A 144,179-nucleotide genomic window follows, 5' to 3' on the forward strand; every position below is an offset into this window, starting at 1 on the left:
GAGAAGGGTACGTGTGAGAGTGTGAAAGGCATGGCATAGGAGGAATTTGGCAGACCTCTACCAGCTGCCTCCTAATGCCCTGTGCCTACCTGCTCTGGACACAGAACAGCCTCTCCCAGTGTCCCCTCACCCGGTATGCTCCATAGGAGTTCTGTGTCTGTTGTCCCCACTCTCCCATCCCAGCCTCCAGAGAGGTTTCTTGTAAGGCAAAGCAGAAGGAGTGCTGGGGCCAGAGAGGAGGGCCAGTTGCTGGGAGTCATTCATTTTTCAAGCAAACGCTGACACTTCCTGCTGTCTGTAGTGGACACTTTCTATTAGTAACATCTCTTGAGTGGCTGTTGGAAAACAATTCTGGAAAGATTCTGGAATGTCTTGGATTGGTTTAGGGACGATTAAAGCCAGGAAAGGGGGAAATGGAAAAGCACTGTGGAGACGAGTGAACAAGGAATTCCTGCCTTCATCGAACTGTTCTAGGTGCCCAGGGTTGAGGAAGGCAAAAAGAGAGACAACGTATCTTTTCTTATGATATTACCTTCTAGTGGGAGGTGACAGAAAATAAGCAAGTATACATCAAATCAACAAGGTAATGTTGGATTATGATACAAGCCACAAGGGAATAAAGAGGATGAGATAGAAAATGGCTAGGGGAGTAGAATTCCTCCAGATGGTGTTAGGAAAGCTCTCTATACGAAGGTGATGTTTTACTTTATTTTTTAATTTTTTTAGGTGCCTCAGCGTAGTAGGTAGCACTTCGGTCTCATTTTTTAAAATGTTTATTTATTTTTGAGAGACAGAGAGAGAGAGAGAGAGAGAGAGAGCAGGGGAGGGAGCAGAGAGGGAGACACAGAATCCGAAGCAGGCTGCAGGCTCTGAGCTGTCAGCACAGAGCCTGATGTGGGGCTCGAACCCACGAACTGTGAGATCATGACCTGAGCTGAAGTCGGTCGCTTACCTGCCTGAGACACCATGGTCTCCTGAAGGTGACATTTTAGCTAAGGCTTCAAAGATGAGGAGATCCTCCAGCCCATGCCCGCAAAGCCCTGAAGACAGGTATTCATGGTTGCAGAACAGCATTTGCCAAGGCCCGGGGGTGGGGGGCAGGGGGACAGTGCTTGGTGGGCAGGTACTGTGAGCATGGGGAAAGGGCTCAAGATGAAGCTGAGACATAGGTAGGGGCCAGATCATAGGCTGTTCAGGCCACGGTGAAGACTGTCAGTTTATTATAACTGCAGGGAATCTAATGAACCAGCAGCAGAGGTGCTTTTGTGATGTGTGCGTGCGTGCGTGCGTGCGTGTGTGTGTGTGTGCTGTGGGAAGGGCAAACCTATTATTTTTCCTGTCTGTACATCCTTTTCAGCTGGTGATTTGCTCATTCAACCCACAGTTTTGCTCTAATAGTCGATTGAAGGAAAATTGTTGACTAGACTCTCTTTGTCTTCTCAGTAACTACTAATTTTTTGGAGCACTTAATTTGTGCTAGGTTCTATGCTAAATGGCTTGTAGTCATTGTTTCATTTAATCTCCACCAAAGAGATGTACACTTTCTATTATTGTCTCCAGTTCACAGAGGAGGAAGCAAGGGCTCAAAGAAGTGAAGCAGTTAGCTCTGGACACAGCTAGTCAGTTAATGGAGCTTCACCCTTGGCTTCCCTCCTGGTTCCACTGTTATCTGCTGGCAGTCTGCCCAAAACTCCACGTCATCAGGGACTTCAGTTACCAAGTGTGATGGCCTCTCCTTAGAGCTATTCCTCCCTGGGTCGCCTGCGCGGCTCAGTTAGTTGAACATCTGACTCTTGATGTGGGCTCAGGTCACGATCCCAGGGTTGTGGGATTGAGTCCCTCACTGGGTTCCACACTGAGCATGGCGTCTGCTTGAGACTCTCTCTCTCTTTCTCTCTGTCTCTCCCTCTGCCTGTCTCCCCGACTTGTGCAATCAAGAAGAAGAAGAAGGTGGAGGAGGAGGAGGAGGAGGAGGAGGAGGAGGAGGAGGAGGAGGAGGAGGAGGAATAGTAGTAGTATTCCTATTCCACCCAGTTTTTCCTTTTGGCTCTCTTTTTCTTAAATTTCTGGCTTCTATACACTGGTTCTCTTCAAATGTTCTCTGTTCCTTTTGAGCTGTCCCCCTTATCCCCATAGTCTTCTGTTGCCACAATCTTTCTTTGAGTGGTCCTGCTCACGACTACCATCATTACTTGAAGGTGGAGCTTTGATTTAAATTTTCTCTTCCAGCATTTAGTAAGCAAATATTTGTTTTCCTGATTGGCAATAGTTCCTGAGCACCTACCATGTGCAAAGCATCGTGCCAGAAACTGGTGAGATTACAATGACTATGACAGGATATCTGGGGCAATAGAATTGGCTTCATTTTTGTTCACATGCTCTATCTCCAGAGCTTAGTGTAGGGCCAGGTATGTCATAAGGTGCCAGTATATATTTTGTTGAATGAGTCATTTACTTGGGGAGGCAGATTTGCTTATAATTGGCTCTAATTCAAGGTTTAATGAAGAAAATGCCATCATAAAGATACCAGCAAGTGCTGAGAGAGCCCAATAGAGTAGGCAAGCAAGGGGAAGCCTTCATGGAGGTGACATTGGCATTCAACCTTTCAATCACCCTAAATCTTAGGGGTGTTCAAGAAATAGCAAGTGATCTGGTGTGCTCAAGTATGCTCCAGGAGGTAGTAAAAGATGGATGAAGTGAAATTGTGTTTCAGGAATCTTACTCTGGTGCGAGTGTAGAGAATGACTTATTTGGGGAGAGCCCATCCAGAAGAGTGGTTGCCTACCCAGGCCAATGGCACAGAGTGAGCAAAAGAGGGAATGTGGATGCAAGAATACCATAAAAGTAGAATCTATGAGGCTTGGCATTTAACTAGGTGAAGGGGTATAAGGAAGAAGCAGGAACTAATAACGGCTTTGAGGCATCTCAGTTGGGTGACTGTATGATGGTGGTAACATTTCCCAAACAGGAACAGTGGGGAAGGGGAAGATTTGATAGAGACTACAGAAGAAACTAAGCTTCGTTTTGACATCTTAAATTGGAGATGCTGCTGGAGTAAATCAATGGAGATAGCTAGCAGAAAAATGCAAATAGAAACTGAATTTCACAGGGGAGCTTTCAGAGGTGATGGGGGCAACTGACATCATGGGAGATGCTACGATTCGGGGGCGAGAACTTTTTTTCATAGTTTTATTTATGAAAACATTTTTTATTTTAATATAGTTGACACACAATGTTATTTTAGGTTCAGGTGTACAACATAGTGATTCAACTTCTTTACGTGTCATGCTGTGCTCATCACAAGTGCAGCTATCATCTGTCACCATACAACACTACCACAATATTATCGTACTCAACATTATTGACTATGTTCCCTTTGCTGTACCTTTTATTCCCATGACTTATTCATTCCATAGCTGGAAGCCTGTATCTCGCACTTTCTTTCACCCATCTTTCCCCTCTTCCTAGGCAACCATCAGTTTGTCCTCTGTATTCATAGGTCTGATTCTGCTTTTTGATTGTTTATTCATTTGGGTTTTTTTTAGATTCTACATATGAGTGAAATCATATGGTATTTGTCTTTCTCAGTATGACTTACTTCACTTAGCATAATATTCTCTATGTCTATCCATGTTGTTGTAAATGGCATGATCTCATCCTTTTTTAAAAAAATTTTTTTAACATTTATTCATTTTAGAGACAGAGAGAGACAGAGCATGAATGGGGGAAGGTCAGAGAGAGAGGGAGACACAGAATCTGAAACAGGCTCCAGGCTCTGAGCTGTCAGCACAGAGCCCGATGCGGGGCTCGAACTCACGGACCGCGAGATCATGACCTGAGCCGAAGTCGGTCACCCAACCGACTGAGCCACCCAGGCACGCCTCATCCTTTTTTTTTTTTTAAATGTTTATTTAGAGAGAGAGAGAGAGAGAAAGAGCATGTGTGAGTGTGAGTGGGGGTGGGGGTGGAGCAGAGAGGGAGGAGATAGCGAATCCCAAGCAGGCTCCGCATTGACAGCCTGCCTGATGTGGGGCTCAATCTCATGAACTGTGAAATCAAGTTAGATGCCTAACCTACTGAGCCACCCAGGGTACCCCATGATTTCATGCTTTTTTAAAGGCTGCATGATATTCCCTTTGTGTGTGTGTGTGTGTGTGTGTGTGTGTCCTACATCTTTTTAAAAAATATATTTACTAATGGCACTTAGGTTGCTTGTGGGAGAGAATTTTACTTAAGCAGAAAGGAGGCTGATAGCTGTGGACAACTTTTGAACATTTCTTTCTCTCCTATGGGAGTTACAAATTCAGCATGTCCAAAATGGAATTAATCAATTTCTCACCAAATCTGTTTCTTTTCTTCTCTAGTACTGTGCAAATGGTACTGACCACTCTCTTAGTCATGGTGGCTCAAGACCTCAATCATCCTTGTCTCCTCCCTTAAATCTCCCTTAAACTCTGGAAGTCCATAAAAATAACAGATAGGAGATATAGTCATTTATAATGGAACTATTTTAGATGGTGTGTAGTGTATCATTCTGCTTATATTCCTAGGCAAGTATAGATTTAATTTCCTATATACATGAATGCAGCCATACTCTACATTTTTAGAATACCTTTTTTAAAAAAATGTTTATTTATTTATTTTGAGAGAGAGAGCTTTTGGAGTGGAGGGGCAGAGAGAGAGAGAGAGAGAGAGAGAGAATCCCAAGCAGACTCTGCACTGCCAGCACAGAGCCCGATGTAGGGCTCGAACTCACAAACTGTGAGATAATGACCTGAGCTGAAGTCAAGAGTCAGATGCTTAACTGACTGAGCCACCCAGGCACCCCTAGAATAACCTTTTTATTGGAGTAAAACAGTCAAGCAGAAATGTACACAATCAGAAGCCGATGACTTTTCATTCATTAAATATTCTTCCACATCAATTTTATTTATTTTATTTTTAAATTTAATTTATTTATTTTTCTCTTAATTTAAATCCAAGTTAGTTAACACATAGTTTAATCATAAATTAAGGAATAGAATTTGGTGATTCATTACTAAATATAACACCCAGTGCTCATCCTCTACAAGTGTCCTCCTTCATGAGCCTTACCCCTTTAGCCCTTCCCTCCACCCAACACCGCACCAGCAAACCCCAGTTCTCTATATTTGAGATTCTCTTATATTTTGTCCCCCTCCCTGTTTTTATATTATTTTTGTTTCCCTTCCTTTATGTTCATCTGTTTTCTATCTTAAATTCCACATGAGTGAAGTCATATGATATTTGTCTTTCTCTGACTGATTTCACTTAGCATAATATAGTCTACTTCCATCCATGTTGTTGCAAATGGCAAGATTTCATTCTTTTTGATTGCCATGTAATATTCCTGTGTGTGTGAGAGAGAGAGGGGGGTGGATCTCACATCTTCTTTATCCATTCATCAGTTGACGGACATTTGGGCTTTTGCCTATTGTCGATAGTGCTGCTATACACATTGGGGTGCATGTGCCCCTTTCAAATAGCACACCTGTATCCTTTGGAGAACTACCTAGTAGTGCAATTGCTGGGTTGTAGGGTAGTTCTATTTTCAATTTTTTGAGGAACCTCCATACTGTTTTCTAGAGTGGCTGCACCAGTTTGCATTCCCACCAGCAGTGCAAAAGGGTTCCCCTTTCTCTGCATCCTCGCTAACATCTGTTGTTGTCTGAGTTGTTAATTTTAGCCATTCTGACTGGCGTGAGGAGGTATCTCATTGTGATTTTGATTTGTATTTCCCTGATGAGTGATGTTGAGCATTTTTTCATGTGTCTGTTAGCCACCTGGATGTCTTCTTTGGAAAAGTGTCTATTCATGTCTTTTGCCCATTTCTTCATTGGATTATTTGTTTTTTGGGTGTTGAGTTTGATAAGTTCTTTATAGATTTTGGATACTAACCCTTTATCTGATATGTCATTTGCAAACATCTTCTCCCATTCTGTTGGTTGCCTTTTAGTTTTGCTGATTGTTTCCTTCACCATGCAGAAGCTTTTAATCCTGATGAGGTCCCAGTAGTTCATTGTTGCTTTTGTTTCCCTTGCCCTCTGGAGACATGTCAAGTATGAAGTTGCTGTGGCTGAGATCAAAGAGGTTGTTTCATTTTTTCTCCTCTAGGATTTGATGGCTTCCTGTCCTATGTTTAGGTCTTTCATCCATTTTGGGTTTATTTTTGTGTATGGTATAAGAAAGTGATCCAGGTTCATTCCTCTGCATGTCGCTGTCCAGTTTTTCCAACACCATTTGCTGAAGAGACTGTCTTTTTTCCATCGGATATTCTTTCTTGTTTTGTCAAAGATTAGTTGGCCATACTAATTCGTGGGTATGGATCCATTTGTAGTTTGTGGGTCCATTTCTGGGTTCTCTATATCTGTTTTTATGCCAGTACTGTACTGTCTTGATGATTACAGCTTTGTAATACAGCTTGAAATCCAGAACTGTGATGTCTCCAGCGTTGGGTTTTTTTCAGGATTGCTTTGGCTTTTCGGGGTCTTTTCTGGTTCCATACAATTTTAGGATTGTTTGTTCTAGCTCTGTGAAAAATGCTGGTGGTAACTTAATAGGGACTGCATTTAATGTGTAGATTGCTTTGGGTAGTATAGACATTTTAACTGTTTGTTCTTCCAGCCCATGAGCATGGAATGTTTTTCCATTTTTTTCTTCTTCAATTTCTTTCATAAGCTTTCTATAGTTTTCAGTGTACAGATTTTCACTTCATTGTTTTGGTTTATTCCTAGTATTTTATGGTTTTTGGTGCAATTGTAAATGGGATCGATTCCTTTATTTCTTTTTCTGCTGCTTCATTATTGTTGTATAGAAATGCAACTGATTCCTGCACATTTATTTTATATCCTGCGACTTTGCTGAATTCATGGATCAGTTCTAGCAGTTTTTGGTGGAGTCTTTTGGGTTTTTCACATAGAGTATCATGTCATCTGCAAAAAGTGAAAGTTTGACTTCCTCCTTGCCATTTTGGATGCCTTTTATTTCTTTGTGTTGTCTGATTGCTGAGGCTATGTTGAATAACAGTGGTGAGAGAGGACATCCTGGTTGTGTTCCTGACCTTAGGGGGAAAGCTCTCAGTTTTTCCCCATTGGGGATAATATTAGTGGTGGGTCTTTCATACATGGCCTTTATGATCTTCAGTTACGACCTTTTTATCCCTACTTTCTTGAAAGTTTTTATCAAGAAAGGATGCTGTATTTTGTCAAACGCTTTTCAGCATCCATTGAGAGGATCAACTAGTCCTAATCCTTTCTTTTATTAATGTGATGTATCACACTGATTGACTTGCAGATATTGAACTGGCCCTGAATCCCAGAAATAAATCACACTTGATCGTGGTGAATAATTCTTTCAATGTACTGTTAGATCCGGTTTGCTAGTATCTTGTTGAGAATTTTTGAATCCAGGTTCATCAGGGAAATTGGTCTATAGTTCTTTTTAGTGGGGTCTTTGTCTGGTTTTGGAATCAAGGTAATGCTGACCTCACAGAATGAGTTTGGAAGTTTTCCTTCCATTTCTATTTTTTTGGAACAGCTTCAAGAGAATAGGTGTTAACTCTTCTTTAAATGTTTGGTAGAATTCCCCTGGAAAGCCATCTGGCCCTGGACTCTTGTTTGTTGGGAGATTTTCTTCCACATCAATTTTAAAAGGCTTCAAAGGCAGTCTATCCCATAGATGTAACATAATTTAGATAACTAATCCCTGTTGTAGGATTTTTTTCCCTAGTCTTCTCATCCCTCTCTATACATTTAAAATATTTTTGCACCTATTTCCAATTTTTCTTTAGAATAAAATTCCTTAGAGACAGAATTTCTTGTTCAAAAGCCATGTACATTTAAAAAAATTACCTTTTTATTTTAGATTAGTTTTAGGCTTACAGAAAAATTACAAAGGTATTACAGACTGTTCCTATATACCCCATACCCAGTTTTCTCTATTATTAACATCTTACATTCATATAGAACATTTGTCACAATTAATGAACCAACATTGAGACATTATTAGCCAAAGTCCATAGTTTACCCAGATTTCTTTAGTTTTTACCTAATGTCCTTTTTCCATTCCAGTCTTTCATTTAGTAGATCACATTACATTTAGTTGTCCCATCTCCTTAAGCTCTTCTTTGCGACAATTTCTAGACTTTCCTTGACTTTTTTGACCTTAACAATTTTGAGGAATTCTAGCCAAGCATTTTGTAGAATGCCCCTCAGTTGGGGTTTGTCTGTTTTTTCTCTTCATTAGACTGAGGTTATGGGGTTTGGAAGGAAAGTACCATAGAGATAAAATGACACTTTCATCATATCTAGCCCACAAACGATCAGCATGATTTATACCCTGTTCATGTTAACCTTGATCACCTAAGTGAGGTAGTGCTTGCCTTGTTTCTCCACTATACTCATTTTCCCTCTTTCCATACTGTACTCTCTAGAAGGAAGTCAGTAGCACAGCTCACATTCAAGGGGGTGGGAGTTATACTTCAGGGTAGATTATCTCAAATTATTCAGACTTCTTCTGCACCAGAGATTTGTCTCCTCATCCTTGTTTTATTACTTTATTCATGTCAGTATTCACATCATTAGTTTATTTACATCAATATAGACTCATGGGTATCAATTTTATAGTTAAAGTTATAATCCAATAGAACTTTACTGGTTTTGTTGCTGAAGGAATGCGTATTTGTAAGACTCTGAGTAATTCACTACAAAGCTATCGCGCTAACCTAATGGTGGTACCAACTCTCACAGTTAACAATGAGGATCCATTTCCCTTTAATTTCACACACCCTTTTTGAAAGCAGGTCAGCAAACAAGGGCGAGGCCCAGGTCCCTCCCTGCCAATTCCCCGACGCCCCCGAAGACAAACAAGGCCAGCCTGAGGAGGCGTGTTCTTCCCCTAACGGGGACCTTATCCCTTACCCAGCCCAGCCTTAACCACCAACACGACAGGCCCGTAACCCCTTCTCCGGGCTTCCCCAAGGCCCCTCCCACCGTGGGGCGGAAGTGGGCGCGGCCACGGACAGGAAGCGTCTAGCCGGGGCGGGCCCTCTCAAGCAGCAGCCCCACCCACTCCGCTCCACCACCGCCCCACCCCTCCGGCCCAGACCGGAAATGAGGTCAGAAAGGGAAACCCCGGCGGGGAGACTCGACCCCGAAAGCGGCGGCCATTGGAGGTGGCTGCTGCAGCTGGTGAGGGGGAGGAGTGGGTTGAGAGGGTCGGGGGCCAGGGGGCCGGCGCCAACGGGAATACCGGCTCCCAGCGGAGTCTGAGGGGCCGTGTGCGCCATGGGGCTGCGAAGGTTGGCGGGAGGGGCGAGGGTGGTTGGGCCTTGTTTTTCAGGGCCCATCGCCCCCATCCCGGGGAATAAGGTTCGGGCGTCTCCGGGGCGACACTCACCTCTTCTCCTTTCTTCTTTCTGGCGCTTTCGGGCAGGCGACAGCTTGAGGGCTTGCTGTCCCGAGCCGTGTTCGCCCTAGTCCTCGGAGGCGGGCCGGGGGCTTGGAGGGAGAGTCCTTCGAAACCAGCTTTTTCTCACATATGTGGCCATGTTGCGACCCCTGATCACGGAGGGAGCTTAGTCACCAGGACTTGAATTTTGGCAGTTTCTGCCCGAGCGAGAAGGGCTGAACCCCTGCCCCGGTGAGCCCAAATGAGAAGTTGCTTCCTGCCTCCTGCCTTCCTCCCCCCTCCTCCTCGCAACCCGGTCTTTCGCTCAGACCATACGCCTGCCTCTTTTTACTTCTATCCGTTTCCCGTGCTTTTCTTTGCGTGACTTAACCTTTCCTCTCCTCGAGTGCTTGCTAGACAAGGGGGTTCTCTCGGACTATGCACCCGAGAGTGAAGGTGTGGGAAGCTCAAGGTTCTTCTGTCACCTGCTGTTGGACTTGCAGTCTTTTAGGAAAGGATTCTGCACAAACGACTGCAAGTTGTTCTGTCACTTTGTTTCACGTTTGTACAGTTCTGCCTGAGTTTTTAAAGCAGTAATTCTTTATTAAGGCAGTAGGTTTAGCGTGCTGTCCTCACTTCTGTTTTGGTCTTACAGGCAATTGCCTCCGAAACCCCAGTCATGGCGTTTTAAACTATTTCGTATTGCTTAAAGGGACGTGGGCATTTTATATTGTGTGGCTTTTGACACTTTGAGACGTTTTGTTTGGTTGGTAGTTTTGGAACTAGGTGTCCCCCTTGCTCCCATCCATGTGGCAGATAAGCCAGACTACTGTTTTCTTCCCTTTGAAGTCGTTGGCATGGGGACAGCATGAAAATAGGTTTTAGAAAGTCCTTTGCAGAATGTAAACTGCATGAACGAAAATACCGTCTGAGAGTGGCGCCACACAGTTTTAAATTCTAATTACGGACTTGAAATACTTTGGGCTTAACAAGGGCTAGGGAAAAGTGCTAATTTAATATGTACTTAATAAGGTGTTGTACAAATTATATTAGACATTTCCCTTTAAAGGGGCATTCCAAAAATTGCTCCTACTGCTCTCATCCCTTGGAAGGTTTGCTTTTAAAGTGACTCCTGAAGTATGAGGGTTTGACAATAGGAAAGTTTAGAAAGCAGTTGGCTAGAAATCATAGAGACTCCTCCTGTGCGTTTCATTTCAACCTGTTATATCCTGCTCTCGTGCGATGGGTACTAAAGCACATAATTAGGGTGATCACTTAATTTTTTGAAGGATGGGAGAAGAGCTTAAAAGTTGCTAATTGTTATGTGTGTGTGTGTGTGTGTGTGTGTGTGTGTGTGTGTATGTATGACCTACTCAACAAATGGCCTTCCCTGCTAGCTTCCAGGTGGTAGTTGGGACCATAATGGGTGCAGACTTACTCTGTTTTCTCCATTCAGGGTACAAATGTGGGTCACTACAGTTTCTTGGATCACTAAAAGTACAAGCAGACTTCCTTAAAGTGTGTCAATGTGCTGTCTTCTCCCTTCCACAAGCATTCTTATTAGTGACCCCAAACCATAGCACAGTTGTTTATCTATGGTTTTGAAGTTGTGTGTTGTTCTGCTCCTGTCTGGTGAGACATTGTCTAATCTTCTTGGATTTTATTATTATATAATTTAGTGACGAGTTTAATTGGGAAAAAAGGGGAAAGATTTATTTCCCTGGGTTTGCTGGGTTTTGCTAATATCCTGGTTGTGATCTGGTGAGTGTTGACTTCAGGCACTTAAGGGCCAAACACCTATTTTTAGTGGCTGAGAGGAGCATGGATGGTAGGAACAGAGTCTTAAGTGTAGCCAGATGAAAGGTGAGTTTATTTTCTGTAGATGGGGTGGGCTCTGCACTGCCATGATCTGGTTTATAAAATTATTCTAAAACAACAGATCCTGTTAAGGATTTCTTTTTCTTTTTTCTTTTTCTGGGCTTTCTTTTGGCAGATGTGGCCTCATGGATGAGCTGGTACATGACTTAGCCTCAGCCTTGGAGCAGACATCTGAGCAGAATAAGCTTGGTGAGCTGTGGGAGGAGATGGCCCTGAGCCCTCGGCAGCAGAGGCGGCAGCTTCGCAAGAGGAGAGGCCGGAAGCGCCGCTCGGACTTCACTCACCTGGCCGAGCATACCTGCTGCTACAGTGAGGCCTCTGAGTCAAGTCTCGATGAGGCCATTAAGGATTGTCGAGAAATGGCCCCTGTTGCCAATTTTAGTGACTCCGATGACACGATGGTAGCCAAACGGCACCCGGCTCTCAATGCCATTGTTAAGAGTAAGCAGCACTCTTGGCACGAATCTGACTCCTTTACTGAAAATGCGCCCTGTCGACCGCTCCGGCGCCGGCGGAAAGTGAAGCGAGTGACATCAGAGGTGGCTGCCAGCCTCCAGCAGAAGCTCAAGGTGTCAGATTGGAGCTACGAGAGAGGCTGCAGGTTCAAGTCTGCTAAGAAGCAGCGTCTGTCCCGCTGGAAGGAGAATACTCCCTGGACCTCATCAGGTCATGGGTTGTGTGAATCAGCAGAAAATAGGACTTTCCTAAGCAAAACAGGAAGGAAAGAAAGGATGGAGTGTGAAGCAGATGAACAAAAACAGGGCTCTGATGAGAACATGTCAGAATGGTGAGATCTCTCTTACTAAGTCAAAGATTTGCCTGCTTATTTTTACCCCGGGTACAAATTTACAGTCGTGATGAGTTCAACTTTCAGAACTAGCCACTGCAATGTTGCCTTTGTAGCCCTCCTTTAATCAGTCAGCTAGGGTTTATCTCTAGTTTCTTAGAGTACATTCATGATTCTATTTCCCTAGGTCAAGAAAGCTTTCTGTAATGAAACACATTGTTTCTAAAAATTGTTTAAAATGTGTATCTCACATGCATAACCAAGAATTTTATTTTAAAAACAGTTTACTGCTGTTTATACCATGTAGTTCATACATCGATATTGTTAGAACCAGGGTCTCAGCAGAGGCTGGTGTGTGTGTTTGTGTAAGTGAGACAATGCTGGTACTGGGCATGTGGAGTTTGTGTACGTTTCTGGTAAGCTTCCTTTACCCGTTAAGAGTCTTGACTTCAGATACCGGGCTATAATTCTGTTCTCTGCTACTTACGGTTTGACTCTGTTGAGTTTATTTTTTATGGCTGACATCCAAGTCGTCTGAAAGACATGGTGGGGCTTTGAAAATAACAGTATTGAATCCCATTAGTTTTCAACCGAATGTCATTGAGCCATAAAAATTTGTGTCTATTGGATGCATCTTTAAAATGTCAGTGTAGTTTTTTGGTGACTTTGTTTTTCCATCTCAGATAGTCCTAGGAACATTGATAAGCCCCACCTCGATACTTTAATATTAATGTGTGGTATCTCTTTCTCAAGGAGGATGCTCTTGGTGTTTTTTTGTTTGTTTGCTTTTAATGTTTATTTATTTTGAGAGAGAGTGAGAGTTGGGGAGGGGCAGAGAGAGAGGGAGAGGAGAGAGAGATTCCCAACCAGGCTCCACACTGTCAGCTCTGAGCCCATCTTGGGGCTCAGTCTCACGAACTATGACATCATGACCTGAGCTGAAATCAAGAGTCAGGCTAATTTAACCTACTGAGGCATCGAGGTGGCCCTCTTGGTGTTTTGAATGGGGGCAGTTCTTTGTGGCGAGGGACCGTCCCATGCTTCACAGGCTATTTGGCATCTCTACATTGTTCCCATCCCTTTCATTGTATCAAACCACATGCCTGTGTGGGTGCTGCCTAGTGGGTTGGTGGTCCCAGGGGAATGTTCAGGACTGCGCCGTATGGCAGGCAGTGCTATTCGTACTTTATAGAAGAAGAGATGGAGGTTAATAGCGTTTAGATAATTTGCCCATGGTCACCCAGTGGCAAAACTAGGAATCAAATCTGATTCCAGAGTTCATACTTAACCACCATGTTTTGCTGCCCTTTGGGTTTGCCTATTCCACTGCTCTTTCCGTCTCTTCTTACCTTTTACAACTGTAGAATATCTGGCCTTTCTTAGGACTTTGCTTCTGAAGTTTGTCTGAAAAACAAAGACACGAATCTTAGGAACTGTGTCGTGAGGCTGTGTCAGTAATCAGAAAGGCTGCCTAGGTCTTTATATAAGCCCATACCTTTTTCAGGGCGGTTTTTAGTCCAGCTTCAACAATTTTTCTCACTAACTTTATATTTGTGGGTTTGCACAACTGGTTAGGCTTATAATACGGCTTCTCTAATTTTCCTCTAATGTATATCCTAAGACCTATTTACCCAATATATATGTGTAATTTTGGGTTACAAAGTTTTTTTTTTTTTTATCATGCTGTTTTTTTATTTAAAAAATATATTTTTAATGTTTATTTATTTTTGAGAGAGAGGGAGACACAGAGTGCAAGTCAGGGAGGGGCAGAGAGAGAGGGAGACACAGAATCCAAAGCAGGCTTTAGGCTCTGAGCTGTCAGCTCAGAGCCCGACGTGGGGCTCAAACTCATGAAACCGTGAGATCATGACCTGAGCTGAATGAAGTCAGACACTTAACCAACTGAGGCACCCGGTTGCCCTTATCATGCTGTTTTTAATCAAACAAATGTTTAGTCAATTTACAGCTGTACACAATATCAAAACCCTCAATTGAGGTGTTCATGTTTGTGTCAATATCGAACATATATTCCAAATAATTTACTGTTGAAAATCACGATTTGTTTTTTAAATTTGAGAGACAGAGTGAGAGCGTGTGTGAGTGGAGGAGAGGAGCAGAGGGAAAGAGAATCTCAAGCAGGTTCCATGCCCAGCGTGGAGCCTGACACGGCTTGATCGCTGGGATCATGACCTGAGCCAAAATCGAAAGTTGATGGCTTTACTGACTGAGCCACCCAGGTGCCTTGAGAATAGTGATTTTTAAAAATTGTGTTTTGCAGTGATAGCTTGTGTGTATTTCTTCTCATGACATAATTGTTCACTCTGTCTGCTCTTAAGATAACAGTCTAAGTGTGGTTCCAGATGCAGTCTGTAATCTAGTAGCGAGGCACTTTTAGTTCCTTCCTACCTCAGACACAGCTATTGCACGTATAGTCAGGTTGTGATAATAAACATTCTAGTTACCTGAGAGCCTGGATAAGTTGAAATAGGCAGCAATTCATATGAAATTCTTATTTTCAAATTTTTTTTTTTAAATGTTTATTTATTTTTGAGAGAGACAGAGACAGAATGCGAGTGGGTTAGGGGCAGAGAGAGAGGGAGACCCAGAATCCGAAGCAGGCTCCAGGCTCTGAGCTGTCAGCACAGAGCCTGACTCGGGGCTCGAACTCACGAGCTGTGAGACCATGACCTGAGCTGAAGTCGGACGCTCAACCAACTGAGCCACCCAGACGCCCCTATTCTTATTCTTTTCAAATTGAGAAGACCTTGTTACCCCGTTTGGGCTATCTGCCTGGTACATGACTTCAGAGTTCTTTTAACATTCTTTTTTTTTTTTTTTAAATGTTTATTTTGAGAGAGAATATGAGTAGGAGAGAGGCAGGGTGAGAGGGAGAGAGAATCCCAAGCAGGCTCCTCGCTATCTGCACATAGCCCAATGTGGGACTCGATCTCATGAACCATGAGGTCATAACCTGAGCCAAAATCAAGAGTCGGATGCTTAATGGACTGAGCCACCCAGGCGTCCCATCACTCTTGAGTTCTTTTAGTAACATGGATGCCCACGTTCTTGTAGCTATGAGGGAAATTAGGGTGGAATAGTAGCAGACTTAAAATGAGAACAATTCTTCTTTAGAATCTAATTATTTAGGGGTCTTAAATATGCCTTGACTTATATTGTTTCATCTGTAGTTACGAACAGAAGTGCCTTGTATTTTTTCCCCCTAAATCTACTCTGTGGAGAAAGAGGGGTGACTGACTTACTCTTTGACCACAAATTATGTTCAGCCTCTCACCAGTAAGATGGAACTAAAATCTTGCCTCGATTATTAAGCATACCTTATGAATAGGACTAGCATTAGAGTATGTTTAAGTAGATAATAATTTATGATTCGGATATTATACTATTTTGGTGAATTGATTCTCTCAAAATTTTCCTACCTTTGTTCTACATTAACAAATATTTTTAAGAATCTCCTTGGTTGCTCTTTCATAAATCTGCTTGGACGTGCATCTTTGTTCTCATACAGATCAAGTGTAGAACCTTACATTTTATCAGTGATATTGAAGATTGTCAGTGTGTATGATCCAACTTGTAAAATTATTAGGATGAAGGTGATCATTAAACTTAACTTAGCCTCATCAGTGGATGGAATTCTTTTAAAAAATACGTGTCAGGTGTTTTAGGTTTGAAAATGTATGTCTCAGCCAGGGAGCTGTATTTCTAATTTCCTTAAATTCACTTTACTAATTAACCATGGAATAGTTTTAAGCTTAACCAATAATTCCTTTTCCTTTTATTTTTCTGTTCTTCCTTCAATTCTATGCCAACCAATCCCTCAAGAGTTTGGAGGAACTGGAAGTGGTTATGATACAATAGTTTTTTATACCTGCAAAAAGATCAGTTATTATTTTAGTAATTTTCCTGTGTATGTGCGTTCCATTCTAGAATGGAGAAATTCTTTTGTAAAATTCCTCTCTACTGTTTTTATTCATATTGTCTATATTGCAGGTATTAGGTGATTCATAGCCTAATTTTACTCTGTTCTTCACTAACTCATCCTTTGTTTGTTCCCCTTAAATATAGTTTAGCTTCTTTGGTTTTTCTAAGTGAATTGGTTTGGTGTTGGCCTGAAGTCTCAGTCAGGAGCTTTCCTAAGGTGATGTATTAGAGGCCGATCTCACAGGAAAGAAAATATTCCCTTCTCTTGGAAGGCAAGTGACAGAGATAGAGTGCTAACCCTCCCCCCTCCTTTTCCAGCCCACGCTGACCTTCTGCGGCCCCTTGGTGCCTCTTGTTTTCTTATTTTTATAGAAAATCAATATCCCTTCTGACACAAACAATAGCTCAGAAGCAAGAAGAAATGGGAGAAAGCTGAGATCTCTGTCCATCACCTCTCACTTTACCTCCCCAAACTCTTTAATTATGAGCATGCTTTGCTCCAGGTGTTTGTGACAGTGAAATTGCTAAATGAGGACCATTTTAACCAAAGATTGGGTGATCAGTAACACTCTATAGCTGTAGCTTGTTGGATCAATAGTATTCATTATTTCATGGTTAAGGTAAGTAGCCTCCTTTGCAAGTGGAGGTCATTAATCAGGGAATACTGGAAAGAATGTATGTGGTAGGTTGAGGTTGCCCTGTTTCCTATTCCATAACTGGAGATGCTGACCAAGAGTATATTTACCATTGTTGCAAATGGTACTATTGCATTTGAGAGTTCTGAATAGCTAGCATAGCGTGCGTCCATAGATTTATGCAGAGTTCTGCTAGTATATCCTTGGAAACAATGGAGAAAGACACCTTGGGAGATGGATTTGATACTACTGTATTTGAAAATCTGTCTCTTGAAAGAAGTGTGTCAGGATTATTCTGTGTGACTCCAGAGGATGGAGGTAGGGCTCATAAAAATGGAAAGCACAGAGAGTTAAGACGTTGCCTCATTGTCAAATACAACATTCCAAAAATTCGACCTCTGTAAGAATGAAATGAATTGTTTCACCGGGTAATGAGTTCTAGGTCACTGAAGGGGTTCAAGCCTGGGCTTGGTGACCACTTACTGAGTTATTGTAGAGTTGGCAAGACTGCACTGCATGACCTCTCAGGTCCCTTGTAACACTGAGACTCTGGAACTCTTTCCAGTCACAGCCTCCTTCCAGTGCATCATTGTAACTTCATAGTGTAAAAAAGATTTGATAAGCAATATCAGCTGCCCATTAAAATGCTTAGGAAGACAGAAAACATTGTAAACTCACATCGCCAGGAACCAGGACTTAGAGTTGGCCTCTCGCCAAGATAGCGACAAACCACAAGGCTGATAGATGTGCAGTTGGAAGCCCACATCAGCAGTGCTGAGCCTACGCTGAAGGTATGTAGTGAGACCCTTCATCCTCTGTCTATAGTCAGGCCTTTGTTCAGAAACGCAAGGTCCATTTTAGTCAGAAAATCAGGCAGCCGCAGTGTGAGCCAGAGTGTTGTTCCATCCTCTACAGTAGTCCCCTCTTGCCCAGTTTCCTTCTGTGGTTTTAGTTAACCCTCAGTCAGATGTGGTCTGGAAGCAGGTGATGCACCTTCTGACATTCCGTCAGGAGGAGGAGGAGTAGCCTAACAGTACGTCACAGTGCCTGCGTGGTTCACCTCACTTCATCTCATTTCCTAAGCATTTTATCCTCTCACATGATCATAAGAAGAAGGGTGAGTAGAAGATATTTTGAGAGAGACACCACATTCACATAACTTTTATTATAGTATATTGTTGTATTATTAGTTATTGCCTCTCTTTTACTGTGCCTAATTTATAAAATTAAACTCAATCATGGATACATATGTATAGGAAAAACACATGGTATATATACGGTTAGGTACCATCTACAGTTTCAGGCATCAGTGAGAGTCTTAGAACTTCTCTGCCGTGCGGAGAAGAGGGGATATTGTACTTCCCAATCTGTATCTTTGAGTTTCTGTTTGGAGGCTCTAACTCCCAGAATATACTTGGATAAGGAATTAGTGTTTTCTGTGTGTGTATTTGTGTTTGGAGTAGGAGGCAGTCACTGCAAATTCAGTCCTGGGAAATACATTCTCCAAGAATAAAGTTTACTGTTGGCATGGGGAGAGAAGAAAAAAATCACTCTTAGTGGTGCATTGTAGAAATTGCAGTGTTTTATATATCTTTATATATTGTAGACTCTTGGAATGGGATCAGAATAAGGCAGTGACAGAAGAAGATCCTGTCTTGGTCCCACATAACTATATGAGGTAAAAGCCTACCAGTGACACTGGGTGTTAGGCCAGGGGCTCTACACATTGTCTTGGCCAGTTGTAGATGTGGGAAGCATGTTACCTATATCCAAGAGAATAGAGAATGGGACCAGGGGTCATTTACACACCCTTTCTGTTGGCAAGTAACGAGATTCTAGGTAAACCGGTTTTCAGCAAGAGGCCTTTCAACAAGTTCTGTGGAATAAGGGAAAAGGATCATTATCCTAAAAGTTCAGAGGAAAAACACATATCCAAAAATGATTGCCAGTGGAAACCAGAACATTTTAGAAAGTCTTCTTTAGGATGCGAAAAAGACATAGTCACTTTGGAATAGGAACAGTTAACTCATAAGGAAAGAAAGATGGCTATTTGAAAACCCAGTAGTATGGGAGGAAAAATGTAAGGAAATTGATGTAATTGCAGTGTTAAAACAAGACAATTCAGGGGCGCCTGGGTGGCGCAGTCGGTTAAGCGTCCGACTTCAGCCAGGTCACGATCTCGCGGTCCGTGAGTTCGAGCCCCGCGTCAGGCTCTGGGCTGATGGCTCGGAGCCTGGAGCCTGTTTCCGACTCGGTGTCTCCCTCTCTCTCTGCCCCTCCCCCGTTCATGCTCTGTCTCTCTCTCTGTCCCAAAAATAAATAAAAAACGTTGAAAAAAAAAAATTTAAAAAAAAAAAAAAAAAAAAAAAACAAGACAATTCATTCTGTGCAAAATTGAGTTGATTTGGAAAACTTTGGAAACCCTCCCAAGATGCAACGAGAGGAGGTGATAATGAGAGAGAAGTTGATAGATCTGGAGAACAGAAGATAGAGGCCCTGTCTATGAGTATGTAAATATTTCAAAGGAAGAAACTGAAGCATTGGAATAGAATAATGATTTAAAAAATAGAACCGAAGAGAAAAGGCATTCTTGGGTTGAAAAATTATAAAGATTAAAAGGGAAAATGAATGAACAGACACATACTACCTAGACCTATCCTGGCAGAAGTTTGCATTCTGCCTTGGTGCAGGGGTGGAACAGGTATAAAGAACAATTTTTGTTTTTTAATGTTTATTTTGGAGAGAGAGCGCGCATGAGCATGTGCAGGGGAGGGGCAGAGAGAGAGAGAGAGGGAGACAGAGGATCTGAATTGGGTTCTGTGCTGACAGGAGAGAGCCAGACATGGGGCTTGAACTCATGAACTGTGAGATCATGACCTGAGCTGAAGTCGGACACTTAACCAACAGCCACCCAGGCTCCCTGGGTATAAAGAACAATTTTATTTTATTTTATTTTTTTCAACGTTTTTTATTTATTTTTGGGACAGAGAGAGACAGAGCATGAACGGGGGAGGGGCAGAGAGAGAGGGAGACACAGAATCGGAAACAGGCTCCAGGCTCCGAGCCATCAGCCCAGAGCCTGACGCGGGGCTCGAACTCACGGACCGCGAGATCGTGACCTGGCTGAAGTCGGACGCTTAACCGACTGCGCCACCCAGGCGCCCCTAAAGAACAATTTTAAAAGGGATGAAAACAAGGCTGGCATTTATTCCTACAGTACTAAGTGTGAAGGGCTGCAGTTGCCTGTAGAATTTTGGAGCGGAGTGGGGGGGGGCGGGGGAAGATTGCTCTCCTACTCCCCGCCTGAATTTATATATAGCCAAGATAGATTTCATACGGAAAAGCAGCAGAAAGTCATTCTTAGACATTCAGGTCTCAGAATATATGTTCTTTAAAAATTTACTCTGCAAAGACATTTCTTCTAACTGAAGATGAATCACTATTAGCTCTAAGAAAAGGTAAGTCGTAAAAGGATGGGTGGGCTTCTGTAAGGCACACCCCCCCAGCTCAGTAGCAGAGTCCTGGGGCAAATCATTAAATCTTTACCCAGTATACCTGATTGCGGGGGCTGCACTAATAAGCCTGTGAAACCAGTGAGGCTGTTTCTTTTGTGGTATCCTCCGAGTGAAACCAGAAAACAAACTCCTTCACTATACATTCTTACAATTTATTAAGTTATTGTGGGAATAACTTTGCAGTTGGTGTGAGATATGTCTCTGAAAAACCTCTCCCTTGGTCATAGTTACTTTTAAACTCTGAAATCTGACTGTATACGGTTATAGATATATCACCTTGACCCAGGAAAAAAATTGAGCAAAGATGTCTTTGGGCTCTGGGTCTAGGAGTGACTTTTCTTTTCTGTTTTTCTGAATTCTAAGACGATTTAAAATTTTTGTTAAGTGCATTATTTAATAAAAAGTTAAAATGAAAACCCCTTATCTTTTAACATGATGGTAGAGGCCATTCTCTCTCTCCTGTTTGTTTCTTTTAAAATTAGATGTAAAAGATCCGTCTTATTCAAGGTACCTGGTTAATAATCCAGGTGTTAACTTATTGATACCGCTGTTTTAATTATAGGTAATAAACAAATTCCTTATTTTAGTTGAGACAGGTATAAACTACTCAGTTCTAAATTTATAGTCCTTTGTGGTTAGGAATATGAAAGAACCAGCGAGCTGTTAGGTCAGAGGACAAGGTGTGTTTTTTCTCCCAATTATGAGAATTCAGAGATTTGTCTTATTCAAATTAGGAGCTTGTGTTAGGGCTAGAAAGTAGGGAGTTATTTTCAAAAAAGAATTCACAAAAATGCTGTATTATTTATTGTGTCAGGAAAAAAAAAAAAAAAAAAAAAACTGCCCTGAAACTTAGTAGCTTTAAGTAACATTTACAGTTTCTGAAGTCAAGAATCTGGGAGTAGCTTAGCTGGGTGGTTCTGGTTCCGAGTCTCATATTGTCACAGTCAAATTGTTGATTGGGGCTGTAGTTGTCTCAGGGCATAACTGTGACTGAAGGATCCACTTCCAAGCTCACTCAGGGCTGTTGGCAGATTTCAGTTCCTTGTAGGCTGTTGGACTGTAAGTTCCTTTCCACAGGGGCCCCTCCACAGGGCTGTTCGTATTCTCAAGACATGGCACTTGACTTTCCCTAGGGGTAATGATTTGAGAGAGAGAAAGAGAGAGAGCATACCAGCCCTCACTGAGTGTCCAAGAGGGAAGCCACAGTCTTCTCTAATCTAATCTCAGAAGTGACCTCCCGTTACTTCTTCCTATGCCATTGCTCGTCACACAGACCAACCAGGCTGGGAAATACCAGGATGCTGGGATCATTGGGAGTCATCTGACAGTCTAATTACCACAGATGGCTCTCCATCTTCTGGAATTTTTTCCTGACTTAGTGTGAAGCTAGATTCAGGAATGGTATTTTCAGAGTAATATGTCCCTAGAATTTGGGGGAATGTTTTTACTTTGATTTCAAAGGAAGGGCATTCAGGAACTTTAAGGACAAGCGAAGGTATAGATAACTGAGAGTATATTTTGTTGTAAGTATGTATACTGAAGGTGAATATTTATTTTTAAAATTCAAAATATGGCATTAAGATGGAGAGCTTTTTCCAAAGTGAGTCCCTAGTTTGTTTTCTTGGTGTTCAGCATGTTTGATGCATTTTTAGCTGATATAGTTAGAGTCAAAACATAGAGTTTCAGCTGTGTCTGAATGTTTTAACTAGCAAAAAGCAAAGGAACATTTTTTCCCAAGTTCAGTTAATCTGTTAGCATTTTCAGGAGAATGAAAATGAGAAGTGCTGAATTGAAAAGTAGCTCATGAAGAGAGAAACATGGAATTACTTGGTAAATGAATCTGTACACCATCCATGTTTTGGCGGCCATTCAGCAAGCTCATGGACTTTGGAAATACACCGTACTGGCTCTGACGTTTATTTGCTGTGTAATGTTGGGCAACTTGCTTGCCCTCTCGAGGCTTCACTACTTCACTTGTAATGTGAGGTTGACATAGTTACCTCGTAGAGTTTTGCAGTAGAAGAAATGTAATAATGAATGTAAAGCTCTTAGTACTTTGCCCGGCCTGTACTAGAACTCAGTAAATGATATTACTTGAATCAATAATGAATTCTGTATTAATAGCTTCTATTAATGATTTGAACTATTATTTTATTATTAATAAACAATTATAAAATTGTTGATTAAAATGATTAATATAGAATTGTTCTCTAATTAATACTTTTGTACTATCAATAATTTTCTTATTAATAATTCTTATTAATAATTTTCTGGAACGCCACTCAAGTACCAGACCCCTTCTTGAGACACTTCTAGTTTGGATATCTGCTGAGAGCTGTGTCTCCCTCTCTTGGATGAAGCCCCATATAGAGAACATAGTAGATTTCATAAGCCACATTTATTTTTCCATTCAAAATGAGAACAGATTCGAGTCCCATAGAATGTTGTTTTTTCTTTACTGGAGTATAATTGAGAGTCCTATAGAATTTAGATTACTATTTAATAAAAAGACTGTCAGGGAATTAACACTATCATCTGCTAAAATAATAATATTGGAGACATATGAGAATTAGCACCTTAGAGGTAGCTTCTGAATCTTTCATCCTTTGGCTCTGTATAAGATTCTAGAGTCTACAAAGTGGGTTCACATACCTCATATCATCACATCCTCAGAACAGCCTTGCAGGAAATAGTATTAGAGAAGTGAAGTGATATGGCATGAAGGCCACGGAAGGGGAAGCAGCAGCTGATCTGAAGGAGTTCATTCCATATGTAACATTTGCTGAATGCCTGCTGTGTGCCGGGTGCCGTGCTAGGCATTGGGGAGACTGAAATGAGCAAGATCTTACCCTCTTTCCCAGCCTGGATCTCTCTCTCCTCTCTCTGCCTGGGCTGGGCAGGGAGGAGTGATCTGTACAACTCTTGAGTAGTTTCAGTTCTACCAGTTGGCCTGAAGGTCCAGCTACCTTCTCGTGATTCCTGGGATCCAGAGGCCTCAGGCTCTTTGAGGCCCTGGCAAGAGAGTGGCATTGTTGCTACTATGGGATGTTGACCTCTGTCCTTGAAGGCCGGCTTTATCCAGCAAAAGTGCACAGCCTCCTCTCTGAAGTGGTTTTCCTTAACAAGATGCCCTGCCCGCCCGCTTCGTCCTGTGCTTTATCACTACAGACGAGGGTTCTCCCCTTTGGCACTACTGGCATTTTTGAGTCACATAATTACCTGTTGTGAGGGTTTTCCTGTGCATTGTAGGATGCAACGCTCTACCCGGTAGATGCCAGTAGGACACCAACTCCCCCTCCCCTGCTCCAAGTCCTGACACACAAAAATGTTTCCAGACATTGCCAGATGACCCCGTGGGTGCAAGGTGGGAGTGGGGGTGAGGAGAAGGGGGTAAAATTGCTTTGAGTTGAGAGCTACTGCTGATGTTTCTAGGTGCTGATCTGGGACTTTCACTTGATTGATTTTGCTTTCACCAACAAGCATAAGTTTCAGATTTAGAGAACTTAGTAAGGCCAAAACATTGATCTCTTCTATAGAATAAAAATACTGTAGTTTTTAAAACTTTGTAACTGAGAGTTTTTGCTAACTTGAAAATATACCCTTTAATTGCTCCTCAAAAGGGCAAACGGTTCATTTTCAGAACTTGGAAGGAAGAGCAATTCAGATGAAAGCATTTTAAAGTTCATACCAAGGTTTACAATATTGAGCTCAGAGTGTTTGCCCTGGAATCAATGATTCAAGTGGATGAGGGGTATCAGTAGTGTTTTATTAGGCTTGATTCCTGTGATAATCTCCTTCTCTGAGAGTGGATGCCAATCACCTGGTCTACCAAGAGTGTCTTGGATTACCAAGATGCCCAGCAGGGAAGGTTAGAGGGATAGATGTGTGATAAAACAGAAAAAGCAAAATGTTCTTTGCAGTGTGTGACGTGCGGTAGGTGATGTGATGGAGTGTGAGTGGTAACTGGAACTTCTTTCAACCTTTTGATATGTTTCAAAGTGTTCATAATACAATGTTGGAGGAGGGAAGCCTCTGGAACTGCAGGTTAGTGTGACTTTCTTTACACTTCTGTTTTTTCAGCTCGATGTGGTTTGGTTTCTTTTCTAACATATAATAATAATTAGGTAATACAATTGGTGGTCTAAAACCCAGGCTTTAATTTTATTTGTGTCTTCTTTAAAATGGTGGCTATGCTGCTGAATTCAGTGTGGGAACATTTTTTAGGGACAACCACTGTAGAGAAGTGTGATGTATTATTACTGTTTTTACTCACATAGAAATACTTTTGAGGTGTTTTCTGATTTCTAAGATGGGGAGATTTCCTCAGTGTTACATGGTTAAATTGTAGGCTTGCACACCCCCTTATTTGCAGAGTATTATTCATTGGAAAGCATTCTTCCTTTTCACATCCTTCTCCCGTGGTTTAGACTAGGTTTCTTATAAAATGTACACCTTTATATTGTTACTGAGACGTTTCTTTGTTAGTTTTAGGACTGGGTAGAGTGGTTTCTGGTGTATGGTAAATAGTCAGTGCTTACTAAGTGAATGAGTAGAAGTTTAGGAGAAATGGGGGAGGGGGCTTTTCCTCCTTTTGCTGTGAGAAACTAATTGCCCTAATTTTTTGAATTTTGTGAATGATGTATAAATTATTTGTAGGGTTAATACATTTTTAGAAATTTTAGAAATATTCTAGGAGGATTTTATTTTTAATGCAAACTATTTATAGGTGAGAACCATGTGAGAACAGGGAGTCCAGAACAGCTCCCAAAGCAAAGACAGGAGGCATTGCTGCCTATAGGAGTTGCTGCCATTTTAGGAAAAGATGAGATTTCACACCTGCTATCTTTGTGGGTTTTGTCTAGTTAGTTTTTCTGAAGATTAACAAAGGCTGAGTTTTTGTCTTCCTGACTAAACTTCAGAGGACCACAAGTAGAGTGGACACTAAAGGTAGGATCACACTTTTTTCTTATAAAAATCAGGAGCAGAGCTTTTTCTCCTTGCCTAGTAAAAAGGCTCATGGCAAAAAAGTTATAAACAAATTTGAAGGTTTTGAGATAGGAAAAACATGTAGGATTCTGTCACCTTTTAACTTTTTGACCTTGTGAACTACAAAGGTGCTAAAAGAAACTTATGTTTATTGAAAGGTAGCTTAGTTTTAATAGACCATTAAACATTCTGTTTAGTTAGCTAAATTAACATTTTCTAAAAGCGTTTATTTATTTTGAGAGAGAGAGAGAGCAAGTAGGGGAGGGACAGAGAGAGAGGGAGACAGAATCCCAAGCAGGCTCCGCACCATCAGCACAGATGTGGGGCTCGAACTCACGAACTGTGAGATCCTGACCTGAGCCGAAATGAAGAGTCGGATGCTTCACCGATTGGGCCACCCAGGCACCCCATAAATTAACATTTTATAGTCGACTAAATCGCTATTAAATCTCACTAAGCTGATTTTTTTCGAAGAAGATCTCAGAGCCAGAAGTGAATGAAGTCTTCAGGACTGGACAACTTTGTCTTATAATTTGGAAGGGGAAATATTTGCTTCTACTTTCTAGCTAGCACTACATTTTTGCATGCTGTATCATAGTGTTTATGTGCAGACATGCCACGAAGTTCCCACTTTTGTCTTTTTTCTCATCAAATCATGCTAACAATTTCTTACGTATGATTAGATTTCCACAATGCAAGTTCTTCTGAGGGAATAAATAGAATTAGCAGATGCTATCCAATGTACTGGTTACTTCCAGATACCAGTAGACTGGTGATACTTTTATGTCATAAGCATGCTGTAAGACAAACTTATTTTCTCTGTGAAGAAAGTACTTATCTCCCTTGATCATAGTCTTAAAATCCTGGTGATATTTCTGTAACATCATTGCCATTCCTCGAATTAACTATATACAGAAAGCTTATAGACATGTTTAATCCAGGCTCTTTCAGAAACCGTGAGTCCTCTTAAATGCTGTCGACAAAAATAGAAAAGGTACAGTGACACGAAGGCTTTAGGTTACCAGCACCTTTCTTGATCCAGCAGATTTCTTTGAGCTTACCCCCTTGGTTTAGAATACGGACAGAGAACGGCATCCGTGCAAAAAAGGATCAAGGGACCACTGTATTTTGTAGTACTTACAGGTGGCTGGAAATGAATGGGGAAAAGAATTGATAGCTTTTGTAATAAAGCAAGCAGTTTAAATTTTATAATGGTAAATACTCAAGAGTAGAACTTGTAGTACATGTAGAGTAGGGATCAGCAAACTTCCTCTGTAAAGAGCCAGATAGTAAATATTTTAGGGATTTGCTTGTGATATGTTCTATGTTGCCACCACTCAGCTTTGAAGTTGTGGTGTGAAAGCAGCCATCGATGATATGTAAATGAATAACTGTGGCTCTGTTCCAATAAAACTTTACTTATGGACACTGAAATTTGAATTTCGTATCATTCCCACGTGTCACAAAATTCTTCTTTTGATTTCTTTTTTTGCTGTAAAAACCGTTCTTAGCTCACAGGCTAAAATAGGTGCAGGCTGTCATGTGCTGACCCCTAAATCTCAGTTAGTGATACTGCAAACTAATAAAGTATATATAACGTGCTGATGGGATAGAGTATCTGTTCTATAGCTTAATGTGCTTTTTTTAAGGCCTGCTTACTGTGAAGAGGAGTTAAAATAATATCCAATTTGGTCTATCTTTGAGGCCAGATGAGGATAATAAAGTGGTAATATGAGAGACTGTGTAGTAGAACTCAAGGGAGTTAGACCACTGATGTTCTTAGGAATTTGCTAAAAATACAAAAGTAGCACCATTAAGTTCAGCAGGCACAGTTCCTTGAACTCAGAAGTAGGAAGGGTGCAGTGCTCAGGGAGGATGGCCTTTGGTTTTACCTGCAGAGCTCCTTGAAGATTCTAAATCCATCAGAATCCAGTAGTATAGTTTTGTGACACATGTCTTACGACAACACCCGAGAAAGTTCTCACTTATCAGTACAGAAGAAAAGAAAATGAAAGAACGTTTAAATAAATCGAGTTATGTTTTATTGGCTCTTGCTGCAGCAAATTTCTTGGATCTCTTCAGAGATAAACTTAAGCGAGGAAAGAGCACAGCTACTTAATTTAGTCAGCAGTTTAAGGATTTCATGTTGGCAAGATATTTGGACATGTTGCAAAAATACAAAATATTTTCACATTTTTGATCCAGAAATGTAGACTGGGATTTTGCCAAGCCTATTGCTTATGCAGTATGATAAGAATGTTTCTTCCTTGCTCTGGTTCCTTCCATCTTTTAGAGTAGGTGAAAAAAAATGGCGAGTTTGGAAGGAAACACTCCCAATCAAGGGAATAGCTAAAATTGTAAAGAATAGGGAAATTTTTCCTGAACCAGATCAAATTTAATGGAGATTAGGCCCAAGACATTGCAGCATCAGAAGACGCAGAATCAATTGTTAGTAATAGCTCAGAAAATGAAGCAAATTGAACAGAATTCTACAGAGCAGAAGTTTTATTTCATTGGCTTCAAATGGAGTTTGTTTATACCTTTTTATTTTATTTTATTTTATTTTAATTTTATTTTTTTTTTAATTTTTTTTAACGTTTATTTATTTTTGAGACAGAGAGAGACAAAGCATGAACGGGGGAGGGTCAGGGAGAGGGAGACACAGAATCTGAAACAGGCTTCAGGCTCTGAGCTGTCAGCACAGAGCCTGACGCGGGGCTCGAACTCACGGACCACGAGATCATGACCTGAGCCGAAGTCGGCCGCTTAACCGACTGAGCCACCCAGGCGCCCCATATACCTTTTTATTTTTAACCTTCTGTTTTGAGAATGAATTTTGTTGTGTCCACTTCATGTCGAGAAGACATTAAATTTAGAAAATGTAACTTTGGTCATACTGACTCTTTTCCCATTCATGGATTTTTGTTTGCCGCTTTGTACATGGGAACAAAACTTGAAAGATGCTACATGTCTTAGAGTTGAACAGTTTCATTTGAAACCGAGAGTTAACAGTATTTAAAAAAAAAAAAATCATTGGTAAATTTGTGTTGTTTAATACATCCAAGCAAGTTGAGATTAGTTTTGTGAGCCTTAATAAATAACTTTTTTTTTAAGTTTGTTTATTTTGAGAGAGTGAGTGGGGGAAGGGCAGAGAAAGAGAGGGGAGAGAGAGTCCCAGGCAGGCTCCGTGCCGTCAGCACTGTCAGCACAAGGCCTGACGTGGGCTCTGTCCCACGAACTGTGAGATCATGACCTGAGCCAAAATCAAGAGTTGGACCTTTAACTGACCGAGCCACCCAGGTGCCCCACTAAATAACTCTCCAGTGCTAACCTAACAAAGTGACTTTTGGTATTTTTTAAGTACTTTGAAATAGAAGTATAAGTTTTGGAGGTTTCCCTAGGTTTTGTTTTACAGGAAAATAAGCTTTCCTCTGTGGCTTAATTATGAAATTTAATTTCTGATTGGCTAATGAGCTGGAGTGAAATTAGGCAAACGGGATGTTTTGATTTGAAAACCTGAAGAATGGATGCTGCTTTGGTTTTGACGGGATCTGATGTGTTCTCTTGTGTTTGTCTCTTTTCAGTGAAACCAGCAGTGTGTGTAGCAGCAGTGACACAGGGCTCTTTACCAATGATGAAGGACGGCAAGGTAATCTTGATCCCAGCTTTGGGATGTTGGTTGAGTATTTCTGGGAAGATTCGAATGATTATAGGAATAAGTCACTGAGAATATGGTGGTTGTCTGTGGCAGCGGTTCTCAAACTTTAAGGCATATAAGAGCCACCTGGTGAACTGTTAAAACTGCACATTCGGAGGTCCTACAAATCAAATAGATCTAGTTAGATTTGGCTTTTGGAATCTGAATTTTTCACAAGTACCTGCAGTAATTTTCATGCAGGTAGTTTAGACTTTGAGAATCATTGATTAGGGGGATAGCAGATTAGAGGGATAGTGTCAAGGATAGGACTTTTGGAAGTTGCTTTTAATTAGAACCAAAAAATATCCTTCTGTATTAGCTCCTTCATTGGATATTAAGACATTCTTATTTTTACATAGGAAGAGTTTATTTTTATAACCTTGTTTATAAATAATGATCATAGTGTTCTAGATGAATATATTCTAGAAAACATCTTCTTTCTAATGTTAAGACTTCTGAAATTCAGTATAGAACACTGTGGATAAGACTGGTATAATTTAATTACCAGTTCTTTATTTTTACAACCTAAACAGTCATTTGAGACTTTGTTTTTATCGGGTACACTTGCTTAGGACCATCCTAACTATGTTTTTTTTTTTTTTTTTTTTTTTTTTAAATTTTTTTTTCAACGTTTTTAATTTTTTTATTTTTGGGACAGAGAGAGACAGAGCATGAACGGGGGAGGGGCAGAGAGAGAGGGAGACACAGAATCGGAAACAGGCTCCAGGCTCCGAGCCATCAGCCCAGAGCCCGACGCGGGGCTCGAACTCACAGACCGCGAGATCGTGACCTGGCTGAAGTCAGACGCTTAACCGACTGCGCCACCCAGGCGCCCCCTAACTGTGTTCTAATAAGAGTTTCATATAGCTCCTTTGGACTGTAATTCTCTTCATCTGAATAAGGGATTTGTAGCTCTCTAAAGTCCCTTCTAGCTCTGAGATCCAGTGATTTTTCTTCAAGGGTTAAATGATCAAAGGACAAAAACACAATGGCTTCATGTCTAGGCTGATCCAGAAGAGATCCTGGGACCATGAGACTCCGGATCCGAGTTCTGATTTTGGAGAGAGATTGCGGGAGGTTATCTCCCCCATACCTCAGAGTTGTGGGCATGGATGGGGTTGCTGAGCTTCTTATTGTAATGGAGGTTATTGTGAATACATTTCTGTCCCTTTCGGATTCTGAGGGAGCTAGGTGTCATTAGAGGCTGTGTGTATATACTCCCAGATTGGGTGCAACTAGGGCCTTGATTCTTTTGTCTTTGCTTGAATGAGCTAGCGTATACAAATTTTGCTCTTTTTCTTTGCTTTTATACTGTTCTATGAAGTATCATAATGTGTCTCTTAAAGATTATGATACATAATTATACAGAGGTGTAAGAAAGTGTGGACCTGTTATGACAGATTAAGTTTCGGGCCTTCGGAAAACCTTTTTACTAATAAGCATTCCTTGCTTCATCGTGGAAGATTTTAGAATATTCTATAGCCCTAGCTTTCCTCTCTATCTCTGCTTCAACTTCATGCATTCTGGTGATATTTGGATACTTAGAGTTCTCAGCACAAAGCTATGTCATTTCCTGCTTCCATGTCTTTGTTTATGCTGGTGTCTCTGCCAGAAATCTCATCCCCACCTTTTCTTGACCGGTTGGTCATCCACCTAGACAGTTTTCGTTTTGCCCCTCCAGGGCATATTTATGGACTGTGTCAGTGGGTTGTTTTTTTTTCCCCTCAATTTCTTATTGGATTTGGCCAATAGGAGGCATTAGCAGAAGATTGGAGGGAGGAAGGTGAATGAGACTGAGTTGAGTGTATTTGTTAAGTTTTTATTACGGTAATACTGTTTAACAGCCCCAGAATTTCAGGGGTTTACCTCATTTATTTCTTGCTATGGGGCTGCGTGTTGGCTCAGGCTCAGCAGATCTAACCTGGGCTCAGCTGGTCTCCAGGCTTTAAGTTAGGTTTGTATCTATCTACTCAGTGTATCCTGTCCTGGGACCTCTGCTGGAAGAGCAATGACTGTTCTTGGCAGGGACTTTTCCTGGTGGAAGACGTGAATGCTAAGTGACCAAACCAGAGCTTGGCGACCAAGCCATATTTAAAAAAGCTTTTGCTTGGATCACGTCTGCTAATGTTCTACTACCCCAAGTGAGTTATATGACAAGCCTTATGTCAGTGGGAGGAGGAAGTATGCTCTGCCTGAAGGGGAAGGCTCTGGAATTCTGTGGGTAAAGGCAGAAGGCAAGGATGTGTGTTATCACAGGGAGGTGGCAAAGAGTTGGAGACAGTAATACAGTCTGCGACTTTGGATTGTAGCTTTCTCGGGCTCCCTTTCTGTTGGACTGCTGGTTGGCAGTGGTGGTGTTCCTCTGCCAAAGGCCACCACCCCTGTTGGCAGTCTTCTGTAACCTAAGCTTTTTCTCTGGTCTCTAGTAACCATTCTCTCTCCTTGCTGCTTCAGGTCTAGGAAAGGTAAAGACTTCCTGCCGGGCTGGCTTCAGGGTGCTTCACCATCCCTTATTGGTTCCTTTTAATACTATCTACTCCTTTGTAAATAGTCACCTTATTGAAGTCTCCATTACTGCATTTAAGTGTGTGCGCATTTCCTGGAGGGAATCTGGCTGGATGTCACAGTCCGTGCAGGCATCATCTCCTAGAACCAACCCTTGCTCTTTCTTTCCCTGTACTTTCTTACCGCTTACCATATGACATTATTCATAGATGTGTGCCTTTTCCATTGAAGCTCTCTCAAGGTACGAATTTTTTTTATTATTTGCAACTATAGTAGGTAACACATTGCCTGGCATATAGTAAGCTCTTAATAAATGGTTATTGTGAAACTCAGAAAAGGGGAAAATTCTCCTCTTTCTCCCTCAAACAGAATTATACATAGAACCTCAGATTATGAAACAGATAACCTGTTTTGGTTAAAGCGTGATTCTAGAGGAGCAGGAATTCTGGAACCTGACCCATCAGCCTCTTCCTTATTCTCCGGCAGTACTCTTCTGGGGAGCTGCTGCATCATGCATCCACAGGAGCCCAGGGTAGGGGACTACTGGTCTAAATGATTTCACAAGGTTTCCTTTGGTTCAGTGAAGCCCTTTTTGTATTGTCAAAAATCTTGAGTGAATGCTTGAGTATCAAAAAAAATGCCATTATGGGATGCCATTTGTCATCAGAAAATATTATCTTAGCTAAATATACTGTTTTAATAAATGGCTTAAGGAGTGTCTATGAATAAGAAAGGAATTAATATATTGACATGCAGAGAAACTAATCATTGTTAATTCTAATGCCTATCTTTAATCCATCTATGCACCTGGTTTAGTAAGATGCTTTTAGAGCAGTAGTTCTCAAAATGTCCTGAAGTCAGCGCAGCATCACTAGGGAACTTGTTAGAAATGCAAATTTTTGATCCTGCTTGGACCAGAATCAGAAACTTTGGGGATAGGACCCAGCAGTCTGTGTTCTAACAACCGTTTTTGGTAGTTCTGATGTACGTTGAAGGTTGAGGGCCACTGTTCTGGAGAAACAGCCATTGATGGTATGTTTTTATAAAGGAACACTTTGAGTAACTTCTTTATGAGCATTTTCATTTTCCCTTTTAGAGATCTCCACAATGAGTTAAGAGTTATCATTACCATGGATATAAGTGGCCTGTGAATCTGATACTTCATGTGCTTAACATGGCCTGAGCAGTTTCCCTGGGATCTGACACACATTAGAGAATGAAGGCATTATGAACACTTGAGATGTTCTTGTCATGAATCCCTTCATCCTTGGTATTTTGAAAGGAGTATGGGATGGCAGACATGAAGTTATCAGTCTTACTACTCTTTGTGGGTGGGAACAAGGTCTCTTGCAAACTGAGATGCTGTCAGTGTAGCCAGTAGAAAGAGGTTTGAACCAAGAGTCTGGCTATATGGGTCTAGTCTTAACTTTGTCACTAATGTTGAGTTTGGCCTTGGTTGAATGGTATAACTTCTTGACAGATCTTGGGAGGTTATATTGCTTGTCTCTGTGGTTAGTTTTTTCCTGGTTACTTGGATTGCTAGTGTCAAGATGATTTTCTGTCCCATTAATGTCAGGGTACCAAGGAATAAATGAGGTATGGGCATACATTTTTTGTTAACCTACTATGAGAAATGCAAATGTAATACCTCAGGAGTAGCTAGTTTTGAATTAAGAAACATTTGTGGGCTTTGAACTCCCAAGTTCATTTACACCACAGAATGGTACATAGGAGGCAATTTATTTCTGTGTTAAAGGCTTTGGAGTTAGTCACGCTTTGGGTTCAGATCTTGGCTTCATCATTTACTAACTTGACCTTGCCTTCTCTCGCTTTAGTTGCCTTATTTATAAATTGGAATTAGTGTAGGGTTTAGAAGAGATAACATGCTTGCATATTTTTAGCATGGGCCCTCATAGGGTGGTAAGGGTTTAGTAAATGGTAGCTTTATTAGTTTTTTACTGTCAAAAGTAGTCCAGTGTAACACAGTATTTCATTTACGTGAAACTAGTTTGGTACTCTAGTTTCCATCATAATATGGATCAAGAAGAAGGTTCAAAACAGTTTTTTTGTACTTTGACATTATTTAAAAGGTATCATCAAATCTATAGTTCTGAGAAATCATCCTTGCATTTGGTTTTCCATAGAGCATGTTAAAATTCCAACTTATGATCTCTTTACTTTAGGGGATGATGAGCAAAGCGATTGGTTCTATGAGGGAGAATGTGTCCCAGGATTCACTGTCCCTAATCTTCTGCCCAAGTGGGCTCCTGATCGTTGTTCTGAAGTAGAAAGAATGGATTCTGGACTGGATAAACTTTCCGATTCCACATTCCTTTTACCTTCTCGACCAGCTCAAAGAGGTAAGTTCTGAGGAGACCAAACTATACTTCACACTTTTATGGTTCTCTTTGGGGAGAATCATCCCATGGCAAGCATATTCATGCCTCTAAGCGTGTATTAACTATCTGAGTTTTGGAGCTAGTCCAGGGATTTTTCTAGAAGATTCAAGGGTGAGTCTTAAAACTTGAGGTTCTCCATTCATACGTAAATCCAACCCGTGGAGACTCTTGGGATATCTATTAGCAGGGCATTCCTTCAGCTTGCTATTGCCATTTGTGCCAGATTTAGGAAGCCTAGCAGCGTGTCACTGCTGCTTACCTGCTGTGAAACCGATGAGCTATGGAGTGCTCAGTGGGAGCCTGAAGTATTGGATCTTGGAAGAGAACAGATTTCAGTAAGAACATTCACAGACAAGGTATAATGACATTTTTTAATTGGATGATTTAAAAATATTTCCTTAAATTATTTTATTATTGTGGGCTTTCACACAAATACATCCTTTCTCTTTGCTTTTCCTTTACTTCTGATGCAGCAAGATAGAGTGGGAAGAGCCTAGGGAAGGGAGAAGGAACTGTGGTGATAATACTGTCTGGTACTGTCTTCCTAGCTCGGTTACTATGACAGAATCACTTCGTTTCTTTGGGACTTTAGGGTCATTACTTAAAACACTGTGATATTGAACAGACTGTTTCAGAGGTTTCTTTTAGTTCTATAAATTTATGATTCTAAGATTCCCAAGAATCCGTTATCAGGTAATAGTTGGGCGTCTGTTGGTGATTAGAATTATGCTCAGAGCTATAAACTCCTATAGCAATTTGTTAAGATGAATTTGGGTGATTGAAAGTCCTTCTCAAAATAGTGGGCTCTTGGTAAAGATTACTGCCGGGCTTAGGCACACATTGGCTACCTTAACAACTTCCATCAAACATTTCAGTGACCATTGCTGAAAGTTCTTTATGGACCACTTAAAATACACACAAAGAGGAATAGGGAGAACAACTTAAGATGGCCTGTAATTCCATACCCAGAGACAGTGTCAAGATAACATTTTGGTGTGGACTCTTCCAGTTGTGTTTTTTGGGTGTGGAACGCATGCAGTAATTAGAAAAATGAGATTTTACTATACAGGCTATTTTTACTGTTATTTTATGGCATAAAGTGTTTTTGAGATAATAACTGGCATTTAATTTATAATTAGAAATTATTGATAATGTCTTCTATTTGTGTAGTGTTTTTGGTTTATAAAGTACCTTCCGTGTGCTGTTTCATGGAGTCTTCAAATGAGCTCTGTGAGACAGGATTGAGCCAGTGATTATCCCTCCTTTACTGGTGAGGATGCCTAAGTCAGAGGTAAATGACACACCTAAGATCATACCACAAACACATGGGAATAATAAATCCTTGGAGGATAGCCTAGTGATACGAGCTTTAGGGTCAGTCTAGTAAGATCCTGGGAGGAAGGCCTGTAGTGTGCTAGAAGCACATCATTGCTAATGAATCTTCTGCATTCGGTTTCTGAGGGCTTTCTTCTGTTTTTTAGGATATCATGCTCGCTTGAATCGTCTGCCTGGAGCTGCAGCTCGATGCCTCAGAAAGGGCCGAAGAAGGCTTGTTGGGAAGGTGACAGCTCTCACTGTCTACTGGGCTCACTGGGAGGATAGTATTCCCTACAGGATTTGTGCACCCTGTTGCTAATCAGAGGTGCTGCGGTACTCCCTGGAGTAAATTAAGCCAACTGGAATCTTTTGCAAGTTCACGAGAGAGAACCTTATGTAGGATGTGAATGGATACACACATAAGAGATGAAGCTTAATTCATACAGAAATTTTGACAGAGCAAACACTGCCATGACAGTTTTTCTGTAAATCTATAGGCCTGATCTTGTCTCTTCTCCTCTTTTGATTAATCTTATATTATTATATTATGGAAGTTAAAATAGTCTTGGCTTCTTTATAACTCCTCCTGAATTCATGAATGCTTCTTCTATCCTAACTTTGGTCTTTTATTCTAGAATTCATTAAAAAAAAAACCCAAAAAACCTGAAAGAAAACCTGTTCTCAATTTTTAAAAGCTCCTTGGCCACAAGGAAGGGATATCTACATTTATTCAGTTCTGCCCTTGCCAGGGACTATACTGGGCACTGGGCACCGAGAAGGTATTGCCTTCTACCTGATACTACCTAGGCAGAAGTGGCAGAATAGAGAATAGAGCTGTACTTTTGTTTTATCTTTTTAAATTCAAATTTAAAAAATTTTTTAAATTCATTTTTTACTCTAGCTTTGAGATTGAAAGTAGGTTAAGACTGGGGCTCATACCCTGTTAGAGAAGATGGTGGTGGGCTAAGAGCGAGCAAGTGAGAGGCATTTCAGAGCATTACTGTATTCACTGCATATGCATTTAGAATGCCTACTATGTGTCAGGCTCTGCGCCAGGCCAGGTATATAGTGATCACAGCCATAGCCTGGCTACCCTTAGGGAGCTACTGTTTTGTAGTGGAAATAGGGAGTTGATTTCTGAGATGTTAGCTATGTAAAAGGAATGAAGCTATTTATTTCCAGATGAACTCAGATTTTTTATCTTTAAATTTAATTTCAGATCTCTCATTAGAAAGACATTTGATTATTAGAAGAATTATACCTTCTTCTTTTGGCTCATTTATTTTACAGAAAATAAAACGCTGCTTTTGCTATCCTGGGAGCTTATTCTTACTTAATGGGCCAGCTAACAGGGTAGGAGTACATGAGGTAGAGGGAGGCAGGAGGTTGGGAGTAGGGAACAGAGGGATGGTTTTACTTTTTATTAGTTAGGCTGGAAGGGTAATGTTCTCCTTACTGTCTGCCTTATTTTGTTTCATCTCCTGTAAAATAAGAGCCTTCCTCTTTTGTGGAAGTAAATCATTTTGTCTTGAAGGCTCCCTTTAGTTTGCCTGGAAGGAAACTCCAGGGCCTGTTGGACGTGCCTCCAAGAATTTCAGATGAATAGGATAATATTTACTTGTTTCATTCATCTTCATCACCTTAAAGGGATATTTGTCATTTCTAGCAGAGGTCACTGTTCTGCCCCCCCTCCCCCTCCCCCATCTCTCTTCTCTTTTTCTAAATTATAATCATAAATAATGAGTTTCATTCACCGCTCCCTGCCAGCGAGCTGCTAATTACGCAAAGTACTGCTTGTAATTTACACAGTAATAAACTGTAAATTTAAACATTACGGCACTTTAAGTTAATAATTTTTCTGCAGTAACAAATAGCTCATTTTTCACCCATCTTTTCTGTTGGCCCCACTACTATGGCTGTGTCTGTGGCCAGGAGGCATGTGCCTAAGGGAGGAAAAATGTGAAGAATACACTATGTGAAACCTTTTCATTTAGCTCCACTCCCACCCAGAATCTGACCTCAAATTAATTTTTCTAGAGTCAGTTCTGCTAAAATGCGTACCCTAATATTTTAGGCTTAGTCCACACAAATGAACTAGCGATCCACATAAATGAAAAGCGATCATAATGTTTTCCCAGAAACAAATGTGTTTGAATAACAGGCTTCACATTCTTGACAGTCATGCCCGTGACTTATGCGTTCTCATCTTCACACTTACTCATATGTGGGTACCTCTGATTTGTGTATCATTGGTACCCTTCCCCAGGTACTGTGGTGACATTCATTGTAAATATACTCAAGTTAAATGAAGGGTGAGTGCCTTCTGCCATTTTCCAATTTTTTGGAGATGATTAGTTTCTGAATTGCTTTTGGTGTTATGGGTAAGCTTTCATATTACAGTCTTGAGAAACCTGAATTTAAGAACCAATTTATACAAACTATTTTACTTTAAGAGATGATGCTTAACAGACAAAAGGCAGGGTAGCAATTTTTGTAAGTTCTAAAATTCCTTTAACATGTATGCATTAGTCACCAGATTGTAGGTGTTACCAGTGAGGCCTGGGTGGATTTCCCATTATGAAGGCTATTGGGGCTGTAATCATACTTGCCTAGAAGCTTGGTGTGCTAGCCTATTAAAAATTGGCTGCTGTTGGACTTTTTTTTTTAAGTGTTCTATTTCCATATACTTTAATAACTCGCTGTATTAAAACATATAGTAAACAAGGTTTATAATGACTTTTTTGGAACACTGGGAAAAATAAGGCTAGGATCACATGTAACACTTTTTAAGATAGATTCCCATAAAAAGAAATAAACTTGCTGTTAGATTTTAAGATTGACATTTGACATGTGCCTTTGAGGTTGCTGGCACAGTTGTGGGAAAGTGTGAGCCTGATGACAGATCATACTTTATTTCTATGGTTAGATGACACTCTTGTCTTCCTTGCCTTTTCAGGAGACCAGCATAAGTACTTTGGGTACTGAGAGGATAGGCCACATTATTAGTGACCCTCGGCAGAAAGAGTAAGTGCTGCTTATATATTTACTTATTATCCCAGCCTGTTCCTTGGAGGAGGTAGAGGGAAGTTTTATGGAGGAACCTAGAAATTGGGCTTTAAAGCTGAACGAGAAGATCTTAAAGATTTGTGCTTTACCACGGTTAACATGGCTAACACTCCAAGCCCATGAGAGTGATTTTTTTCCTTCCGAGACTAGTTTTTCTTTCTTTGCTGTTTGTATGTACAGGTGCTGCATTATAAAAGTAGCTTCCAGTTAGGATGTTGTTTTTTTTAATGAATGAATGAATTAATTTACATTGAGGTAAAGTTGGTATATAGCATTACATAAGTTTCAGGTGTACACCGTCATAATTCAGTATTTGTATCTGCTACAAAGTGGTCATCACCATAAATCTAGGTACCATTCATCAGCATAAAATAGAGCCCTTTCACCCACCCTTCAACCCCCTTCCCCTTGGTAACTACCAATCCATTCCCTATATCTATGAATTTGTTTTGTTTCCTTTTTTTCATTCATTTTGTCTTTAGATTCCACATAAAAGTGATATCATACAGTGTTTGTCTTTCTCTGATTTACTCATTTAACCTAATCCCTGAAGGTTCGTCCATGTTGTCACAAATGGCAAGATTTCCTTCCTTTTTATGGCTGAGTAGTACTCCATTGTGTATGTGTGTATTTATGTATACACCACATGTTCTTTATCCGTTCGTCCATTGATGAACACTTAGGTTGTTTCCATACCTTGGCCGTTGTAAATAATGCTGCAGTGAACATAGAGGTGTATATATCTTTTCAAGTTAGTGTTCTCATATTCTTTGGATAAATACCCAGAAGTGGAATAGCTGGATCATATGGTAGTTCTATTTTTAGTTTTTTGAGGAATCTCCATACTGTTTTCCACAGTGTCTGTGCCAGTTGACTTCCCACAAACAGTGTACAAGGATTCCCTTTTTTCTACATCCTTTCCAGCACTTGTTATTTGCTTTGTTGATAATAGCCATTCTGACAGGCGAGGTGATACCTCATTGTGGTCTTGATTTTCATTTCTTTGATAGTGAGTGATATTGAGCATCTTTTCATGTGCCTATTGGCCTGTATGTCTTTGGAGAAATGTCTGTTCACCTCCTCTGCCCGTTTTTTTTTTTTTCTTCCTATTTATTTTTATTTTTTATTTAATTTTATTTATTTTGAGAAAAAGAGGGCATGCACGAGTGGGGGAGGGGCAGAGAGAGAGAGGGAGAGAGAGAAAGAGAGTATCCCAAGCAGGCTCCATGCTGTCAGTCCAGAGCCCAATGTGGAGCTTAATCCCGTGAACCGTAAGACCATGACCTGAGCCAAAACCAAGAGTTGGACACTCTCCTCTGCCCATTTTTAATGGGATTGTTTGCGGTTTTTTTGTTGTTGAGTTATATGAGTTCTTTATATATTTTGGATATTTGTTATTGGATATATGGTTTTCAGTATCTTCTCCCATTCAGTAGGTTGTCTTTTGGTTTTATTGATGGTTTCCTTTGCTGCACAAAAGCTTTTTAGTTTGATGTCGCATGTGTTTATTTTTATTTTTGTTTTCTTTGCCTTTGGACTCAGATCCAAAAAATAAAAAAATAATAATCAGAAGAGACCCATGTCAAGGAGCTTACCACCTATGTTTACTTCTAGGAATTTTATGCTTTCAAGTCCTACATTAAATTCTTAATCCATGTTAAATTAATTTTTCTGTATTGTGTAAGATAGCGGTCTAGTTTTCTTCCTTTGTATGTTGTGGCCAGTTTTCCCAACATCGTTTATTGAGGAGACTGTCTTTTCCTCACTGTATATTCTTGCCTCCTTTGTCATAAATGAATTGACCATCTATATGTGAGTTTATTTCAGTGCTGTTTATTCTGTTCCATTAGTCTATTTGTCTGTTTTTATGCCCCTACCGTACTATTTTGGTCATTATAGCTTTGTAGTATAGTTTGAAATGAAGAAGTGTGATGCCTCCAGTTTTGTTCTTTTTTCTTAAGATTGCTGTGGGTATTCAGGGTCTTTTGTGGTTCCATACAAACTTTAGAATTATTTGTTCTAGTTCAATGAAGTATGCCATTGGAATTTGAATCTGTATGTTGCTTCAGGTAGTATGGACATTTTAAAATGTTAATCCTTCCAGTCCATGAGCACAGAGTATCTTTCCATTTAGTTGTCTTCAGTTTCTTTCCTCAGTGTCTTAGAGTTTTCAGTGTACAGGGCTTTCACCTCCTTGATTAAATTTAGTCCTGGGTATTTTATTCTTTCTGATGTAATTGTAAATGAGACTGTTTTCTCATTTCTCTTTCTTATAGTTCATTATTAGTGTAGAGAAACACAACAGATTTCTGCATATTGATTTTGTATCCTGCAGCTTCTTTGGATTCATTTATTAGTTCTAACAGTTTTTTGGTGGAGTCCTTAGGGTTTTCTGTGTTTGGTGTCATGTCATCTGCAAACGGTGATAGTTCTACTTCTTTCTTTCCAGGATGTTATTTTTTTTTTAATCTATTTTTTAAATGTTTATTTATTTAGTTTTGAGAGGGGGAGAGAGAGAGAGAAAGCAGGGGAGGGGCAGAGAGAGAGGGAGACCGAGAATCCCAGACTCCGTACTATCAGCATAGAGCCTGATAAGGAGCTCAAACTCATGAACCGTGAGATCATGACTTGAGCCGAAACCAAGAGTCAGACGCTCAACTAACTGAGCCACCCAAGCACCCCTCCAAGATGTTACATTTTAAGCTCATTTTTCTGTCTCTTAAAATTCTTTTGTTCAAAATGGGTGATTGCCTGTATACTCTCCTATGCTTTTCCCATGTTTAGACCTCTATTTAGAGAAATAGAAATCTCTTTTGTCTTAACTGCTGTGGTAAGTGCAGCTGGAAAGCCTGTGTGCACCTATAGGAAAATGATTCCTCCCTTTCTTATGACAACCTTGTCCCCTAACGTGATTGGCTGTTTGTCTCCTACACACTTGAAAGTCAGTGTCTAGTTATGATCCTACACTCATTAGCCTGGTCAAATTCGTAATTAACAAAATAGGCAAGATATGGGTATGGTTTGTATTCTTGTTGAATTTGGGGATCCTCTTGTCACCACACAGCTGAGATTATGGTGTCACACCATAATCTTGAGTTTGTTTTTAGAGGGTCCAGGGTTTCCCATTTCATTACAAGACTTTTTCCTTTGAAGAGTTATTTTTCACAAGAAGTTTGTGCACGTCTGCCATGTCTTTTCTTTTCCCCAGTTCTTTCTGTGTCTTCACTTTGTTATGCCAGAGTCCTTTTTTCTTCTCCTCCTCTATAATTTCCAACCACTTCTTTTATTTTCTTTCCTGTTGTTCTCTCCCTCTCTTTAGTTTCTGGTTACCGTCAGCTGGGAAAAGAGAACGAAACCAGGTAAGATTGCTTTTCTTTGTCATCTTTAGTTTATCATTTGATTTCCTTTTCTTTAGAAAGAATAAAGCATTGGCTTCTGATTTTCCTCACATTTCTGCTTGTGCGCATGAGGTAAGGTTCCCGTTCCCTGCGTTATTCTGATCTCTTATAGAGGACTGTTTTCTAAAATTTTCTGATATTCACTGATAAGAACGATAGCTAATTCCCCTTTTTAGGTTCAACTGTGCTTTTCAGTTTATTACTTATAATGTATATTTCATAGGAATCCTGTTTTTATTTTAGTTTTGAACTTTGCAGTAAGAAATCAGAATGAACCTCATTTGCGTATGGTTTAGTTCAGCACCAGCATCCTACGCTGAGAAGTACAATGGTGAAGCCTGAACATAGGAGACAGAAGAAGGTAGAGCTGCTGTGAGTGAAGTAGTGGGGTCAAGGCCTTAGAGCCGTGCCCTCGTAGTCGCTCAGTCTTTTCCCCAGCTACCCCTGCGGAGGGCCCTTGGCAAATCTAGGCCTTTGTAAGGGTCATCATTTAAAAATTACTGACAGTGACTATCGATGCGTTCCTTTCACGTTTGAAGCTTTTGATTTTTGGGGGGAAGAGAGGTTGCTTTATCTTGATTAGTTATAAAGTAGATAAAGACTGGTAGGTAAAAATCTCAGGCTTACTGTTGCTCAGTGTTTTTTGTTTTCTGTTTTGACCACTTAGGACTTATTAAATTGCTGTGCAGTTTAGACTTGAAACCTTCCTCTTGAGGACACTCTTTCAAAATGAACCAGAGCAGGGGTAGACCTAACTGGTGTGTATTCATGAGATGCTTTTAGATGGTGTGTGGCCATACAATTATTTTAAGTTATCATTTGTAATTGGAAAAAATGTCATCATCATATCAAACTTGTTCCTTAGAAACATAGTAAGGGCAGGCTGAGTAAAAATAATTGATATGAAGAAAATACTACGTAAATAACAGTGCAGGTTGTGGGCAGAGAAAGAAGTCATTAAGGCGGTGAGAGACTGCAGCTTGGGAGATCCTGAGCCCGAGCACTGTTTGCAGGCGAGGATCTAAAGGCAGAAGAGGACCTGTGTTGATCACCCAGTCCAGATCTTTTATTTACAAATAAGATTTAAGTGATTTGCCCAAAGTCCTGCTTCTTTCTAAGTTCTTTTGAAATTACCATTCAGAGTTCTTCTGGTCTTAAGATATATTTAGTTTTGAAATTTGGGGGTGGGGGGCATTATTTATTCTGGGGAAAGTCCAAATAAAGCTAGAAAATGGAAAGTAAGGTACTTTTTTTATATATTATATCCAAGTTTGACCCTCACAACCACCTTTTGAGATGATTAGAAGTTTTACAGAAGAGAAACTGGAATTACCGACTGAAAGCAATATTTCATTTATGCCCCCGGTAATCCTGTAAAATAGGTAAGACAGCGGTGCACCCCCTCGTACAAGTGAGGACAGTAAAACTCAAAAGAGATTATGTAATTTTTAATGTATGAAAACTCAGTGATAGACTGAAATTAAGTGTTAGGTATTCTAATTCTTAATCAAGTTCTGTTTCTACTACACTGCGGCTGGTATGTGCTAACCAGTTATTTACTGGAAACATTGGCCAGGATAAAGAAAGAAAAAGGTAGTTTCATGCTAGTTTTCTTGGGAACAAGGGCCAATAATCAATAGATAAGTTCCTGTTATGTCATATAGAAAGCGCTATCTTCTGCCATTTAAGTAATTACCAGGCATTAGAGGTTTTTGAAAAATTGTTATTTACCAAGGAGTAGCCTTTTTTGGGGTATGTGGGATCAGGTATGCTAGATTTGTGGTTAAAACTTTATTGAGTGGTGTCTGTTATATGGCAAGAGAGTCGAACCGTCAAAGGGGCAAAGCGATCAAACAGAAAGTCACCTTTTAGAATCAGATCTTTTTCATGTAAGCTTTGCTAAAATAATCTCATTTATCCCTGCAGTTTAATCCCCTCTCCCCTCTCTACTCCTTGGATGTTCTGGCTGATGCTTCTCACCGAAGATGTTCACCAGCGCACTGCTCTGCCAGGTAATAGTCTTCTAGTGACGATTTTCTTCCAGACAATACCATTTCCTTTTTTATAATGCTTTTCAAATTATAAACTATGTTCGTGTATAGTATCCAATTTGATCTTTACAACAACCTTTAGAGGTCAGTAGATGTTTTACAAATGCAGAAACTGAGGCACAGTATTGAAGTACCTTTCCTGTGATCTCACGGCTAGTATACGATTTATGTCTCAACTGTGACCTAAGTCTTCTGACTTGTATTCCATATTTCTTGTGCTAAAAGCCCCATCTTCAGAGAATGTTATTACCGGTCCTTGCTGTGACCTGCAAAACTCTGCGTAATTTGACTTCTGCCTGCATATCCAGCTTCCTTTCATATACTCCTTTCTCCTCCCTGGGGGAGAGGTCCAGCTGTGCTAGAGAGCTCAGCTCCATTTTGTTCGTCACAAATAGCAACCCTTTTCTGCCTCTGAAGCCTCACACTTGTTCCCTTTGCCTAGACTGCCGTGTTAAGCCTCTTCTCACGGTTGACTACTTCTCATCTCAACTCTGGGAGGACCTCTCAGACCATCCTATGTAAAGGGGCCACCTCCATCACTCTCCACTCATCGATTTCTTTCTGCTAAAGCTTTATCACGGTCTATAATGATTTGCTTGTTGGGTTCCACCCCCTCCCCCCCCAACTTGTTCTCCTGTCTCTTTCACTACGATATAAGCTTCAAAGTGTAGGGACCTTGTTTTATCTTGTTCCCTGATAATATCCTCAGCACCTAACACAGTGTCTGGCACTTACTAGACATTTGGTATGTTTGTCAGAATGAATCCTACGCCTCTCAGTATAAATTCTCTTGAGTTAGGTGACATGGGAAATAAATGTGGTTTTAATGGTAGCATCCCCTAGCAGGGTTATTGTGCACAAAAGAGGAGCTAATTGGCTGAACCGTAGAACTTTTATTATTTCTAGTGGCACAAAGAATTCCTTTCCAAGGTTCTGATGTGTTGTTGGTTTGTTTTTCTTTTTTCTTCCTGATTTGTTCTTAATTGGCTGTGTTCATAAGATTAGGGTACAGGCACAAGAAATTATACTTTCATGGATGCAATGAGAACTTCACTATGGGCTATACTAATAAACTCCGCACCATAACCTACCGCCAACTGCCAGACCTTCTACTGGAGAAGTGGCGTTTCAGTGGAAAAAGTCTTTTGAAAAGAGAGACCCTCACAAATGGTGTTACTAGGAATGTGGAAAATTGTGGGACGATTAATAAACTCCTTCCATAAGGCCCTCTCTTCAGTAGCACGCTGTTTGTCCGTCGTCCATTCCTTCAGCACTTGCTGACTGCCTCCTGGGCCCCCGGCCTTTTGTGTAGGCACCACCCTCGGGAGCTTACGTTCTCTTGAGAAAGTCAGGTGTGGAGATTGATAGCTACAGCGTGGAACGCCAAGTGTATAAAGGTGTGTGCCAGAATGCCAGGAAGCACAGAAGAGAGGCTTCTAAGTCAGAGGCTGGGGGGGGGTTTCTTAGAGGTGGTGATCCTCAAGCTTGAAAGACCAAGATTTCAGTCCATAGAAAAGCAGTCCTTTAGCTTTTTGTCTTCATACCAATGGAATCATGGCTGTGGCTACTCTTTGGGAAGACTCTGACTAGCACCGTATTGTGTCCGATGCAGAAAGCGGATTCTTTGCCGTCCTCCCTCTACGTCTGTTACCTAGATCCCGTGCCGTGCTGTGCTGAGGTCGGTATCCATGCATTTATCAGTCAGGTCTCCTGTTGCCTCTGAAGCCTCATCCTGGCTGGAGTGGGTGTCAGTTTTTTGTCTCTTTGTGTATCTCATTATCCACATCGTTGTCTTGGTTCTCTTGCTGGTGGTGCTGGTGGCCAGACTTGGAAACATAAGGCAGTCTGGGCTGTGATTCCGGTGTAGTCTGCTGTAGAGAAATATTGCTTATTGATTCAGACCATTGCTGAAAACAAGGTGAGAGGGTCTGGACAATGCTAGCTTATCCTTGTGCTTCTAGGTGTCATTCCCAGGACGCTGGAAGTAAAGTGAGTTGCATTGTTTGGGGTAGGGGAAGACATTTTTTAAACTTACATTCACTATCTGATCCTTAAAAAAATGTTTTTTTGTTTTAAATTGTACATAGAAGAATCCAGCAGCACATAATTCTGTTTATATGTGTTACATACATAAAGAGTGTTTGTGCAAATCTTTTACTCGTGAGGGTGCCTAGTTCGTAAAGTTTGGCAACCATGGTTCTGTGGGAAATGGCTAGCACAAGTGACCTCTAAGCAATTTTTAGAAAATGTGGGTGATGAAATCCTGAACCCTCAGGGCATCCTCTCACCCCCTTGAAGTTGGGGTGGGGAGGAGTTCCCTGCCCAGCAAGGGGTCAGTTGAGAAGAAGCCATCTAGCTCCAGTGTGGCTGAAGGATGAGATGGGATCCAGAACTGGATGGTCAGCTTTGTACAGCGTGGACACCATTTAATAAAGCCTGGAGTCTAGGAAGGAATGTTAAAAGAGTGTTGGTGGCAGGGAAGAGGCAGGTGAATGACTGTATTAAAAACTGTTTCGAATGGAAATTTTATCTTTTTCTTGTTCCATTTTATTTGTAGTAGGAAAAGATTTCTTTCAAAGTGTCTGGGCAGCCCTGGGAATTTCACACCCATCATTAGAACGATTTGTGTGTGTGTGTGTGTGGTGACTATGTTATCATTAATGGTATAATTTTATTTTGCGAAGAGAGAAGTGTTTCCTGTTTTATCACAGCTTTCCCCGAGGAGGGCTGGTGTATTAATTTGCTGTATTGCCTCCTGGCTGTTCCCAGGCTGTTTTTCCTCTTCATCATGGAATTTTTAATGGCCCTGGTGCCTCTTGGGAAGCATGTGAGGAAGAGTTCCTCAGGGAGTGCTTCCCTTTTTTCACATGCCTATAATTACTCTCCTTTAAGAGCACAAAGAGTTTGATAATCATGCCTGAACTGTGAAGGTTTCCTCTTGTCGGGTTACTGAGCTGAGGCTGCTTCCTGCCTGGACATTGCCTGTTCCACTCTCCCACACACTCAACTGTGAGAGAGTGAGGACCCCTCAGTCACCCCCTCACTGCTGGCACTATTCAGCTCTGGTTCTCAGAGTGAGGCTTGGGGGCCACTGGGAGGCCATGACCTCAGGTACTCTCTTGTTTAGTATTTCATTGCTATAAACAAGGAAATAATGGGACTGTGATTTTAAGAGAACACTACTGATGTGTCATTTTAATACAGTCCAGATGGCAGGCAGGCACAGTCGTTGGGCAAGGGAGTCTTTGTGGTCTTTGTGCCACCTAATAGATCTGTGGGTTATGAGGTTTTCAGAAATACCACCCTAGAAATAATTAAATTTGGTGGTTTTCAACCCTGACTGCACTTTTGAATCACCTGAGAAGCTTTAAAAAATATGTCCATGTTGAGCCCCACCCCAGAGATTCTGATTTAACGGATCTGGGGTGAGGTCCAGGCACTGGCATTATTTAAAGTTCCCAGGTGACCCTAATCCGTGGCCTGAGTTACAAATTATTGCCCTACCTGCAAATGGTTTTATGACTAGTGCTTTGTAATTTGCTTAACAGGAAATCCCATTTCGTAATTGTGATTTGGTGTTGCGTGCATGATTCCTTAGGGGAGGTAGGACGCTGGACTCGTCTTCCCTTGGAGAACTGCCGAAGTGAAGAACAGGGTGTCAGGGCCTAGCATGGTGCCCAGCACGTTGTGACTCACTGTCGGGGGGACTTGCTGGGTAGGTGTTCGGCTTGTCGGCAGGGTGCACGGAAGAAATTTGTCAACCCACTGTCTTAGATTGGTTGTTTTGGTCACTCGTATTGGGATGTTGCATTAAAGTAGTGATACTTGTTATCGGTGGTAGGGATTGCTGCAGCTCCAACAGCAGATGGTGTGATTGGTGTTCTGGTGGAGGCAGCGGTATTGCTGTCAAGGACACGGTTCTAGAATGGTAATAAGGAGCGAGTGCTGGAGGCAGCTTTTCCCAAAATGAGAGATTTATTGATCAGGAAGGATAGCTTTTCTTCCATTATTGCTGTAGAAAACCATAACTAGAACTTATCAGTTGTTAGATCTGTCTGTGTGATGCACAAGTCCTCCGTTGTAGTTTTTGAGTGTCTTGTGACAGTTCTCAGTTTTCTCCAACTGTCCTGACCTTTCCTCTGTTGGGGGTGGCGATTTGGTGATGTATCACCGCTTCCATTTATCCTTCTTTTAAGTTTCTGATCTCGTATTAGTGGGAGTCCTGGCAGTCCCAGGTAAGGGTCTTAGCTTTACCTGGGCAAATGACTTAACCCCCCTCTACCTCAATTTCCTCATCTTTAAAATGGAAATATCAATTTTTATGGGGCTAGTGGGGATCAAAATGAAATAATATATTTGTTTAGCATACTGGTAGCTAATATTATTTTTGTTACATGGTTACTACTCCTCCCCTGTCTTTAGGATAATTGCAGTTTTATAAACTTTGAGTCTGCTTCCAGAGTCATTTGCTAATGAGATGTCGTACAGATTCTTGAGGTGCTTAAATGGCTTAAATGGACTATAAGAGGAGGCATTTGGACACTATTTGGGTAAAAAAGAGACCTTTCTGCCCATTAGAGAGTTGAAATATGATAGGCTCTGCTCATTGTAATTCATTTTATCTGTTTCACAAACGTTACGATCTGCATATCAGAGTTGTGTGCCCAGCTGGCTGTGCCACTTGACAAGGAGTTTCAAAGAGCAAGAAGAAGACTCAATTCACACTGTTAATTTTGACCTTTGGAGCCACAGTAAACAGCCTCAGGTTTTACCTCAGGGCTTAGGGGAAAGAACCTTTTATTAGCCCTCTATCTGCTAGGGATGCTGTGACGCACAGCGGCCCTTGCCCATCTCTTTAGTGCCTGAGTTGTGGCCAGGTGTGAGGAAATGTTTCTGCTGTGATATTGTCCGGAAAGCTGCCCAGCCCTACTGGAACTTCCCGTCGTAGAGTACACAACTCTTGAATCTTTTGTCCTTCACCACATGGTCTTGTCGACAGCACCCTCAGCCGGCTGGCATCTTACTGCCTAAGTGGAGTGACGAAAAGCATTTTCCCTCTCTGGCCACTGTAACAGACCCAACTTTGCAATCGATGCACAGCTTTTCTGCTCCTGTGGATGGCATGAAACCACTCCAGGATATGCCAACCTTGGCCCAGGCCGGGGAAGGAGAGTACACGGAATTTTCAGGTGCTAGTGAGCACTTAGTTACGGACTGTCAAGGGTTAGGTTTGAGTGAAAACACTATTGGAAATGCTGGGATCTCATCCTGTTAGAGAAGCCTCTTCTGTGCCCTCTCATTGTGAAGTGGTTTTCTGTCCCTAACTGCTGCTCGTGTCAGGCCCGGACCCTTTCCTGTGCGCAAATCTGAGAAGACGGTTCCTACTGGGTGCTTCGTCAATGTCAGTTCACCCCGAAGATGAAATCACATGTGAGGAAGGGGCTTCTTCATTTCTGTAGATTGGATCCTCTTTTCCTTCCTTTTACCCTAGCACTTTGTTCTTGGATTACAGCTCAGTGTCTGGCATCTGTTCATTCTTTACGCATCGGCCTTCCTCACTGTGTCCTGAGTGCCCGGCGGACGGGCCCTCGGCTCAGTCATCTTGTGTGTACCCTCTCCACATTCAGCAGAGTGCTTTACACAGGGTAGGCCTCCCTCCATAAATTTTTGTTAAAAATAATTGAGGGGAATAGATTAGTAATTAAGGAGAATAATTGGAATATATGATATATATGACCTTTGGTCCTTAGAAATATCAATAATTTTTTTTTCTTGATGTTACTTGTTTGTATGTGTTTAAGAAAAAAATACAGCGAATAAATACCTTTTCACGATAAATCTTGTTTTTATTTCCCATATTTAAAAAGTGAACTTTTCAATGGTTTTTATTTTATTTTTTTTTTTTTTTATTTTTTTTTTAAATTTTTTTTTTCAACGTTTTTTATTTATTTTTGGGACAGAGAGAGACAGAGCATGAACGGGGGAGGGGCAGAGAGAGAGGGAGACACAGAATCGGAAACAGGCTCCAGGCTCCGAGCCATCAGCCCAGAGCCTGACGCGGGGCTCGAACTCACAGACCGCGAGATCGTGACCTGGCTGAAGTCGGACGCTTAACCGACTGCGCCACCCAGGCGCCCCTTCAATGGTTTTTAAATGAGTGATTTTTGAAGGTGAACTATTTCTTAAATTAACTTGCCATTGGCAGGTAGACTGTTTTCTCTCCTCAGAAGCGACTCTAAACATCTTTGTTCTAAATCTAAAGCAGCCACTTCAGTTATTTTTTGCCAACATTGGTTCTATTAAACATGCATGTATTTCTCAAAGTAATTTTTTTTCCCCTAAAAGTACATTCCTGCCCCAGGGACATAGTGATCTGCCCAGTTTCCTAAGTAACACTGCAGCTTGAACGGCTCACCTGATCTTTCAGTTACCTGCACTAAAAAGTAAAATAGAAATGTTGTGTTTATGTGTGGATATACAGAATGCTCTTTCAATTAATTGCTAATGTTCAGCATTCACCTTCACATTTATGAAATGAATTTAGTTGCTTTTCCTGAAGTAAGGATTTTTAAAGAGTGTGTTTCTTTTCATACTCACCACCCCCCCTCCCCGATCAGTTCTTTTTGGCAAATGCTGCTGAATGTGATGTTTTTAGGGGAAGTACTCTTGCTGTGGAAGGATCGCGCCCCAAGAATGTGGAGGCCCCGATCAGATGAAACAGAACGAGCATAGCTGGTCTTTTCTTTAGGTTAATTGCTCGTATACTGGGGGACAGCAGTTTTATTTAAATTACTATTCATTTCATCATTCTGTTATTAAGTTAAATTTTTAGATCTCTTTTATTGACTAAGTTGGCTTTGGGAATTTGGCATATATATATTTTTTTTTAACTCAGTAATTTTCACAGCAGATAGAAGCTTATCAGAATTACCTGAGGAGAAATTTCAGACTAAGCATATTACGGATTCTTCTCCCACCCCAGCGTGGTGGGACATGCATATTTTGTATAAATCTTCTTATGTGATTCTGATAACCATTGCCGTTCCAATGGAGAAGAACGTTTAAATTTTAACCTGGTAGAAATTTTAGCTTAACTGATACGTATTCTTTTTGCCCCCTGCATAATTGAAAGGTCCCTCCCCTACATACAGTACGCGATTTGCAACAAAGAAACACCTGTGTAGTGCTCTTGACAGAGAGTTAAAAAAAATCTAGTTAAATCTTCCACCCTTTCTACCTACAATGGAGGGGGCTCTCTTTCCCTGTCCTTTGAGAGACCTCGATTGTATATGTTGTCTCTTTTCAGTTTCTATCTTGTGAGAGTAGACAGAGAAACTGAGTAACACAAAGAAGCAACACGTTGAAAAGAAAGGGGGCCAGAAAGGAGTTAAATACTCTTAAATGAAAGTGAGTATGGGAGGAAGTCCATTTTTTTTCTCCCCTTTCCTTGATTCTTTAGGTCTACTGTTTCTGATACGGAATTATTTGGGACGGTTCCAAAATTGGAACTGCCTCTTCAATAGGAAGCGGTGGCTGCTCATTGCACACCTCCATGCTTGGGTTCCCAAATATAACACAGGGGCCTTCCCAGCCCCCAACGCGGATTGCTCTCCACTCCTGAACAGGGCTGCCCTCGTGTTCGAAATGTGCTAGACAGCGTGGCAGGCTCTGTTTCCTGTCTCTCTTAAATCCTCTTGTGCCGAGCACCCAGCTTCCTCTGTGCTTTCCCCAGGCTCTGGGTTTCCAGGTTCCTGGGTCCTCTTCCCTTTTTGTCCTCCAAGGTTCCTCCCAGGCAGATGGAGCCCTCAAAGGAGAAAATAGAGTTTCCCAAGCTGTAAACTCTGCCATTCCTAGTGTTCAGTTAAAACCAAAGAGAAGGAAAATGTCTTACTGTCCTTTATAATAATTTGACTGTCTCCCTTCTTCCTTTCCCAGACCGTTACCAGGAAGGGACGTAAGGAGAGACATATATCCCTTCTGTACTCAGACCTAAGATGTGATGTTACTCAACTTCTGAAATAGCTCTCCAGCCTGGAAATTGTCTTTAAGAGAAATGTGTTAAGAGGGAGGGAGCATTAAACTGTGTTTTAGGCATGAACATGGCTTCTCTTTATCCCTGCCTCAGTTTCTCTGTTATCTAGTTCTGTAACTAGAAAAGCTGTGTGGCTGGAAATAGGGCCAGGCTACAAGGTCCTTTAGGGAAGAGACTGCCTCTTTTCACCACCTCAGTAAAAACAGTGAACAATAAAAGAAGCAAAAAAATGCTCCTGAATAGAAAGGAAGTAGTCTGTGTAACAATACATACTTTTACAACAAAATAAGGTGATTGACTTTATCAACTTTATTACCTGGGTCCCTTAGAAAGCCTTAGGTTCTTTCCTAAGTTACCACAGAGGAATTTACAAAATTTGAAGGCTTTAGAATGTTCAAGGTAATAATTAAGAATGGGAATGGGGTGATAGAAGTCGATCATTTACCACAGAGACAAGTAATAGGCTGGAGGCTTAGCAGTAAGGGGACATTTAATGTGGGGCCAGTTGACCCTAAAGCCCTTACCATCACTGAGCAAGGAAAGAGTGGGGGTCAGAGAACCATGGCCCAGAGGGACAGGGCCTCGTAAGGATCACCTGAGCCTGTGAGGCCACAGCAGCCCCCTAAGGACACTGCAGGATGTAGTGCAGTATAATAATCTGTATGTGTAGTAATAGGTAAGTGATACTTATTTTTATTTTACTAAAATAAGCATTTTAAAAAGCACCATATTTCTGCTTAAGATGATTAAAAGTATAAATATTTTGGTATATCAGTGATTCCATCTTTTTATTCCCAAATGTGTCAGTTCTTGAAAATGTGAGATAAATGTCACTGACTCGGTCAATAAAGGAGTGATAATATGGGCCCTTACCCATCTTACTGACATATATCAAACATGCAAAGCTGTGAAAATGATGAACGGTGTATATATAAAAGGCAGTACTTATTTAGTTCAGCCCAAGTTGATACTCTGAGAATTAATATCTTTAAACCCTTTTGAGGGGTGCCTGGGTGGCTCAGTCAGTTAAAGCGTCCAACTCTTGATCTCTGCTCAGGTCATGATCTCTTGGTTCATGAGATCGAGCCTGCGTCAGGTGGAGCCTGCTTGGGATCTCCTCTCCCCCCTCCCCCTCTCCCTGACTCGTGCTCACTCTCTTTCTCTCTCAAAATAAATAAACCTTAAAAAAAAACCAAAAAACCTTTTGAGTACTTACACTTTGCATTTTGCATCTGTCTCATAAAATTCGGCACTTTGTAAACACTGACCTTAAAGAAATAATGTTTTGTGGGTTTTGTTTTATTTTGTTTGCAAAGGTTTTTAAACTAAGCTTTTTAATGAAGGATAATGAAGTCACATTGAAATAACCTGTATCCGGATCCAGACACGGAACATTACCAAAAAGAACCCCAGAAACTCCTGGTGCTTTGTCTAGTCACTATCCCTCCTCCCCTCCACTCCATAGCTCAAGGGTGACCACTGTCCTGACATCTAACAACATAGCTTAGTTTGAAGAAGGGATGTTAACATCTAATCTAAAAAGTTTTGGAGAGTCTTTAATGAGCTTAAGGTAAAGAAGAAAACATGAATATATACTGTTACTCTTTCTTTATGTGACTTGTCTGTCTGAAGTACTTCAGGAGAAGCATGCTTAGATTAGAGCAAAGTGGAAAATTTGAGTCTGGATATGCATGTACTCAAGTACCTCATCTGTGGAAAAGATGGAAGCCATATTCTGTACATTCCTGTATTTTGATAAAAGACAAAACTTTGTCGGGTCACTCTCTTTTCTGCTTGTGGCTTTGACTTCAAAGGGAATTCCCACCTTTCTCTGTAAATGGAAGGCCAGTCTACCTTTGGTATTCTGCCATCTATGTTTCTTATTATTAATCAACATGCTGATTTATTCCCAGGACTTTGGTAAGGTATGGAAAATGAATTGTTCTCTCTGCTTTACACATTTGTATTCACATTTCACTTTGGGGGCTCTTTAACTCTTCATGGGATACTTAAAAGTTAGCTCTTTTTCCATTTAGAAGAGAGTGATCGATGAAAGGTGACTTAGATGGAATATTCCAAAATACGGGCTTTATACTATAAATCTCTGCCTGTTGTAATGTTCTTTGCATTCTGAAAATCTTATGATTTCAGTTAAAGTCTTATCTTTTTTTGTTTATAAATTGAATTGATTCTTAAGCTTTTGCATTTAGAGAAAAGAACGTATATACTTGCATGCTTTTTAAACTGTGGAAGTTGCCAGATTAGGGGCCCTCTGAATAGGAAAATTTGTCCATTCAACAGTTGTCTTGGTACTTTGTTAACTAGGTGCTCTTAGATTTGACGGAGGTTCTAGTCTTAAGACTGATAAAGTATATAAGCCAATTTGACAATAAATTATATTCATTAAAAAAGAAAAGACTGATAAAGCCATGAAGGATGCCTGGGTGGCTCAGTCAGTTTAGCGTCTGACTCTTGATTTCTGCTCAGATCATGATCTCCTGGTTCGTGGGATCAAGCCCTACATCAGTCTCTGCACTGACAGCATGGGGCTTGCTTGGGATATTCTCTCTCTCTCTCTCTCTCTCTCTCTCTCTCTGTCTCTCTGTCTCTGCCCTTCCCCAGCACATGTGCACACACACTCAAAATAAATAAATAAACATTAAAAAAAAAAAAAAAAGACTATTAAGCCATGATACTTGATCCCCAGCTGGGACTCTTAAAATTAAGAGTTCATCTGGTATAATTTTACTAGATTCCTTTTTATATGTTATATACTCTGGCTATTTTTTAAAAATTATGGTAAAACATACATAACAGAATTTGCAGTTTGAACCACTTTTAAGTGTACAATTGACTGGTTTCTAGAACTTTTCTTCATTAGTATCAGTTCTAGTCAACAGATATTTAATGGCCATCAGCTAAGTGCCTTGTGCTGAGGTTAGTAGATCAGTGGAAAATTATGAAAGGAGTATAAATATGGTCCCTGTTCTCAAGGAGATTAAGCCTCATTAGTGAAACAAGATATATGTATACCAGTTAAATAATGATTCATGGTCAGTAAGGCCTCGAATGTTCAAGGAAAGCTTTGTGTAAAGGTGAGAATCAACTTGGTCCTTCATCGGGTAGGGTCTGTCTAGTTTGAGAGGAAGGAGGAAGTGTGCAACTAAAATCTCAGGCCAGCTGTTTCAGCGTTCAATCCATTGTCTTTCATACAATCTTTTGCTTTTTTCCAGCCGTGAAGCACTCACTGTCTTGTTTTTAAGTTAAGCTGACTATTCTGATGAGGGAATATATTATTAGCAAGAAATTAATATTTTAAAAAATCACAGAAATCAAACTTAGCTAACTTGTGATACACTTAAAATCCAGAATTATAGTGATAGAAGGGTTAAAATCCCTATTAAAATTCTGTGCAAATATCTGTGTTCATGCAGCGTTAAACTTTTCAGTATATTACCACTTGGGAGTAGGTATTTCATTAGTGAGTTTAGAACAGTTGCAGTTATAGTTTTTATGAAAAATAATTGTACAAAAATCAGCATGCAATGAAACACATTTATTGAAATTAATCTTGAGTGTCTGCTATTCTGAAATTAGGTAAAAAGTTTAGAATGGGTATAGATTGTGCATAAAAAATGAGTTATGGTTAATCCTGAATAATCTTGTACTTGACAGTTGATGACACAGGATGGTACCTGTCTTGTTAGTGTATGTCTGTAATGGGTCAGGGATTTTATCTGGGCCAAACATAATGTCTTACAATAAGAATAACAAAGTGAAAACAGTGTTTTTTCTTTCTCACATCTGCAGACAGGCAAACATACACTTGGGACCCCCATGTTCACGTGACATCAAGAGGAAACGGAAACCTGTGGCCACAGCATCTCTGTCTAGCCCAAATGCAGGTAACTGTATGTAGTTATCATTTCTTGAGCACCGGTTGTGTGTCAGGCGCTAAATTATGTTTTATATACCTTTTCATCTAACCTTTATAATAAGGTAGGTCCTTTTATTCCCATTTTGTATGGGAAAATGAGAACGTGAGAAAGTAATTTGCCCAAGGTCATGTACATGGTAAGAATTCAAACCCAGCTCTCTCTAACCTAGAAGTCTGTGCTTTTTCGCTGTGTCCTGTGGCTTTCTTGAGTTTGAATCCCAGTATTCCACTGGATCAGCAATCTTTAGTCACCTGTGCTTTTGTTCTAACACAGACAAGGAAGTTAGGTCTGTGTTAATGAAAATCCAGATAGGATGGTGGTTTAGTCAGTAGTCAGGGAGCCACATGGATTTATTTACTTTCTTATTTGGTTCACAGTACAGTGCATTCTCACTGTTCTTATTTGTAGTAGAGTGCTAATACTTTACTATCCGTGGAATTTCTATTTAAAAACTATTTTTAGGGGCACCTGGGTAGGTCAAGTCGGTTGAGCGTCCGGCTCTTGATTTCAGCTCAGGTCATGATCTCACCGTTGTGGAATTGAGCTCCGTGTCCGGCGCAGAGCCTGCTGGGATTCTCTGTCTCCTTCTACCTCTCTCCCCCACTCGCATGCTCTCTCCCGCTCTAAAAAAACAGCTTTCAAGTTAAAACCTGTTCATTTTCGGGGCAAAACCAGTTGATTAGAAACTGAAATACTGGTTCTCTTTGGTGAGCAAAGAGGTAGTGCTGGTAGTGACTCCTGGTAGTGACCAGGAGAGGACATGAGGAAGTCTTCTAGGAAAGGCTGTATGTCATCAGCTAGGTAGGGTTACATGAATCTATACATATGTAAAACTTCATTGAGCTGTACATTAATGATTTATGTACTTTACGTATGTTGTTCTTAAAAAAGGGGGGATGATTATTATTTATATCAGAGAGAATATCAGATGTTTGTAGGTATTTTTCTTTGGAGTTAAGAGAAAGTAGTTAAACATAGTTGGTAATCAGGAAATTTTTGTGTTATTTCAATACAGTTTAGGATGAATTGCTCTGGGTAAAAAGATCATATCTATTTGTAGGATCTGTCAGAAATACCTGCAGTTATTTTCTTGATGATGGTGAATTCACCCTGAGGGAATTGAGTATATCATAGATTATTTTATTTTCTTCAGAAAATACTATATATTATATTAGATCAGAGCAGTTGATAGCTGAGTAAAGAGTAAGCCTCAGAAAGATGGGGAACTCTGTCCCCCCCCACTTTGGAAAGTTTCAGTACACATTGAAATTGACTTTCAGCTTCTGTTTGGGGTGGCTACTGGACAATCTTATCACAGATCTGGTAATTATAACAATTTTTTCCAGTGATTTCTACATGGCCATGCCCTGAGCTGATTACTTTCCATGCATTATTTCACTTCATCTTTGCAACAACTTATAAGGTAGATGTGTTTGTATTCCCAATTTACACATGAGCAAATTGAGGCTTACAGAAGTTAAATCACTTCCCCGAGGTCACATGAGTGATAAATTGCAGTGCCAAGGTCAAACCGGTTTCCCTAGGACTCACGAGCTGCCTTCTTACACACTTCAGGTGTTCTGTGTTATATAAGATAGAATTGGTTCCAAACAGTGACTGTATCAAAACCCACCCAGATCCTCATTCACTCTATGGTATTGAAAACATTAAAACACAATCTCCCCTTTTTATCTTTTTTTTCCTCCTTAATATCTAGCTTCTATTTTTAGGTTTTAATTGTTCAGAAGACAAGAACTGTTGAGAAGAGTTTAAAATCCTTGTTCCATACTCAAATCAGGAAAGGTACTGGGAGGTATTAAATAAGACTTGGGGCATTAAACATTTCTCCTACTGAGCTCAACCCCTCCTCTCACTTGTTGACTAAGGTCTGCTTCACTGAACATTTTTTTTTTTTTTTCTATCCACAACCCGAGTGCCCCATGGAGGTGAAGGACATAGCCCGAGCCCGCACCATCAGTCAGTAGAACAAATGGGCTTGCTCTGCCTAACATCGGGCCATCTCGGATTCCACCTCTTTTATAGAAATGAGTGATGAAGAGAGGTGCGTTCCGCTTTGCCGCTGTATTAATACACATCAGGGGCCAGCTCCTGGCACTAAATCACGCTACTGCATACATCTGTTATCGGACTCTTCACCAGTGTGATGAACAAGACTGCAGATAGAGGCTTCCTTGTGTCATTCTTTATAGGATTTTCCTAAAAGAATAAATAGCTCAGATCTCTGCCAACACTCTCCCCTGTCACTGTGATGAATTCAGCTTCTTTCTTAAACATGCAGCCACAAATCTTTTTCCTTTTCCCCTCCCCCACTGGTAGAAAGTTTTGAGTTGAGATTGACTGAATTTAAAGGTATTAATAAGGCTAGAGAGGTGAAGAGCGGAAGGGAGTAGCTTGTCTTGTCTTTTTATATTAATACTAAGAAAAGCCAGGGGAAAAGGCCTTTTCATTAGGTCGTTAAATAGATCTTGAAAGTGTAGCACCTTTATTTTCTTCTTTTTATCTCCACTTCCCTTCTCTTTATGACTTTATAACATACACAGGTGTCTGGCACACAGAGCCACCTTTGGAGTTTAGTGAGAAACTGTGTAAACTGGCTTCTGTTTCGATAGCACCAGAACAGGGAAGACCCAGTAAGTCTGTACCTCATGCTCAAGTGAATTTGCTGGATATGCTCTTAAAGAATGTAACTGGAAAAGAAAAAATGGGTTATTTTCTCTGAGGTTCAAGATCATAAGTAGTTATAAGAAAACGTAAGGAACACAGCTGAAAACCAGGTTTCATTTCTATGAGATGATTTTCTTCATTAGAATGATAGAATGGAGGCTTTGGTGTAGAAATCCTATTCCTTCAAAAATTAAACATCCTGGCTTCGGGTAAAGGAGAGTTGGGGGGTGGTATGATGCTGTATTCAGAGCCCTGACTGTTTTGGCCATCCCCAAAGCCTCTTCTGACCTTCCTGTCTCTGGGACCAGATATGTGTCCTTAGAGCATCAGTTGGAAGGGTACTCAGCAGTTCCAAATACCAGGCCATTGATGCTAGAGACACATTTGCAAGGGCAGGAGTTTCTGTCTGGTTTGCTCACTTCTGTACTCTTGGCGTCTAAAATAATACTCTGCCCGGAGAATGATCTCACTAGATAGTTTTCATGTGAATAAGTGAGTACAGTCTTAAAGTTGAAACAGAGTTATTCTGAAAATTACTCTGACCCTGTGACTGGATTCAGTAGTTCCACTGTAAGTTGGCCTTGTCCCAGGAGTCATAGGGCAGATTCTTATCGCCCCTTTTTGTTTGTTTTTTTTTCTTACTGCCCCTTTTTAAAGTTTAAATGGTTTTTAAAGTTATAAATGTTTTTTAGTAAATATTGAATGGCTATGAAAGAAGATTTGTAGAAGATCTGTAAGGTGTAAAGGAAAACAATATAGCAAATATCCATGTACCTACCATCCACTTTAAGAAAAAGACCACCACCTTTAAAGTCTTCTTCTCACTGTCCTTGGAGGTCACCATTGTCCTGTTGTGGTTTTTTGTTATATTAATAAGTGTTTTTTAAAAATCATTTGTCATTCTTTGGGGTTTGTTTTCAAATTGCTTTGACAGACATATGCTCTCTAAGCAATATATTGTCTAGTTAGCATGTTTTAGAAGCTTGTGTTAATGGAATGTCCTATTTTATACGTTACAAGTTTCACCCAGTTGTATTTGAGATTCGCTCACGTTTTGTGCTGCCAAAATCCTTTTATTTTTCTGCCGTATGTATGGTATTCCGTTGTATGAATATGGTGAGTATACTACAATTAAACATTCCTAATGGACATTTAGATTATATCCCATTTTATGCTATTGTGAAAAATATTGCATTGTTCTCTGGGAGAACATGTGCCAAAGTGTTCCTGGGCCACTTCACACTCCTTAGGATGGCTGTGTCAGGGAACAGGGAACAACAAGTGTTGGGAAAGATGTAAAGAAATTGGAATCTTGTGCATTAACAGAGGGTATGTAAAATAGTGTAGCCACTGTGGAGCCCTGTGGTGGTTCCTCAAAATTGTAAACTTAAAACTGCCATGTGATCCAGCAATTCTGCTTCTAAGTGTATACTCAAAGGAATTGAATGCATGGATTCAAACAGATAATTGGACACCCATGTTCATAGCAACATTATGCACAGTAGTCAAAAAGTGGAAACAACCCAAATCGATAAATGTATAAATCAATAAACAACATGTGGTATATACAGACAGTGGAATATTATTTGGCCTTAACAAGGAAGGAAATTCTGACATGCTACCACATGAATGAAGACATAACGCTAGGAGCGCCTGGGCGGCTCAGTCTGTTAAGCATCCGACTTTGGCTCAGGTCATAACTTCACGGTCTGTGAGTTCGAGCCCTGCACCGAGCTCTGTGCTGACAGCTCGGAGCCTGGAGCCTGCTTCGGATTCTGTGTCTCCGTCTCTCTCTCTGCCCCTCCCCCACTCGCTTGCTTGCTCTCTCGAGAATGAACATTAAAAACAAAAAGACATAATGCTAAGTGAAATCAGCCAGACATAAAAAGATAAATACTATATGATTTCAGTTATATGAGGTACCTAGCATGGTCAAGTATGTAGAAACAAAGTAGAATCATGGTTGCCAAGGACTGGGGAAAGAGGAGAATAGGAGTTACGATGTAATAGGATAGCGTTTCCATTTGGGATAGTGAAGAAGCTCAGGAGTGGGATGGTGGTGATGGTTGTGCAGCATTGTGAACGTACTTGATGCCGCTGAACTGTACACTTGAAATTTGTTAACGTGGGAAATTTTATGTTACGTGTATTTTAACATAATAAAAAATACGGAGCAAAAAACCAGTTTTCCTAGGATGAGAGGTGTTTTCCCACTGCGGCTGAATACCACATAGTAACGTTAGATTAAGTTTCGTGAAATTTATTTTCAGCTAAATATGAGTGAGTGAGCATGTTTTGTGTGTGCGTGTGCGTGTGCATGTGTGTGTAAGATAGACAGATTGGGGTTGTGGTGTCAGACATATTTCTTACTGCTATGGGTGAGGTTCCAAAATGTTTGAAATCTGTGTCATAGAATAATAGCCTGCTGTGAGAAATTCATGTTTGAATATGTATATGGGTGTGCATGTAAAGCTAAAATAAATTCTTGGGTTCACTCTGATATATGTTACTCCTTTTCGTTAGAAAAAAAATACCGGTCTTGGCCTACTAAATTGATTTGGTGACCCACAATTTGAAAATTACTGTTCTGGTTACATGCCTAGGAGATGAATTATTGAGTGACAAGGTAAAAACAAACATTTTCTAGATTTGGCTGTATTTTAGTGTATATCCGTTCCCTCTGAACAGAGTGGGTGTGATGGTGGTTTGTACCCCTCTGCTCGGGCATTTGGAAACGTGAGGACACTGTTTGGTCATCACAGTGACTGAGGAGTGCTTTTGGCATTCAGTGGATGAGGTCCAGAGTAGAAGTGCCCTAAAGTATACAGGGCAGCCCTGCACAAGCAACGATTGTCGTGTCCAGAATATCTTCGGTGTCCTTGTCAAAAAACACTGGGCCTGACTGTGTAGTTTTTCTACCATTTTTCTTTTTGTGTGCTATTTATTGGTAATACTGTGTTTTTGGAGGCGTGGGCTGTAACAAGCCTAGGGCTTGAAGTCCGGAATCAGAGTTTGATTCTTGCTATTTAACCAGCTCTGTTGTGTCCCTGAACAATGTATCTGCTTGTCTCTCTGCCTCAGTTTTTTGATCCAGAAAATGGAGGTGACCATACCTACTTCCAAGGGTTTGCCTTAGGAAATAAGATGATGGTTGTAGAGTACAAGCTCATAAGTGCTCAATAAATGATAATTACTACATTATGAATTTGTACTGCTGTATTTATTTGTTCAGTTAAACCCGTTTTCTCAGGTAGAGACATACTTACCTTACTTAAATCTTGCCTTTATTATTGCTATTATTTTTTTTTTGGAAAGGAAAAAGAGAAACCTTATGTGGCCACTTGGGTTAATAGAGTATAAAATAAAAGGATTCAGAGAAATTTGCCTTGAAGTGTCTCTTATTCTAATTTGTCTCCCCTTGATCTTTTCTTCCTTATTTTTATTGTAACCACCTTCCCAGTTCACGTGGATGTAGTGGAGCCAACCACACCAGCATCGCAGGTCCAGAAATCTCCAAACCCTGAGTGGTTGGTCAGGACCTCTGCCGCAGAGAAAGCTACTGACTCCGCTGCAGCTACGTTTTTTAAAATGCCACCAGAAAAGAGCCCTGGATACAGCTAGAGGGCAGGAGCCCACCCACCGGGAGCCGCTGGGTGTCATGCAACGCATCCTAGACGTGGTGTCGCAGAGCCTTGCATATCGCAGTTGACGTTCCCAGTCCTTTTACCGCCAGGATGACCCCTCTTCAGACAAAGCAGTGGACTCTTTCTCTTAGAAAATCATGTTGTGCAAATCTGGTTTAAAAAAAAAAAAAAAAATTAGTAAAGTATTGCAGCAGCAGTTTAAAACAGAAAAAAAAAAAGTCATCCTCTGCTATTTGTTACATTGCTGTCGTTGTCCCAACAGTTAACCTGCAGCCCCGTTTACAGAGCTGTTGCTTTTTGCAGGTATGTCTCTTTCCTTGAAAAACGAGTAACTGCTTTTGCATACTTTTTGTGTAGAGCTTTTAATATCATTTGAGGAAGTCCCAAATTGGTAGCCAGTTCTAGACAGATTTAAACACTGAGTTAAGACCGGTGTGTGGAATTGCGTTTGCAGAGACAAGGTTTGCCTTTGAGCCTGGTCTTGATTCACTGATCGTGCCAATAAGCTAAATCCATCAAGTTCTCATTTTGGAGCCTCAGAGGAGACCCCAGCGGCCTGGACAGCGGGAACTTCTTCCAGTTTTCTAAATGGCCTAATGGGATCTCCAGCAGATGCATTTGTACTTGGCCTCGTCTCCGAAGTTGGTGTTCTCCTGCAAGAGGATGTCTGTATTCATGATGTAATGAAGAAAATGGTTTAGTTGTTCAACAAACTTAAAATAGTCAGTGGATTGTGTCTTAATACTTCATGTCACAGTGTAAGCCTTTATGTACTAAATGGGAATTTTATTGTTAGTTTATAGGTCAGTAACCTGCAGCAGAAATTCATACTCTGTTATAATAATGGCTTCTTGGGGCCATACTTTGGGGAGAAAAATGTCTTTTTGACACGCCTTTATACTTGGCGTGTTTATGACGGCTCAGCTGCGTGTGGAGTTATGTATACAGCCATGCCTGGAGTTGGATGCCGCTTTGTCAGAATGAGGAATAAGTGACTGCCTGGAACCGCTGGGGAAAAGCCACCCTTTCTAAAAAAGTATTATCAAGAGTGTCTGTCATTCGGAGGACTGGTTGACAGAGCGTTCTTTTTTGTACGAATTGAGTACATTTACTCTGAAATGTACAGAAACTGTTTTCAAAGTGCCCACTGCTCTGGAACATTCCAGAGGCACTCCCAGCCCCGCACCTGGATATTTTCTGTGCTTGAATAGGTGCTGAGTGTCAGGACAGAGCCTCCTTTTCGCGAAACGCAGTTGTCCCTTCTCCTCACACAGAACGTGAGGGTGGGCTGCTCTATCACGTTCCCTTTAAAAATGGTAGTCCTCTCCAGTGCCAAGTCCAGGGTTTCCTTGTTGATGGGTGGGTGTGAGTCTAGTTGGAAAGGGGGACTTGAAGGTAATTTACGTAGCACTTTTCTGTAACGGAGACCGGAGAACATGTCAGCTGTAACAAGGGGTATGGTGGAGGGAGGGGCAGGCGGAGATTGTGAGGGGAGGGAGTGGCGTGAATGCCAACCCAGCATCTCTGGGAGCCACCCCTGGTTCTCATGCAGTAGTGAGTGTACTTCCCTTCCCTGGGGCCTATAGCCGTGGCAGTATAAGAGATAAAGTGCCTGTTGAATATGAAATGGCACTACCAAGTTGTTTTAGTGACGAAGGTAGGCTTGATTGTCCTGTGTGCATTCAAACCTAGTCCCCGTCGTGTCCTGAGACAAATCTCTAATGTAATTAGTTGGATTTAAGGGAGAAATCCATGGACGTAATTTTACTTTCTTGGCACTAAGCTCTGGCTGTTGTAGAGATGGGTCCTGTCATCATAGCCTATTCAGACTTCCACAGTTCAGGGCGAGTCTTATGGCCTAGCAGTTCTCCTTTCTACCTGTGATTACAAATAATTTACATAGACAACTTTATTTACATTTTAAACATCTGTGTGATGTAAGGGCAGGTGACTGCTGCCATTTTTCAGAGACCAGAAATAAAGTTTAGCACCTTGCCCAGAAATCACATAATCAAGCCAAAACTGAAATCCCAGATTTTTGGACTTCCTCTGCCCTGGGTTATAATCTTTTGTTTTTCATTGATAGACCTGAGTGACTCGGAGACCCATAATTTTGAAACAGTGTGTCATGAACGTTCATCATCTTTCTTGGGCATGCTTTTCTACATATTTTGAGTACATTCAACAGGGATTACCCCCAAATGCCATATCTACCTATAAGTGGGGAAGAAAATTAGTTGCCTAAAAAATAGCCATGAATACTTTGCAACACAGGGTTGTCAGCTGTGCTCCTCATTTTAGGCTGCTGCATGAGCATGCGTACAAAATTATTAACCAACTTACTTTGCTGCTTTTCTGTATGAGTCAATTCCAGAGGAGTAACCTTAGAATGGGGTGTTTTTTGAATCTTAAATTTTAAATTTCTTTTTTATATGGCCAAGTGTATGATGTCATACACCGAGAAAAGTCTTACCTTTCAACAAAAGATGTAATTTCAAGATCAGGCTTTGTAGTCTGTTGAGAAAACTCTCATAGCATGACTTCCTTTGGGGATAATCATTGAGCTCACATGCATTTGATCTACTCAAAACTAGTAACTGAAGCTGAGTTGCATAGTTCTTGCTTATTTCAGGGTTCTGATTTATCCTAGCCGGCTATACAGCCTGCCTGTCTGAATCCTAACCTGTATTTTCCACGGTGGGCACAAGTCAAGACATTATCTACTTGCATGAGCATCATTCATAAAAATTAGTTTTCTTATGAATTTAAGGGAATTGGAGATTATTTTTCATTTTAAGGGAACAGGTTCATTTGCATCAACTCTTGTGTTACTTTTTGGTAAGAACTGTGCAGAATAGGGAATTAGCTGTTTCCGTGGTGCCAAATTTGGGAGGGGCAGGGTGTGGTCTCTATTGAGTGGTGTATGCTTAATAAATAGGGCACATTTAACCTTGAATTCTTTTGAAATCAAATGCAGTTCAAAATATCAGACGACATTGTTTTGCTGGGCTGTGAAACAGGCTGCGAACAAGGCCATTTTGGCAGTAAAGTGACCAAAAGCTGAAATAAAACTTCTTAATCTGTGATGCTTGTGGCATCCTTTGCTAAGTCAAGCTCCACACCGAGGACAGGTAATTAAACTACTTAGGAATCCCACATAGATGGCTCTGATCTGTCTCTGTATTTTGGAATCAGAGACATGGTCTAGACCCACAGCACTGGAGGTTGTCGAGCTGCAGAGGAGCAGAGTCACCACAGAGGTCACTTAAAGTGGAACAGGTTACGGTGTCAGGAGGAAGGAGCTAGGCTGGCAGTGTCATTGCTGGTGTGACGGCTACTCCACTTTGGCTCTAAGGCTCCTGGTGATGTTTGATTTCATTCCTGGTCTTCTCTCTATTTTGACTTCATTCCTCTGGTCAGAGCCACATGCTTTTTGTTTCCTGAGGCGAAGACTATGTAAAAATCTCAACATTACGAGAGCCGCATTCAGTGTTCCCTGAGTCTGGTGAAAATCAGCGGAGCCAGCGTGAGAACAGACTGGCCTACTCCAGCAGCTGTGGATACAGTCTAGCTGGGGGCAGAGTTTACAGGGTGTGTCATGATTCCCGTGGTGGCTGGAGGGATAGTAAAAGCAGTTTGCCCCTGGTGTCAGCCATTACCTTTGTTAATACTTGAGCTGTCTCACTTGTTGGTATTTGCTTATCTCCCGCGCCGGCCACGCCAGCTAGTGGAGTTACTGATGGTGGCGGCAGTCAGGATGAGCTCTTACCCCATCAAGCAACGGTACTGAGGGAGTTGTTGGGTTTTGCCAAAGCACTGAACGCAAGGTGGCCCGGAGAGGCTTTCACCTGCATTAAGATCCCAAAAGAGATGAATGTCAAATGCCCGAAAACAGCAATGTGGAATAGACACAAGGAAAATGAATGATGCTGCTGAAGCGTATGGATTTGTAAGGTTTTTAGCAACCCCAGCAAAACAAACTTCTGGCCAAAAGAAATTTTCCCGCCACTGCACATAGGCGTGTTAAGCACTTGGGGAAATTGCCAAGTTTTCGGAACGTAAACTTTTCAAGCACAGTATTGAAGAATGAGGCAGATCCTGAAGATGTTCACCGGGAAAAACAATCTTGGCAAGGTTCAGAAGTAAGAAGGCATGACGAAGAGAAGGAGACATGCTTAGAGCAGAGGTGCTGGGGCCTGTAGACGGACAGCAGCAGCACGTCCTTGCCCCAACCACACATACTGGACCAGAAACGGAGGGTGGGTTGGGCAGTCTTACAAGCCCTCTGGGGGACTCTGGTGCACGCTGACATTTGTGAACCACAGGCTTTGCATAGTTAAAGGTTTTAAGATGCTGGTGTCCCCCTAAGCTGTAAGGTGCACTTACATTTCTCTCCACAAGTATAGACGTGTTTTGTATATGATTCTTTGCAGAAATTGTTAATGTGTTTATTTCCCATACTTTTTCCCTGAAGCTCCTAAAAGATCTCCTGGAAATATTGGGAAAGGATGATGGGGAGAAAAATGTCATCAAGGCCATATTTAGATGGATGGAAACAACCTTTCACGTGGGTTAAAATATAACAGTGAATTTTCAGTCTGTGCGTGATAGTCATTTTTCACAACAGACAGCAAAACATTTGTGTAACGTACGGCCGCCTATGATTTCATGATACTTGTTCATTGCATCTTAATTTCCTGGGAAAGTGTTATGTCTTTTCCGGCATAATAATGACGAAGTCTTTAGAGTGTGGCTCACAAAAATGAAAATAATTGGCGGAAGAGACCATCCTGAGTACATAGGGTTGTGGAGTAAATCCTTGTTGAGCTATTGGTGATCTTTTGCTAGAACTTAATCACACCCTATTGTCTTTGTGTTACATTTCAGTGATTCTGTAGAGGTTGGTGACCAGCAGCAACAGAATGTTGTATATTTTTGTGTTGTCTGACTCAAGGATTCAGCATTTCCGAATACGGTACTCGAGTCCTAAAGCTTTGAAATGAAATTGCGACCATTTCTTTCTTTGGGTTTTATTTGCACGAATAGGGCTAGACTGTAATTTATTACTAAAGCCTGCGAGCCCAAGATTTTTCTGGGAATATGTGTGGCCAACGAGGACTTCTCTGGTATCATGTCCTCAGGTACTCACGTCGTCTTGTGCCCAGGTGTGACTTTATAAAGGTGATTAAGTGAGGGCACAGACAGGCCTGTGTCACCAAAAGAAAAGCTTAATGTTACAGTTCCCCTAGAAACAAGGCATGGCTTGCCCTGCAGGGCCACAGGAAGATAACTGGGTTTGATCAAGAGGCAGAAGAGGGGAGCAAGCAATAGGTTTAGGCCAGAGCCTCTGTTGGGGTTTCCACTATGAAGGTGGGGCAGGGCAGGGGGAACAGTTTGGAAATGGCTAGTTTGAATAATTCTGGGGCCTTTGGACCATCGTATAGACTCTGGTTGCCTGGTACCTGGCCCTGGGGTGATTGCTTCCTGGAGTGGAACAGGCCAGCTGGAGGAGGTATGGCTCCATCGTACCTGCTTAGTTTGCACATCAAAAGCGTGCTGCTGGCTGATTCCTTTGCTGTCTTCCTGAGAATCAGCCAGCCCTGGGAGAGGCAGTGTTTCCCTAGCCAGAAAGGGTTTTTAATCTGTTAAAACATTGTAATATACAGAAAATTAAAAAAAAAAACAAACAAAAAACAGGATTAGCACACATGTTTAAGCTGTTAAATTCTCCTTTCAATTTTTTCAGTCTTTTAAAACACCATGTGATTTTCCTCTTCGATCTTGAAAACCAGTTAAAAATACCTCTGACCAAAAATGTTGGTGTTACTAGATAGTATCAAGGTATGGGAATATAAAAAGAAGGTTTTCAAGATGTAAATTGTGAGAAGTAATGTTTTCTTTCTCTGGAAGTGAGTTCTGACCCTTGCAGGTCCCTCATTCAAATGTTTTTAATTGAGAAAGAGGAAACATCAGAGAACTTACAGATGGTTGCGGTGGCTTTGACTTAAATCAACCCCTTTCACTGTGTGTAGACCCTGCATCTTGCCCCTCCCAGTGGGCCATGTATCCCTTCATGAACAGTTGTCATGATTGTGCGGACTCCTGCCACCCCAAAACCATGGTAACACTTAAAATTGCTCTCGATATTTATCCCATTCCTCTTGTCAGTAGCTATTGCAAACTGTGGCCCTTTCAAAATAACTCTGCTTACCCCCACCTTCTCTCAAGTTCAGCGGCCAATCTCCCCCATCCCCTAGCAGGCCATTAGACGGGAGTCCCCGGTCGCACACCCCTTACGTACACCCTTCCTCACCTCCTTCTTGCAAGTGCCTGTCATACCTAAGACAGATTCCTTCTCCTCTGTGCCTTGGTTCCCTCTCCTTTGATCAGACGCCTTGCTCAGTCTAACTATAGCTTCTCACTCCTGGCACGTAGAGCTTTGCATTTGAACATGTTTTAAAGATTCCTTCTTCAAACAAAAATACCTTTCTCAGCCCTTTGAACCCCTTGGCTACCAAAATACTGCCCTCACTCGCACTTCCTGTTCATTAATTCTCAGTCCCCTGAAGCGGTAGATTTTAACCCTGGCTGCACATTAAGACCACCTGGGGAGATTTTTAAAAATCTTAATTCCCCCAACTGAACCACAGAAAAATCACATCAGAATGGGGAGGCGGGACAGGCTTCATTCTTTTTAAAGCAACGGAGCAGGTGGGGCTGAGAGCCACCATACCAAAACCTGGCTGCTACACTCACCGCCATTAAAACTGTTTTTGCTGGGTTCACCAGTGATTTCCAGTTGTCAAAATTCAGTCCTTCAATGGATCATTATGATGTCATACTGTACAGTGACTTCCATTGTGGAATTGTCCCTGTTCTGACCCCGCTTTCTCCTGATTTTTCCCCTACTGCTTTGCTTCCTCAGTCTCCACAGGTGGGAGGATGGGTGGGTGGGTGGGTCCAACACAGACCGGATGTCCCTGTCCTCCCTTCTGATATTTCAGTTAACACCCGTGGGCTCACGCGCCCCCTTTGCCATACCACCTAATGCACTGACTTAAAGCACGGACATAGAGTGAAGCATTTCACTAATAATTGGTGTAGACTTACAGGAAAGTGTGCTCAAGGTCTCTGCTCCTTCCTTTGTTTCTCTTTGTCCCTACTCCAGGCCCACATAGGTAGGAAGGTTGCTAATCACATTTGTCAGGTTCTAAGATTCGTAAGACCCCTATTTACTCGTGGTGTTGCCATTCGTGAAAAGTCAGGCTGGAACTCCGGTCCCTCTTCTGCTTCCTCTCCAGGGTCTTGGACCAGTAAGGAGGCCTGGGCCCACTTCTACATACAAGGAGGCTACCCCCACCTAGTGCTTTCAGTTTTTTTACTTTCTGCTTCTGGTAAGAGTTTAGTTTGGGCATGAGACAGACTCATTTCCTCACCGATGTTTGACCTTCGGTACCACGTTGGATCTTGGGGTTTCAGGCCCTAGCCCTACTCCTAGTAAAGCGGAACTCGATTTTCTACTTTATTGCCATCACTGCATGCTGCCTCGGAAACTATATGTAGGGGTTCCACCCTCACCGGAAGGGATCCTGTGTGTTCCTGGCTTCTTTGAATCACTAGTTTCTGATTCGAAATCTGGGATGAGGGATCTGATTAGTACTCCTGTGCCTATCTGTCCTAGCTGCAGGAAGTGAGAATGAGTTATCTGGAATGTGTAGCTTCTGTTGGGGTTGGATGAATTCCTCAAACAGGAGGGTAGTTCAGATGCCGGACAGCTGATAAGAATAACAAAGGTCTACTCGGGCCATTGTCCTATTTACTGATTCAAAAAACATGTATTCAGCACTCAGTAAGCCAGCCTTCCTCAGGGATCTTGTGGGGAAGATGGCTGCTACAAAGCAGGATAGTCCCAGGGTCCTTAGATATGCTCTGCTTGAAACCAGTCTGACCCTTTCCAGAGCCCCTAATATGATGATGATGATGATGGTAATAATGACTATTTACTGAGTGATTATTATATGCCATTTGTCAGCAGCATCTCAATCTTTAACAACTCTAAGGTAGGTAAATTTATGTCAGTTTTAAAGCCATGAAATAATACATGCAGTCATAGATTAACTCGCTCAAAGTCACATAGCTAATATTCAAGCCAGCATTCACACTCCGTCTTTTTGGTGCTAGACTTTCTGTTCCCAGCAACACTCTTTGCTGCCTCTTTTCACAATATAAATGAACTATTGGTGGCCACGTATATGTGAAATAAACTATGTGCCACTGGTCCCAGGGCTGGGTGTCTCATGACACCCTTTTATTCCATTTACCTGTTGCTCCTGGTGAGCTGTTTATCAAAGCAACCGTGAATGGGCTCCTGTGCCTACATCATTGAAAGAAGATAGGCAATTTCTGTGGCATCTTCTTAAAATGACCTATTCTTGTTTTTGGAAGCTACTAGAGCAAAAATCAATAAAATCTTCCAAACCTATGGCAGGTGTTGTCCTTTGTATGCCAAAGCAAAATGGATCCCTAAGGCGTGAGGACATGTACTTTGAATTGTTAATGGTAGTGACGGACTGTTCTGAACGTTGTGCTAAACGCCTCATAGACCTGCTAGCAATATAGCTGTCTTAACAGTTTGGGCCTTAATAAATGTCCCTTCACTCAGTAGATGTGAATAGAACACATTTTATGCCAAGCACCCTGCTTGCTGCTGAATATACAAAGAGGAAAGGCATTCCTGCTGTCATGATATTCATGGTCTTCTGAGGAAGAGACCAGGAGAGCAAATATTGTGATGTAGAATGATAAATTTTGAGATAAGAATACCAGGGTATCTTGGCAGCAAGGAGGAAGGCACCCGACCTCAAACTGAGTAGAGGGAGGGTTTGAAAAATGCTGGACCACGTCCTGAAGGATGAACAGGAAGTTCAGTGAAGACGAGAGAATGAGGCCATCCTGCCTAAAGAGCATGGTTTGTATAGGGCACTGCATGTCTTGTGGTATGGCTGACAGCATAAAGGAGCAGGGAGAGGTAGGCAGGAGGCCAGTGAAGGGCCCTGTGTAAACTGGCTTGCTTGTCGATTTGGTGAGCTGAGCTGTTACAGTATTCCTCTGCTGGGCAGTCATGGAAAGCCTACTGCAACTGGCCCATTGTGCAAACAAAGCCGGAACTGAGATGTGACCAGGTTTCCATCTCCTCGATCACCTCCCTGGAAAATATAACCAGATCCATCTATTTGTGGGAGCTACTGACGTGCTTAGGAGTAGAGGAAGCTGAATTGGAAATAACAGTTTGCACCATGGCTGGCTGAATCCTTCGTGTGTTCTATCCTGATGCCAGTCTGAAGTTATTCCTCTTAAACCACCTTGTCTTGGTAGAATTTAATGCACACTGCAGTCATCTTAATTCCTAGTACTGTTCTTCAGTAGCAAAGTTGCTATTCTAAACTATGTGTTTGGAGATTTTTTTGTTTCTCAGTGGTGACCATAAATTTGTGTTGATCAACTCACACTCTATATTGGGAAACTCTGCAATCTTTGCAATTTCAAGGCTGCAGAAAGTATCCATAAGATAGAATGAATGCACCTGGCCCATATTAAGCATTGATTTTGGTCTCACTAATTCCATGCTATAAGTAAAGTTAGCTGAACCCTTTGAAATGGTGTAAAATGGAACCAATTAAGTGGTTTTGGCCAACAGTGGTGATGAATGGCCCTTTTTCTGGTGTTCCACAGTAGTGTGACTTAGGGCCTCCTCTCCACATTCTTTGGAGCTCTTGATTCAAACCCTTTTTTTAAACAAAAAATCTTTTAGTTTGAAATAAGTTTAGACCTAGAGGAAAGTTGCAAAAATAGTACAGAAAGTTGCCATCTGCCCTTCTCCCAGCTTCTAGTGTTAACAACTTACATAGCCGTGATACAGTTATTGAAACCAGGAAATTAACGTTGACACAATCCAGTTAACTAAACTACCTGCTTAGTTGAATGTCATCAGTTCTCCCTGTTACGTCCTTTCTCTGGTTAAGAATTCAACCCAGGATCCATTTGTATTTGGGTCTGTTTCTGGGCTTTGGGTTCTATTCACTGGTCCGCTTATCTCCTTGTACACAGTAGCACACTGTTTTCAATAATAGACACTTTATAGTATATTTTAATATCTGGTAGAGCTAGTCCTCTGTCATAATTTTTCTTTTCCAGTGTTTTCCTGGCTATTCTTACATGTTTGTTTTTCCACGTAAACTTTAGTATCAGCATGTCTAACTGAGATTGCATTACATTTATTAGCTCACTTAGAAAGAACGGACGTCTTTACAATGTTGAGTTATCCAAATTACCCAAGAACAGGGGATGCATTTCTACTTGTTCAAGTCTATTTTTGTGCCTTTTCAGTACTGTTTTAAAGTTTTACGTATATCTTATTAAGTTTATCCCCTTGTATTCAATTCTTTCTTGCTACTAATGGGGTTTTCTCTGCTATGAGGTCTTCCACTTGGTTATTGTTCCTATATATGCCTTTTGATTTTTGTATATTAACTTTATATCCTACTGCCTTCCTAAATTCTTTTGATTTTGGGGTGACTTTTATCACTGATCCTCAAGGGTCAAAAAAAAATCTTTCTAAATGTATTGAACAGTAGCAAGAAATGAATCTGTAGAAGTCGAGAGTGCTTTGAAAGCTTAACTTTGGGTGGCAAGTGAGATGAAAGCCGCCTTTCACCCTGAAAGTATCTGTGGAGACCTGGTCCCTTGAGTCTCTGTCATGGTGACTGTGATAGGTGCCAGAGGTAAAGCAGGGCCTACTCAAAGCAGAGCGTTTAGCCTGAGATCTCCCACGAAACAGGGACCCTCAAAGTGCTACCCTCACAGTATAAGCATCAACACTAAGTAAACCCACCAAGCAGAAATAACAGCAAGATAGCATGCCTTTATTGATATTGGCCTTGGGTGGAGGAAAAGTTTGTTTGTTTGTTTGTTTGTACCTTAAAATGTTTAACAAGTTGTCCCTTATAGAGTTTATGGCCTAAGTTCATCCTACTGGTGTGGTCCAAAATACTGCAAATGGGAATTTCATTTACAGTAAACCTAGGTCAGTAGTGACCTCAGAGGACTAGCAAACACAGATTCTCTCAAAAGCAACAAAACTTCAATCAGCGTATCTAAGAACTACCACAGATAAAATTAGAAAGAATATGAGTAGCTCACAGTTAAAAACCACAAACCAAAGGAGGAATCAAGGTCCCATGAGTGAGAGGCATCAGAAACAACATACAGGAGAGTCAGACTCACAGACACATTAGATATTGTACTTACTGCCACATGATATAAACTAAATGTTTTAAATATATTTCAAGAAATAAAAGAGAGACTTCAAAACACCAGGCAACAGAGGCACGTAATTTTGAAAGGAGGTGATGAGAGTTACAGTGTCCTACTGTCTTTCAGTTGTTCAGGAGGAGTTAGAGTCTTACCAATTTGGGGCCTTAGGTACGTAGACATTTAAAAATATTTGGAGTAACCACTCAAATATAGAGAATATAGCACTTAAGTTAACATGGGAAGGATGATAAAAAAGAAGCTAGAAAGGTGAGAAAAACAAAAAGCATAAAATAAGATGGTAAAAGAATTCAAATATGTCAGTTATAAGTGTTAATGAACTAAACTCTGCAGTTGAAAGATAAAGCCTGTAATACTGGATTTAAATATCTACCTATATGCTATTTATGAGAGGTACTTGGAAAACTTAGTCACAGGAAGATTGAAAATAGAAGGATGAAAAAAATATAAGAGGAAGATATCAGAGAAAGTAATCTCTACAAAATTAGAAACTTCAGCTCCATTACTGATAAATGGTTCAATTTGCCAGACATACTGATTTTCAGCTAAGCTTGATAATAGAGCCTCAGTATATACATAAGCAAAAATTGGCAAAACTAAGTTTAAAATATCTTTTAGTAATTGATACAAGTGGACAGAAATTGTTACCTGCAAAATATACCAAAGCAAAATACAAGTGATAACAGGATAACATATTTGCAGTTTATTTCACACATTAAGGGCTAATATTCCTAATTTATGAACACCTTTTTAAGATAAAGGTTTTGGGGTGCCTGGGTGGCTCAGTCAGTTAATTGTCCAACTTCAGCTCAGGTCATGATCTCATGGTTGAATTTGAGCCCCTTGTCGGGCTCTGTGCTGACAGCTCAGAGCCTGAAGCCTACTTCAGATTCTGTGTGTCTCTCTCTCTGCCTCTCCCCTGCTCATGCTCTGGCTCTGTCTCTCAAAAATAAAATAAAATAAAAAACAATTAAAAATTAAAGTGTTTTGGGGCACCTGGGTGGCTCAGTCAGTGGAGCATGTAACTCTTGATCTCATGGTTGTGGGTTCAAGCCCCATGTTGGGTATGGAGATTACTTGAAATCTTAAAAAAAATAAAAATAGAGGAGATCCTATAGAAAAATAGGGAAGAGATATGAACAGTTTATAGGAAAAAAATGCAAATGTCCCTTAAGCTTTTGAAAAGACAACTTAATTATTTGATTTTCACAACAACCTAATGAGGTAGATATTCTTATCTTCCCCATTTTTCAGAGAAGGAAACTGAGTTAAAAAGAGGTAAAGCATTCTACCTGAACTCGTATACTAATCAGTTATGGTTCTAGGATTTGAATGCAGTCAGGCTGGCTCCAGATCAGAGTAATTCACCATGACTAAGTGAGGCTTGTTTCAAGAACACAAGGGTCATTTAATATTAGGACTAGCTGGGTGTTTCCTTAATTTGATAAAATATATTTATCTCAATCCAAAGCCAGCCATCACGCTTAATTGAGAATTAGAGAAACAATTTTTTAAATTAAAGTCAGAAACAAGACAAAGATGTCCACTAATCATCACCATTGTTTAAAACTGTTCTTCAGGACTTAGACAAGACAATTAGGCAAGAGAAAGAAATTAAAGGTAGAGAAATTAGGAAGAGAGGATAAAATTATAATTTGCAGATATGATTGGACTGTCAAGCTAGAAACTAAAAAGGAGTAACCAACTTAGAACAAACTTAGAAATGAAACAAGAATTTAATAAATTAGATGGGTACAAAAGTAATTTTTAGAATCAACAGCCTTTGTATACACAATGTCTGATTACATGCTACAAAAAAAGAAAAGACCTACTTTATAATAGCAGCAGAAAACAAAAGATATAAAATACTTAGGAATAAGCCCAAGAAGTAGAAAAGTTCAAAATGCTAATGAGGGACACAAAACAAGACTTGAACGAATGGGAAGAAACTCCATGTTCTCGCACAAGAACAATGAGCCTTGTAATGACGTCACTCTCCTTAATCTATAACTTTGATGTGATATTCAATAAAAGTACCAGATTTTTAAAAAAATTTTTAATGTTTACTTTTGAGAGAGACAGAGTGCAAGTGGGAGAGGGGAAGAGAGAGAGGGAGACACAGAATCTGAAGCAGGCCCCAAGCTGTCAGCACAGAGCCTAACATGGAGCTCGAAGCCATGAACCGTTAGATCATGACCTGAGCCCAACGCTTAACTGGCTGAGCCACCCAGATGCCCCCTTTACCAATTAGATTTCTAAAAAAGATTTACACAAACTAATTCTGAAGTTCATATGGAAAACCAAGCAAGGATATGCAAGAAAGAAAGGGATGGTGATAGAAGGAGATTAACTCTATAGATGTTTAAAATTTATAAATCTATAGCAATTAAAACAGTGTGGTAATAATTTGTGAATAGCCAGATCAATAGAAGAGTTCAGAAACAGGTCTAAATACATACGGGAATTGAGTGTATGATAAAGGTGGCTTTTCAATCAGTGAGGAAAAGACTATTGAGAGGGAGATCACTGGGTAGTGTTCTGTAAAAAAATTAAGGTGGATCCACACTTTACTCCTTATATCAGGACAACTTGCAGGCAGTTCTAAGGCTTTTTTTACACTTAAGTGTAAAAAATAAAACTCTGAATGTACTAGGAAGAAAAAAGAAAATTTTCTTATGACTTGAGAATGGGAAAGGACTTTCTGAGTCTGCCACAAAACCCAACAGCCTTAGAAGAAATGATTGCTAGGTGAGACTTTGTAAAGATAAGAGAGTCTCTTCATGGCAGTAGCATCATCAGCAAATGCAAATGAGAACCTGGGTGAGATATGTGTAACTCCACCAAGATAAGGGCTAATTTATCTAATTTTATAAAAGGAACCCCTCAAATCAAAAAGAAATAGATCAGCAATCCAATATAAAAATGGTCAAAAGAAATTAACAGATACTTCATAGAAGAGAAAATACAAATGACTCTTAAGCATGTGAAAATATGTGAGCTAAAGCTCACTTGTAATAAAATAGATTTTTCACCTATCAAAAACAATAAAGTTTGATAATACACTATAATGGCAAGCATTGTAAGAAGTTACAATGGACATTAGACAGTTATTTTGAACTAAATTACAAAAAAAATTATGACCTCAAAACCTGAAGAACAAAGCTAAAGCTGTACTTAAAGGGAAGTACATATAATAAATCTGCATACAATAAAAGGAAAGAAAGGCTAAAAAACAATCTGAAGAGTAGAGTAGGAAATTTAATACTGGAAGAGGCACTTTCACACATTGCATAAATTAGTACAAACTGTGGAGGCTGGCAATATCTATCAGATGACAGGTACATTACATCTTTTAACCCAACAATCCTAGGAATGTTTCCTACAGATACACTTGTATTATGTGCAAAATGACTTATGGGCATGGCTGATCATTAGAATTCACTACAGGTGAGTTAGTTTCACTGCACACTCAGGGGGAAGACACAGAAATGCTTGAATACAGAAGGTGAGGATCATTTGGGATCGTCTTAAAGAGGCCGCTTACCACATTGATGCATATTTTTAAAAACCGAACTATATGTTGCTTTCAAGGGGCACACTTTTTAAGTGTGAAGACAAAGAAAGATTGAAAGTTAAAGAATGGAAAAAGATACACCAACCAAGAGCTAACCAGAAGGAGGCTGATGTAGCTATACAAATATCAAAGTAAGTCAAGAAGCATTACTAAACATACAGAGGGACAGTTCATAAATAAAAACATAAATCCACCAGGAAGGTATAATAATATAAAAATAACATTATACTTACAAAAAATAAGTATAATATTTGGTGCATGTGTTGATGCACCTAATACTATAGTTTCAAAATATAGAGCAAAATTACAGAACTATAATAAGCTGATAGTAACAGATAGTGGAAAAGTCATTAAGAATATGAAAGATTTCAACATAAGTAATAACTTTAATCTAACTGATGCACATACCATACTACAATCAGTATTGTCAGGATATGTGTTTTTTCCAAGTGTCCAGAGAGCATTTACCAAAATTTACCATCTGTTGGTCCTTAAAGCAAATCTCAACAAATTCCAAAGAGTGAAATCATCCAAGATAGGTTCTCTGACCAAAGTGGGATTAAGGTAGAAATTAATAACAAAAAGATAATTAGGGACTCCTCAAATATTTGAAAATTAAGCAATATACTTCTAAATGACCAATAATTCAAAAGAAATTATAATGGACATCAGACAGTTATTTTGAATTAAGTTACAATAAAAATAATGACATCAAAACTTGAAGAACAAAGCTAAAGCTGTACTTAAAGGGAAGTTTGTTTCTTTAAATCTACATATAATAAAAGGAAAGAAAGGCTAAAAATCAATCTAAAAAGTAGAGTAGGAAATTGAATCTAATTCTAGAAGAGTAAAGAAAATAATAAAGGTAATAAATTAATGAAATAGAAAAAAGTATATAAGAAAGTCAACAAATCTAGAGCTGGGTTTTTTGAAAAGACTAATAAAATTGATAAATTGCTAGCAAGGAAAAAAAAAAACCACTGCTAGACTAAGAAAATGAGAAAAAAGGTACAAATTAACAATGCTATTAAGTAGATATTATGAAGAACTTTATACCAATCTGAAAATCTACATGAAATGAAATTTCTATGAAATTACAGTTTACCAACTGAAGAGGAAACAAAGTCTGAATGTTTTATAGCTAAGAAATTGAATCTGTAACTAAAAATTTTCAGGTGTAGATTTCTTTACTAAATTTCTAAGCATTTTAAAGGAATTAAACTGATCTTACACAGACTCTTTCAAATCAGAGAAAGAAAAAAACAATTCCCAGCTCATTTTGAGACCACCATAATTTTAATACCAAAGGGTGACAAGTACATTATAAGAAGTAAAAATTATGGACCAATATCTCTCATGAACATATGTACAAATATCCTAAACAGAATCTTAGTAAGTAGAGTCCAATGATATAATTCATTTCAGTAATATAATGTTGGCTTAATATTACAAAATCAAGCAGTATTTTCAAGTGGTTCTGGGACAACTGAATATCCACATGCAAGAAGGTAAAGTTGGATTTCTTCGTACTCCATATGCAAAAATTAATTCAAAATGGATCAAAAACCTAAATGTAAGAGTTAAAATATAAAACTATTAGAACGAAATACAAGTATAAATCTTCATGATCTTTCATTCGACAGTGATTTCTTACATATGTCACCAAAATCACAAGGAACCAAAATAAAAATGGATAAGCTGGACTTCATTAAAAATTTAAACTTTTGTGCTTCAAAAGACAATAACAAAGAAAATACAACCTACAGAGTAGGAGAAAATATTTGTAGCTCCTATAACTGATAAGAGTCTAGTATCCAGAATAGATGAATTATTCTTACAACTAAACAAAAAGGCCAACAGAACAACTAAAAAAATAGGCAAAAGGATTTGAATAAACATTTTTCCAAAGAAGAGACACAGGTAGCCGATAAGCACATAAAAAAAATGTTTAACATCATTACTCATTACAGAAGTGCAAATCAAAATCACAATGAGATACTACCTCACACCTGCAAGGAAGACAATAATAATTAAAAAAAAAAAATGCAGGGATGCTTGGCTGGCTGGGTTGGTGGAGCATGTGACTCTTGATCTCAGGATTGTAAATTTGAGTCCCACACTGGGTGTAGAGATTTCTTTTTTTAAAAATCCTTTAAGGGGCGCCTGGGTGGCGCAGTCGGTTAAGCGTCCGACTTCAGCCAGGTCACGATCTCGCGGTCCGTGAGTTCGAGCCCCGCGTCGGGCTCTGGGCTGACGGCTCGGAGCCTGGAGCCTGCTTCCGATTCTGTGTCTCCCTCTCTCTCTGCCCCTCCCCCGTTCATGCTCTGTCTCTCTCTGTCCCAAAAATAAATAAAAAACGTTGAAAAAAAAAAAAAAAAAAAAAAGAAAAGTAAAAATCCTTTAAAAAATACAGATAATAACAAGTGATGATAAGGATGTGGAGAAATTGGAACTTTCATAAATTGCTGGTGGGAATGTAAAATGGTGTAGCCACTTTGGAAAACAGTTTGACAGTTCCTCAAAAAGTTAAGTGCAGTTTACTATATGACCCAGAAATCTTACTCCCTATGTTCATAGCAGCATTATTCATAATAGCCAAAAAGTGGAAACAACTCAAATGTCCAACTAATGAATTGGTCAACAAAATGTGTTATATCCATATGACAGTATCATTCAACCGTGAAAAGGAATGAAGTACTGATTCATGCTACATGGATGAACCTTAAGGATATTATGCTAAGTGAAAGAAGTCTGACACTAAAGCATATTATATGATATGATTCCACTTATATGATTATATGATTCCACTTATAAGTGAAATGTCCAGAATAGGCAAAATTTATGTAGACAGAAAGTGGATTCGTGGCTTCCAGAGACTGGGGGAAGAGGGTAATGGGGAGTGACTGCCAATGGGTATGGAGTTTCTTTCTGGGAATGATTAAAATGTTCTGGAATTAGATACTGGTGACAGTTGCACAGCTTTATGAATATACTGAAGACCACTGAATTGCACACTTTAAAAGGATGAACATTATGGTATATGAATTATACCTCAATTTAAAATCAGCGTATTTAGGGGCGCCTGGGTGGCTCAGTCGGTTAAGCGTCCGACTTCGGCTCAGGTCATGATCTCACGGTCCAGGAGTTCGAGCCCCGCGTCAGGCTCTGTGCTGACAGCTCAGAGCCTGGAGCCTGTTTCAGATTCTGTGTCTCCCTCTCTCTCTGCCCCTCCCCTGTTCATGCTCTGTCTCTCTCTGTCTCAAAAATAAATAAACGTTAAAAAAAATTTTTTTTATATCAGCGTATTTAACCAAATTAGCATCATAAAGGAGAAAAAGAATGAGATCACCTCAATAGAATGATGTAGAAAAAGCATTTAATAAAATCAAATAATTATTCATGATATATACTCAACACACTAGGAATAGAAGGAGATGTTCTTAAACTGGTAAAGATCATCAATAAAATATCATAGTTAGTAGCAAAATGTTGAAAGCTTTCTCCCTGAGATTAGGAATACCTGCTGGGGCACCTCTCTGGCTAAATTGGTGGAGCATGCAACTCTTGATCTCAGGGTCGTAGATTCAAGCCCCATGTTGGATGCAGAGATTACTTAAAAATAATAAAATCTTAAAAAAAAAAAAAGGAATACCTTCTAATAGTACCTGCAATATTGTGCTGGAGATTGTAACTGTTGTAATAAGGCAAGAAAAAAGGTTATAAAGACTGAAAAGGAAGAGATAAACTGTCTATTCACAGATGATATGATTGTTTATGTAGAAAATCCTAAAGAATCTGTGGCTTAGCAGGATTACTACAAATACAGTGGTGCCTGGGTGGCTCAGTCAGTTAAGCATCTATTTTGGCTCAGGTCATGATCTCACGGTTGTGAGATCAAGCCTACATGGGGCATGGAACTTGCTTGGGATTCTCTCTCTCCCTCTCTCTGCTTCTCTCTCTCTCTCTCTCTCTCTCTCTCTCTCAAATAAATAAATAAACATAAAAAAATACAAATATATCAAAGTCCCTGGATTCATGGTGTGTGTGTGTGTGTGTGTGTGTGTGTGTGAGTGTATCTCACTATATATGTACTATATTACTATATCCTGTAACTACTATGAACAGAATATGAGTAAGCAATAAGTAGAAAGTGAAATTTTAAAACACCATTTACAATGACATTAAAGATATAAAATACCTGGGAATATATCCGATGAAAGATGTGCAAGGTCTTTACAGAGAAAACATTATTAAAAGAAAATTTAAAAGACCTACATAAATGGAGAGATTTGCTGTGTTCATGAACTGAAAATCTCAAATATCGGTTCTTACCAAATTAGTCTATAGAAGGAATGCAGTCCCAGTAAAAACCACAGCAGTTTGGGTTTTGGGAGGAGGGTAGGGGTTGGAATTAAGTTAATTGTGAAATTTACATGAAAATAGTAAAGACGAGGGTGCCTGGCTGGCTCAGTCTGTAAAGCATGTGACTCTTGATATTGGGGTCATGAGTTCAAGTCCCACGTTGGCCATAGAGATTACTTAAAAAAGAAAAAAGAATATGTTAAAAACCCAAGAATAGAGTAGATGTTCTTGAAGGAGCAAAGCTCCTTCAAAGACTTAACACCACTAGGTATCGAGACTTCTTATAAAGCTATAGTACTATGTGGTATTATTAGTGCACATATTGACAAATACACCAATGGCACAAAATAGACTGGAAGCAGATCCACACACATACAGTCAGTTGGCTAAAAACAAAGGTGACTATATTGTGCAGTAAAGAATAGAGGACCTTTTCAATAAATAGTGCTTACTCAGTTGGATATTCATTTGTGGTATAAATATGGATCCCTATTTTCACTACTTAAAACCAATTCCATAAAGATTACATCCTAAAGGTGAAACGGTAAAAACGACAAAACTAACAGGAAAAAAAAAAAAAAGAAAAATCATATCTCCAATGCCTCGAAGTGGGGTAAGATTTCTTAAAATATAAAAAATATTACCTAGAAAGTTAAAAATTGATGCATTGGATTACATTAAAGTCAAAAGACCCCACTGAGAGTAAAAAAGCCAGCCACAGGGTAGGAGATTATATCTGCAATACAAATATCTGACAAAGGACTTGCATCCAGAACCTTTTTTTAAAAAAAATTACTTAAATTCAAGGTAGTTAACATACAGTGTAGTATTGGTTTTAGGAGTAGAACCCGGTGATTCATCACTTACGTATGACACCTAGCACTCATCCCAGCAAGTGCCCTCCTTAATACCCATCACACATCTAGTCCTTTCCCCCACTCCCCTCCCCTCTAGCAACCCTCAGTTTGTTCTCTGTATTTAAGAGTCTCTTATGGTTTGCCTCCCTCTCTGTTTTTATCTTATTTTTCCTTCCCTTCCCCTATGGTCATTTATTTCATTTCTTAGATTCCACATATGAATGAAATCACATATTTGTCTTTCTCTGATTGACTTATTTCTCTTAGCATAATATACTCTGGTTCCATCCGTGTTGTTACAAGTGGCAAGATTTCATTCTTTTTGATCACGGATAATATTCCACTCATTGTATGTATATAGAATGTAGAATATATTATACACCACATCTTCTTTATCCATTCATCAGTCAGTGGACATTTGGACTCTTTCCATACTTTGGCTATTGATGAGAGTGCTGCTATAAACACTGGGGTGCTTATGTTTCTTTAAATCAGCATTTTTGCATCCTGTGGATAAATAGTAGTGCAATTGCTGGGTCGTAGAGTAATTCTATTTTTAAAAAATTTTTGAGGAATGTCCATACTCTTTTCCAGAGTGGCTGCACCAGTTTGCATTCCCACCAGCTGTGCAAAAGGGTTCCCCTTTCTCTGCATCCTCACCAACATCTGTTGTGTCCTGAGTTACTAATTTTAGCCATTCTGGCAGGTATGAGGTGGTATCTCATTGTGGTTTTGATTTGTATTTCTCTGATGATGAGTGATGTTGAGCATCTTTTCATGTGTCTGTTAGCCATGTGGATGTCTTCTTTGGAGAAGTGTCTATTCATGTCTTCTGCCCATTTCTTCACTGGATTATTTGCTTTTTGGGTGTTGAGTTTGATAAGTTCTTTATAGATTTTGGATACTGACCTTTTATCTGCTATGTCATCTGCAAATATCTTCTCCCATATGGAGCGTTGCCTGTCAGTTTTGTTGGTTGTTTCCTTCACTGTGCAGAAGCTGTTTGTCTCGATGAGGTCCCAATAGTTCATTTTTGCTTTTGTTTCCCTTGCCGCTGGAGACATGTCTGGTAACAAGTTGCTGCAGGTGAGGTCCAAGAGGTTGTTGTCTGTTTTCTCCTGTAGGATTTTGATGGTTTCCTGTCTCACATTTAGGTCTTTCATCCATTTTGAATTTATTTTTGTGTATGGTGTAAGAAAGCAGTCCAGTTTCATTCTTCTGCATGTCGCTGTCCAGTTTCCCAGCACCATTTGCTGAAGAGACTGTATTTTTTTTCCCATTGGATATCCTTTCCTGCTTTGTTGAAGATTAGTTGGCCATACATTTGTGGGTCTATTTCTGGGTTCTGTATTCTGTTCCATTGATCTGAGTGTCTATTCTTCTGCCAGTACCATACTGTCTTGATGATTACAGCTTTGTAATGCAGCTTGAAGTCTGGAACTGTGATGCCTCCAGCTTTGGTTTTCTTTTTCAACATTACTTCGGCTATATTCAGAGTCTTTTGTGGTTCCATACAAATTTTAGGATTGTTTGTTCTAGCTCTGTGAAGAATGGTGGTGTAATTTTGATGGGGATTGCACTGATTACTTTGGGTTAGTAAAGATTTTTTAACAATATCTGTTTTTCCAATCCATGAGCATGGACTATTTCTCCATTTGTTTGTGTCTTCTTCAATTTCTTTCATAAGCTTTCTATAATTTTTAGCATACAGATCTTTTACCTCTTTGGTTAGATTTATTTCTAGGTATATTATGGTTTTGGGTGCAGTTGTAAATGGGATTGATTCCTTGATTTCTCTTTCTACTGCTTCATTGCTGATGTATAGAAATGCGGCTGATTCTGTACATTGATTTTACATCCTGCAACTTTGCTGAATTCATGGATCAAGTTCTAGCAGGTTTTCGATGGGGTCTTTTGTGTTTTTCAGGTAGCACTTTTAAAAATAGATTCTGTGGTGTTTCATGTTGATTCACGTATCACAAATTAATGTGATACACCACAGAATCTACTTTTAAAGCTGCTACAAATCAGTTAAAGCAAACAGATAATCCAACTGAATAATGGGCAAATGACTTGGACAAAGCATCACAAAAGATATCTCAATGGCCAATAAATGTATGAAAATGTACTAAGTATCATTAGTCATTCATGAAATGCAAATTAAAACCCCAATGCTATATACCATTACACACTGAACAGAATGGCTGAAATTAAAAAGATTGACAACATTGAGTACTGGTAAGGATGTGGACCAGCAGGCACTCCCCGAAGCCTGGCAAACCGCCTTGGAAAGTTATTTAACAATATCCATTAAAGCTGAACAGATGCAAACCCAACCACCTAGCAATTTAACTTTTAGGTGTATATTCAGTAGACATGTAAACATAAGTGCACCCAAATACATGCACATAGCAGCTGTATTCATAGCAACCCAAACTAAAAATACACAAACGGCCATCAACAGAATGAATTCATAAATTGCGACGTCTTCACACAATGGAATGCTGTATAGAAATGAGGATTAACAAACCACATGCAGCAACATGGATGAATCTCAGAAACATAATGTTGAGCAAATGAGCCAATGCGTGAGAACATATTGTATCATTCCATTTATATGAGGTTAAGAACAAGCAAAATAAAATTCTCTGAGCGACCGACTTCGGCTCGGGTCATGATCTCACGGTTTGTGAGTTTGAGCCCTGCGTCGGGCTCTGTGCTGACAGCTCAGAGCCTGGAGCCTGTTTCGGATTCTGTGTCTCCCTCTCTCTCTGCCCCTCCCCCACTCATGCTCTGCCTCTCCCTGTCTCAGAAATAAATAAACATTAAAAATTTTTTTAAAAATGTATGTGAGCATAGATAGGTAAGTGTTTTTGAGTAGATGAGGGGGATGTATAGAACCCATCTCCCCATCAAGCTCAGGACCTGGGCAGGAAGTACTGGACAGAGGCCCTTGCTCCTGAGCTGTCTGAGGGGTCCTCCCTCCCCGCAGTTTGGAGATCCTTGAGACCTCCGGGCATTTCCTTTCAGAATCAGCCATGGAACCCTATGTATTTTGCCATTGTTTCAAAAGGAACTTCCACAGCCATGCTGGAGTCCTGCCCCTGAGTATTCTGACCAGCATCTGTTCTGATTAGGATAATGTCTCTTCCTACAGGATATCCCTGGTTTGGGACTAAACGACTGCCTGCAGATGTCTTCAGCACCCCTCTCCACAAACTCAAAGGTCCTGAGCACTTGTCCGTATGGACTAGAGCAAACAGCCCAGGCTGCACAGAAGTGATGTCGATGGAGCCCCAGAGTCTAGGGGAAAAGGACTCAGGCACAAGTGACTGTGACCAGCTGAGGGGGGTAGAACCCAAGGCATGAAGCAGATCCCCTGTGGGGAGAAGAATCCAGGGTTGTGTAGAGGAACTGCCTGAAGACTATTCTAGGATGTTCATGTACCACCGTCTGGCTGGTAGCATTGTTTACAGGTCATTTCTGAAATAAGTAACAAAATTAATCATGTCCCTGCTAGGACACAAGCTTTTATTCCAAGGTATTAAAAAAGTAGCTCATGTTTGTAACACATACAATCCTATATATATAGCAATGCATACGAAAAGCATACTGCTGTAACTCTAGTTATCCACATGGTGAAGGTATGCAAAAGATGAGCTGCTCCATTCTTGCTACAAGCAGAAAACAGACCCTCAGTCCTGCCCCTCCAGTCTGCACCACAGGGACCCAACACGGAGTCTGAGAGCTGGAAAGCCCACTGGAGATCAGCCGGTCCGGCCTCTCTCAGGCAGAGGGCTCAGCCCACGATTCTCAGCCCCGGGGAGTAAGGTAGGTGGAAAAAAATCTATTCACTTCTCCTGGGGTAACTCCTACGTGAAGGGGAAAAATAGCAATAGTATCTTCCTAGAGCTTGCCGGGGGCATCGCTCCTTTGTGGGTCTGTGGGGCTGCATGCAATACTGAGGAGGTTAAGTGCTAATCAAATGCCCTTTCTGGAACCAAAAGGTGAATATAGCTCTAGGTACCAGGATATTACTGGTTTGCACCCCCACTTCAAAGACAATAAAGTAGTATTGCTTTAACTTCACCCTGAGACCCCAGAGGGAACCAGAATTCTCCTTTCTGTTAGATCCGAGATCCTCAAGCATTTTGTTTCAAATGTTGGGTTCCTTCTGGGGAGGGAGGAACATAAACACTTTTGGTGTTTGATTTGTGTGTGTGTGTGTGTGTGTGTGTGTGTGTGTGTACACAAAGAAAGGTTGCTTCTTGCCTCTCACCTCCCTGCAATACAAGTCTTTGCCTCTTTGAACTTGTAACTTTCAGCATTGTGCCAGGGGGCATGCAGTTTCTAGGTTGTCGGTTTTCCAAGGTCATCCTTTGAGATTAGCTGACTGCTGGATGCATCAGTAATAAGTCAGACAAGGGTTTCTTAGACTGACTTAGTAGGCTCTTCCCCTCTGATCTGAACCTGCTAAGGAGTCTCTGTGCATCCTGTAGCCTCTTAGTGACTGTAAATTTCTGAAAGAGAATGAAAGCAGAGTTTAATAATTCCTAGCGCCTGGTCCTTCTCTCCTCTCCTCTCCCTCCCTGTCCTTTGGTGAGTGTGAAAGGGTGTGACAATGTCTGGGGGAGTTTGTGGAGAGAGAAACAGTGGCCTGTGGGTTGGCACTCAGAAAAAGAGGTTATCCTAGGATGAAATACAAACCATATCACATTGATTTTCCCTTTGGGGGGCCCGGATATCACATCCTTCCATTTCCCTCTAGTCCCTGCCCGCCATCGACAGGGAAGCATTAACAGGGAATAATCAATGGCGTTCTGTCCTGAAAATAAAAGGCTTGTCATGTCTCTCCATTTGGTGGAATGGATGTGGGACCAGGGGTCATGTGGCCAGCTTCCATCTGTCTCCTGACACAGGCACTGACTCAGACATGCTTTCCATCCAGAGGGCTGCAGCCCACAGCCAGGTGATTGCAAACTCTCCATGGGCATCAAGAAAAACAAGACTTCAGTGTCTTTGAACTCTTGTGTCAGGAGCTTGGCTAACTATCAACATGGCAGCTCAGGGGTGGCTATACTGAACTTTAATTTCTGGGTTACGTCATGGATTGATGTTCCCTAACATGATGGATGCTGTGCTTGCAGGCAAAAAGACTATGTATTTACTCTTTTGCAAAAGAATCCCAGAAATCCAGAATTAACAGGGACTTAAATCTGTGATCCAGTCCCGTTCCCCATCTTATGTGTCAACTTGTCACAATTTTCCCGGTAAACTCAAAGGTTGTCTGAATGCTACTGCCTCCCAATATTGTTCATCCGTAGTCGGAAATCTCAACTCTTAGAAAACATTTTCTTGTGCTAACCAAGATCTGTTTTCTGGTGCTCATGGCCATTACCCCTTATATCTTTTCCATACGTTCACACTTCTTTCACTTAGACCCGATTTCCACTTGGTTCCCAACTCCTGATTCTTTGCCATTCACAATCCTGTTAAGTCCCTTTAGATTTAACCCTTATATTTGGTTGTTCATCAAAGGCCTTGACTTGGAAGCATGCCAATGGCCTTGCTTTTCAAACTCCTTGGATAGCCTCACTGTCCCTGCCTAATCCCCGACCCTTCACCTCAGAAGTGGGAAATATCCACTTCTGTTTTTTATACTTGTGTTCACTTAGCTGAAGACTCAGTTTGCTGGCTTCAGAAGACATCCTTTGGACTTGTTTTAAAATAACACTAATTTAAAATCTCTTTGCATTTTTGATGCCTGCTATAGCTAAAATCATATTTTTCCATACTGTACGTACACGATTTGGTTTTATTTGGACCTACTTGAAGAAAAGTACAAAAACTGCTCTTACATCTAATCTCATTAGATTAGTTTGTTGTTCCACTTTGCAAAGATCTTTTAAAATCAGATCCTGATGTTACACGCATACACCTTGATTCATGGATTTGGTGAATCTGCAGATTTGACAGGCATACCTTTTCTATGTTGGTCTCCATCCCTGGCAAAAATGAGAGGGTGAGATCTAGGACAAAGCCCTTGAATAACCTTTAGAAACTTCTCATTAGATTAATATTCATGAGGCAATCGCATTGGGTATGGTAGTTACTGATCCCCTTAATTAAACTAGCATCTATTTAACTAATTAACTAATTAAACTAGCTGTGTTCTGAATGATGAGGATTATTTATTGAGACTTACTATGTGCCAGACAGTGTTCTGGTGCTTTATGTGCATTGTCTCAATTAATCTGCATAATAACGCAGTGGGGTAGGTACTAACATTATTCCCATTTAACAGATGAGGCACGAAGAGGTTAATTAACTTGCCTGAGACAACAGAGCTATTAAGTGGCAGAGCCCAGATTTGAACCCACGTATTCTGAGTCAGAATCCATACTGTTAACCACTTTGGTATATTTCTATCTCATCCTCCACAGGGTAAAATTCCTTGTCAGGTGCCTGTGTATTCTGGCTCCTTCAAAAGCTGCATGCTTATGAAAACCGACATGAGAACTGGATTAAGCCACTATGAGCAAGAGCGTCCAACCTTGGGGCCTCTTTCCAGCCTGCCTTCCACTGGCCCCGTTTGCCATTGTTAGCTCAGTGCACCCTCTGACTTGACTGTAATTGGATATGGGATAGGTGGATAGATAAGATCATTTTCCTTCCTAGATGGCATCCAACTGAGAGACCCAGTAACCAGAGAGATAGAGACCCAGATGTCAGCTTTCCAACTAAATGGAATGCAGGGCTTTAGAGTTGCCAAGTGGGTTGCATTTCCCTTCTTGAAGGAAGCTGCCTTGAGACAGGGACAGAGTCCACCCCATTAAGTTACTACACATCAGAAAGCAGTGACCCCTGTGAGCAGGCAGCCTTCAAAAGAGAGCCCAGAAGGCACAGGTGGACATGCTCTTTTCCTTCTCAAAATGCACCAGAGAAGTTTTTCCTCCTCCCATCCCATTAATAATAAGAGTAAGCATCTTACCATTACTGAAGCATTTTCCTATTCATTCTGTCGTTCAGTCCTACCCCAACAGTTCTGTGGGAGGAGTGTTTTCTTCCTGAAGTCCCTCCACATGTTAACGTGGGCCCGGAAACAGATTACCCCTGGGACCCAAACATGGTTCATTCACCTTGTTTCCAGCAACAGGTCTGGTTTGGGGGGTGCAGTGGGGAGGGGGAAATCTCTCCTCCCCTTCCCAAGGGGTGGGCACGCTACTAAAGCTCAGCATCAGGACTTACCGTCCCAAACTTCCAATCTCGACTAGATTGATTATCAGGACAGCCTCCAACAACAAGAGACAACACCGCACGTCCACATTCCAGGAGGAGTGCCCTGACAAGACAGTTGTTCTAGCCAGTTAAGTCTTGCCCCTCCTCAGCCTGCCTCTCCACACTCCCGTCAGTTCTGTGAGTTCACCGATAGTTCCCCAGGAAATTCCACTGTTTCCCGTCAATACGTGAAAAGTCTATTGCACATACTAATATAACCGTAAGAGAAATAAGATACAAATTTTGGTAGTTACCAGGCTCTGACCCAGCCTACCCCGACTCAGCTCCCAGCCCCATTAACACAATTTTCCAGGTTTCCTGACTGGCACCTCTTCCAACCTGCTTCTACGATCCTTTAAGGGATAGCCCAAACTTGTGCCCAATAGGAGGTGATTGGGAAATGCTTTGTTGAATTACAGATAGACCTTATCCAAGGATCTAATAATCACAGCAAAGATGGAAATGATGTCAGTTTGTTGCATGTGTGTGTTTTGTGAATGAATCCGTACAACAGCCCAGTGTTTACCACTTTGTTTCCTGAGTGCTTGGAGGTTATTTAGAATTTGAGATTCTTGTTTGGGGGTCAGTGACAAGCCCCTGTATTTTCAAAATGGACCAGAAGTGGGACCTTGGGCAAGCCTATTTGAACCTCAGCGCGTTCGTCTGTAAGATGGATGGAATAATTGTGTCTATCTTATAATTTCAAACCTCTATATGGGACTTTGCAATTTAGCATTTATTCTTTCATTTGATCGAACCATATTATTTATTGGCAAAGAACAAACAAGAATGTGTGTGAAAATGCCTAGTGAAATGTAACGCACTATATCTAGGCTACTAGTTTGTTATAAAAGCTCCAACCTTCATCTTCTAGAATCTTCTACTCGCCTGGTTGCCTGCAAGATCCCTGACAATAATTTAGCAATCCCATTTGCAAGGGTTATCAGCATCCTGGAAAGTAATTCATTGAGGTAAGCGACTTTAATTCATTAGAGTAGCCAGAGAACAGGTGCACTTTTTATAATCTCTTCACTCGGGGATTTAATTCTCTCTTATCAACATTTGTGTTACCCATTTCATGGTAGAAGATGTTATTTGACAGAAAAGATGGAAGCAAATTAAGGGTATAGAAGTTCTGCCTTCTTTCTGATAAAAATCACTGCCATTCATAAACTGTGGCTCGTGTCATCTTTGTTTTTCACCTGGCCCTAAACTTAACTTTAAAAAGCAGAAACCATTTTTGATGCTTTGGGCTCTTTTTGCAAATTTCAACTCATTGCTGGCCTCAGCCTCCTGGCACTCTTTAAACCACAGCCCATCTTGTTTATTCGTTTTTGTTCACATTCCACTCTGCCAAGATTTTGAAGAACAGAAGCCTGTAAGAATAGATTCATTATTTGGGGAAGTGTTTTGAGCACTCGTTCAGGTCAAGTCCCCTTTGCCTCACTCAAAGACTGAAGCCTTAGTGCTAACCTGGAAGTGATCCCAAGGGTTTACCAGGCCATATGAAGTGTCAGAGACTCACATGAACTGTTACCATGAACTTCTGTTTTATAGCACCGCCTGTCACTGTTCTCTGCACTTCCTGCTCCTTGCTCTCTAGGTCCTTGGTTCTGTTTCTTCTTTCCACCCTTTATATTTGTGCTTGTCAGAATGCCGATAGCTGCTTATGTTTCCTTTTGTTTCATCTCCCTTTCCTTTCGGTGACATCTTTAGTCACATGGGTTTGAGCTTTTGAGAGTTGCCCAGTCATGAACTACCTTTCTTAAGCTACAGAATCATTGCTAATGTGGCTAAAATTTAGTAACCAAATACACGCACATTTCTAATTATCAAAGTAAGTTGTACATAGTGGCATCCTGTACACCATTTGAAAAGTTTAGAGAAGTAGACATTTTTTTTTTTTTAATCTTAGCACCCAAAAGAGCACTCCTTGGCATTTTTGTATAATTCATCTGGACATTACTCTACGTGCCTATAGTAATAATATGCATCAAACATTTTGCATTGGGCATGTTACATAGTCTTTGCCCTCTTAATATATAAATTCTTTATAATGCTGTATTTAGTGCCTGCATAATACCGTGTACGTGGAATATACAGTGCTGCTATTAATTGAACTATTATTCTGTTGTTCCCAAGAATTTTTTTTCTATTTTGTAAATAACCCATGCAAAATTAGAGGAGGCACAATCCACAAGACTGCCTTCATCTCTGGCACCCAACTGCGAAGTTAGGAGCAGTTTACAAGTTGTAAGTTTGGGAGTTCCCAAGACTGCCCTGAGTTTTGATAACTCACTAGGGGGACTCACAGACCTCACTGGTAGCTATTATATTCGTGGCTATAGTCTATTACAATTAAAAGATACAGATGAAAACAGCCATGGGAAGAGATTTCAGGAAAGTTCCAGACATGGATTTGTCCTCTTCCCATGGAGTCATAGACAGCATTACTTTTCCAGCAACCCTGTGTGACAACATGCATGGAATGAGTATTGCCAACCAGGGAAGCTCACCTAAGCCTTGATGTCCAGAGTTTTTATTGGAACTCCATGGTTGACAGCCTGTGTGGCTGATCTTTAGTATCCAGCCCCTCTAGACTGGATGTGTTAGACTGTCCGTTAGCCAAGGCCCCCACGTAAACAAAGACGCTCTTACCAGGCAAAACATTCTAAAGACCTAGGGATCACTTCCCAAAGCCGAGGGCAAAGGCCAGAGTGTTCTTTGGGAAAGGTGAATTCTCTACTATATTCCTATAGTAAATGTCTTTGTGCATAAACTTTGTCCACTTTGTTTGTTTTTTTTTTTTTAACTTTTTTTTAAAAAATTTTTTTTAACGTTTTATTTTATTTTATTTTTTTATTTATTTATTTATTTATTTTTTTAATTTTTATTTTTGGGACAGAGAGAGACAGAGCATGAACGGGGGAGGGGCAGAGAGAGAGGGAGACACAGAATCGGAAGCAGGCTCCAGGCTCCAAGCCATCAGCCCAGAGCCTGATGCGGGGCTCGAACTCACGGACCGCGAGATCGTGACCTGGCTGAAGTCGGACGCTTAACCGACTGCGCCACCCAGGCGCCCCACGTTTTATTTTATTTTTGAGACAGAGAGAGACAGAGCATGAACGAGGGAGGGGCAGAGAGAGAGGGAGACACAGAATCGGAAGCAGGCTCCAGGCTCTGAGCCATCAGCCCAGAGGCCGACGCGGGGCTCGAACTCACGGACTGCGAGATCGTGACCTGAGCTGAAGTCGGACGCTTAACCAACTGAGCCACCCAGGTGCCCCAACTTTGTCCACTTTGAAAGCTATTTCTTTCAAGTTTATTTATTTTGAGAGAGAGATTGAATGAGCATGATTGGGGGAGGAGCAGAGACAGGGAGAGAGAATCCCAAGCAAGCTCCATGCTCAGTGCGAAGCTTGACACAAGGCTTGATCCCGGGACCGTGAGATCATGACCTGAGCCAATATCAAGAGTCAGATGCTTGACCAGCTGAGCCACCCAGGTGCCCCAATGGCTATTTCTTTAGAGTACATTTCCAGAAATGGAATTATTGGATGAAAGGATATGAACATTTTTAAGACTCTTGATACATATTATCAAAATGCTTTCTGAAGAGTGTACCGATTTATACCCCACCCCTCCCCCATCCTTTCCCAACAATGCATCAGAATATCTGTTTTATCACACCTTTACTTGCAATGGGTAGCATCACCAAAAAAAAAAAAAAAAAATTCTGCCAATTTGATAGACACAAAGTGGTCTCACATGGTTTTCGTCTGCATTTCTATGATTACTATTAAGAGTATATACTGATACGTTTATTTTTTAAAGCTTTTGTTATGCAGGATTTTGAGCACCCACAAAAGTTGACAGAATAGCTTCATGAGCTCCCATATGCCCATCATCCCAGCCCCATAACTACCAGCCCCTGGAAATTGTGCTTCATCCATATCTCCACCTTCTCTCACACCCGTAGGTTTTTCAAGAAAATCTCTTAGACATACATCATTTTATCTTTACTATTTCAGTAAGAAATTCCAAAAAACTAAGGACTCTATTAAAAGAGACAAATACAATCACCATACATTTAAAACTAACAATAATTTCTTAATGTCATCAAATATCCAGTTGAGATTCACATTTCTAATTGTTTCTTAATTATCAGAGATTTTTTTTTTTACATTAAGAAAATCAGAATCCAAATGAGGTCCAGAGATTGAAATTTGTAGACACATCTTTTAATCTGGCATATGATCTTTAATTTACAAATAGATCCCGCTCCTTCCTCCTTCCCCCATCCCTCACCACTTCCCTCTTAAGGTAGGACTTATTGTTCATTGCTGTAACCCTCCCGGGTGCCTATAACAGAGTCTGGCTCATAATAGATGTAGTGGGCAGGCTCTAAAATGTTCCCATGACCCCTGCCTCCTGGTCTACCCTCTTTGTACAGTCCCCTTCTCTTGACTGTGACTTCCTTCTAACCAATAGAATATGGCAAAGACAATGAGACATCACATCCATGATTACATTATCCAAGACTCCCTTGCTAGCAGCCTCTCTCTCCCTCCTCCTCTCCCTCTGCCTCTCTCTTTTGCTGGCTTTGAAGAAGCAGAGTTCCATGAAGTGAGGGACCCTATTGGAGAAGTTCATGTGGCAAGGAACTGTGAGTGAGCGCTCTCTAATAGTTGAGGGTAGACTCCAGCAAGAAACTGAAACCCTCAGTCTGGCAGCTACAGGGAAAATCTGTGGGAGCTTGAAAGCAGATCTTTTCTCAGTTGACCCTCTGAGGAGACTGCAGCCCCAGCCAACACCTAGACTGCAGCCCGATGAGACCCTGAAACAGAGAACTCAGCCAAGCTGTGTGCAGACTTCTAACCGACAGAAACTACAGATTATAAATGTGTGTTGTAAACACACTGCTGAGTTTGTGGTAACTAAGTGATATAATAACTGAATGCAGCAAGTGTGCGCTATTTCTAGGTTGAACTGATTAAGTGAATACATAAGAAGGCTAGTTAGGCACTGGTCAGAATACTCTGCTTTTAGGTGAGTAGGTCTTCCAGCCATTGACCAGACGGTCAAATTCCACCACCACCCCACTGCCTCCTCAGATGGTTTGTGGCCCCCATCTTCATTGCTTGAGTTGATCAGTCCCTCCTTCTAGTCAGGCCAATTATGGTATACTCTAACATCGCCCCATGCCATTCCTGAACCTTCCCTCATCATCTCCTCTCAGACTGCTTACACTGACCTCAGGGTGAGTTTCCAGAGGGTAAACCTCCTCATGAGAGCCCTCCTAAAGGCTTGTATCTTCTCAGTGGACCTCATAGTTCCTTCTGTAATGTGGACGACATTGAGCAGATGGTCTTTGGGTATCCTTCTGCACTTTATTTGCCCCACAACTGTTTCTCCCTTTGATAAAATTTCCCTTCTCCTCTAGACACAGCTTCCCCAGTCTGACACCGGATGGTTGTAAATTGCTGCAAACAGCTTTAGAGTGGGACATAACCGTGCGGCCTTTTGCTGTCTCTGTGTGGTCACTATGCCGACAGGCCACCCTGGGAAACTTCCTTGTCCTTCCGCCCAGCAGCGGCCATTCTCCTCTATCTCCACAGCCCAGGGCTCCATAAACCCTCTGTTCTCCTCATGTTATTCCAGCCTATGTTCTTAAAAGCAATCATTGTCAGAATATGCCATTTAATATGTTTTCATTTTTTACCGTAAAAAGAGGAAGCAAGGGCTAGTGGTAAGATTGCAGCCGAATAATGAAAGAATTTCTCACAGCTGTTCGGGGATATATATTTTTCCTGCAGTGGAGCGAGACGGATTCCCATCACAGCCCAGAGACTTGTTCCGTGAAATCCCTCATCTGTCATGTTCTGAGGGGAAGGGGAAGGTGGAGAAGTGTCATTATGGATGTCACTGGGCTCAGAAGTGACTGGTCAAGGTTGACACTGTAGTCCTGACGGAGCTGTTGATGGGAATTTTCCTGGGAAACCCTGCTGGCTAGTGGGGTGGGCAGCTCCAAACAGCCCCTGCTATGTGGCTGATTCCCGATTCCTTTCCCATCAGCCTGCCTTGAAGCTGACATGAGGTCCTCCAAGGTAGCTACCTAAGAAAAATACCCCTTGATCTGTTCCAAACTAGATAGACAGCAGATCACAACAGTAAGCATTCTCTGAGTTTGGCAATGAGCCTGCACCAGATGCCCGTAATTGTCTCTCCTTTCCTGTCCCCAAACTGCTGGCCTGTCTCCCTGGGACCCTGAGCAGAGTGGAATCAGCGTGGTTTCTATCTGTAGCCTGCGCATTGCACTTAAAGGGAGAGCTGCCTGGCTTCTGGGTGGCCTGCATCAGATTTGCCAATCCAGTGTGGATGCTGCTTTAATCTTAAAATGAGAAAACTAAGGAAGACAGAAATAGGTCCATCTTGTAAGACAGAGAAGCCAGACCTCAGTATCCTCTCCCCACCCCCTTTCCTAACCTCAGGAAACAACTTGTACAAAGAGCTTTTCTGCCACGAACAGCTCTTCTTCCCCTCTCTTCCCGAAGCTGGTGGTGCCCACCCCGCCGCTGCTGCAGTGGATCAGGGAGGGAAGGCTGTGTTGTGCTGGACCGATGGCTGCGGCTCTGCCTCTCCCCTCAGGTTTTCAGTTTGCTTGGAGAAAGAAACTATGCGCCCCCACCCCGATCCTTTACATTTATTTTCCATTGCCGGCCTCATTCCTAAAAGGATTTGAAATGTCTGACAAAAATATGAATGGTACAGCAAGGTAGAGAGTAAGAAAGAACACCAGGCAGAGGAAATAAAGGCAGGGAAAATAAGACATCCCGGTGAGGCTCTTATGCTGAAGGCCGATTGATGTCCATTTGCTAAGTTGGCTCCGAGTTTTCTGGAAGAACGAGGCGTAGTCAACAACTCCCTTCACAGTGTGTACAAGGTAAAAAGCACACCACAGATATCCCTCAACTTACAGTGGGGTTACGTCCCAATAAACCCATCCTAAGTTCAAAATATGGTCGATTGAAAATGCATTTAATCCACTCGACCTCCTAAACGTTGTAGTTCAGCCTAGCCTACCTTAAAGGTGCTCCGAACAATTATAGTAGTCTGCAGTTGGGCAAAATCACATAACACAAAGCGTATTTTATAACAAGGTGTTGAATAGGTCACGTGGTTTATCAAGCACTGTGGTGCAAGTGAAAAACAGAATGATTGTGTGGTTATAGAATATTGTTAAGTACATTGGTTGTGACGCCGATGCTCCTGTGGCTGATGGGGAGCCATGGCTTGCTGCCACTGTGTTGCTGGCCCAGGAAAAAATCAAAATTCAAAATTTGAAGTAGGGTTTCTATTGAACACGCATCACTTTCTCACCATTGTCAAAAAATTGTAAGTGGAGCCATCATTAGTTGGGTACCATCTATCTGTGGTTTGGGAGAAAGTTTTGAAGCACCAGACACATCTCTGCTGGATGGTTATTCTTTTAAATATCCAAACAACGCCATTAATAATGCTGAGTTTTCTGGGCTATAAAATTATTTAAAATGTTTAACTTTCTGAGGTCGCTGTGAAGAGCACTGGAGTTTGCGTTCTGTGATGGTCTGTAGAAAGAATTGATATCTCATGGACTCAGGTTTAAAAATACACATTTTTTCCCCCTCCTTCCCCTCTTCCTCTCCCTTCTCTGTCACCCTTCTTATTCTTCTTGAAAGGACTCTAGACATTTTCTACTTTCTGGAGCCGGGGAGCCCGGGCTCTGTAGCCGACTCGGGAGTTATCTGCATCATTGTGCTGTGTGTGTTCTGATCCCTCTGTGTGTGTTTCTGAGATTGTTTGTTTGTGCATGAACAAGAATAAATGTAAGTATCCAGCCCAGCTACTTTACCAACGTCAACCTTAAATCAAACAAAGAGTAATTTAATTAAACGAAGATGAGTTTATTTGGGAATAGGGGAATTGCAATTCAGGACAAGAAAACTATGGCGAACCATAGACATGTCCAAAGAGGCAAAAGGGAAGCTAGCTTTTCTTTAGGTTCTAGAAGGAGACTGGGGAGGGCTGTTTTGAACATAAGTTCGCTGGAGGAGAATGAGTTTGAGGTGGTGGTGGTTTCTGTCAGCTGCAAGTGATGGGCAGGTGGCTGTTACTGAGGCATGCGGAAACTTCCTCGAGCGGTGTGTGCATGACCCCTCTCCCTTCATGGCCTCCCGACTCCATTTTAAATCAGGTTTCCTTTATTCATTTCCATACCAAGTTATTATTAAATTAAATGCAGTGAGTTGGGCCTAGGATTTTTCTAAGCGGTTATTTTCAAACTTGAGCAGGCATGAGAATCTCCTAAAAGCCTTGTTAAAACAGCCGGACCCCACCTCCAGGGTTTCTGACTCAGCAGGTTCAGGGTGGGTCTGAGAATCTGTGTTTCTTACAGGTTTCTAGGTGGCGTGCTGCTGTTTGTCCAGGGAGCACATTTTGAAAATCACTGTTTTAAAGAAACTTCCTCTCCTCTCCTCTCCTCTCCTCTCCTCTCCTTCCCCTCCTCTCCTTTCCTCTTCTTCCTCTCTCCTCCCCTCCCCTCCCCTCCCCTCTCCTCTCTTCTCCCCTAAAGAGTCCTAGGTTGAGCAATCAGTGGTGGTCCATGTGGGAGTTCCCAGTCTGATTTTTCATCTCAAGCCAGGAAAAAATAGCCTTTGTCTTTTGGCTAGTAATCTGAATAATCTGAACCCAAAGTAGAAATCTGGCTTGGCAAGGTTCACAGCAACTCACATTGGAGTCAGAACGAAGCAAAAGTTTAGACTGTGAGCATACATATTCTTTCTATTCTATTCTGTTCTGTTCTGTTCCGTTCCATTCCATTCCATTCCGTTCCATCTCATTCCATTCCATCCTATCCTATTCCATTCCATCCCATCCCATCCCATCCCATTCTGTATCACACTATAACATTCTATACTAAACTATACTGTAGTAAATTATACTATACTACACCATACCATACCATATCACTCTATTCTAAACTATACTATACTACACTATATACCACACTATTCTATACTGACTACTGACTATTGAGCTTTTCCACAGTTCTCATTTGGGCGAAGTACCATGTAGTGCCACTCAGATGCTTGAGAATGTCCTGAAAATGAGAGAGAGAACATTATTCGTGTGTGTCAAATATAAGTACTATATATCAAGACAGGTGGCAGCCTAAAAAATCTATTTTGGTGGGTAAAGATTCAGGTTCCTTTCCCAGCACTGTCATCTGAAACTAAAATCACTTGCTAGTCAGAGTCCATTTTGGCCGCAGTCTGCCCACTGTCACCAACCAAATAGGGTTTTGGGAGGACAAAGAACAAGCAGGGATAAAATTTCTTAACCTCATAACACCTTGCATTCTTTGGACTACTTGGCCATCTTTGCTGATACATCTTCCAGGGTTCTGCTGCTGGTGCCAGTCAAGTCAAGAGCAAGGAATCAATACCTCCCTGTGCCGGTTCTACAATATGTCCACTAAATTCTCTGATAGTCCTCCCTTCAGAAAGTGAAGCTTAATTTCCCATTCTTTGGCCGTAGGCTCTAGTTAGTGACTTTCTTATAATGAGCAGAATATGGCAGAAGTAATATTTTACCTGAAACTTGATCACTATTGAAGGTAGGTCATAAAAGCATTGCAGCGTCCTTCCTCCTTCCCCACCTCCTAGGATAGTTCAGTCTGGAGGGAGCCAGCTGCCATGTTGTGAGGACCCTCCAGCAGCCCTGCAGAAAGGCCCATGTGGCAAGGAGCTCAAGCCTCCTGCCAACAGCCCGTGAGTGAGTCACCGTGGAAATGGGCCCTTCAGCCCCAGTCAGACCTTCAAATGACTGCAATTCTGAAAAACGTTTTGACTGCAACCTCATGAGAGACCAGGAGACACCACTGCCCAGGTAAGCCATTCCCAGATTACTGACCCACAGAAACTGTGATATCATAAAAGTTTGTGAATATCTTCCCCCCTTTAGTCGATTGCCTTTCATTTTGTTGATGGTTTCCTTTGCTGTGCAAACGCTTTTTATTTTGGTGTAGTCCCATAGTTTATTTTTGCTTTTGTTTCCCTTGCCCAAAGAGACATACCTAGAAAAACGTTACTAAGGCCAGTGTCTGAGAAATTACTGCCTATGTTTTCTTTTTCTTTTCGTTTTTAAAGTTTTTTTTTAATGTATTTATTTTTGAGAGAGAGAAGTGCACGAGCAAGGGCACATGAGTGGGGAGGGGCAGAGAGAGAGAGAGGGAATTGGAAGCAGGCTCTGCACTGTCAGCATAGAGCCTGACACGGGACTTGAACGCACAAACTCTACGATCATGACCTGAGCCAAAATCAGGAGTCGGACGCTTAACCAACTGAGTCACCCAGGTGCCCCTGCCTATGTTTTCTTCTAGGAGTCTTATGACTTCCTGTCTCAGTTTAGGCCTCTAATCCATTTTGAGTTCATTTTTGTGTGTGGTGTAAGAAAGCGGTCCAGTTTCATTCTTTTTCGCTGTTCCGTTTTCCCAACACTATTTATTGAAGATACTGCCTTTTCCCCATTGTGTATTCTTGCCGCTTTTGTCACAGATTAATTGACCATATAAGCGTGGGTTTGTTTCTGGGCTGTCTGTTCTGTTCCATTGATCTGTGTGTCTATTTTTATGCCGGTACCACACTGTTTTGACCACGACAGCTTTGCAGTAGATCTTGAAATCTGGGATTGTGATACTTCCAGTTTGTCCTTCTTTCTCAAGGTTGCTTTGGCTATTTGGAGTCTTTCGTGGTTCCGTACAAATTTTAGCATTATTTGTTCTCGTTCTGTGAAAAATGCTGTTGGTATTTTGATATTGGCATTTTGTATTGAATCTATAGATTGCTCTGGGTAGTATGCAAAAGTTTGTTATTTTAAGGCACTAAGATATGGGATAATTTGTTACACAATAATGTAAAGCTAATACATTACAACAAGACAGACCTTTAAAGCACCACTGCTGAAATTCGGATCCTGTCACATTCTTTCAAAGAAACTTTCAGTGACTCTTCATTACCTCACATTACATTCCCACTGCTCAGTTAGGCGAGCAAGACCCTCTCCATCATCTCCCACAACTTTCCTACACAGATTCAACTGAACTATTCGGTGTGCCCCAGATACCCCTCAGACTTTCATACCTTTGCCGACTAGTCTGAAATTATTTCCCAGCTCTCATCTCCACCTTATGTATGTTAACTAACTTGAATTTTAATTAATTAATTGATTGATTGATTTTTAAAAATCCTTGTTATCCTCCAGGTCCTATCCCTAAATCCGCCTTCTTCTTGAAACTATTTCTTAGTCTCTCAACCAGGTATTTCTCTCTTTGTCCAACCCCCCCTTGTATTTTGTGCCTCTGTCTGCTGCCTACCCAGCAGCCTTTCCTCTTGACTCATGCCGGCAGAGCCCTGGTTTAATTTGGGTAATCATTCCTCATTTTGACCAGGGGCAAATTTTGATTAGTTGAAGCCACCCATAGTGGTCCCAGTGCCCTTTGCAGTGATTGGTGCAGGAATGGTCATGTGATACAGTTCTGGCCAATGAATTATGAGGAAATGTCTGCATTCTGGTAAAGGCTTTTTCAAGTAAAGATTAAAATAAATATTTTTAAATAAAAAGATATCATGGGCGAAACAGTTCTGCTGAGTATTATCTGCGTGGGGGTGATTTCTAGAATCATGGCAACCATCTTATGAAGGGAGTTAGCCCAAGGATGGATGAACACAAGATAGGAAGAACCTGGGTTCTTTACAATTTTGTCAGACCGTGAATTAGCCAATCATGTTATTGCTCTACCTCTGGGCTTCCTCCTATGTGAAGTCCTTTTTTAGAAATTCTATATTAAGCTAATTAGTTTGGTTTGTTGTTACTTGCAGCTGAAAATGTCCTCAGCACAAAAACCCGATGATGGTACTTTTTAAGACTTAAAATTATCACCATACTCATTTTTCCTTATATTCTGTTATACCTGGAGGGCAGGGATTTTACTTTCATTGAGGTAAGACATACATACAGAAAAAGATAAAAAGGGGCATCTGGGTCCCTCAGTCGGTTGGGCGACCGACTTCGGCTCAGGTCACGATCTCGCGGTCCGTGAGTTCGAGCCCCGCGTCGGGCTCTGTGCTGACAGCTCAGAGCCTGGAGCCTGTTTCGGATTCTGTGTCTTCCTCTCTCTCTGACCTTCCCCCATTCATGCTCTGTGTCTCTCTGTCTCTAAAATGAATAAACGTTAAAAAAAAAAAATTTTTTTAAATAAAAATAAAAAAAAAAAGAAAAAGATAAAAAGCCTCTTGGTAATCAGAGAAAATACCTATAGAAGTTACAGAAAAGAAAAAGGGAAAAGAATTGAAAACTATCAACAACAACAATAATAATAATAATAATAAAGATTTTGTTTTAAAAGGAAGGCAGCATGAGAGAAAGAGGGACAGAAGAACTATAAGACAAGCAAAAAACCTGTTTTAAAAATAGCAGTAGTAGGATGTGAGGGAGATCTGGCTACGACATCTGTCACCCCATTGATCACCAGTGTTGATTCGGCTGATCTGGCAGGCTAGGCAGGTGTCTCCTTCCTCCCTCACCGCTCCATGTGCATCCCTCCCAAGGCTACGAGCTTGGTTGGAGAGGACGACCTTCCCTGATAGGGGAGAACCATTCTTCAGTCAAGAGTGCGTGAGCAGCTGCACTCCCCTGCTAGAACCTCCAAACAAACTATCAAGGTCCATTTGTAGGAGAATATAGGGTAGTCAAGCTTCCAAAGCTCCAGACACATCCAAAGGAGGCGCTGAATGTGGCAGTCTGCCTTTCTTTAAAAAATAAATAAATAAAAATAGCAATAGTAAATCCTTCCCTAATTACTTTAAATGGAAATGGACTAAACTCCTCAATAAAAAGATACAGATGTTTGAATAGATAAAAAAACCCAATATCCAACTGTATGCTGTTTATAAGAAACTTCACTTTAGATCTAAAGACCCACATAAACTGAAAGTGAAGGAATATACAGGATATTGCAAGCAATGGTAACCAAAAAAAGCAGGAGTGGCTATATTTATATCAGACAAAGTATAGTTTAAGTCAAAAATTGTCTCTAGAGACAAAGAAAGTCATTACATAATGATAAAGGGATCAATTCAGGAAGATATAAGAATTGTTATATATATATATATATATATATATATATATATATATATATATATATATAATACACACAATATACAATACACACAATATACAATTATACACACACACACACACACACACACACACACACATACACACACCTGACATCAGAGCACCTAAGTGTATAAAACAAATACTGACAGATCTGGAAAGGGAAATTGACAGCAGTACAATAATACTGAGACTTTAATACCCCCCTTTTAGTAATGCATAGAATATCAAGATAGAAAATAAAGAATGAAACAGTGGACTTGAACAACACTGTAGACCAAATGGACCCAATAGACATATACAGAACTTTTCTCCCAGTAGCAGAATACACATTCCTGCTCCCAACAAAGAAAAGCCCAGGGCCAGATGGCTTCATGGCTGAATTCTACCAAACATTCAAGTAAGAATTAATACTAATCCTTCTTAAACTCTTCCAAAAAATAGGAGTAGAGATAATACTTCCAAACTTATTTTGTGAGGCCAGCATCACTCTAATACCAAAGCCAGACAAAGACACCACAAGAAAAGAGCACAATAGACCACTATCTCTGATGAATAGAGACGCAAAGTCCTCAAGAAAATACTAGCTAATGAAATTTAACAACACATCAAAAATATTATACACATGAACAAATGAGGTTTATCCCTGGGATGCAAGATTTGTTTAACATCAAGCAATGTGATATACCACATTAACAGAATGAAAGATAAATCCACGTGGTCATCTCAATAGATAAAAAGCATTTGACAAAAGTCAACATCCATTTGTGATAAAACTCTCAGCAAAATAGATATAGAAGGAAATTTCCTCAACATAAAAAAGGCCACTTATGAAAAGCCCACAGCTAACATTATAAGCAGTGGGGAAAACTGAAAGCTTTTCCTCTAAGTTCCAGTATAAGGCAAGGATGCCCACTCTTACCATTTTTACTCAACATAACACTGGAAGTATTACCACATGCCAATCAAACAAGAAAGAGAAATAAAAGTCATCTAGATCAGAAAGAAAAAAGTAAAGCTGCCTTTATTTGCAGACAACATGACTCTATATGTAAAAAACTCTAAAAAGCCCATAAAATACTGCTAGAACTAAAACATAAATTCAGTAAAAATTACAGAATACAACATCAACATACAAAAATCAGTTGTGTTTATTTACACCAATAATGATCTATCCCAAAGGGAAATCAAAAAAATAATCCCATTTATGATAATATCAAGAGTAAAACAAGAGTAAAATACTTAGCAACAAATTTAACCAAGGTAGTAGAAGATCTGTACACTGAAAACTATAAAACATCGATGAAAGAAATGGAAAGCTATCCTGGGTTCATAGAATGGAAGAATTAATTTTGTTAAAATACCCATGCTACTGAAAGTGATATAAAGATTCAATGCAATCTCTATCAAAATTTTTCACGGAAATAGGAAAACAATTCTAGAATTCGTATAAAATCACAAAAGGCCCTGAGTAGCTGAAACAATCTTAAGACAGAAGAACTAAATTGGAGGAATCACACTTCCTGATTTCAAATTATGCTACAAGTGGGGTGCCTGGGTGGCGCAGTCGGTTAAGCGTCCGACTTCAGCCAGGTCACGATCTCGCGGTCCGTGAGTTCAAGCCCCGCGTCAGGCTCTGGGCTGATGGCTCGGAGCCTGGAGCCTGTTTCCGATTCTGTGTCTCCCTCTCTCTCTGCCCCTCCCCCATTCATGCTCTGTCTCTCTCTGTCCCAAAAATAAATAAAAAACGTTGAAAAAAAATTAAAAAAAAAAAAAACAAATTATGCTACAAGATATAGTAATCCAGACAATATGTTATTGGCATAACACCAGACATGTAGACTGATGGAACAGACTAGAGAGCCCAGAAATAAACCGAAGTTTTATGGTCAACTAATCTTTGACAAGGACACAACAGGGAAAGGATAGTTTCTTCAACAAATGGTGTTGGGAAGACTGGATACCCACATGCTAAAGGATGAAATTGGACCCTCATCTTACACCATACACAAAAATAAACTCAAAATAGATTAAGGGCTTAAATGTAAGACCTGAAACCGTAATACTCCTAGAAGAAAATACAGGGGAAATTTTCCTTGACATTGGCCTTGGTAATGATTTTTGGATATGACACATAAAGCTCAGGTAACACAGGCAACAATAAACAAGTAGGACTATATCACACTAAAAAGTATCTGCACAGCAAAGGAAACAATCAACAAAATGAAAAGGCAAGCTATAAGTGAAAGAAAATATTTGCAAATCATATATATAAGAAGGGGTTAATATCTCAAATTTATAAAGAATTCCTACAACTCAATAGCAAAAAAATCAACTTGATTAGAAAATGAGCAAAGGACTTGAATAGACACTTTTCCAAAGAAGACATGCAAATGGTCAGCAGATACATGAAAAGGTTCTCAGCATCACTAATCATCAGGGAAATGCAAATAAAAACCACAATGAAATATCACCTCACATCTGTTAGGAAGGCTGTTAGGGAAAAAAAGATAAAGTACTGGTGAAGATGTGGAGAAAACTAAATATACACTGTTGGTATGAATGTAAATTGGTAGAGCGATTATGGAAAACAGTATGGAGAGTCCTCAAAAATTAAAAAATAGATCTATGATATGATCAGCAATTCCTCTTCAGAGCATCTACCAAAAGGAAATGAAATCAATACCTTGAAGAGATATCTGCACCCCCCGTGTTTATTGCATTATTCACAATAGTCAAGATATGGAAGCAACATAGTATCTCAACAGATGAGTGGATAAAGAAATTGTGGCATGTATATGTATGTGTATACACACACACACACACACACACACACACACACACACAATGGAATATTATTTAGCCTTAAAAAGAAGAGTTTTCTTTTACAACATTTGCAACAACGTGTATGAAACCAGAGGACATTATGCTAATTGAAATAAGCCAGACACAGAAAGACAAATGCCTTATGATCTCACTTCTAAGTGGAATCTTTTGATTCAAATATATTGAAGCAGAGAGTAGAACCATGGTTATTGGGAGTGGGAAGATCGGGGAAATGGGGAGACGTTGATCAAAGGATACAAAGTTTCAGTTATCAAAGATGAACAGGTTTAGAGATCTAAGGTACAGCAAGATGACTATACTTAATAATACTGTATTGTATATTGGAGATTTCAGGTACTTTTACTACACATTAAAAAATAGTAACTACGTGAGGAGATGGGTATGTGAATGAGCTTGACTAATAATCATTTCACTATGTATATGTATATCAAACATGTTGTACATCTTAGATGTATACAATATTTATTTTAAGCGGTAAGAAAATAAAGGTTTTAAAAGAGAAAAATACAGAAAATCCAAGTCCTAACTTGATAAATGTTCACAAAGTAACACATCTAAATAACCAGCATCCAGATCAAGAAACAGTATGTTATCAGTGCCCCAGAAGCCATTCTTGTACCTGCTTCAATTTAATCACCCATCCCTTCCTCCCAAGGGTAACCACTGTCATTATTTCTAACAACAATGAACAGTTTTGCCTGTTTTTAAACTTGGCATAAATGGAAACATATAGCATGTACTCCTTGAGTCTGGTTTCTTTTGCTTATTGTTATGTCTGTGAGATTCATCCAATTTGTTGTATGTATTGGCTCTTCATTCTTACGGAGATACATATTCCATTGAATAAATATCCCACAATGTATATATTATTATACTGTGATGGACATCTAGGTTGTATTCAACTTGTGGCTATTACAAATAGTATAGCTATGAATATTCTTGTCTATTTCTTTTTTTAGTGAATATATGTACACATATCTAGGGGCTGATTAACGGGTCACAGAGTAGGTGTGTACTCAGTTTTGATGTATATATTGCCAAATGACTTTTCAGCTATTGTCCTTTAAATTCATCTTTGTATCCCCACTCTTTTTTTTTTTTTTTTGAGAGGGAGGGGTGGGGGCACAAGTGAGCAAGGGGCAGAGAGAGAGAGAGAGAGAGAGAGAGAGAGAGAGAGAGAATCCCATGAGGGGCAGAGAGAGAGGGAGAAGAGAGAAGTGGGGTTCACCTGAAGCGGGGCTCGTGTTTTACCCGAAGCGGGGCTCATGCTCGAGCTCACCCAGAGTGGGCTCGTGTCACCCAATGCGGGGCCCGTGCTCACCCAATGGGGACTTGAACTCACGAACCACAAATCATGACCTGAGCTTAACAACTGAGCTACCCAGGCGCCCCGTATCCCCACTCTTATGCTCACATTCTCTTGTATACTCTCTTGTCCCTGTCCTCTCAGACAACATACTGTGCACATAATGGGTACTTAACAAATAATCATTATATAATTATATGTATATACATACACATATACACTTTTGTGTACGTACATATTTATCTCCATACTTTATATAATAGAATTAAATATAGCAAGCCTACCCTAGCCAGCCAACTGTCAAGCATGCAAGGCTGGGGTCATGAAGGATATGAGGTCAGTTGGAGGTAGCTGGAGATCCCCACTCCCATTTGGAATTTGAATCAGCAATGGATTCATCCATAGGTGTAGTTCAGTTGCCCTTGGTCTGAATTCTGGAAGTTGCTGCAACTTCTTTCTTGTGGTAGTTGACAAAATGGAAGTAGGTCTTTGTAAGGAAGAGTCCTTAATAAAGAAAGGTGTTTCTTTTTCCATAGTGCTGGAATGGAAGAAGATGAGCCAGGTTAGGATGCTTGGAGAAGAAAAACAAGATTGTTGGTGTGAGAACAGTCCAGTAAAAGCTGCCAGGCCAAGGCTCTTAGATGTAGTATTGATTTTCTTAGAATCATTTTTGTTGTCAACAAACTACCTTTTCCTCAATGATTTTTCTCATTCAATCTTTAGAAAGAACTTGGTTTGCAAAGTGATATTAATGCTGCTCTTCTGTGAACTATCTCCCCAAACTAGGAACAAGTTTCAAAATTTCTATAAAGGCAAATATTACACTGTTGGGAAATTTATTTTGTTTGGTTGTTTGTTTTTTCAGTTTGTATTTATTTATTTATTTATTTATTTATTTATTTATTTATTTATTTATTTATTTATTTATTTTAAGCTAGGTTCCATACCCACTGTGGTACTTGAACTCAAGAGATCAAGAGTCCTGTGTTCCACCAACTGAGGCAGCCAGGTGCCCCAGGGGAGGGTTTTTTTTTTTTTTTAATCACAGGAGTACACACTAGTGTGTGTATTGCAGTTTGTTTCCATCTTGATTTGTCCTAAGATGGTTACTAAGAGTTACTGAAATTTCATATTCGTAAGGTTCCATTGGCGTATTCCCAGGGTTCACTGGGACTTCTAGTCCAGGGTCTGCTAAGCCATCTGGAATCTGCACAGTCCTTGGTCACATTGCAGAGTAACCCTGGACATATATACATAGAGTCAAGATTCCCACAGCTTTTGAAAAGGACAATTTGTGATCAGTGTGCCATCAGTCATCAGTGTTATCTTGAGTCGGTCGGCGTTTTTAATACTGGTCGTATGAAAAAAATTCTTTGTAGTTACTCATCATTTGCCCTGAAGGACCAAGAAAGGACTCATGCTAGCTAGTTCTTGGCCCAACGATCCCACACAGCCCAACAGTGGGACTATAGTTGCTAAGAAGCAGAGTCCTACACTACTAGAGTAAATAGGAGTGGAAGCCCTAATCCTCTTTGTGCAGATATTTAAATCTTCCTGCAGGCCTTGTGTTACATGGTAAGAAGTAAAGACATGCCCTGAAGGAGCAACCATTGAGCACAGCGCTAGCCATGGCCGTGCAGAACTGGGAGTATGAGTAGTGGAGTGAGTTTGGTTGAGACTATCAAGTACCAAGTATGTTGTGGTGGCGGCTAGGTGTGGGTGTTGGAGGTGGCCAAGGTTGGAAAAAGCCCAGGTCAAACCATTGTTTTGTTATTTCTCATCTTCTCTTTCACTACAGAAAGATTTTCAATCACCTTGTACAGCTTATATATATATACACACTTGTCAGATAATTTCCTTAAAAAGTAATCAGTAAGCCAGGAATTGATTTATAGCTGAAGTCAGTTTCTATGAATGTTGCTTGGTTCCAAATATATATTTCAAAGCTCTGTGTGATATTATAGAACCATACAGAGATCAGAAAACATACAAAGATCAGATCTTGTCATTTGTGAATTTGGTGAACTATGCCATTTGAGTCACCACTTGAAAGTATGTTGTCCTACAAATCTTATGCATTTCTCAAAATAAAGGCAGTCTTCAGATAACCCAGGTATCCAGTTGCCTCTTCGTTTTAACTACTTAATATATTTTGTATTAATCTCTACCTTGCCTTTCTTAGTCCTCAATAGCTAAGCATTACTCTAACCAGGGTCCCAGTTGATTATTTTTTAAACAAGTGTGGTTGTGAAGGTTGCTTATAAAGGTAGTTACACATCCTGAACTCCTGCAGGGCATCAAAAGACAGAATTAGACATGAGCCTCCCCTTCTGTGCTCACCATGAAAATATTAAATAGGATAGAGGCATGAGGAAGGCACAGGAACACACACCTTTGTAGTTGGGTTTTTCCACTGGAACCTGCAGATCAGTCTTCATTTTGTGGAATATTTTTACAAATGTGTTTACTGACTGAGTTTTAGAAACGTAGGTATACCTGTGGTTTATCCTATGGTAGCTACCAGTAGGTTTAGGATTTCCTGCCTAATGTGTTAACTAGGTGTCATGAACCTGCCATGCCCAGTAAGCAATAAAAGGCCACCAGAACCTGAGGAAATGCCTAATGCATAGATCATAATTGACATATCTAGTTTGGTCTTGGATCAAAAGTAGACAAATTTAGAAAGTCCACTTTACTTCTGTGGTTGGTATTCTTTAAACTGCTAAAGAATATTCTACCAAACACAATTTTTAGCATTCCAGCCTGTGGTAGAGGCATTAGAGATTGCCAAATACCACACAAGCATTCTTTCTACTCCTATGAATAGAACTTTTAAACAGAGCCACTTTCCATACTGTCAGGGGGAAATGTGAACTTGACTATAATTACTGCTCTAATATCTTCTACCCTCCTAACTATTTGAGGTCACCCAAAGCTTGATTGAAAGATACACTTGGTGAATGTGAGAGTCTACTGGGAATGACAGGTGGGAATGAGAATGTTTGGAGTTGGAAAAGGAAGACAGAGAATTGAATAGAGGATATAGCTGTCTCAGTGTTGGAGTCAGGTCCTCAGAAAACTGGAGAAAGACTGTAGCTCAGACGAGCAACACTGTACTGAGACATTTTGGGGCAGGGAGGATGCTGGGACTAAAGCCCTTGGTAAAAGCCTTCCCCTTGCATACATAATTTCACATACCTAATGGCCAGGGTGCCTTTGTGGTGTAAGGAAAGGAGAGATCATCAGGTAAGCAATCAGAGTCATTGTCTCCTCTTCCAAAGGGACATTCGTACCAGAAGGAAGATAGCCTTTATGGTCCTTAGAGCTCACTGCTCACAGTTGATTATGGTTGGGAAAGAGGAAGGGAGAGAGTGTCACTGTTTCTATATTCACCCCAAATGTCCTAATACCATCTCTGTTCCCGTCATCGGAGTGACTCCTTTTGTTTTTGTAAAGTGTGTTTGTTTCACGGAAGGTCTTTATCTTCATGCCCCTTGCAGATAGAGCTTTCTACTTGTTTCTAACCACACTTTAGTGGCAAAGAATCCAAGAAAGATGATGAATTAATTAGTGTTATTGACTTCCTAAAAGGATGAGCAGTTCATCTTAGAGTCCAGTAATTTTCTAAAGTGAGAGGAAAGGGTTTATGCACATAGAGATGTGCATATATAATGAACTTTCAGATGTATAGAATGTAACACACACTGGAATCATTCTTAAAAAATTAAACAGATTCTCATTTAGTTTTGTCATATATCCAGTCAAGCCTGGAAAATGGCTGACGTGACTGGTCATTTAGGCAAGCACTCGTCCTGGTTCCAGGGCCAATGTTATGGTGGGCTTCTAGTGTATGTGAGACAAACACACAAACAATCCAGCAACACACATCATTTTAGCTAACACACTGAACCTTTTCTTCTCCCGCCAACCTCCCTAGCCCAGGCAACCTCTCCCAGCTCTTTAATTCAAGGCACTAACAGTAACATTAACACATTTTGGCCTCATTTCCTCTCTCTTTTTCTATCTATTCTTAAATGGATATTCTGGGGAGTAGGCAAACGGTCAAAACCAAAAATATTGTGGGTGATTTTTTGGAGAGAAAAAGATCCTTGGAAGTGTATAAACAGAGTGGGAGTGCCTTTTATATTGGAATTAGTTACATGTACTTAGGAAATATGGGGCCAATCTCTCACCTCCCTCCTTCTCCTTTCTCCCCTAAATCCAATTCCACTCTCTCTCAACCCCATTCCCAGACTTATTCACTGTTGGTCATCTTAAAGTAGAAATTATGAGTGGGGAGGAGAGAGCGCATCTGCACACATAACTAGTTTTGACCTTGTTTGCTTATGGTGTATGTGTTAGTGTGTGTGCACCTGTACGTGCGTATTTCTTTATTCTCTTTGCATGTACCTCTAATTGATCTTGAAAAGAAGGGACAGTTAAAGAAGACGTTAAGGTGAAATGAAGCCATAACTGCAGCTGGAGACTTTTATTAAGTGTGGCAAAGTTCCCTGGGCTGCGCTGAAATTGTTTATTGATTTTGGTATGGCTGGGTGCTCGGGAGTAATCGCCCAGAATGCCGCTAGAGAGAGCGTCTTGTTAGCTCACGCTCGGCATCTCCTCAGCACAACGTTCACTCTGGAGCTTGCCTCTTTAACCTGTAAATAAATACCCTGGTTAACTCCTGAGATGCCTCTGCCTGAGACCAGAGCCACTTCTGACCTGAACGTGTGCACCCCCAGCAGCATTTAAAGACCAATGGGGTTTAGTTTTTTCTACTGAAAAGTGTTGTCTTGATGAGCAGGGAAAACAGGATTAGGTTTGACGTTGAAGACACATATCATTTTCCATTTTTATTGTGTATTTGGTTTGTTTCTTCTCATTTGACTTTTAGTATTAAGGTGGGAAATTTGAAGAAACAAAGGAAATTGAGATTTTTCAGCAGTGGCTTCACTGTCCCATCCCCGTGTCTTTCCTTTTGTATTTGTCAGTTTCATGGGCGTTGCCCATGGCTGGGCCTCCCTGTTTTCCCATCAGTAAAACTAAACTTTGCCCGGGGTCTCAATAGGGTAAGCGTGGAAGGACTGTTCTCCAGGCAAGCAGTCCTATGTAGGGCAGCTGTGTGGCAAGAGCAGGGTGTGCACAAGGTCCCATGGTCCATGGCCTCAAGCCAGCGAGGAGGTAGGAAGAGAAGCCTGGTTCCAGGATCATCCAAGGGAGGGATCAAATTGTGGGAGAAGATCAAGGATGTCTGGGAGAGCTGAGAGAGGCCTGGCTTGCCCTGAGGACATCCTGACTCTGAAGATAGGTAAGGTTAGTGTCTCTTGGGGTCCCCAGGTTGACTCTGAACAGAGTCACATCCCCGAAGGTATTTTGCTGCAGAATCAGGGTTGGTGCTGATGGGGAGTTGCATTGGTGGATATTATTCCACATTCTCCAATTAAAATACCCCCATAGTTATTCTCTCCTGGCCTTTGCGATCCTTCTGCAATTCCCAGGCACTGTTTTTTACAAGCTCCCATCACCATGCTACTTGCAGCATGTACAAATGGCTCCAAAAATAACAGAGCCTACAGAGCACCTGGGACCAGAGACTTATGGTGGAATTCTTTGGAACTAGTAGCTATTCAAAAATTACATGCTGTGGATTGCTCCTTTTCTAGTTATCCTTAAGCACTCTCTCTCAAGATGCCGATGTAATGTCATCTCCTTTGTGATTCCCTCTGTGTTTATCTGCCTCCCCAACCCTGACTTAGTAATTATTTTTTCCTGAAATCAAAGAGTAGCATATTTCCTCATTCTGTTCTGACCACAATGAGTTTTTTCTTCCCTCTGAGTTATCAGTTACCTGTTCTTAGCAATTATCCTATCTATTTCTGTCAGTTATCTGAGAGAACCAGAGGTTCTTTGGAAAGTACCACCTTCTGAATATTTCTAGTTTCCTACCTCCCTCATCCTGAGTATCATGTAATCTGTGCTCTGCTTACAGGGGATGACTCTGCTTATAAGGAAGGGAGTGAGATGAAACACAAAGCATAGAAGACATGGGTTCTACCCTTCAACCACTACTGGTTATGCTTATCACTGCTTTTTCATGCCTCTACCAAGGCCCCTGTAAGAGAGGGTTCGTATTTGTTCCCCATCCAAATTGTCAGTGTTGGTCAAGACAAAGGAGGGAGTTGGAGGTTTGAAAATGATATGGACCAAGCACGAACTCAATGACGAGGGCCATCACCCAAAATCTCGGTACAATCCCCAGGTTTCTAAACCTAAGATGATATATCATCCTTAACATCAACAACAACTCCACTGATGACATTCTAGTGATGCAGTGGGGGGTTGAACAATCCTTGGGCCATATTTGACTTGCATAGATATACGATTTAATTAGATATTTGACTTGCACTGATGGCATTATTCAGAATGAACACAGTATCTTCTTCTCCTAGCACATATCTAGGGGAAGATTTTGTGCATCAAGCAGACTTGTATTTAAATCCCAGCACCATTTTTAAATCTAATCATAAGCAAGTTGTTTAACCCTCAAGAATTAGAATTTACTTATGTAAAATGGAGATGTGAGAATTAACTAAGACCCTAGGCCAGATAGTAAGTATAGCTTTGCAGGCCATACAGTCACTGACTCAACCACTGTAGCAAAACAGTTATAGACAATACCTAAATGAGCAGGTATAACTGTGTTCCAGTAAAACTTTATTTACAAAAACAGCCAGTGGTTGGATTTGGTCATAGTTCACTGACCCCTGCTATAGGTGAAGCGTTCGGCAGATGATCTGGTATTCACAAATATGAAATGCCTTCCCTTTCACTGATTGTAGAATATTTGGCTATTACTTAGATTGTAATCAGCAAACGAGTCTGTCCAGTATGAAAAACTAATTTTTAAAAATCTTCTACAAGTTGTACTGAGTGTCCATCATTTGTTGTAATACATTTTATCTTCCTAGTTAATTGTTTCTTTTCTCACTAAGCTTGTATGTCGCAGACCTCATCCGACCCTCCTTCCCCAAAGTCTCCAATTTGGCATTGGGCTACCTTGGTCTTCCGTTACTTCCCTGGCCCACGCCTTTTAGAGAGTTTAGAATTCCTGTTAGAATGCCTCAGTCTGTTGCCTCCATTGGAAAGAGTTATTTTTGACCTACCCTGACCCTGTCTTGAACAACAATAAAATGGGGATTGGGAGAAACGTGACACAAATCAATAGGTTATCCCAACAGACGTGATCTTTGAAGCTGTTTTTTCTCGGACACTTGCAGCAGTAACAAAGATAAATAGCGACTCCCTCACATTGCCATCTGAGCGGTAGGTGGCTCAGCGGATCACGACATGACCTCTAATCTGGGTGAGCAGCAGGTTTGAGCAGGATGAGGGACGGAGAGAACAAAGATGCTGGCCACAAGGAGAGAAGGGGAGACGGCCAAAGGACAGCTGGTACCTCAGTTTCTAGTCACAGTTGTTGGTGCCCATGGTTGCCCCCCGTCTGCTTTTCAGTTTGCTCTACTTACCCATTTCTCATTTATCCTCATTTCCTTATTTTACAGCCATTTGATACATATTTATTGAGCACCTACTGTGTATAGGACACTGACATGATAACTTGGGTACCATAGTAACTCTAGTGTTTCTTTGCCTGATTCTGAGCAAAGTGAGCTTGAGAATTGATTGCTATGGCTGGTTCCAAGATGTTGTGGGGAAAGAGAGGGGAGAGTAACCCAATGCCTTCCTCTTTCACCTTCCTGGGTATGCTAGCTGGCTGGAGAGTGGTCATGAGCAGGCAGAAGAGACACAGGAAACTACTGCCTCTTGTGTGGGTTGTGTGCCCACACTTGAGCTCCTGTGGTACCAGCAGAGGTGCTACTAGCAGCGATGGTAAGAAGTGACAAAAATAGTGACCATTGGCTACATACGAGGTATAGTCTAGCCTTATTACCTCTATTTTCTCATCCAATTCTCACAGCAACCCCACAGGCAAGTATGGTTAGCATTCCCATTTTCTACAAGAGGAAAAGGCTGACAGAGTTGAAGGCACTTGTCATCACATGACTAGGCAGTGGCAGCACTGGGAGGGGAAGTCAGGCAGTCTGGCTTGCCATCACATTTATTTCACGGGCTCATAAGCACCTGTTTGTTTCTGCTTCCCCAATGTGACCATGAGTCTGTTGGTGGTGTGAGCATTAACCTTTAAACATTTTTTTAAGTTTATTTATTTATTTCGAGATAGAGAGCATGAGCAGGGGAGGGGCAGAGAGTAAGGGGGAGAGAGAGAGAGAAAGAGAGAGAGAGAGAGAGGAGAGAGAGAGAGAGAGAATATCCCAAGCAGGCTCTGCACCATCAGCACAGAACCCAACGTGGGGCTTGAACCCATAAACTATGAGATCATGACCTGAGCTGAAACCAAGATTCGGACACTTAACCAACTGAGCCACCCAGGTACCCCTAAACTTTTTGTCTCTAATTTATATTGTAAAATGAAGTACATATACAGAAAATTGCACAGAACATAAAGTGTAAAGCTCAGTAACTATCTGTGAAACACCCATCTGTGTATTCACTGTCCACACATGATCAGCACCCCAAAAACATCCCAGTACCCCTCTTGATCCTGACCCCTCCACTTCCCCGCCAAGTAGCAGCTTCCCTGCTCTCTGGCACCACAGTTAATGTCTGTTTCTGAACTAGAGCTGCATGGGACCTTAATGCAGATTCTCTTTTGTGTCTGGTCTCTTTTGCTCAACTTGATGTTGTCATATATAGCTGTAATTTGTTTTCATTTTGGTGTAGTACTCCATTGTAGGAACATATCACAGTTGATTTGCTGAGTGCATTGTTGAGGGACATTGGGGTGGTTTCTAGCTTTAGGGTATTATGAAACACCATGTCTTTTGGTGTTCCTGTACACATATTTCTCTTGGATGTTGACCTAAAAGTGGACTTTCTGGGTCAAAGTGTATCCCAATGTTCACTCTGGTTTTTACAAATTTCTCTCCCTCAGGATCCACATAAGAGTGAAAACATATGGTATCTGTCTTTCTCTGTATGACTTATTTCACTTAGTATAACACTCTCCATTTCCATCCATGTTGCTACAAAAGGCCACATTTCATTCTTTCTCACTGCCAAGTAGTATTCCATTGTGTATATAAACCACAATTTCTTTATCCATTCATCAGTTGATGGACATTTAGGCTCTTTCCATAATTTGGCTATTGTTGAAAGTGCTGCTATAAACATTGGGGTACAAGACCATGGGGGAGGGGAGGGAAAAAAAGTTAGAGACGGAGGGAGCCAAACCATAGGAGACTCTTAAAAACTGAGAATAAACTGAGGGTTGGTGGGAGGTGGGAGGGAGGGGAAAGTGGATGATGGGCATTGATGAGGGCACCTATTGGGATGAGCAGTGGGTGTTGTATGGAAACCAATTTGACAACAAATTTCAGAAGAAAAAAAACCAAATTTCTCTCCCTCAGCAGCACATGAGAGCCCCTATTGCTTCACACCTCATTAGCACTAAGGATGTCAGGTTTTTAAAGTACATAGTGGTAACTCATTGTGACCTTAATTCACATCTTCCTGATTTGTAATGAGATGGATATTTCCATATGTTTATTGGCTCTTTTGACTCCTCTTTTTGAATTGCCTGTTCAAGCCTCTTACCCATTTTTCTTTTTCATGTTTGCTTTTTAAAAAAAAACTGATTTGGGGGTGTTATATATTCTGAATACAAATCTTATGCTGGTTATATGTTTGGCACATAATCTTCTCTTAATCCATTGCTTGCTTTTCGCTCTCTTGATGGTGTCTTTTGATGGACTGAGGTTCTTAATTTTAGTGAAGTTAAATATATCGATCTCTTCCTTTGTGGGTAGTGCTTTTTGTCTTGTTATCCTCTACAAGCTTTATTGTGTATTTTCTTTATAGAGCTATAGTCTATTTGGAATTGATTTTTGTGTATGGTATGAGAAAGGGGTTGTCTTTCTTTCTTTTTCTTTTCTTTATTGTTATTGAATTGACCCAGCACCATTTATTCAAATAACCATCTTTCTCCTGCTGCTCTTTGGTGTCACTTTTGTTGTAAATAAAGTGACCCTATATATGTGGGTCTGTTTCTGGGCTCTATTTTGTTCCAAGGGTCCATTTTCCTATCCTTGTACCATACTATCTTAATTACTGTAGCTTCATACCGAGTCTTATATTCAGCAGAGGAACCTCCACCTAGATATTACCTGAATTATATCGTTGTGTCCCCGGGGCCAGCCACAGTGCTTAGCACATTATAGATGCTCAATAAATCCTCATTGGATGAAAAGGCCTCTGGTGCTAATTTCTGTGGATTCATCATTGTGGAAGGCTGTGGGAGGAGGATGGCTTCACTGTTCTCCCAGGATGGAGGTTGAATTTGGAGGGTCCTTTGGACCCATGGGTGTTTTTTGGGACTATCAAGACCTCAGTGTCATGGGGCGCCTGGGTGGCTCAGTCGGTTAAGCGTCCGACTTCAGCTCAGGTCACGATCTCACGGTCTGTGAGTTCGAGCCCCACGTCGGGCTCTGGGCTGATGGCTCGGAGCCTGGAGCCTGCTTCTGATTCTGTGTCTCCCTCTCTCTCTGCCCCTCCCCCGTTCATGCTCTGTCTCTCTCTGTCCCAAAAATAAATAAACGTTAAAAAAAAAAAAAACACCTCAGTGTCTACATTAGGCATGTTCAAAGAGGCCATGGGGGTTAACAGAACTGGGAAGCTCTGACAGAGATTGACATTAGGGGTGGGGCAGAAATGGTGAGATGGGTTAGCTGGATACCCTTGGTGGTGACAATGGCATCCACCTATGTCCTTGGGGGGAGGCAGAGGCTTATGTGGGAAATGCAGGGAGCATTAGCAAACTGAAACTTCCACCAAATCTAACCCCAAAGCTTTCCTTCAGCTTCCCTCCCACCCAGTGAGACTGCTCCTTTGACTGGAACTTGACCTTGTCTCAAGCAAATAGATGGGTTGCCTCCTCCTCTCTTCATCTCCCAGTGGGATTGTGGCAGGGATCCATATTTCAGAAACGGTTTTTCTGACTCTGTTCTCTCTCTGTTACCATAGACAGCTAAGCTTCCACAAACACCACCTTCAGGCTGTCACCTCTCTATCCCAAGACCAACAGTGAACTCTGTCATTTGCCACATACATTTCAAACTCCTCAGTTTGGACTTTAAGACCCCCCATAATCTAACCCCAAATACTCAGTCTTCCTTTTCTCTCCCAACCACTCCCTGGTTATTTTACTTGCCTTATTTCCCATAAATAAAATGCTCATTCCTGGCTGAGTCGTTCCTTCTACTTAAATGCCTTTATCTTTTCTTCTGTTTTCTTCTAGTGATTCTTTAAAATCCAACCCAGGTTTTATCTTTTCCCTCCTCAAGTTCTTTTCTGACTTTTAGCACCCTATTCTCTCCCATCTCTGAAACTCTTGGTGTATTCATATTCACTATTGAAAGATTGCTATTTATGGTTCCCTTCATAGATTGCAAGAAAGGAAAGCTGTAGTCAAGATTCTTTTGGTAGCTGTATTAGTTTGGTAGGGCTACTGTATTAATCAGGGTTGTCCAGAGAAACAGAATCAATAGAATAGAATAGAATAGAATAGAATAGAATAGAATAGAATAGAATAGAATAATAGATAAAGAGATCTATTATAGGAATTGGTTCACATTGTAATGGAAGGCAAGAACTCCCACAGTCTGCCATCTGCAAGCCATAGAACCAGGAAAGCTGGTGGTACCTCAGTCTAGGTCCACAGGCCTGAGAACCAGGGGAGCTAATGGTGTAACCCCCAGTCCCAAGATACCTAAAGCCCTGGTATCTGAAGTCCTGAAAACCAGGAGCTCTGATGTCTGAGGGCATAAAATGATAGACGTCCCAGCTCAAGAAGACAGAATTTACGTTCTTTTGCCTTTTTGTTTCATTCAGGCCCCCCAAAAGATTTGAATATGCTGCCCACATTGGTGGTGGCAGATCTCTTTACTCAGTCCACTGAATCAAATACTAATCTCTTCCAGAAACACCCTTCCAGACATGCCCAGAAATTATGTTTCACCAACTATCTGAGTGTCCTGTAGGCCAGTCAAGTCAACACATAAAATTAACTATCACAGCTGCCATAACAAAATACCACAGACTGGTGGCTTAAACAACAGAAATTTATTTTCTTATAGTTCTGGCGGCTAGAAGTCTAAGGTCAAGGTGTCGGCAGATTTGGTTCTTCTGAAGCCTTTGTCCTTGACTTGCAGATGATCACCTTCACTCTGTGTTCTCACATGGCCTTTCCTTTGCACATGCCTGTGGCATCTCTCCCTATGTCCAATTTTCTCTTATGAGGATATCAATCATGTTGGATTAGGGCCTATCCTAATGGCTCCATCTTAACTTTATTACCTCTTTAAAAGTCCTTATCTCTAAATCCAGTCATATTCAGAGGAACTGGGGGTTAGGGGTTCAACATATGCATTTAGGAGGGACACATTTCTGTCCATAACAGTGGCCAACTCACAGTGGATAAAGCCAAAGAGAGAATTTATCATCTTCAGTATCTGAAAAGTTGAGGTTGACCAAATCATTAGGGCTGGATCCGGGTACCCCATGTTGTCTAGGACCTTGTGCTCTCTCTCACTCATCTCCATTTTCTTCTGTGTTGAAATCGTTCTCAAACAGGCTTCCTTTCAGTTGTGGCAAGATGGCTGCCATAGCTCTTGGCTGGTTATTATACCAACTCATCAACTCTAGGAAAAAGAAAGCTTCTATTGCAATGATACCAGGAAAAATTCTGGGGCCAATTCTCATTGACCAAGACTCAGTCATGTGCCCATCACTGAACTGATCACTGAAATTCTAATTAGCTGGACCTTGGCCTATAACGCCCCCACCTCACGGCCCACTCCAGACAAAAGGTAGAGTCAGCTTGATCAACCACATAGACTGAGTGGGGACAATGGTTCCTTATAGAAAAATCAAGGTATTGTTATAGAAGAAGGGGGGACAGGATGCAGAGCAAGGAAAATGCCCATTCCAGGTGCTTCCCTATTCATCTTGGTGCATGTGTTAACCTGTGAGGTAGGTTTTGTTATTTTCATTTCATAATAAAGAAATGGAGGCTCAGAGAGGTAAATCCATCAAATAGCTAGATTGAGAGCTAAATTTATTTTTAAATTTTTATTTATTTTTGAGAGAGAGAGACAGACAGATGGAACACGAGCAGGGAAGGGGCAGAGAGAGAGGGAGAGAGAGGGAGCCAAAGCAGTCTCCAGGCTCTGAGCTGTCAGCACACAGCCCGATGCGGGCTCAAACTCACAAACGGCAAGGTCATGACCTGAGTAGAAGTCAGACACTCAACCAACTGAGCCACACAGGCGCCCCGAGAGCTGGATTTAAGTACTGATCTATCTCTGTGACTCCAAAACCCACATCCTTTCCTCTACTATAGTATCTCCTTCAACTACTTCTAGGCAGGGATTTAACTTCCAGCTTCACCAACGACTGGCTCAGCTGTAAGAAATCATAGGAGCTCAAAAGACGATAGAGGCCAGAGGTTGATTATAGTTGGTTGCATACTGGACATGCTGCAAAGTATGTTAAGCCTCAGGGGCTGAGGTGGGGGCAGATAGGGCTCAGGGCTGGGTATAGAGGGTGTGTAAACAAGAAACTCTGGAATGAGACAGTAGGAGGAATGGGGAAGAGAGAACTGGGAAGGACATATAGATAGCAAGTCGGTAGATGGAGCAGGTACGGTTTACTTCCTACAGTTTTGCCTGTTCTGGGAGACTCCCCTTCTATGTCCCCTTTCTCCCTTCTAAGACTTGAGTTTAGCTGCATCAGTGAGGGTGGGTCTTACCGGGCTCCTTCAGATCTTTCCCTTTGTTCTTTTTCTTTGCAGACACCTTTCCGGAATTCCAAACACAAGAACATTAAATTCAGAGATTGCTCAGTTCATTACAGTGGCATGGAGTAAGAGACCAGCCTGGAGGTGGTCTGCCTGACTCTGCCACTTAGGTGTTGTGTGACCTTGAGCAAGTTGTTGAACAAGTTATTTAACTCTCTGGGCTTCAGTTTCTGTATGTGTAAAGATAGGGATAGGAAGAGATTGGCCTTTTAGGGCAGAGGTGATCTACCAAAATTTCTCAGGACCGTGTCCCACTCACTATTGTATGCCCAGAACTAACCATGTCAGCCATTACTGACTCAAGTCTGAGAAGCCTTGGCAGACGGCGGCTGCTCGGCCCAGAGCAAAGACCCTGAGCAGAGGTGAGCTGGCTCCTTGTTCAGCATGTTACCGCAAACTCAACTCAGAGTTACAGCATCCTTTGGGAGAGAGCTCATAGGCAGGCAGGCAGGCAGGGTTACATCTGAGTTTGCTTTCCTTGAAGAAGGCTTAGAATAGACTTCTCAGAAGAAGTGAGTCATAGGAAATGATTTTAAGAAAGGGGAGGTGCTGATGAATGGAGGGGCATAAAACTTCAAAAGCTGACCTCCATAAAAATGTAGCCAGTACAAACAGAGCAATTTTACACCCCCCCATATTAATTGAGGGCCCCTTTGCCATGGAAATCTATATCCACTGATAATCCCAAATGCACCTTGGATTTCAGAATACATTGATATATTTTTTTGGCAGTAGATCTACTTCCTAATCATGTTTATAGCTTGAATTAGTATGGAAATTAACCCTGAAACCCCAGACCATTTCAAAGCAGACCTTGAACTACTTTAAAATAAATGTTGAACATGTGAACTGCATAAAAAATAAAAGCTGATAGTATTAATTTAATTTCATCTCCATTAAAGATATCACAAATGATTTATTGAGCTTTTAAAAGTAAAAAAGGCATATGCTGTGTTATGGGCACGTGCCACTTGAGATACAGGTTGTTTAAGTGAAAAATAATGCTTTTGCCAGATGCTAGTTTATGGCTGGATCCCAACTAGAAATAAGGTTCTGTAGGTCTCACTGTAATGATAATGTCTAAGAACACATGTCTTTGTGGAGAAACATCTCATATCTTTGGCAATATATAGCTGCATACCAGGTTTTATCATATTCCTGGTTCTGGGGAGAATAAGTTACAAACCATCTTGTGATTATGAATTTTCTCATTCTCAAATATGGATTGAGCACCCACTATGTGCCCTGGACTATGTCATGTGTTTACTGAAAAAAGTGGGTACAGAGAGCAGATGTGGTCTCTGCCTTCATGGAACTAGCAGCCTGGGGACCAGGGAGCCATGAGATAAATGAGCCCAAATGAAAATATGATAATAGTTTGGGATAAGCATGCTTGAGATCAAATATGGGAGGGACATTTTATTTAGTTTGTGAGGTCTGGGAAAGCCTGACATTTAGCCTGAGATGCAAAGGCGAGGACTCTGCCGTTCACACATCACACAGGCCCCATCTACACGTGTATGTTGCTAGATGTCTGTGGAAACACAGCAGAAGGTTTGGAAGGACGCTCAGCATTCCGTGTCAGCTCAGCGTGAGGCTGGGTGGCGACTTCACAGGTAGGAGTCTTGAGTGGGCATCATCCCCAGTTCAGAGAGGCTGTCACCTGATCCCAGCCACATTCCTGGGAGGTGGCACAGCTGGCATCTGAACTCATGTCTCTGTCTCAAAGCGCGTGTTCTTTTTCTCACAAGACAAGGCCTCTCAGGAGAGAGGAGTCCCTCCCCTTCCCCATAAATTCCAAATGCTTCATCGAGTGTTTCCCTGCGGGCAGGCAGTTGGAATTTCAGCTGCCTTCTTCAGTTTAAATGGAGACAAATGTGTCCTTCCCCCCCCCCCCCCCCCCCCCCCCCCGCCGGAGGGCTGCCGTGGACCAGAAGACCCGAGCTGTGGTTTCACCCTCTGAGGCAGCATCTGTCCTTGCGGTCCGGACGGGCGGGCAGCCTACACGGAAAAATTGTCACCAAAGCCAAGGAGCTCCTTTGGATGTTGAGAGGTTTCCGAGATCAGACGAGATCGGGTGCGTTCAGGGTGGTATGGCCATAGACAGTTGAGAGGTTTCTATAGTCCTGCTCTTCCCAGTTAGAAGCCTGCGGAGATAATTAGACCAGTCAGGGTGATAAGAGTGGAGCCTCAGGAGAACTGGACTTGCCCAAAGGCAGAGAGCAGGCCTGGGGAGCCCCAAGTGTCACCTGTAAGTTGGCCACACCTGTGGGCGAGGGGAAACACGTGACATTCTTAGCCCAAGAGAAGAGCGGCTTTTGGACTTCTTTTTCTTTTCTTTTTAAACTGACAGGTACAAAAAAAATAACAATCAGTTACAATATATTCATACTACACTGCACAGATCAGGTCAGTTCCAAGATGATAACAATACAGATGTGAAATCGCCACCCCAGACAAGGTATAGAATATTTCCATCACCCCAGAAAGGTCTCTTGTCCCCCTTTCCAGTCAGTCTCCTGCTTCTCCCTACCATAGACAACCAGTATTCGGACTTCTATGGTCTGGTCTTGAATCTCACGCAGAATTACACACGGCGTAGTCTTTGGTGGCTGGCTGCTGTTGCTCCCCTGATGGTTCTGGGATCCTGCCACCTTGTTGCCCGTATCAGTAGCTTGTCCTTTTTTTATTGCCAAGTAAAATTCTATGGTATTGGTATACCATCATTTGTTTATCCAATTTTCATTGCTGGATATTTGGATTGTTTCTGGTTTGGGGTTGTTATGAGTAAAACTGCCGGGGCACCTGGGTGGCTGACAGCTCGGAGGCTGGAACCTGCTTTGGATCCTGTGTCTCCCTGTCTCTCCACCCCTCCCCTGCTTGTGCTCTCTCTCCCTCTCTCTCTCAAAAATAAACAAACATTTACAAAAATTTAGGGGCACCTGGGTGGCTCAGTCGGTTAAGCGTCCGACTTCAGCTCAGGTCATGATCTCGCAGTTTGTGAGTTCAAGCCCCACCTCGGGCTCTGTGCTGACAGCTTACAGCCTGGAGCCTGCTTCGGATTCTGTGTCTCCCTCTCTCTCTGCCCCTCCCCTGCTCGCGCTCTGTCTCCGTCTCTCTCAAAAATAAATAAACATTAAAATTAATTAATTAATTAATTTACAAAAACTGCTATGAACATTTGTGTTGAAATCTTTTTAGAGACATATATTTTTAGTTCTCTCGGGTAATCTAGGAGCGGAGTTGCTGGGTCATAGGGAAGTTGTATTTTATGTGCCTTTACTCTAGCTTACATCGGAAAGAGAAGCAGCAGGAAGATGGGTCTCTTGTGCTCATGGCTTTGCTGTCTTATCTATGGGCACAGCGTATTTATGTCCACCTCCCGCTCGGATGCTGATCAGACAGCCCTGAACAAAAGCCTGTGGACGCTGGTCAGCAGGTGCCGCTGAGCGGAAGGGCTGGCTCTCGCCCTAAACTCGTCTTTCCTTGCCTTAGCTCTCTGTCCACTCTTGGTTCTCTAACCCCAACAGCGAGGCCCACGTCCATGTGCCTGCTCTTCTTGCTCCAGGGAGGCAGTGCCGTATCCCTGGAAAGCTTTGGAGTCAGGTGGATTTGGTCTGTCTCCTGGCTCTGCTACTTGCTGGCTGAGTGAAACGAGTAAGTTACTTAATGTCTCTGGGCCTTGGTTTCCTAGAAATTGTGGAGAACAACTGCTCTGAAGAGTAGTTCTAGGAATTGCATCAAGGCTTCCAGTATGATTATGCAGGTTGCTTTTGCCCAAAGGACCCACCACACGCTCTGCTACTGAGCCCTGTGCCTGTATATGTGGCTGTGTCAGCATACAGGAAGGGGCATCTTTTATAATTTATCTGCCAGAGGGGGAACCTTTTTCAAGATGTTCCGCCCAGATGGGATGTCTTGTTGTAATTTATACAAAGGCAGCTGTGGTCCTACCACGAGGTGTACAATGTGCCACATTCAGAAAGTACTGAATAAACGGTAGCCATTATAACGCGAATTGTATCAAGCAGGATTCTTAGTTGCGAGCAATAGACATTGGCTCTGGCTGTCTTACAGATAGAAGAGAATTTTCTAAAGGGATATTGAAAGCTCACAAACTGGTTGGGAGAAAGGAGAGCCAGGCTTGGGAATGTCAGGAACCAGGGGCAGGAGGCTGTTTTGAGAGTTGAGCAGCAGGAACTTCAACCAGAGCCACGTAAGCAGGAGCTGGCTGGTCTGTGCCCTGCAGTGTTTGCTGAGATAAATGTGGCCTCCAACTGTCCTACATCTTTGTCTTACTTGCTGTGGGGAGAGAGTGTCTGATGGGCCAATTCGGACTCCCAGTCTTGCCCAGTGTTGGGGATGGGCTGGAAGAATCAGGATTGAACTCCAGCTTCCTTAATAATAGACAAACCTTTTGTTTCACTACCTTTCGTTTCCCATCACCCCATGGGAAATCCCCATAGGCGCTCCCTACCCCCAAGGTGTCACCCCATGGGGGGTTCTCCATAATGGTGTACAGGCTCTCTCTTTCCCAAGTTGTCACCCCATGGAGGAGTCTGCCTTGTGGCGGGTGGGAGCTCTCTTTCCCAAGAAGGCACCCCAGGGGGGATTCCCTGTAAATGATAGGAAGATGCTCTGAAGAAGGCACCCAAGGAGGACTTTCCACATTGGGATGGTAATAGGTAGGGGATTATATGCTGGTCAGCTAACAAAATGATGAATCCACCACTTAGGTACGTTTTGAGGAATGGAAGATGTTCTGATTTATTGCCAGGAGTTGTCATCACTCGGTAAACCAAGCCTTAAAAATGCAGGCTCTCATTAAGCCAAGTCTTCTCCTAAGCTGATGGAAGGACAATGACCCTCAGACAGAACAGGGCACAATGCCTCAGCCTTTCCACTTTCATTTTTCGAAAACATACTCATTCATTGTTATTAAAAAAAAAAAAAAAAGGCAGAATCACCTGAAGAGATACCATTTGAGTTCTGGGAGAGATGCCTGCTGACTTCCAGAAGATTTATACCTCACATTAATGACTGTTAGCATAGCAGAGTGAAATGTGCCTGGGAAGCTGTGAAAATAGTAATGATCATGGTGGTGATCAAGGCTGATCAGCGAATGCTCTTGGGGAGAGTTGAAACTTTGATTTATAGCTTCAGCATCAAGGAGTCACAAGTATCACACTGGCACCTGATACTAACCATAGGACAGGGGGGTGCGGTTCTTACATCCAGAAGGCTGCAAGATGACTAAGTTTTTGGAAGGGCACAGATGCCAAGGATAATGTATTATACATTCTATGGTGGGGCGACAGTATGGTGGGGTAAGAGGATAAGGGTAGGGTGAGCTTCGTGGTCTCAGTTCCTAGAAAAAGAAAGCCAGCTTTGTGGAGCAGGGGAGGAGAAAGTGCTGGTAATAGTTGGCCATTGTGCCTCACACTTCACCCATGGCAGCTCATTTAATCCTTGCAACAACTGGGTATAGTACGTATTATTATTCCCGTTACACATATGAGGAAACTGAAGCTCGGAGAGGCCATGTAAGTTGCAGAATGGTCTGATTCACATGGAGTAGTATGTGGCTAGAAGTTCTAAAAGAAGTCTTAGAACACTGCCACATGATTTAGATCTGGAATCAGTGGGAGGAAAGGATATTCTAAACTGCCACATCAGCCAGAAGTAAGACACCCTCATCACCTCTGCATTTTGATGACTGTTCATGGTCATTAACATGCCCCAGTGGCCCTGAGCACACAGGTTCTCAGGGCAGATCTCCCTCGATGGCAGGAGAGGGCATAGAGCCTCCTCCCCACCACTGATGGCTGCTTCTACACGGATGGTCCAGCTGCTGCTTGTTAAGGAGAGGCGGAAGACGGAGGAGGGAGGAAAGGTGAGAGCTGATAGGTACTCAAGCCACCGAGGCTCTTTTCTCTAAGCAAACAGCCCCAGCAGAGCCACAGAGAGGCTTGGATTTCAGTGGTGTCCCAGGCTGCACTCCTACTCTCATCATAGGTGCTGTGAACTGAAGTGGCTGATCCTTCCACCCCACGCTTCTCATGTCAGAACGTGTGTTCTGAAGAGACACCCCATCCCAATGCTAGGACACCCCCAATAGCTGGAGAGTGGCCGTGACTATTGGGTTAATAACTGCCTCCACTGTTGAACTTCCTGGAACTCGCTTTTGCGGAAACTGTCCAAATAATCATTCATTCCCTCACCCATTCCTTCTTCCCACAAATACTTACTAAGCACCTGCTACATGCCAGATACTGTGCAGCCCCATGGGTATGGCAAGCAGTCCTTGCTCTCAAGAAACTTACAGCCCAGTGGGGAAGACAAACCATTCTCTTCTGGAGCCTCCCCCACCTATCATCCATGCTGTTCTCTCCCACATACCTCCATGCTTACAGCTCCTGGGTCGCAGGCTAGGCAACAAGATGACAAACTCTGGGCTGCTCATCAAAGACTCTATTGAGAGCTGGTCACCTCATGCAGAAAGCGGCAGTGTTAGTCCTGAACCTGAGCCGGGGAGCACAGCTATTGTCAGTATTGTTTTGACAGCCCTTGACAGCAGGTGTCTGTCAGCCCTCTATTCCTCCCTCCACCCACCCCACCCCGCAGGCTCAAAGTGTCACTTCCATTTGGAAGGCATGAAAGAAGCAAGGTGGAGAGAGGAACTGGTCATCACTCTGCCCACTGACCGGGGACGGAGGGAAGGTGTGGCCAGAGGACAAAGGCAGCTGTGCTGAAACATCCCAGGCGTGTGATACAGCCCTCCACCCTTGAGGATGAAGGCAGCTGGGATCACAGCTGGGGTCAGCCACAGCTCTTTTCTCCGCCTATGCTTTTGAAGAGGGGGTTTTCTTCCATGCGGCTATCATCAGAGTACACCTTCTCTGGGTCTTACCCAGTGGAAATCATATTTCTCTGCATAGGAGAAGGGTGATAAGTGGAAGGGAATGTCCCGGCTAAGGGTTTGAGCTGCCAGAGACTGATTTTAAGGGAAGGGGAACAAAATGAGCATAGGGTAGTAAGTTAAAGCTTTGGGTTCAGACAAACTTAGACTCAAGTCCAAAATATGATCCAGAATTTCCACTCTTAGTTTTCTATCTACCCAAAAGAAATGAAAACATTTGTCCATACAAGAACATGTATGCAAGTATGGATAGCGGCATTATTCACAATAGCCAAAGAGTGGAAATGGTCCAAATGCCCATCAACTGATGAATGGACACATACAGTCTTATACATACATACAGTGGACTATACGATTCAACCACAAACAGTCATGAAGTGCTGACATGCTGTAACACGGGTGAGCCTTTCTGCTAAGCAGAAGAAGCCAGGTGCAAAAGTTCATATGCTGTATGATTTTCTTTCTGTCAAAGGTCCAGAAAAGGCAAATTTCAAGATATAGAAAGTACATGAGTGGCTGTCTGGGGCTGGGGATAGGGGGTAGAGGGCAGGCAGGAAGTGACTACAAATGGACACAAAGGTGATCTTTTTGGGGAGGATGGAAGTGTTCTAAAACTAGGTGGGGAGGGTTGCACAACTTGGTAAACTTACTAGAAATCACTGATTTGTATACTTAAAATGGGTAAATCTTCTGGTATGTAAATTATACTTCAAAATCAGCTTTTAAAATCCTAATTATGCCAAGTTACTTAACTACCTAGTGTCCCCACCTGTAAAATGAGGATAATGATATTTACTTCCCAGGTCCATTGTGAAAGTTAAGGGGCCTGATTCATAGTGCTCAATAAATGATAGCAGCTATTGCTACAACTTCTGTGTTTTTTTAAAGTGATTTGATTTATAAAAAGAGAAAGAGAGATACCAAGACTCATGGGTAGTAGTGAAATTATATTACAGGGTTTAAGGGCTTGCAAGATGTGACCTCCTCTCCTTGTACTAGGTAGATTTTTTTAAAGGTCTGCCTCCATATGCATTTCTGAATGTTTCTCTGAATGCTGAGGAGTCTGTTTAAAACTGAAGACAAAACCAAACTCATCCCAGCCAGAAGCATAATGGAGATGTAGATCTTATATCAATATTGTCAGCAAGGGAAGTGAATTATGCTGAAGGGACAGAGAAGGCAACCTTTGTGGTTCAAGTGGCATCGGTGCTCCTTTTTATTCCAGTTTTTCATTTTTATTTATGAATCCAGAAATGTATTTGGAGTTTACTATAAGCCACAGGTGGGCTGAAAGAACTTTCTGGATCAAGACCCTTCTCACTGGAAATGCAGAAACACAACCCAGACTGGCCAAGGCATGCATGCATAAATAAATAAATAAATAAATAAATAAATAAATAAATAAGGAGAGGAAGGAAGGAAAGGGAAGGAAGGAAAGGGAAGGAAGGAAGGGAAGGAAGGAATGGAAGAAAAGAAAGAAGTGAACAGAGGAAGGAAGGGAAGGAAGGAAAGAAGTGAACAAAGGAAGGAAGGGAAGGAAGGAAAGAAGGGATAGAAGGGGAAGGAAAGAAGGAGAGAAAAAGAAAGACAGACAGAAAGAAAGACAGAAAGGAAAGGAAAGAAATAAGGGAAGGAAGGAAGGAAGGAAGGAAGGAAGGAAGGAAGGAAGGAAGGAAGGAAGGAAAGAAAGAAAGAAAGAAAGAGAAGGAGGAAGGAAGGGGGGAAGGAAGGAAAGAAGGGAAAGAAAGGAAAGGAAGGAAGGAGGGAAGGAAGGAAGGAAGGAAGGAAGGAAGGAAGGAAGGAAGGAAGGAAGGAAGGAAGGAAGGAAGAAATGTAGCCCCTAGATCTAGAAAGAAAGGGCTTTAAGTTTGTTTGAATCTAGGGTCTCAAATGCGGTTGATTCTGGCCCCTCCATCTCTTGGCCCTGCTTTCCTCTGGGTTAAGTTTCATTCCCAGAAAACTGCTCCGCTAGTGGTGACAATAGGGTTTTCAGCAACCCCAGGCTCATGTTCATTCAGCCTAGCAACCCCAGGGAAATGAGTTTTTTTCTCAATAGTTTCAGCAAAAATCCCCAGGGTTTACTCATCCTTAAGTGTACCAAGATCTCTCACTTGTTCTGAATCAATCATGGTGGCCTAGAGAACCCGCCATGCCGATTGGCCAGACCTGGGTCACATGTCCATGGGTAGCCGGGGTCAGTCCCACATAACCCACATTGATAGAAAGAGGAGGGGAGGTCCTCAAAGGAAACTTGAGAGTCTTGCCAGAGGAAGAAGGAATAGCCAATGGGCAGATAAAACATAGATGTCCTCCGTGACCATCCAGTGGAGCTTCCACCTCCCTGTGCAGGTTTTGGAGAAATACTAGAACTGTCGTTTGAGGAACACATTGGCTCTGTTTGATGGGTTCCCTTCGTCTGCTGTTTTCCAGAAGCCCCAAAGCTGCCCTTCTGTTCAAGCGTGAGTACTAGTTTAACAACTTTATTTTCATAAAAGAATGTTAATCCCATCTCCCATCTGGCTCATTTTCAAAGCGTGTGTTTCAGTGCTTAACTAGAAACACAATATCTCCATTACACGTTCTTGATAAGGAATATAACGTCAAAGATTTTTTTTTTGAAGATTTTAAGTAATCTCTGTACCCAACATGGGGCTCGAATTCACAACCCCAAGATCAAGAGTCACATGCTCCACTGACTGAGCCAGCCAGCTTGCCCCTGTAATCTCAAAGATTTAACTGGCCAACTGTTATAAAATTTTTGATTTCAAAATGTAAATCTCATGGAGAACTATCTGGAACATCTACAGTCCAGTAGTTTCTCCAAGTATTCCAAACTGTATCCCTGGGTCAAGCCAGAACTTCCTGAGAACTGTGTACTTTGAATGGCCTCGTACTACTCCCTCCCTGCCCCCACCCCCATACAGCCATCTCTTGGGAATGTGCTCTTGTCTTTCACTGCAGAATGCTATAAAAAAAACAGCTGTATTAGGATATCCCAGTCCATGATGCAACAACAAATAACCCTAAATTCTTAGGAATTTAACACAGTAAAGCTTAACTTTGTGTTCCCCTCACAGTCTGCTGTGGGTCAGGTGGTTCTCCTCCAAAACAGACTCAGGGATCCAGGCTGCTTCCACCTGGCTCCTCAGCCATCTCTGACTTCTTTTATTCTTGGAGGTGAAGGGGGCTGGGGGGAAGGGAACAAGTGAGCAGAATCCATTTACCTTGCATTCCCATTCCGGAGAACTCAGCTACATGATCCCAAACTACCAGGCAGGCTGCGAAATCTAGTCTCCTTGTGTGCCCAAGAAGAGAAAACAGGCTGGTGAAGGCACAGCACTGTCTGCCATCTTAGTTTTAGGAAAACACAAGCAAACTTATTATAAGAAGGCTGTCGAGACCCAGGAGTGAGTATAGCAAACTGAAACACATACATTTATTACCAGTCCTTCCCCACACCTAGCTAGATGTGTAGTAAATGGATTTGCAAGAGGCATGGATCCGTAAGGATAAAGAGAATGAGGAGGACATGATAGCAATTAAATGTTAGAAGCTGGAAAACAAGTGCACAGTGGATACTGACCCCTTCAGGGGAGCCTGAAGCCTAAGTCAAGAGTGATGGTTGAGGTAGAAGTTCGAGAGAGGAGCCCAGAGGCAGGTTAGGCAGAGACCCAGAAAAGCTTAAGTATTAGAGGCACCAGGTATTTTGAAAATGAGAAGAGAGGTGATACTAAAAACAGAAGACAGCTTTAAATGTGGAAGAGTAATCTTTAGACCACCCATCTGGATGGGCAGGACAACAGATTACTCTCCCCACACTGGAAAAAGAAGAAAGGACTATTTTCTAGGGAAACTGAGCCAGAAAGGCTCTGAACTCTCATGTATGGAGCAGGGCCTCCATGCGAACGACAGGAGCGTCACATGCAGATCTGCACACTGAAAGTTAATCCCCATGCCCCTTCCCCATTGGGCTCCCAGGACTCCAGCCGTCAGATCTTATACAAGTCAAGCTGAGAGTAGAAGAGTTCCCTTGGAGGGAACCCATGAAACCAAGGGAAAAGACCCACACGACCATGATATTTCCTTTACTGATTGGTGCCCTCGTGGTGGACCTCAGGAGAAATTTTTCTCAAACCCTAGTGGTGCTTCTATTGAACAGTTAAGGAACACTATCTTAGGAACATGGTGAATTTTGTAATGAAGGGGCTTTCCTTCTTCGCTTTGTCTCTAGGAAGCTTAACTCCAAATTTTCTACCCAGCTCAAACAGGTGCATATGACATTCTGGTATAGATTTCTGGGCACTAAATTTATTCCAGACTTTACTCTGCCACCAGATCTTAGTTTCATCCTGATTTCCGTCCACTGATCCACTGACTCACTCATTCAACAAACATGGGTGAACTGAATGCATTTTGTGTACCTGACAATAGGCTCGGTGTTGGGGTCTGTGGACTTGCTCTCAAGGACCTTATACACTGGCATTGTATGCATTTGGTAAGTGTTCTCAAATCCATCTTGGAAGTATGTGTGGGTATATAACCATTATAAATAAGTACATATGTGAAGAATAGAGAATCATTTCTCCATGATTATGTGCCTTCTGGCAGGGGCAAAATTCTGCTGGTGTCTTAACGTATCTGCTGCCATGATGTTTAGGCCTGGAGGGGGCATGGTGTAGAAGGGAAGGTTCTGGGACTAGTATGCCTTCCCATACCTCGAGGAATCTAATAAGAGAGAAACAAAGGAGTGATCTCTTATTCTTACCTCTTGGGGATACCTGCCAAGAGTCTTCACTCTGGATTTATGCCCCTAGATGCCTGAGTAACCCTGCAAGACCACAACATTGCAGAACATCCCTAGCCAGTTTTAGGACCACCACCTTGGGTCCAGTTACTGCTTCTCTCCATGTTTTGTTTTTTGGGTTTTTTGTTTTGTTTTGTTTTGTTTTGTTTTGGTTTTTGGTTTTTTTAGAGAGAAAGAGGCTGTAAGAAAGGGAGGGGCAGAGGGAGAGGAAGAGACAGAATCTCAAGCAGGCTCCACACCCAGTGCAGAGCTCGACATGGGGCTTGACCCTATGTCCACGAGAGCATGACCTGAGCTGAAATCAAGACTCAGATGTTTAACTGACTGAGCCACCCAGGCACCCCTCTCCATGTTGATCTCTGCTATGAATGGGGGTCTCACTGCCCAGATCTCCCCCTGCCCCACCACCCTTTTTTGGCTGTGTGAGGCCAGGGTGTGCAGAACCTAGGTGACCTGCCTCCAGGAGGCATGTGCTCTGGTCCACACAGGTCTGAAGATCTGTCTCACTTCAGGGCAGTGTTAGGACGGCCCCCCGTGCATGTGCACGCACGCACATGCTCACATGTGTGCACACCCTATAGGGAGGTTAATAGAGATCTACAGCCCTTGTTACCATTTGCTTTCATAAATAAATATATTAAATAGGTAAGCCAAATTTATTTCCGGCAACAGCTTGCTGGCTGCACCTCCCCCTCTTATTCACAGTCCCCGCAGTGACTCCAGCCTCTTCCTCCCCACCCCCAGGCGTGACTTTCTCTCTTAAAATTTTATTTTTAATTTGTTGTGATGAATGAGTGACACCTCTGACAGCCGATTCGCGGAGATTAATAGAAACGACACAATATTTACGTCGGCGCTACGAACAATTATCCCGCCATCTATCTCTGAGATTATCTTCCTGATTGAAAACTACTCATCCGTGTAATCGGAATTATTTGGAATTAGAAGGGAATTTATAGCCCCCCTGGAGCACACTCTCTCCCCTCCTGTGTATACCGAGGTCTCCATCATTCTCTTGTCCCTCCTCTGGGCCTTTGGCCTTCTCTTCCATCTTGGTGATGGGGCAGAGAAAATTCTCTCCTCCAGGAGGGCCGCTTGTCAGGGACCCACCATCCCTTTGGTGTGGTGTGAGGGTTCATGATACGGGGGCTAGACTTAGTGGTCAGTGGGAGGGAGGATCTCAGTGATGTTCGAAGGATGGGGGGTCAGCAGGGCCAGCTCATGAGCTCAAGATAGATGAATATAATCTCAAGAAGAAGATTTAATGCGAGGGTAGAGAAAAAAGGTGACTTTGGGAAGCGTGTGGAGTCAGATTGTGCCCACTGCGAGAAATCTAAAGGAGCAGAATAAGGTTTTTGGAGCGATGTTGAGATTGCTATTAAGATAGGTGGTGTGAGGGGCTGAGGGGGCTGAGACAGGTCGTACGGATCCGGACCCTAGTAAAGGCCACATTTGGATTGCAGGAGTGGAAGAGGGGAGACGGGTAAGGGCGTGTGCAGATCCAGAGAGGCCACAGAATCTGCTTGTCACACTGAGGAGGCCAGGCCACGGGATTCAAAGCGTGAGGGAATGGAGGTGCTGTGAATGCGTTCTCTGTGCTCTGCTGGCCCCTGCCTATTCGCCCAGTGGAAACAAGCATTGAGTCAGACAGACCTCAGGTTGAGCCCTCATTATGCAACTTCAGAGCTGTGTGACCCCGGGCAAGTTTTTTAACCTGTCTGAGCTTCAGTTTGCAATCTCTAAATCCCCAGTTTACGATCCTCCCCCAGAGGAGTTGCACCGTCTGTACACTGAGGGTAGTAAGAGTCCTACTTGACAGGGATGTGGTGAAAATTAAATGAGATAACGCATGCGGGGCGCTTTGCACCGTTCTTAGGACCCAGGGATGGCTCAAACTACGTAGATGCCACAGGGGAGGTAAACCTGAACACTGGGCCCATTTAGGAGGCAAAGACCTGGGCTCCAGCAGTAGCCCAGCTTGCCGGGGTCCTCCTCCCCCTCTGCCCCCCTTCCTCATCCTGATGACCTATCAACCTGCAGCCCCCCTCCCCTCCCGCTCTGTGCTACCGGAATGCCATCTGCAGCAGCAGCAGAGCAGGTAGGAACCTAGTCTGATGGGTGCACACTAGGATCTCAAGCCCACTCTCTGTTACTTCTCCTGTCCTCTGATACTTGCAGTTGCTGGCAGGTGTTGAGCACATACTCTGCCCAGGCACTGTTCTTCGCTCCTTACCTGCATTCATATACTTAATCCATACACTATCCCTAGAGGCTACGTACTATTAATTCTCAACCTCCCCATTTTACAGCTGGAGAGACTGAGGCACTGAGCAGTTGGATAATTTGCTCAAGTCAAATGACTAGTTGAGTAGGCAGCCTCTGAGATGCCCTCACTGATCTCCACCTCTGGTATTCACGCCTTGGGTGTGGGCTGGGTCTAGTGACTTCTGATGAACAGAATGTGACAAAAGTGATGGGATGTCACTTTAGAAATTAGGTCACAGAAGACTGTGACCTTTGTCATGCTCACTCCTTCCACTTCTCTCTTCCCAGCTCTTCTTGGGTCACTTGCTCTGACAAAGCAAGCTGCCATATTGCGAGCTGCCCAATGGAGAAGCCTCAGGGACTTAGGGTGGCCTCTGGCCAACAGCCCACAAGGAACGGAAACCTGCTGACAACCATGTGAGAGAGTTGGGAGGTGAATCACCCCCAGCGGAGACCTGAGATGACCGCTACAGCTGGTTGGACACCTCACCCGCAGGCTTTTGAGTGATGCTGAGCCAGAGGACCCAGCTAGGTGGGTCCCAGATCCACGGAACTAAGAGATAGTGTTGTCTGAAGCTGCTGAGTGTGGGGATAGTCGGTCATGCTGCAACAGATAACCCATGCAGCAAGTAGTAGCTGAGCTGGGATTTGGACCTAGGCGGTTAGACTCTGGAGCCTGTGCCCTTGACCTCTTTGCTAATGGCACCTCAGGGGTGAGCCACTCAAGTTCTTAGTTCATCAAATGAGCTCCCATGGCTTTCTCATGTTGTCACCTCAGACAGAGATTCAGACTAAAATTAAAGTTAACATCTTGGTGAAAAGAGATTCGCAAACACCACCTGGAAAATGTCTCTTCCCCCTGAGGAGGAATTCAGCCCTGACCAAGAGAACAATGAGAACTGTATGTTCTTTAGGTCTAGAGGAGCTTTATTCTTTAGGTAGCTGGTACGCAAGGAAAGCAGTGTCATCAAGGGAGTCATGGGTCCTGAGCAGGTGAGAATAGTCTCTGATGGTGTCCTCAGGAAATGCTTCCAAGTCAGGGAAGCCTCATGTGGCCCTGCCTCAAGGACAGGAAAATGATCCAGATTTTACCTCACTAGCACTGGAAATAAGTGGAACCAATCTGGATTTATTAGCATGCTCTTTAAATAGTGGAATTCTTAAGGGGCACCTGGGTGGCTCAGTCGGTTGAATGTTTATCTCTTGATTTCAGCTTGGGTCATGATCCCAGGATTGTGGGGCTGAGCCCTGCACTGGGCTCTGCTCTGAGCATGAAGCCTGCTTAAGATTCTCTCCCTCTCCCTCTGCTCCTCTATCCTGTGCATGCGTGAGTTCTCTCTCTCTCTCTCTCTCTCTCTCTCTCTCTCTCTCTCTCAAAAAAAAAAAAAAATAGTGAAATTCTGCCGTTTCTCTCCTGGAAGTAGGGATAACATAAATTTGTCGTTAGGAAATTGTTCCTCCCTTTTAATGAATCCTTCCTCCAGCTCTGAAAGAATTGGCAAAGTCTCCCAGAGGGAGACCGTGGAACCTTTAGAATTTAGTAGAGTCCAGAGCTCATCCTTGAGAACAATGAAAACCAACGTTAAGGCCAGTGTGGTGCATTTGTTTTATAGGTGGGACCCAGATAGAGTAAAAAAAAGAAGACAAATCCTACATTCAAATACTAGAAAGCACCATTGGAGGGAAGGGCAAGATACCATGATAAATGAGAAGACATTACTATTTTCAAGTTGGGTTTAGATTGTGTTATCCCCCGAATTAATAACTTTTGGGGAGCTATATATGTGTCTACTTTAATGGGCCAGTAGATGAATCAGCTGCCTTCCCTGCAGCTTACGCTGATTTACCTGCTTAAGAGGGGCTCCATCCAGAAGGACCTGCATCCACCACAGGGCCCAGAGTCCCTTTGTCCTCCCAGTTTGGGTGGATTGCACTTGGGTGGATTCAAGTCCCTCCTGACCATCTTGTCAGTGGTCTACCACTCCAGAATGATAGGCTCAGATGGGGGGGGGCACTGCACAGGGGCAGGAAGGATGGAGCCAGAGAGAGAGAGGGAACCCCTCCTGTGTGGGCTGTGGTTTCCAAGGGAGGTGGAGAAAATTTCTGAGAAATAGTCTGGGAAGGAAGAGACTCGGGGACATGATAATGGAAGGAGAATGTTAAACTCTAGCCTCCTATTTCATCATTTCCTTCTAAAACTTCTCAATCTCTGAATAAAGAGCATCCCCACCAACCTGGTCTTAGGAGATAAGAGGGGGAGAGGAGGGTTAGACTGTCCAGGCCATCTAATCCTCATGTCCATCATTGTCTGGTTGCAAACAATAGAAACTGAACAAACTCAAGCAAAACTGGAATGTACTGGAAAGATAGGTTGCTCATGGGAAGGGCCAAACCTCAGGCCGAAGGCTAGGGCAGCCAAAGATCTGCATGGTTAGCTGTTTTCAGTCTTTGGGGCACCTGGTCCACGACTCAGCACCATGGAGAGAGCATCCTGTTGGCTTTAGGTGGCTTAAGTCACGTTACTGACAGTACCAAGGCTGCAACTAATAGGCGTGAGACAGTTCTCCAATGCAACATGGGAGTGCAGTTACCAGAAAAGGGTATGTTGGGCAAGCAAAAACAATAGGTCATTTGCTGCATTACAACACACTCATGTGAAATCTTCATGTTTGTCTAATAAGTTAATACTGGGCAAAGACAGCTTTCTTTCCATTGATCCCAGGCTCATCCAACAGAAAGGAATTCATCACCACCTTGTTGTGGATGACCCTCCCTTCCTTCACAGACACCCATCAACACAAAGTCCCCCTTTCCTCTGCCCTTGTCCAGTGTGCATACTGGGGTCATAAGCAGACAGGGCAGAAGCTACTAGGAAGAAAACACGTGTGAAATAATGTGGATGGTTGCCCCTTTCTTAGGAACCTCTTCGGATGCAAATAGACAATTCTTCAGAGCACCGGGGCAGGGCCTAGGGACAGAAGCTGAACCTTATTTAAAACGACAGTGAGATGTCTGTATTTGTTTGGGAGTGTGGATTGCGGGGGCAGGGGGCACTGCAGTGAGGTGTGTGCTATTCTGATGGGACCTGGGAGCAGAACACACAGGGCCATTGGTGTCTCATCCAGCCTGAGCTGAGGGGCATGAACTCGCCTATCCTTGGGCAGCACCTGGTGCTGGAGGAAAATCAACCGAAAGCAAGTCCTCTGAGAGCAGCCTTTTCATGAGAAGGGCCACCAGGGGCATGTGGAAAAGTCATCAGGGTAACCAGCCTTAATAAAGGTAGAAGATGAGATGCGAGAGGGGTGGGTTGGAGCAGGGGGAGTCAGGGGAAGGAAATGATTGCAGGGAAACAGATGCAATTGAACAAGACTCGTGGAGATGGATTTCCCTGCCTTGGTCCAAACTCAAATCCCTGTGCTCAGATTAATTAGCAAGGAAATATTTTCCTGTCTGCAGAAAAAGGCTGCTGGATTGCCAGTGGGACATGAGGGTGGGCAGTCTATCAAATAACTACTAATTAGGTTACTTCCCACTGCTGTTGACATGCTGGGGACACGTTCCTGGGCCAAAATAAAGCAGGGAGGAGGGGAGAGGAACAGAGATGGAGATAGAGGTACAGGCCAGGATCCTTCCTGCTCATCGCAGAAAATTGTTGGCTGGAATTAGGAAGGAGGCCTGGGTCCAAAGTCCAAGGGGAAAGGACACAAGAGAAGAAACGTGCTGATTAGCAGACAGTCCATGAACAGTGCTCTGAAACATGTATAGTGTGGCCAGTCATGGGTAAGCCCTGGGTGGGACAGAGGTCAGTGGGTAGGAATTTGAGTGGTGGTAATAATGACAAGGAGCACTTTTTGAGTGTTTACCACCTGTCAATAGCACTTCACTCACTCATTCATTCATTCACTCCACAAGTGTGAGACAGGGGCAAGGAGATTAACATACATTTGCCTTATTGATTCTTATAACTTTGGGAAAGGTATTTTAGCCCCCTTTTTTTATGGATAAGGAGATTGGGGCCCAGAGAGGTTTAATCACTTGCCCATAGTCACACAGCAAGTAAAAAGTGGTAAAGCTAAGTTTTGAACCCAAGGTTGGCCTGATTCCAGCTCTGCCTGTCCTTAACCACTGTTAAATGGATAATGCACATTGGACAATATATATTGTCTTCTTGTGTGTTCCTTTGCCTAAGTTCCCTAATTCTGCCCTAAGATTCTCAAGGCATATTCTTCAGTATGTCACATGCAGGAGCTTTAACTATTGTGCAGGAAGGGTACCACCATTTTTCCCGAGATCTGAGACTTTGAGGCTGTCATCTCATTCCCTATCTTAGAGACCCCACAAAGGAAGGTTGGGCAACCCATTCCCCTGGCGACACCGCTAAGCCATCCACATTGTACTTGTGTGGAGTTTGCCCACTTCCTTAGGGCTGTCTTCATTAGAGACAGGGCAGTCAATCAGTGGCTGCGTGCAGGGGCTCACGGCCATGCCTCCTCCTGGGCAGACCCACCCACCTCCCTCCACCTTCTCCTGGTAAGCAGAGTTGGACCGCAGGGTGCTCCCTTGCTTTGTGGGAGCCTCCTGCCTGCTGAGGCCTGTTCTTCACTGTTGTTTCTTTCCTCAAAGCTCTTTGTTGTTGCTTTTCCTGCTGTTAAAGTGGTGATTTGTAGCCTGTGTACTAGCTTGTGAGTTTCTTGAGGCCAAGGACCATGTCTTCCTTATCTTTGTGTCCCCTGCACTTAATAGGGTACCGGGGACCTACTGATGAGTGTTCTATGAATATATGCTGAATGAGGAAATGTATACCCAAACAACTCTCTTTGGCTGGCATTCAGCCTGCCTCTAAATGTTTCTCTAATTTTTAATAGTGCACCAGACACCCCACTAGAGTACTGGGGTATCTAAGTATTCCGTGCTAAGTATGGCAGAAGAATGGCAGTGCCCTCAAGGTGCCATTTTACCCCGCATGTATCCAGGTTCCCTTTTGACATTAAGCGAGTGGAGACTACAGAAAGTGTTGCTTCTGCTCCAGATGCAGATTGGAGGTCAGGTATTGCTGCTTTCCATCTCACACGCCTTTGAAAGCTGGACAGAGACCTGAAGGCCTGGGCGTGGGGATACCAAAGGGTGATATGGGGACATATACCAGAGTGGCTGGGAAGGAAAGAGTGTCCGGGAAGCCTGCTTCCTCCCAGCAAGTCCTGTGCAAGCAGAAGGAATCTATCCACAGAGGGGTGAGATAGCAGAGCAAGTGGGTTACCTAAAAATAGCAGTGCTGATTTCCCACGTTTAGAGATGGGTCCTCTGTGATTCGTCTTGGCTGGTTTGTGCAAGTTTGCTTATTTGTTGAGAGTCAGAGAAAAGGATCAAATCATTTACCCTAAGATGGAAATCTGCAACCCATTCTTCAGTGAGCAAGCAGACAGGTGAGCTGAGTGAGAAGCTCCTGAAACCCTGGAGGCCTGGGGCTGGTTGTGAGGGAGGTAGGTGTGCCTAGCAGCTCGCCCTCAGCTGGTCTCTGCCTTCACGGTACAGTGGATGGTGGACAGAACCTCACCCTGGTCATGGGCGACTTCTGTGGAAAAGGCGTGTATTTACATGCAGCTGCACACAGATATTACGAACGTGTATCTCTCTGAGGGAGTAGATGAGGTACATAAATCACCTAGCCCAACACCAGGCACACATAGTAGGTGCTCAATAAATGTTAATTAGGGACTCAATTAGGTGGGAGTTGAAGTAAAGAGATAAGGAGGAGCTTTTGGGGATGACAGAATTGTGGTGGTGGCTGGAGTCCAGCAAACTTTTCTATAAAGGTTCAGAAAAGAAATGTTTTATGATTTGAGGACCTCATAGTCTCTGTTACAACTACTCAATTTTATCACTATAACATGAAAACAGACATAAATTATATGTATGCAAATGGATGTGGCTGGATTTGGTTCAAGAGCCATAGTTTCCTGACCCCGGTCTAGACTCATCAAACTATACTCTTAAAATGGATGCATTTTATTATACATGAACTTTACCTTAATAATGTTGATAAAAATAACACAAAAATAATATGTAGCTAATTTTGAAGTTGATTTTTTTGAAAGCTATATACAGAAAATGTACAAGGCATATGTATAGAGCTTGATGAATTTTAATTTTAGTCATTCTGGTAGGTGCGGAATAGTATCTCCATTGTGGTTAATTTGTATTTCCTGATGACAACTGATATTAAGCACTTTTTCTACAGTGTCTTTATATATTCTGGATGTAAGTCCCTGTTGGATATGGGTATTGAAAATATGTTCTTCGTTGACTTTACACTCTCTTAATGGTGTCTTTTGATGAACAGAAGCCCTTAACTTTAATGCAGTCTAATTTATCAATATTTTTCTTTATGGTTAGTTCTATGATGTGTTTAAGAAATATTTGCCTACTCCAAGGTTATAAAAATATTCCCCTGTTTTCTTGGAAAATATTTATTATTTTACCTTTCACATTTAGTTATTCAAGCTGGAAATGCTTTCTGTGAATGGATATCCAATTGACCCAATCCTATATACTGGAAAGGCAACTGTCTCCTACTTCATGGAAGTTACATCATCATAAATCAAGTAACCCCATGTGTGTGGGTCTGTTTCTCTGTACTGTTCCATTGCTCTAGTTTTCTGTCCTTGTACCAATACCATACTGTGCTTTCTTATAATGTCTTTGTCTGATTTTGATATTAGTGTAATGCTGACTTCATAGAATGAATTAGGATGTATTCCCTCTGCTTCTATCTTCTGAAAGAAATTTTAGAGAACTGATGTTATTTCTTCCTTAAATGTTTGGTAAAATTCATCAGTGAACTCATCTGGACCTGGTGTTTTCTGTTTTGGAGAGTTATTAATTATCGATTAGTTTTCCTTAATAGATATAGGCCTATTCGGATTGTCTACTTTTTATTGTGTGAGTTCTGGCAGATTGTGTTTTTTCTAGGAATTGGTGCATGGAGTTAGTTGTTCATAGTATTCCTTGATTATTCTTTTAATGTCCATAGGACCTGTAGTAATGTATCCTTTTTCATTTCTGATATTAGTAATTTGTGTCCTCTCTCTCTCTTTTTTCTTAGTTAGCTTGGCGTATTGATTTTATTGATCTTGTCCAAGAACCAGCTTTTGGTTTTATTGATGTTCTCTTGATATTCTGTTTCCAATGTCATTTATTTCTGCTCTAATTTTTATTATTTCTTTTCTTCTGCTTACTTTGGATTTGATTTGCACTTCTTTGTCTAGCTTCCTAATGTGAAAACTTAGATTATTGATTTTAGATGTTTCTTTTTTTTCTAATATGTGCATTCAATGCTATAAATATCCCTCTGAGCACTGCTTTCATTGCATCCCACAAATTATGATAAGCTGTGTCTTCATTTTCATTTCATTCAACACAGTTTAAATTTTCTTTTGAGATTTCTTCTTTGGCCCATGTGTTATTTGTTTTCTTTTTAAAAAAAATTTTTTTTAACGTTTATTCATTTTTGAGACAGAGAGAGACAGAGCATGAATGGGGGAAGGTCAGAGAGAGAGGGAGACACAGAATCTGAAACAGGCTCCAGGCTCTGAGCTGTCAGCACAGAGCCCAACGCGGGGCTCGAACTCACGGACCGTGAAATCATGACCTGAGCCGAAGTCGGAAGCCCAACTGACTGAGCCACCCAGGCGCCCCGACCCATGTGTTATTTGGAAGTGTACTTGCTCTCTGGGGCACCTGAGTGACTCAGTCAGTTAAGCGTCCAACTCTTGATTTTGGCTCAGGGCATGATCTCACAGTTTGTGGGACTGAACCCCACTTTGGGCTCTGCACTGACAGCATGGGGCCTGCTTGGGATTCTCTTTCTCCCTCTCTCTCTGCCCCTCCCCCACTCACGTGCATGCACTTTCAAACATTTTTTTAAAAAAGAAGTGTGTATACAGTCTTAATTACTTGAAATTGATGAAAACTCTTGACACCTGCTTAGAAGTCCTCAAGTTTGGTTTTTCTACTTCAGTATTGTTTGGCTTTTATTGAGCCTTTGCATTTCCATATAAATTTTAGAATCAGCTTGTCAATTTCTTTAAAAACCTGCTGGGTATCTGACTGGAATGACACTGAAAATATCGATCACTTAATGAATAATCGACCTCTTTACAATATTGACTCTTATAATTTATATACATTGTATATCCCTCCATTTATTTGGATTTTATTTTCTCTCAATAACTTTGTGTAATTTTCTATGTAAAGATTTTTTGCACATCTTTTGCTATATTTAGTTTTAGGAATGTAATTTTTTTAACATTTATTAATTTTTTGATAGAGACAGAGCGTGGGGAGAGTTGGGGAGGGGCAGAGAGAGAGGGAGACACAGAATCTGAAGCAAGGTCCAGGCTCTGAACTGACAGCACAGAGCCCAACAGAGGGCTCGAACTCACGGACTGTGAGATTATGACCTGAGCTGAAGTCAGATGCTCAACCGACTGAGCCACCCAGGTGCCCCAGGAATGTGATTTTTTAAATGCTATTATAAATGATATCTTTTTAAAAAGTACGTTTTCTAATTGTTTGGTTCTAATGTAAGAGAGGTACAATTGGTTTATATATTGGCTTTATATCCAGAGATCTTACTAAATTCACTTATTAGTTCTAATAGTTTATTTGTGTGTATGTTTTGTATTTTCTACTTAGAAAGTCATGTTTCCTGCCAATAGTGGCAATTTTATTTCACTTTTAATTCTTACATTTTCTATTTCTTTTCCATGCCTTACTACTCTGACCAGTACTCCAGTGTAGTTCCGGGTTCGATTGGCTAGTCTTTTATTTAAGATTTTGTGTACATGTATCTGTGAGAGATATGGGCCTGTATTTTTATTTTTTATAATTTCCTTATTATATTTTGTATCTGAAATTGTAACTAAAAAGTTGGGCAGTGTTTCCTCTTTTTCTATTCCTTGGGAGAGTTTAGGTAAGATTGGTATTTTATTTCTTCCTTAAATCTTTGATAGCATTCAACAACGAAGCCATTGAGGCCTGGAAATTACAGATTTAAATTCCTTAATATATAAAGAGAATCATTCAGATTTTCCATTTTTGTTGAACTTAAAAATTTTATTTTTAAAGAATTTGTTCATTTCATTTAAATTTTCTACTATATGAGCACAAAGTTATTATAATCTCTCATCTTTTTAAAATCTGTAGGATCTATAGTGGTGTTCCTCATTTTATACATGAAATTCATTTTATTCATGAAATATATACAAATGTATATACAAATATATATATATATACAAATCTTGTATATATATATATTTGTGTGTGTGTGTATATATATATATATATATATATATATATATATCTTGCTAAAATTTATTAGTCTGTTTTGAGAACCAATTTTTAGCTTTGTTGATTTTCTCTTATCCACATTTATTTCCTATTTAAAGAATTTCTACTCTAATCTCCATTATTTCATTCCTCTACTTTCTTAGGACTTAATTTACACTTGATTTTTAAAATCTTGAGATGAATTCTTAGATCATTTGCTTTCAGTCTTTCTTATTTTATAATACATACAATCAAGGATACAAATTTTCCTCTAAACACCTTAT

The 144,179-nt window shown here is 41.5% G+C and overlaps 1 protein-coding gene across 9 annotated transcripts; it reads left to right on the forward strand.

The window, feature by feature from the left end:
* Positions 1-9,104: 9,104 nt before the first annotated feature.
* Positions 9,105-99,261, forward strand: GPATCH2L (G-patch domain containing 2 like). 9 transcript variants are annotated; one of them, XM_058739764.1, is made up of 11 exons: positions 9,152-9,206; positions 9,451-9,657; positions 11,399-12,070; positions 28,730-28,794; positions 33,531-33,707; positions 35,228-35,307; positions 38,020-38,087; positions 41,545-41,599; positions 43,454-43,539; positions 55,421-55,515; positions 85,159-85,832. In XM_058739764.1, exons 3-11 carry the CDS (start codon positions 11,409-11,411, stop codon positions 85,368-85,370), a joined length of 1,500 nt encoding a protein of 499 aa, XP_058595747.1. In that variant the 5' UTR covers positions 9,152-9,206; positions 9,451-9,657; positions 11,399-11,408; the 3' UTR covers positions 85,371-85,832. The 9 variants fall into 9 exon arrangements, 8 of the variants coding, with proteins under 8 accessions (XP_058595746.1, XP_058595747.1, XP_058595742.1 ...); XM_058739763.1 differs by lacking the exon at positions 9,451-9,657 and having other exon boundaries at positions 9,105-9,206; XM_058739759.1 differs by lacking the exons at positions 9,152-9,206; positions 9,451-9,657 and having other exon boundaries at positions 85,159-86,212.
* Positions 99,262-144,179: the final 44,918 nt, after the last annotated feature.

Source organism: Neofelis nebulosa, chromosome 7 (genome assembly GCF_028018385.1).
Source record: "Neofelis nebulosa isolate mNeoNeb1 chromosome 7, mNeoNeb1.pri, whole genome shotgun sequence".
Taxonomy (NCBI): domain Eukaryota; kingdom Metazoa; phylum Chordata; class Mammalia; order Carnivora; family Felidae; genus Neofelis; species Neofelis nebulosa.

What these genes read in the sequence shown, in the direction of transcription:
- GPATCH2L (XM_058739763.1), top strand. Translation starts at nt 11,409, where the DNA reads ATGGATGAGCTGGTACATGACTTAGCCTCAGCCTTGGAGCAGACATCT. An exon ending in GAAGAAGGCTTGTTGGGAAG is followed by an intron (nt 35,308 to 38,019) that starts GTGACAGCTCTC and finishes TTGCCTTTTCAG; the next exon opens with GAGACCAGCATAAGTACTTT. An exon ending in TTTCTGCTTGTGCGCATGAG is followed by an intron (nt 41,600 to 43,453) that starts GTAAGGTTCCCG and finishes TTATCCCTGCAG; the next exon opens with TTTAATCCCCTCTCCCCTCT.